This window comes from Homalodisca vitripennis, chromosome 5 (genome assembly GCF_021130785.1).
Source record: "Homalodisca vitripennis isolate AUS2020 chromosome 5, UT_GWSS_2.1, whole genome shotgun sequence".
NCBI classification, from domain to species: domain Eukaryota; kingdom Metazoa; phylum Arthropoda; class Insecta; order Hemiptera; family Cicadellidae; genus Homalodisca; species Homalodisca vitripennis.
In genome coordinates this window covers 23,335,834-23,480,012 of record NC_060211.1, presented here as the reverse complement: position 1 = coordinate 23,480,012, position 144,179 = coordinate 23,335,834, and the positions used below count along the sequence as shown (strand labels likewise).

At 33.0% G+C, this 144,179-nt stretch overlaps 6 protein-coding genes across 10 annotated transcripts; 4 read left to right on the top strand and 2 right to left on the bottom strand.

The window, feature by feature from the left end:
• Window positions 1–1,361: 1,361 nt before the first annotated feature.
• LOC124361846 (phosphatidate phosphatase LPIN1) lies at window positions 1,362–24,583 on the top strand. 4 transcript variants are annotated; one of them, XM_046815867.1, is made up of 19 exons: window positions 1,362–1,623; window positions 7,307–7,497; window positions 8,007–8,227; window positions 8,538–9,000; window positions 9,237–9,373; window positions 12,123–12,194; window positions 14,078–14,247; window positions 15,373–15,552; window positions 15,775–15,901; window positions 16,569–16,797; window positions 17,308–17,428; window positions 17,579–17,696; window positions 17,884–17,955; window positions 18,373–18,687; window positions 20,234–20,361; window positions 20,923–21,034; window positions 21,656–21,770; window positions 22,151–22,254; window positions 24,186–24,583. In XM_046815867.1, exons 2-19 carry the CDS (start codon window positions 7,309–7,311, stop codon window positions 24,316–24,318), a joined length of 3,006 nt encoding a protein of 1,001 aa, XP_046671823.1. In that variant the 5' UTR covers window positions 1,362–1,623; window positions 7,307–7,308; the 3' UTR covers window positions 24,319–24,583. The 4 variants fall into 4 exon arrangements, with proteins under 4 accessions (XP_046671823.1, XP_046671827.1, XP_046671825.1 ...); XM_046815871.1 differs by lacking the exon at window positions 24,186–24,583 and adding an exon at window positions 22,362–22,476 and having other exon boundaries at window positions 1,363–1,623; XM_046815868.1 differs by lacking the exon at window positions 1,362–1,623 and adding an exon at window positions 3,421–3,749.
• A 1,993-nt stretch (window positions 24,584–26,576) lies between these two features.
• LOC124361847 lies at window positions 26,577–33,145 on the bottom strand. Its single transcript, XM_046815872.1, has 4 exons — window positions 32,329–33,145; window positions 30,006–30,080; window positions 29,657–29,775; window positions 26,577–26,952 (listed from the first exon to the last, which is right to left on the bottom strand). Exons 1-4 carry the CDS (start codon window positions 32,554–32,556, stop codon window positions 26,577–26,579), a joined length of 798 nt encoding a protein of 265 aa, XP_046671828.1. The 5' UTR covers window positions 32,557–33,145.
• A 7,689-nt stretch (window positions 33,146–40,834) lies between these two features.
• LOC124363383 (muscle M-line assembly protein unc-89-like) lies at window positions 40,835–57,668 on the top strand. Its single transcript, XM_046818633.1, has 4 exons — window positions 40,835–40,968; window positions 51,516–51,575; window positions 54,690–54,758; window positions 55,309–57,668. The coding sequence occupies exons 1-4, from the start codon at window positions 40,836–40,838 to the stop codon at window positions 57,666–57,668; spliced, it is 2,622 nt and encodes an 873-aa protein (XP_046674589.1). The 5' UTR covers window position 40,835.
• A 7-nt stretch (window positions 57,669–57,675) lies between these two features.
• Window positions 57,676–58,851, top strand: LOC124363381 (protein PELPK1-like). The gene has a single exon (XM_046818632.1). It carries the CDS (start codon window positions 57,676–57,678, stop codon window positions 58,849–58,851), a length of 1,176 nt encoding a protein of 391 aa, XP_046674588.1.
• An 8-nt stretch (window positions 58,852–58,859) lies between these two features.
• LOC124363380 lies at window positions 58,860–60,701 on the top strand. The gene has a single exon (XM_046818631.1). It carries the CDS (start codon window positions 58,860–58,862, stop codon window positions 60,699–60,701), a length of 1,842 nt encoding a protein of 613 aa, XP_046674587.1.
• Window positions 60,702–79,257: 18,556 nt separating this feature from the next.
• Window positions 79,258–142,080, bottom strand: LOC124361844 (U2 snRNP-associated SURP motif-containing protein). Of its 2 annotated transcripts, none has more exons than XM_046815865.1 (21): window positions 141,852–142,080; window positions 136,206–136,322; window positions 131,962–132,055; window positions 128,362–128,560; window positions 125,651–125,718; window positions 122,961–123,052; window positions 121,926–122,255; window positions 120,127–120,192; window positions 111,782–111,825; window positions 107,919–108,023; window positions 102,384–102,499; window positions 100,621–100,889; window positions 98,748–98,827; window positions 96,576–96,765; window positions 96,100–96,274; window positions 94,788–95,031; window positions 85,373–85,526; window positions 85,099–85,202; window positions 83,890–83,958; window positions 80,763–81,007; window positions 79,258–79,420 (listed from the first exon to the last, which is right to left on the bottom strand). In XM_046815865.1, the coding sequence occupies exons 1-20, from the start codon at window positions 141,873–141,875 to the stop codon at window positions 80,767–80,769; spliced, it is 2,781 nt and encodes a 926-aa protein (XP_046671821.1). In that variant the 5' UTR covers window positions 141,876–142,080; the 3' UTR covers window positions 79,258–79,420; window positions 80,763–80,766. The 2 variants fall into 2 exon arrangements, with proteins under 2 accessions (XP_046671821.1, XP_046671822.1); XM_046815866.1 differs by having other exon boundaries at window positions 79,258–79,417.
• Between the last annotated feature and the right edge of the window lie 2,099 nt (window positions 142,081–144,179).

Genomic DNA, 144,179 nt, shown 5'->3' with positions numbered 1-144,179 from the left:
TCTGCTCCTCGTTAACTTTGTTCCTATCCACAGAGCATTCTCTTCTTCCACGGGACTCACCCTCCTGACAGGGTAAATTACCTGACCCTATCTTTCTATTGATTCTACGATAGTAATGAATATTAGAAAATTAAAAGCAAGGACTTTGGGAACTTTCCATTGTGATGATTTACTGGTAAATATTCGTCCACGTTCTTACTAAAGATTTTATCCACGCTGTTAGTAAATATACAGTATTTTTTTTATTAATTGATAAATGGAAAAAAAACGCCAAAGTTGAGTTACAACGCATTAAACTACGATTTAGTGTCAATCTTTTTACCTGTCCTATAAGGTTAAAATGAAGTTATGTTACTTTAATACTCGGTGTAATATAGCATGCTATAATACCATGCAGCTGGCCGATTGCTCTAGGTTTGCGTGTTCTTTCTTGTAAAGTCAGAAAGACCTCCTCAGGTGTAAACAATAAGCAAAATCGTGAGAGCGAATTCCAAGATAAATAAGCGGACACACAAAATACAAATGACAGCACTAAAAAGTCAAAAAAATATTATACTCTCCCATTAGTATTTACATATTTTTGAACAAATAAACCAAAATCCCTGCCTATAGTATTTGTTTCTTCTAAAGGAGCCCCTCGTAGATTTAGGAATGTGGAGGTTTACAACGGTTCATTCATTAGTTTTTTACGATACACATTGCATTGCCGAGTCTATTCTGCGAGGGGGGGGGGGGAGAAACTCGATTCGCGCCCTGATTTAACTTTCCCTCAGTGTAAACTTATATTAGGCCTTCATTAGTATAATTTTTTAATCCCCAGTTTCCGCTCTGGAATTGGCTTTAACCACTCTCCCCCCACATTACTTTAAATCTGCCTATGCAATTCTTCTATTCTATTTTAAAATAATATTAAAACTGAAAACTTCTCTACACAAAAATACGATAAGTTGTTAGCAAAACTCAAATTAATAACAAATGCAAAGGTGTTAATCAGATATCCCGGGGTGAAGTCTTTCGTTGCGTCGAACTTGTGTGGCCTTCGCTTAGGTTGAAATGCACCGTAATCTGATAGGCCGCGTCTTTTGTGGCGATGTCCCAGGAAATACCTGAGTGTTCTAACGTAAACAACTGGCGCTACACGAATAAACAAAAACAATTCTGTGGTTGAATGAAAACAAACCCGACAGCTGAGAACGTCGTCAAACATACGCACCAGATGAACCAGCCTGTTGATTGGTCGTTGTGGAAGGCGTGAGATATCCTGGCACGTGATTGGGCCTAGTCGAGAGGCGCGGAGAGCGAGTCAAGGTCAGAATATTGTGACGGCATAAACAAGTTCGTAATATTTAAACCGCGAGGACAAAAACAGATTAGTCAGTCAGTTCAATAGAGGAGTGTGTGCACGACAGAAGTGACCGCGCGTGTTGTTTCGGCCTAGGCGGACAGTCTGTTGTATATCTCATCATATTTAATTGTTTACTACAATAGATTGTGATATATTTTATTAATTTTATCTATAGACTGTTATTTGTGATAATATTATTGTGATGTATGGACTATGTATTTTGTGAAGTGGTTTGTGAATTTTGTCACTGGAGATTGATCATTATATTGCAATTTAGTGTAAGTATACAAGTCATAATTTTTATCGTTCAATTATTGTTTAATTCTTCAAATCTAAGCCACTTAAGAATGAGGACAGATGTTTTAAATACATTGTTTTATCATAAAACTAACTTGACAATAATGCGTGCAAAGTTTCAATCCTGTTTTGTAATCGGTTTTGAGTTTCGATAACAATCAATACAACAGTTTGTGTTTTTAATATTATCGCAACTCGATGGTTACAAATAAACCTAGTAAGGAATATTTTACTCTTATATTTAGTTTTTAAAAGTTAACAATGTGCACAAAGCATGTTGGTATTACTTAGCAAAATTTGAAAAACAATATTATTTTGAATTAATATAACTTATATTGTTGTCTAGCGAACAATTTTAATGTAAGTATCTGATAAATAAAACCACTACAAAATATTTCACTCGTTTTGGTGAAAATCCAATTTGGTAAAAAGTATGGTATTAATCAGATTAGTGGTTGAGAGATCATGTTTCTACTATGCCCAATAATGTTTAACCACTGTTTTCGAATCGTTAGTTAGCAAGTTAATTAAGATCGGTTAGTGAAGTGAACATAACGACAACGCAGCCCATGAACGTATATAAGGGGGGGGGGGCGCGGAAACTCAGACCCCCCCGAAACTTTGAAAGAGAGACATTAAAACTGAACCTAGTAGTTTGTTTTAAGGTAGGACACATTTATAAGGCCTTTAAGCTCAAAAGTTCCCTGGAAAAAGATTCCCGAGCTCGTATTTTTCGACGATTGTTATACCGTACCTAGTAAACCACCCAATGCATCACTCCCCTCGAAATAGTTTTTTTATATACGCCACTGCCTCAGTCGGTGGAAAACAATACAAACTTTTTTATTCATCACCAAATAGATTATACAATTGATGATGACGTTTCTTTTGCCGAGATTCATAGTAAATGGTGTAAGTAAGTGGACCCTTCTATCAAGAACGTAGCCAGAAATAAATTTTTGGGGGGTCAAGACGACTGATATTTTCCCGTAGTGGACAAAAAGTAAGGTGAGTGCAATCAAACCGCTCATTTCCCATTTTGTTCCTTAAAATGTTCTTGTTCCGTTTCGATGTTGAGAACGAACTTTTAGCAGTACATGTCAGTAATACTAAACAAATTTTTATTGGGGAGGGGGTCTGGGTCCCTTGGACTCCCTCGCTGGCTACGTCCTTGCCTTGTATATAACAGGGGAAAAGGCTGACAGTTTAAACGGCGGATATAGTGTAACTTTGGAGAAATGAAATAACCCTTCGTAGATAAGAAGTCTAGGGGTTAAAATGAGTTTGATACATTCACTTCTAGCAAACATACAGAGAATGTTAGTTTACAATTTATGGGAGTAATATTGGGTAGTCCTCTGATTACTTTTCTGTTGATCATCATCCTGGACTATCCTTACTATTTGTAACAACAATAGTAAATGTACGAAATTATATTATCCTTTCAAATGATCCATCTTGAACACAGAAAAATGAATACTGCATGGTAAAGAAGCACTGTATGTCACTTTAGATTTTGTATATTCGTGACATTTTTACCTTTTTACACTCTACGTTTGCGAATAAAGACCGAAGTTAGGGAAATAGGTCAAATTTCCGTAGAAGTGAATGTTAAATATCGCGCCACCTTCATAATCGTCGTTCTCTTCTGTCATTGGTTCTCGCTCTCGCGCGATATCCCCTCTTTCTTCGTAGAAATCAGCTGATGTGACGTTTGGCGTAGATTGGCTGTCCGGTTGCGTCTGGTGTTGTGTAGGTAGCGTAAGAAGAGGAGAAGGGATAGAAAGAGAAGAAAACCAGCTGTCAGTTTGTGCTCTAAATCAACTCAAAATTCTCTGTGTCGTTATTTATTATTATTGGCCTATATCGAATTTAATAGTGTAGTGATATCATGTTTGTTTGAATTGGTTTTCAATGACAGTGATTTAAAATTCTTTGTGTATCGCAATAGCTTACCGTTGATTTGAAACTAATGTCGGCTTATCTAGAATAATTCTCAAGAACAAAGGATTTCAAGAAAGAACAAAGGATGAATTTAGGCTACTAAATTCAGGAAGTAAAACCTAAGATGTCATAAGATTGGATTCACTTCATTAATATAGTTCCTGTAAGTTTTGAGTTATATTTTAGTTCAAATAGCATATAATTAATTATAGTGCATGGCCTGAATGAATGTTTGGATTGATAGTAGCTCAATTTTAATGTTATAAAGCTCTTGGAAATGCTTACACCATAATAATAAGCACAATGTTTTATTGGATAAGAAATTAATCACATACTATATGACTACAATTTAGGTATAAGTAGGAAGGTTTGAGCCTAGGCCTATTTTAAGATGTGCATTTTTTAAATCATAGTCTGTTTAGAATATCGAACAAATATTCTTCATTCAATGTGAAGTGCTCAAAGTTTAAATGATTAATTTAAAGGTTGGTTATAGTATGTTAATTACACCCCACAGTATAGTCAACTGTTACTGATTAATCTTTTCTTATTAATGTTAAACATATTTTCAGATTGTAAACAAAATATTTGATTTAAAAGCGAATTAATATAAATAAAATTAAAAGCTAATCTAAATAGCATTTAAAAATTATCTTTGGTTCAAGATAGTCTGTTGTTGTAGTTGTTTAAATAAAAATTTTCTTATCAACAGTCCCAATTGTTTGTTGATGGTTATTGTCCTATTTTATTTATGAGGTATACCGTGTATAATAAATTGATTCTTTTAATTTCAAACATGTTACTTATGTAGAACCCTGTTTTAGAAACACTGTGATATTGATGGCTGCAATGTAATAAGCAACCACCATGACAGTCGATAATCTAACCACATATCGGTTTTAAAATATTTACGTAAACTATTGAATACAGAAACCCTAGTCCTAATTATAGTTATTTACAATTAGTTATTGCCACCCTAAATAACAATATTGTTTTAAATTTATAAATGAAACAAATTAAAATCATTTGTGTTATACTTTAGTAAGTTAATGGCAGCAAATACAATGATGATAACATGCTCTTTGTGTTTCAAGGTGTCAGATACCTATGTTTATCTTTAAAATAGTAAGAAATAAGTAAGTTTTACACTGGTTTGTTTGTTACATGTAGGCTAATACATATATTTGTTTGATTTTTAAACTAATTATATAACCATTACTTTTTCAGGTTTGTATAAAAACATAGGTGAACTATATATATATATAATTATTTTGAATACCTATATATAACGTAATTTGGTTTAACATGTTGGTTCAGTAGTTTAAATATCAAGAAATATCAATAATTTGATTGTTGTGGCGGCTGTTTATTAAAACTGCAGTGATATCGATTGATAGTTCTGTTATTTGATTTATGAAATATTGGTGATGATACTAACTAAGTGGTATACAAACAGGGTCTGTTTATTGGTCTCTGTCCAATTTAAATGCTAAGGACAATTACATTTTCATGTCTTTGAAACATATTATTATAACTTAATACATAAATATTATTAAGCCAAATTTTAAATTTTTTTTGCCAAAGAGTAATAAAAGTAGTTATTAAATTTTGAAACTAAATGCTTATTTAATACTGTAAGCTAGTTGTTGATAGTTTATTATTTAAATTCCCTAGACATATTAATATATTAAAGTAGCTGCAAGCTCATTGGACAGCTGTGGCTCCCCTTACTTGTGGTTAGTGATGAAATAAAGTTAAAGTAAACAATCTGGTCTTAGTTACACATGTGTAATGATCTAAATATAGTGAACGAGAATCCATCCTCATGAGACTGCAGTGGTTCAGTACACACTATTAATAATGTGATGAACTTATTTATGGTCTCATGGAACTTAACACAGTGGCCTATTTATTATTTTAAAGAATCTTGGCCAAAAATGAATACATCTGAATACTAAGAAAACAGTTCCATAGCTTGCATTGCTTGCTTAATTAGCTTGCTCAAGGCCTTTCAACGTACCATAATTATGTTTTTTATGTGATATTGATTTAAAAAATATTTAATATAGCTTCCTTACAAATTTGCTTTATGTTGAATGTTGTTACAATGGTTGTGGACATTGGTATCCTTTACTAGATGTTCACTATCCCAACCTGTACCAGCAATAAGTTCACTGCATTAAAGTTTTTATTAGTTGTCCTTATGTAGTAAATATTAATCATCTTAAAAATAATTACACATACCTAAAAATACAACCAAAATAATCATGCTCATATTCAATGGATGGATTCTCTATTATGTATATCGTCTACTTGACATTATGTATATGGTCTAAATAATGCAAGTATTGGCTGAGGTCTTGGCTCATTACCTTTGAATGATCAAAGTAATTCATTAACTTAATTTCTGCATATTGTCTCCGGAATCATCATTTCAGATTATAATAATTATTTTAAAGTGTTTTTTTTTTCACTGAAAGGCAGTGAGTGACATATCAAACAAATACGTTTTTAGAAATATGTTTCCAAACTTTTTTCTGAAGGTTTCTGACATGTATACTTTATTACAATAAAAATGGTTTCTTGAAATATTTTTTTACCCTAGTTTTGAACATTCGATTAAAAAAGTTAAAATTAAAACAAAAAATACCAATACATTAAATTTAATAGGCCTACTGAGTAAATCAAGACAATAATCACTAAGATTCTACTATTTAACTTATAGATGAGTTACACCAGTTTTTGTAGGACTTTGTCAAAAGTACCATTTTGAGGCTAGCCTTTTTGGTTGCAAGTAAACTGGATTTAATAGCGGTGGTGTTTAGAAGTAAAACTGAATTTTTGGGCTGGTTTCAAAGGGTTAAGACTCTTATTACTGTACAGGGAATACCTGGTTTCTACAGTTGTATAAATATTAGCCTATATTAGTTTCATACATGATGATAAATTGTTATATTAAAATTCTTAAATAGCTATTGTGTGTTTAAAGCAGTACGTGTGTGTGTGCGTATGCACGTGCACGTATGTTGGAAGTTCAAAATAAGAATTTTAGGTACACATCCAGTAGCCTACATAATTAATTTACGAAATGTTAGAAGGTAGATTGGTAATCAATTTTAAACTATTAGACCATGTAATTATAAAACACGTTAAAAGTATTACATTTTATATTGTAGTACAAATAGTGTCTTAAAAATTTGTGACATTCACAAAAATAATATATACTGTGTGTAGTGTGTTCTAAAAGTTCACAATTTGGTAATAAATAGACTATGGTAGTTTAAAATAATTTTTGATAATGCATAAATTTGAATTGAGTTAACTAAAGTGGCAAAAGTTTTTATTATTTTTAAATAAATCAATGCAGTAGAATCAAAGGGAGTTGGTCATGCTAAATGTTCTCTCTCTCTTCGTGCAGTTGCCAATTCCTATTTTGGGATGTGCAAATTTTGGTGGACAGCACGATTCTAGAACATCTCTCAGCTGGCTTTGTTCCAAGATGACCATGCATAATTTCTCTTTCCCAGTACCAGTTGAGCGAGTTTGATTTCATTTGTTAGCCTTATAAACAATACAACTGTATACTATAAATATGTTGATGGCTATTGGAATAAACATTTAGCAAAAACATTTACAGTAGTATTAATTTTATGTATAAATTTAGAAAAGTAATAATAAATTAAAAGACAGTTAAAATGATTAGTTTTTGTGATTGTTTAGGTATGCACAGCATGAACTACTTGGGTAAGTTCATTAGCAACTTCCGCTACGTCTACAATGAAATTAACGCAGCAACTCTGACTGGGGCCATTGATGTTGTGGTCGTAGAGCAGCCTGATGGCACCTTTACCTGTTCTCCGTTTCACGTTCGTTTTGGAAAGATTGGAGTTCTGAGGAGCAGGGAGAAAGTGGTCAGTAAAGTTACTCTGACTTGTTATAAGCAGTTGATTTTATGGAATTATACAGCAAATTATAGCATAATCATAATTATAATTGTTATTATTATTATTATTATAATTATGCTAGTTATTATAGTATTGAAATTTTGCTTCAATGTACTACAATTATATATATATAAGTTGATACTTACTATCCTCACAAGTATTCTTCACATTTGAGTAAAAAATACTTTGGTTTCAAAGAGACAGTTAACTTATAAAGATCCTTTTTATAACAGTATCATTTTGAAAAGTCCTTTGATGTGACTTCAATCTAGTAACATAATCACAACAAACAGCACATTTAGAATTCAGTGTAAAATGTAGAATATATAATTTAATGTGTAGAGTTTAAATTGCATGTTTAAAAAGCCTGATTTACAGTGATGTATTGCGTTTAATTTAGAATCTCATAGGAGATAACTTTATACAATGCAACACAAATCTTCAAGTAGTAGTACTATCGTCTTCGTATTTTATAGGTTGACATTGAGATCAATGGAGAGCCGGTCGATATTCATATGAAACTTGGAGAGTCTGGGGAAGCTTTCTTTGTGGAAGAAGTTCCCGTTGATGAGTTGGGAGATGAGTTAATCCCTCCTCACTTAGCATGTTCTCCCATCCCAAGAGAGGGCAGTTTTCATGAGCGTTACCTCTTGAAAGATGACAGCCTCACCGAGAGTGGTAACCATTGGGATCAGAGGTAATTTTATTTGTCTTGGAAAATAAATAGTTAACCTTCCCAAAACAACGTTAGTCCTTAGTTGGGTCTATATTTATATCTGTTATCGGGTCATAGTAGAAACTCTTATATTGATTTAAAAGTTCGTTGGAAGGGTTTATTTAGTTGTTAAAGCAGTTTTAATGTAATCATGAAGTGATTATTCTCAGATTTTATTATTTGATATATGGAATTCATTGCTAAAAAAGTGCGGAATTACATGGTTTTTATGGAGAAAATAAATGCAAGCTTTGTTATGTTCAGTCATCATGAAAAATCAATATGATTTCAGGTTTGAAGACAGGGCCACTGATGATGAGAGGTTGAAAAATGAAGGTGATCCAGAATTGTCTGGGACCCCGAAAATAGTGGTCGCTGGTGGTGGAAGTGTAGTGAAAACATTCAAGGCAGAGACAGTTGAGCGAGAGAGTGGTCGCAAGTTGAGTGCTGCCAGTGCCGATTTCAAGCCGATAGAAAGGGAGTCCGAGAGCTCTACGGATTCCATTCCGAGCAAGGGTCTGAGCGGACTGGACCTCAACAAGGACGATGACTCGCCGCTGTCGGAGAGAGTGTCTACGTCACTGCCCGGCAACAAGCGCAAGCGAAGGAAGAAGTCCCTCCTGAAGAAGAAGACCAACAATGGTGCCCAAAGGAGGAACAGCAATATTGATGTCGCCGATATCAGCAATGAACCAAAGAAGGATCAGCCTGATTTTGATTCAATTTTCCAGATTGAGGATCTAGGTCCAGATCAGGTTAGTTTAACCAAACTATACTTGTTAAACTTTTATTTCTCCTAACAATTTATTTATAAAAATCGTTTAGGTCCTGGATTTATTTTTAGGTTTCAATATTAATTCATGACATAAAATAAGGCCTACAAGAGAAGAGTCTGTTTTAATTAAATCTAAAGCAATGTTATGTTCTTATTCTGTTAGAGGAGCAAAAATTGTAGTTATTTTTTAAAAGAAATAAAATTGGTCGGTTTCAGAAACCAGTGACCACCAGCAGCTCTACTGTGGAGGTGCCTGACAATAGCAACATTGAGGAGTTGGCTCACATTAAAGATGCGCCTGTCGAGTCCGACATACACTTCTTTAGTGACACCGAGCTAACTCCAGGCTGTAGGTGAGTGAGCTACACCACCAGGCGGAATATTTGTGATGCATGTCTTAACATTTGTTGACCTCATGATTTGAGTGAGTGACCTCCACAGATAAGACATCGGTTTTGTTGTTACAACATTCTTATCTGAGATAACATGGTTTTTACATAGGCATGGGTGCAAGGACAGTCAAGGTCACTTTCACAACTGCTAACTTTTATCACTTTTCTTATGGAATAGATTAACAAATTATCATAATATCATCTTTAGTAAATTAATTGGCTACTAAGATATCAAAATATTATCACCATCTGAAAAGGATGAGTAAAAATTGTATGATTATTTATTGTTTCAAGTTTATTTTTAACAATGGATAATTGGACGTTGGACAATAGCCATTATTAATGATAGATATAACTTATAACAATAGTAAGTGTCATATAATCCAAATGTTTTATTAATGAAAATGTATCTCCTTTTCCTAAGTAAGTCATTATCTCATCAACACATACTAACTAAGCTTACTATTGATAACAAAACAACAGGCATTAATTTTCATAATAATTTTGAGATTACTTTATCGTTTTACATTTAAAGCAATAATAATACAAGAGTCGCACTAGTCTAAATCCCACTAACTACACAAAACAATACTAAGACTAGACAAACTTATTTTTTTCATTGTTACCAGACAAATGTTTTTGAAAAGCTTGCAAATATACAAAAGTTAGGCCAGCAAATTAAGGAGGTAACATAGCAAAATACCTGCATCACTCAAAGCATTAAGATATTCAAAATCACTCAGTATAGAGCCGCAGTGAAGGTGTTGAAGGTCCAAATTAAAATGAGCTTTCTACTTAAATTTGGCAATATCCAATGATAAAAATAAAAAAGTTTGTTGTTTTTAATATTTATTTTAATTTATTCTTATAGTTGATATACAAAATAGGTTTTAAATTAATTTATTAGATCAATGATGGGTATCATAGTTCTGAATCAGTAAAAGATTATTTTGCAGAAAGAAACAAAATATTAAATATATAAATTTTTGATCTCTTAGAAAACCATTCTTTGTTACAAGCTAAGAGATTGCTTTGAAAATAATTTCTAATAATTTCTGAATTTAATACTTTTCTTGCAATTTTGTTCCCAACAAAAGTTATTGTCAGATTTTAATACAATAAATAAGACATGCGTTTTGTCATGTTGTCCTTTGTACGATAAAGAATAACTATTGTCACAATAACTAATGAAAGAGCCTCTTAAGTTCATACTTAATTTACTTAACTGCCATAATACATTTAAAGGTACAAAAAGGCAAATTTTCTGGATGATATTCATTAAGAGTTGTTTTGGTTGAAGCAGACCAGAGAGAATTTGGCATGTTGTTTGGGACAACAATAACTTTTAACTTCATGACTTGGCAACAAGGTGGACAACACCCTTGTTTTGTACCTTGGTGTAAACAAACGATTGCAAACATGATGTGTCATTTAAAGGTGTTGAAAATAGCTGGAATATTTGGTCAAATAAATATGAATTTCAATGAAAAAAATGGCATACTAAAGAAACGTAACAGTGAATTGTCTGAAAAACAAATCACCAGCTATTAGTATTAATTTTGATCTTTAGTGATTCTTAGATCGAATTAAACTGAACATGTTTGCTAGAAAACTATATTTTATGTACATGAGTAACACTCATATTCTATCCTAGTAGTGTCAATCATTTTACAAGTTTTAAACAGCAGACTTTTTTGGGATGTCACCATTAAGAGGTTTAAAACAATAAATATAGCACAGGAATTATGATCACTTACGTATGATTATTTCAATAACCTATGGTAAAATGAATTTCATACATATTAGGTGTAGAAATGAAATGTTACGTGAGTTTCTTGAAAAATGGGTTTACACAAAATGGGTGGAATAAAAAAGGTCTGAGAACTGAACATTGAAAAATATTATATAGTTTTAAAAATACAGGTATATAAGGAACCAAACTTCAAAGGAAAACACAAAATCTAGATTGTCTTGTAATCCATGAGGCCTACAAACAACTATTATTTATAAGAAAAGAGTGAAGTCTAGTTATTTGTTGTTGATAAATAATGTTACTTATTTATTTGTTGATATATGTAATAATTATTTATAAGCAGTCATAGCACTAACATTAAACAAAACAAAGATTTTCACTAATTAACATTAATTATTTTTATTGAGTACAAATGATATATTTCACATACTCAACAAAAGATGCCACAATAAACTATGTTTATTCGTGATTTTGAAAATCAGAGCAGAGGGCTAACAACAAAGAAAGAATACTAATTAAATTACAAATTAATTATAAGAAAACACATAAAAGTGTTGATCTACAACATCTGTGTGTTGACTCAAACTTTTACATTCAAAATAATTGCAACCTTACAAAAAGCTGATTGGTTGTTAATACATTTTATGTATTCATGATCATAGTTTTTACGGTCCCAATGTGTACATAGAGACCATGTGGAAAACCTTCAGTCCTAGGAACAAATTGCCACGTCTATATGTACCAAGGGAATAAGACCATACTCAAAAATCACCAATTGTCTAAGTGTTAAACTACTTAGATTGAATATACAATCAACTGTTAAAGGATTATAAAGTTTTTTAGATATCTTTAGACAATTATCATTACAGATAGATAATTAACAGATAACTATCGTTAAATTTCAATGAGAGGTAAATTTGAACACTTGTGACGAATAACAGTCAGTATAACTGACAGGGTCACTCGAGAGGCTGTGGCAGACGAAGCTCCATTCCGTGTCATCACAGCGTCCAGCATCATCACCGTTTTGTAACTAACCTATCTCACAATTATTGTAATCTGTGTTTAGTGTAGTCTTCCCTGCCTGAGTGACCCCTTCTGGACTACAAAGCATGAAAATATACTCTTTTGGTTCTTTCATAGACAACTGAACTGGTTGGTGGTTCAATTAGATTGATTTAGTCTGGATAGTTTAACGATCGTGTTGGTGGATTATCTCCTATCGTGAAAACGTCAAATCGTAAAGTACTGCTGCACCTCAGATAATTGTTCTATTGAGATCTCCAGTCAGATCTGTTGTCAATGATCGAATTCAATAACTCGTTTCTTGTGATTTCTTCATTTTAAAATCTTGCCTGTGTGTTTTTCTAATGATTATCGTGTTACCCATGTGCATGAAATTGCCAATATTAAAAATATACATTTTGAATGGTCAGTGTCTGATGGTTCACGAGGTGTTTGGACCAGTATTTAATTCCTGTGTAGCTGAAACCCTCTGAATGTCTTTGCTAAAGGCATGACAAGCATGAACAGGCTCTCTACTAATATCATACATACAGAAATTGTCTGAAATATTTCATATACAAGATGTGTTGTGCATGATACCTTAATGAAAACTTTATATTAAGGTGAATAAAGTATTAAAAGTTAATATTTAATGCAAGTTTGTGTAATTTACATCCAAAATACTACCCCATTTTTATGAACGATACTCTTTTGTAAAAAAAAGCTAAACAACAATGATCATAGTAGCGAATTAAATACAATAAAATTCAACTACCCATCAAGAGGAAATAACGATTACCACTGGAAATTTGAACAACATATCACATGGTGTAGTATTTTGAAAATGACAGACCTTAGAGAATCAAATGAAGAAAAATATTGACCTGCATTCCATGTGTTTATAATATGTATGAGAATATCTTCAACCTGTGAAAAAGGAAAAGCTATTGGTGGTCACCCTCAACCAGCCAAAACAAGTCGATCTCCCAAGTCTTGACTAGGCTAATTTAGTCTTTTTTTACAAAAAGGGAGACATGTTCTCTCCGACATAACAAGGTAGAGTCATAAGGTTTCCGGTATCGTTACCTATAACGAAGATGATGTTTACTTAAGAGAAAGCCAAATTTTGCAGAGAATTTCTTAGAAATAGTTGTGTTTATTTGTTAGTTTTTGAAAGTCATCTATCAAGCAGTGAGCTAACTAACAAAACATAAGAGTGGCATGAACATTTTCGTAAAGGTCATATAAACACCTTTTTTTCCACTGTACATATGTGGATCGTACTATTGCTTTGAGTTGAACCAATTTTATTGTGAGGTTTTGGAATATTATATTGCATTTTTCACAGAACTCTTCATCATGACGATTTGAACATTCATTTACTCCTTGAAAAAAATAAATGTGGTATAACTGTTTCATAGACAAGGTGAACATAACTGATAAAAATCATAACGTCTTGAAAAAAATTGTGACATGGTGGTTTTTGTTCTAGCCTTTGCTAAAATATGTCGTCACATTTTTTTAAAGACATAATTTCAAAATTTGACAAATAGGCACAGCACTTTGGTCAAAAACTACCTAAATCGTCTAATGGGAGTAACAGAAATAAGAAGCAAGGGGTTAGCGCTTAAACTATCAGTGATGCCAACTGTAGGAACAGGAATTTTCCCTTCAGCCAACCACACTTAGAATGTAGGTAAAAATTACAGAATCTTTTTCACTATACCCTGTATCTTGTATCTGTATCAAGAGACATTACCCTTATATAATCTGGAAATCCATCAACATAGCGTTAAGTAACAGTATCAACTTTTGTTGTTATCAAATTAGTTTAATTGGACCATCATAAACCATTATCACATCATAGTTTTCTCAGTGTAGTGAAATGTGTAAATGTGTGTTGGTAGCCCGCATGACAATCGGCAGTTCACCCCGGTGCAGAGTGACACAGAGTTTGAGATCAAACGAGGAGTGTCCGAGGGCGATGAGTGCAAAGTCGGAGAGCAGAGCCACCAGCAGTCCTGGCGCTGGGGAGAGCTGCCCACCTCAACCCTTGAGGACGCCACCAAGGAGGAAGGTAACGTCACTGTGTTACTGGCACCGTAACAAAATTACTTTTTTTCTATAGTTTAGTAATCAAACGTAACATGTTGGGCAGCAATGAAAGTTTTCCTTTAATTTAAAACTAGACAATAATTATTGATCACATATTTTAAAACTTCATTTCATTGTCACTCAAAGAACAAATTAATCTATTTTCAGTGTTTTCGGAAATTATTATTTATTTAAGTTATTACTAATCTGTGTATCAAAGGTTATCTTCAGAATACATTTCATCAGATGGAAAATTTGTAACATCAATAATTTGAAATAATAAAACTCACATCAGTGCCAACCAACTGCCTTGTAACCATAAGGTCCTCCAAAAAAATTTTTTTCAGTTCTTCAATTATTAAAGTATATTTAAACATTTGGGAGTATATTTATTTAAATAAGTATAAACTAAATAAAACTCATGTGTGAAATTAAATTAATACCTTGAATTTTATTGTTGATGTTTGAAATTTAAACACTTTCTTAGACATTTAAACAACAAACCGTGCAATGCTGTGCAAATATACGGTCATATACAAGTCAAATAAGTTAGGATTGGATATTAATTTTGTTATTCTCGGTTCTTTTTCTTTTTTTTATTCAGTTCACATCTAAAGTTACTTTGTAAATCATACAGCAGATGTTACTAACAAAAACATTTCTGTTATTATTTGCCTATTTGTAAGATATTTATTTTTAAAATTGTACCTAAAAATATGTTTACAAGATCTTAAGGAAACAATAAATTGTGAGGAATTTCCAATAGTTTATGAAGTATAATAGATTATTTAAGTACCCTAAAACCTATATGACTATAAAACTATAGAATCAACTACCAGATGACTTGAAGAAATGCAAAGAAGACAAGAATTTCAAGACCTGGTTGTTACAGAAGTCTTTTTACACTTTAGAAGAATTTTTAAACGCCTGACGTCATTTCTGTACTCAGTTTTCATGTAAATAACGAATTTGATTATTAATATAATGTAGTGCAGGTAATTACCAGAGGTGCACCTAGTATTGTTGGTGCTACCTTGAGAATAAAACAGGAATTGTAATCGCAGCAGATAACTATAACGTTTACTGACGGAACATTCTCTGCCAACAGCTCAGAGGTCCATGTTGCACAACATGCTGGGATTCATGAAGAAGACCAAGCACATCCGTCATAATCCATCGCAGGCACAGGATGGCATCTACCTGTCAGACATCAACGTGGAGGATTTGGACCCCGAGGTGGCGGCCCTGTACTTCCCCACCAACTACAAGCAGGCCCACCCTCCCACAGGTACAGTAGTCTTCTCGCAAGGGATGTTTTGTCATAATAGAATGAAATTTCAAACCAGTTTTATTATTCTTCGTGATAAGATTTAGCCAAGTTCAACATTGTAATGAGTTTAAGGTTACACATTTTTTATAATTTCTTAATAAAAATTATAAATTTATGTAACAATAATTATAATTATAATTGTATGATTCTCTAAATAAATAATTATAATTTATGTAACAGAAATCAAAGGGAAGGATGAGGATACTGAGAGTGGCAACGGACCCTCCCTCCCCCACTCCCCCCACAGTGTGGAGGGGGCCATTGGCGGCCCCAAGTCAGTTGACAGTGACTTTGAGGAGCCTAAAAAGTGAGTTTAACGTATTTCAGTATCAATCTGAATTTGATAAAGCAATAACATTGAACAGCCATACGCTGTTAAAATAAGTAATATAGTTCAAAATTAAAATTAAATGGAAAGTAACATATACATATACATTTGTTACATATATACATTTGGTATTTATGTTGGAATAAAAATGGCCAGCACACTCTGAAAAGTTTAATAGCTTTTGTAGAGTAAGAACAGTTCTTTTTATGTTATAATGTAAGAAAATCACTTTAATGTATGTTTAAAAATTGGAATGCATCATACTTTCACCTTAGTTTTGAACTAAATCTAAATAAAATAAATAATTATTTAAAACAATTGTTTACCTAATTTTTTACGGAAAATTATTGTTTACTAAATTATAATTATATACTAATTGTAGATTTATCTTTCCAATAGAGTTGTATTTTTTATGTGACAAAATGAATTTTAAATGCTCATACATAAAGTCAACGTTCAATTTACGTAGTTAAATAAGCTGTTCTCGAATTACATTGGAATTACATTCTTGAAAATAATATGAAGTGTGAATTTGGTACAGTAAACATATAAATAGCTACAAAAATTATAAAAAACTGTGTTTTGATCATAGTTTAAAAAAAATTTGAAGCATGTGTCATATTTGTGGTTTTAATTTACGTTACAGATCGTATGGTGAGATATCTATGTCTCTTTGTGGGGGCCTAACTACAACATCCACACCGTCCGAGGAGGCGTTCTTGCACCACATCATCACGTACGATGAGTTCGTTGCCAACCCCACACTCATTACCAGCCCTAACCTGGTTGTCCGAATCGACGGCAAGATGCTCAACTGGCGCACTGCCAGCCCGGTCATTATGGCTCTTGCTGCTTTTCAGAAGCCACTGCCTCAGGTATTAAACCTCTCTTGTTAATGTTTGGATTTTCCATTGTGAAGGAAAAATCATTTCTTGGATGTTGATTCTTTTAAGCCATCAACATGACAGCACTTTCCAACATCAATAATATCTCAACGATCATTTTTTACAAAACTTATTTCTTCCCAAGATCATATGACACAGTCTTCTTCCACTGCTCGTATCTGCCCATTTCCTCTCCCAAGTATATATATATATAGAGCTCTTTACTTCCATTCTGCTCTTAAGCAGAGTACATAAAATCTTCACCTGAGAAAATGTTTAAATCATTACGAAATCTCTGAGATGTTGAGTGAGACTTCCGAGTTTTTCTGAATACAAAATTAATACATTGGACGTAAAATTAATGACACGTTTGGAAGTAAATATAAATTATTTAAAGCTATAACAAAGCTGTGAGAGTTTGGTAGAAATAAAAAACTGGCGATTTAGTACTGGTTCCAACTTAGAATGTGCAGAGGTTTAACTGAAAGTTTACGTGTGCAGGAGGTAGTGTCGAGCTTGTGTGCAGAGTTTACGCCACCTGGGGTGTCTGTGACTGACCAACGCCACTCGCGCCGCAGTTACAGCTCCTGGTTCACTTGGGGCGTGAGAGCGCCACAGGCAGGTCAGGGAAATTTTAAATTTGATTAAAGATTACTTATAATAATCTGATAATAAACCAAATTGACATACCTAGTTTTTATATGGTAAAATTAATCTCCAATCTGCAAAATTTAGGTCAGAAGTTTTCATATTCGTACATTCAATTTTGCAGAGCCTGTAGATGGAAAGCTAGATGATCAGAGATTGATGGATCAGACAGCGGTGGACTCAGCTGTTGCCCCCACCACTACGGCCAGCGCCACCGCCGTTGTCAGTGTCACTAGTAGTCTGTGAGTACACCTGCCTCGTTAATTAGCTATTGAACAGTCTAAATTAAATCATAAAAAGTACATTAGGTGATGCTCAGAAAAGAGTAAAGCCAATGATTGTTAAGTGTTTAGCTCATACATACTTTTTGTCATGTAACAGTATAGACAATTGTTAAAGTATTAGTAAAAGTTAACCGTTATTTTTCAGAGATGCTGGAAAAGATAAGGAATCTGATGAAATTCCCAAACCAGACACAGATCCTTTCTTAGATGATAAAGTGTAAGTAAACCATGTACCAGTATCTGAACTACAAATTTTAGGAAATTAGGGGAAGTAGTAAATTGGTGTGAAGGTTAATAATATTTATTTTTTCTTAATAAAAATTATTAAATACCATAATAATTGACATTAAATTTAAAAAGCAGAAAAGAGAATTGTGGAATGTTCATTGATGCAATATTTGTTCATTATCGTGTAATATTTTACAATTGGTAACGTATTATCTACTGTATTAATATATGTTTTTCATCATAACACCTTTTGATTATGATTACTTTTAATGATTGAGTTTTTAATGTACTCAATTTTGGTAAATATTTTTACTAAATTAAAGTTTAATTGATTGTCAGAATGCGATTAGTTGATAATCAACAGAATGTGAAGTCATATTAAGTTTGTGTTGTTAATCATTTTCAGGTTCGCAACAGGAGATCAAGGTACTAACTCATCGGATTCGGACTCGGAGAATGAGCGCAAGAGGCTCAAGTCCCAGAGCCTCAGTATACCCCTGTCTAAGGACGGCCGCTTCAGTCTCGGCTCAGACAAGTTCCGCAAGACTCTCAGGTTAACGTCTGAGCAGATCGCCAGTTTGAATCTCCGAGATGGAGCCAACGAGATAGTGTTCAGTGTTACCACTGCGTATCAGGGCACCAGTCGCTGCAAGTGTTTCCTCTTCAAGTGGAGATACGATGATAAGATTGTAGTCTCCGACATTGATGGAACTATTACAAAGTAAGAATGTCCACCATTCGAATATATATATTTTTAATCGAGTAATGAGAAAATTTGATTGCTTAAAAGTAAAAAAGTTTTATTAGGTGTATTAGTTGCTAAATAAAACTTGATAAATATAAAAACTATGTTAGTGCTGAATAAAATCAATAAATACTAGCTATAATTTCATCTAACAATAAAATCAACATCACCTCTAAATTAAAAAACGAGGATTTGGGAGGTCAGAGATCACTGCTCAAAGAATGATTCCAAAGTCTTCTATACTGATATATTCCTTTTATTTCACTGTAGTATTCTATACTTATACTATATTATAAAAATGGAAAAGGGTTGTATATATTAAAGTCCTTTTTAGAGCATCAAGATTTGTTGTAGTAAATTGACTAGCAATCATATTTGAATAAATTGGCTGCCTTGAAGATCAGATTTGACTGACAGAAAACTAACTGTAAGTCTCATCTCCATCTGACTCTCCATTTTGATAATTGCCAAATTTGATAATGTTATTCATTTATCTAATGTTTATATTGAACGAATACAAGGAACTGATTTCCTTGATGCATTCCAAATGATAATATACTTTTGTTCAGACCTAATTGACACAACATATTTCTTTGTAATTTTGTATCGAAAATACAAGTTATGGCCATATCTGACTGTCACTTTTTTGCTATTTGTTGTGCGTATTTTTTTCTGATGGAGGTTGGCATTAAAGTAACCTGTCTTGCCAACCAACTGCTGTGTTCTAATGTTCGGCCTATGTGATTATTTCGTCTACTGAGCTAACTTTACTGCTGAAATATGTCACTTCTGACTGACAATACCATAAAAACAATACAAATTTCATAGTATTCATGGACGAAAATGGAATCTTTTGTAAATGGTAACAGATCACCAGTAGTTTAACAGAAAGAGTATAGGTCGCAGCACCTACCAGATCAACATAAAATCATCATCATCATCATCAGACGTTTCCGTTATCACGGGTCGTCGTACACAGCCTCCTCCACTTTTGTCTCTCATTCCAGGTCTCCTCTTCCTCCACCTGTATTTTCTGTAGTCCCCTTCTCTCTATGTCTTTCCACACTTGGTCCTCCCATCTTCCTCTCGGTCTTCCTCTTGGTCTTCTTCCTCCTTCCTCCTTCTCCAGTGCTATTCTAGGCATTCTATTATCTCCCATCCTCTTCACATGCCCCATCCACTGTATTCTTCTTCCTTCCATTGTCTCTTGCAGTGAAACTACCTTCAATCTTTCTCTGGTTATTTCGTTCCTTATTCTATCTCTTCTTGTAGTCTTCTCTATCCCTCTTAAAAATCTCATTTCTGCAGCTTGCAATCTGCTTAAATCATTTTTAGTCCACGTCCACGTCTCTGCTCCATATAATAAATCAACATAAAATAAGCTAGCATTTATAGACAGACATAGTGGCTGGTTAGATATGGCCAGCGCAGTTTTATGTTGATGTAAGATGTCACTCACTCAATTGTGTTTGGGTTTTAATATAACTGTTAACTAATCAGGCATTGTAATTGTGTTGTCAAGGTCTGATGTCTTGGGTCACATTCTGCCTATTGTGGGCAAGGACTGGGCCCAGAGTGGAGTTGCCAAGCTGTTTACCAAGATAAAGGACAATGGATACAAGCTACTCTACTTGTCTGCTAGAGCTATCGGTAGGTTCACAAAGGATTTTCTTTATCATGTGTGTCCAACATGTGGTTTTTCTTATTTCCATATTTTATACGTTTTCACACTATCAATAAAGAATGTAGAAAGTGAAGTTTGTTATTATTATATTCAAGTTGAATTAATTAATCTCAGTTTAGTTGAATGGATTAAGAAGGTTGATTTAAACTTGGATTTAAAATAATAGGTAACCCATTTAAAATAATTTCACACGCCAAAAATATGCCATATATACATAAAAAATTGTTTTGACTGCAAACTATCACATGATATACTAACAAAATTTGAATTCTAAAGTCATACAAGCAAAAAAGCCGATTCATTTAAGTGGAGAGAATCTCTACACATTTTAAAAGATTTATCTCCAAGGGATCATCAGAAAGGAGGTTGTTGTTGTTGTAGATATCATTGTATGGATTTCTTATTTATTACCAAAAGAATTTCTACTATTTCTTCTATTTTATTGGATTTCTTATTTTCTTTTTAATAAGGAAATAATAAATTTTTAATTCGTACCCTTGTTACTTATTGTTGGTATTTTGACACAGGCCAGTCCCGGTTGACAAGGGACTACCTCAAGTCAATCAAGCAGGAAGATCTCTCCCTGCCCGAGGGTCCGATGTTGCTCAACCCCACCAGTCTTCTGAATGCTTTGCATACGTAAGTGTTCATTTTGGCACATTGTACTACACAGGCCAGTCCTCGCTTGATTAATTAACCGTTATTTAATGACTTTTCACAAATGAGTTCAATCTTTAATTGAAAAAAATTAATATGTCCTATTTTTTATACAAAATATTTCAAATCTTGGATTTCGCAAAAAATGAGTTTGGTCATTTTAACACAAATATTTAAAAAAGTTTTAGTGATTGTAGAAAATTGTGTGATAAACTTATTCACCATATAAAATATAAAAAAATCAAGAAAATTACATTAATGTTTATGTGTGTTTAATGGTTCTAATTTTTACTATTGTAGTAAAGGATGGGTCCAAATTTTGATTATACATATCTATAAAATATAATTACCATTTATCATAGTGATCACCATTTAGTATTTTGTATTGTTTTTGGTACATTTTTGGCAACTGAGTGTAACTGAAATTAACTTATTTGCAGATTCTTATATAAGAGAGTATTCATGTTTAAAATATTAATTGGAGAATAATATTTAAAGAAGTGTCTGTAAATCTTAGGTTCTTAAAAAAATTGTTTTAAATTTACAAAATGGTGTAAGATTACAATTATTATTATATAAATGTGTATTGTTTCTGTTTTACAGAGAAGTTATTGAAAAGAAACCTGAAGAGTTCAAAATATCTTGCTTGAGGGATATCCAAGCCTTATTTCCCGCCCATTGTCAACCGTTCTATGCCGGATATGGAAATAAAATTAATGTAAGTAAAATTTTATTTAGAACTGTAGGTATTTTGTAAATTGAATTAATTATTACGAATAACTAGTACTTGTAGTGTTTCATGCAATTTTGTACGTATATTAACATGTCTGTTTCAATATTTCCAATGCCAATGTACATTTCTTTAGCTTTAATTTGAGACTAATTACAATGTCAACAACAATTAGTAACAGAATAATAAATATTCCAAAAGCTGATCTAATCGGCCTTCGGCACTTTTCAGAATTGCTTGAGGGTTGATTACATCGACCCTTGGCACTGAAAGGGTTAAAGGTCAACAGATACCAGTGGATAATCTTGTCCCTTCTGTCCTATTGTGTGTTTTATGTGAACAGTGTTTAGTACGGAGCAATGTTTCAGGATGTCTGGGCGTACCAGGCTGTTGGGATACCCATAGTGAGGATATTCACCATCAATCACAGAGGGGAGTTGAAGCACGAATTGACTCAGACCTTCCAGTCCTCGTAAGTTCATTGCTCTGATACAACTGGGATATACAGTATAACTGCATGAGAGGGGGGTTATCCTCAGTTTGTGAGACAGTTGTTACTCTATGTTTTTATGTTTTCAGTTACTCAGGGCAGAGTTGTATCGTGAACGATTTGTTTCCGCCGCAGATTGCCGGCTAGCGTATAGATCCACTTTTAAGTTGATGGCTGTGAACCAGTATTATTGGGCTGTCTCATCTTATTTTGTTAAGTTATAACTGGGTAAGCCGATGAGCTATCAGCTTTGCCAACCTCCCAGCATGAGCTTTAGTCACCTGGTCCTTCCGAACATAACAGTGTCCGCACTCTCGCCGCTAACTTACCGTAAATGTAGTTTCATGTAAGTGTTGTTGCTGCGTCCTTCTGTTCTGGATATTGGGTCTCTGACATCATGTGTTGTCTTCCAAATTTTACTCCATTTGTTGTGAAATGTCTGTGGTGTTTAATACATGTAGGACTGGAGATACAATATACATAAATCAATAGAACCTTTTGTCAATTTTAGGGTCATGATGTCACTTCTAAATCTACATTCCACTCACTTTTATTTTAAATATTCATGATATTCTGTTATGAAAAATATATGTAACATAAAATTATACGTCATTAAATGTTGCAATAAATACAGAAAGGTTTTGAAAATAGCGCATAACTCAGTTTTACACTTTTACACAAAACTCAGTTACACACTTGAAACTAAAATAAACTTAGTACTGTATATAACGATTTTAACATACACTTTTAAATTAAAGTTCCATACAATTACAAATCCGTAGTTGTTTTAGCAACAAACAAACCTTAACATACTGTAAATGTTCCAATTAACTAATACTAGCCAGTAGTAGTAGTTTGTATATAATACAATTTCTAACCTAAAATTTGTAAAACTAGCATATCTATAAAAAAAAACAGGTTTTGGATTTTATAAAATTTAAATTTTGATCAAGAATTGATTGTTTTTATTATAACAGTTTTGTTTTTCCTCCCTTTGTGTTTTTGTGAAGTTAAACTGTCTTGTAAACACTGAATAATTTATAAAATCAATATTCATAACAATATTTCAACACGAAATTTGTAAACATAGCTAGATGTTTCATTATTTTAATGTTTAATGAAAATAGAAAGTTTATAGTAAAAATTATCCGGCAATGTTCTCATTATATTTGTTTGTGTACTTAATCACATTTAATTGAGAATTCTTCATTGAATAAGGCTGGTGTTTGAAAATTTTCAGCAGTGAAGGCATTTTAATAGTGCAATATGGTATCATTGTTAAAAATGTGTTATCCTTATTGTTACATAAATGTTGGGCAGTTAGTTCTTGTGTTTTCAAAAATGTTCTTGTTAATGTTTAGATTTTTATAAAGGTGATAGAATTATATCTCTTATTCTTTTTAAAAAAGAGTATTAAAAATCAGCATTTGATATAAAGTGGTCTCTACTATGCTCATAGAAACTGAGTATATATCAAAGTAGTAGGTGCTCTAAAAATAAAAATAAACCTTTTTTACAATTTAACAAAGCAATCTTAATCGGAAAAAAAAAACATGTTTAGTAATGTATAAAAAATATGATTATTACTTGCCAATCTATCTACATCTGATTGAAATGTAGATTTAATAATAATATTAGAGAGATGAAAATTATTTTATAAATTTACAGAAAACCAATTGTATGTCATTAAATAGATTAGGCGATATTATTTCTGTTTTCCAATGTTTTTATATTGTGTAAATTAATCTGAAAATATTAAATTGTTTTGATTTTTTTTTTATTTGAACACTGAGGGAAGGATTTACAGTTTGGAGTTGCCTAAATTATATTTTAAGTTTTGCAGAATTTATTTTTATTTTTATTGTGGATGTGTGCTCTCGACTGTGAGTAACTCATAGCTATGATCTGTCCAGGTATTCCAACATGACCTACATTGTGGACCAGATGTTTCCGACCAAGCAAGATGGAGGGGCCCTTCTCGACGACTTCTCGCAGTTCGTCTACTGGCGAGAACCCATTCCGGAGATGGACCTCCCGGCTCTCTAAGCTTTCAAGAATCTCCCAATAAGACTTTCTGCAATTAGTATTGTTGCGCTTCCCATAGATTTTGCCATTACTGTTACCAAGGACTTTGTTTGTACGTGGTGCTATATCGATACTTGTGCGTCTGTAATTTTATTGGTTAGTGCACAGTATTTTCATCTTGTAAAGACTGTTCAGTTTTGTACATTTATTTTTATATACAGTTATTAATTTTTGTGTTATCATCAGTGTTGTATGAAATGCAATAAAGCACTGATCAATCGCTGTATTTGTGTTGTGCTGGATCTCCCTCAAATAAGTGTATCCCACTGCGTGGAGGAAGGAGAAGAAGGGAAGATGACTTCTTCGCTTAAGATGGATTGTAGATTTAGAATAATAATCATTCAACTGACATATGACACAATCCTCAGTTCACTATGATTTATTGGAAGGACTTTACACCTTATTTATTCCTCTCTCCTCCTCTCCTATCAGTGTTCCATAGCAGTTAAGATGGGAATTATTGCTTGTTTCTAAATTTTCATGGAGTCTCAAGTAAAGTAAAGGATGTCTTATTTAACCAGGCAAAGTTAGGGTTAAGAAGCCCAGTCTAATAATACTTAACTTGGTGATCAACGGTTTGAAATTGACTCTGAACTACCACAAATGGCCGGGCAGGCGGGCTGCTTGCAAGGACAAAATCCATCCAAGCAGCAGCCATGCTCAACGTAGTGTGATTCAGTTATCTTGTGATAACCGCTACACTGCACCATTTACAGCAACATAGCACATGTTTATAACATGTTTTTATTAATGAAAATCTCATGTAGAATATCAATATATCATTTTGTATTATAATCATTATTATCATAAAAATTAGTGATTCTATAATTTTATTCTGTGGACATTATTTGCAATTATCAAACTGTTACAGTTAAAACTCATTTTTCTTTTCATATATTTTGTAAACAATCAAAAAAATTATCGTGACATATGTACAAGTTATTGAGGGAGAATGATATTAACATATAATTGTTGGCTTCATTAATTGTTTTTTTAGTCACTGTATTGGTGACTATTGTGGTGTTAGCCCCACAGAAACAATGTTAAATCTTAAAACAAAAAAATTGTGTGCTAAGCCATGGGTAACAGCTAGTAAAAAATAATAATCCTGAAGTATTTTTGCAGATCCTAGTTCCTGACTATGGTATCAGAATTAAGTTAAAATTGGTTAATTATTGTTATGATTAATTAATATCTAAAAGGATGAATTAGGTATAACTAGAGTGTATAATACAAAAAACAAAATATTTGGTAATTCTGAAAGTATTGTTTTATTTTTGAAATAAAAAGTGAATCTTGTTTTTTTTAACAAATGAAACTCACGCTGTATTAATTGTTCACTCAAGTATTAAAACCTTAGTAATGTTTTACACCTGGGTTATCACTGAGAAGAAATTGTTTCATTTTGGTTCTGGTTTCCGATGTGAATATATCTTGTTTGATCAAGGCAGTAGTCATGATGGACTCCTCTTGCTTCATCATCTGCGGGAAAGCATCGTCTTCACATCTCCAGGAGGAAATCAAACTCGAATAGTCTTGTTTGGGTTTTACCTTCTCAGGTCGTAAAATAAACGGACCAATATCTAACCCACCCTTACAGCAAGGCTGAAATAACAGTTTTAGTTCCTCGTTTCGTGCTGTGGACGCAAACGATATTAATGACTCTTTTGAAAACACATTTTCCATTATTTTATTTATAGCTATCTTCTGTTTTCCCCTCTCTTTGATTGAATTCTTCAACAGTTCAGCTGTTTTTTTCCCGATAAGCAGTCTTTGCGAGTTGTTCACTTTGTGTAGTAGTGAGGAAATTAGTTTGTTTTGTTCGTTTCTCAATATAGACGGACCTTTCGGATGTAATGAGAATGCACTGCCTGCTTCAAATACAATACTTTGATGCCTCTGAGAAGACTTTATAATTGCAGTAAGCGAAGGACAATATATGGAAGAGCTGTTAGGCATGTGACACCCAGATCCGGTCACCATTGCAAACTCTCTCCCGTCGTCTGTTAGAAGAGCTATTGCATTTCTTGAACTTATAGAGGACTTGGATGCTCTCCTGCAGCTGCAGAGTTTGCGATGAAACATCGCCCAAGACTTACAGCTATTAATATCGTCTTCGGAATATTCGGCTATTGCCTTTCTTATTTCCGTTTGGATCAATTCAAGTTTCTTGGATCTGTCTTTAACTCTGATACGGCAGACTGTTAAAACGCTTGGGGTCAGAGAAAGGTTCCTCTTGGAAATCTAGCAATTTCTAATCGATAATTCTCCATCTTGAGAAGCACCGGAGAATCCTTTGCTTGTGCCAAAAAATTGCAGTTCTTAGTTCTGATCATTATTTCTTGAATAGATCTTTTATTGGAACATATCTCCTTAACTTTTTGTAATTTTTGAGGACTTACAATCGCAAGAACTTCTAATATTGAAACAACTAACTTTTCTATGTTGGTGTTGACTAGAATAATGACGTCCTGGCTCTCTTTCAGCTCTATCTTCACTTCCGTGTCAACTTGATGCACGATTTCCACAGTGTAAAATGGCAAAGCTGAAGCTTCAAGTATGTTTGGCTTAGAGCGCTTTGGAAACATTTTCAGACTAAACAAAATAACAGTGTGTTAAAAACATCCTCAATAAGTTTAGTTTTTAAACCATTAGCTTAGTTCAGCTGAATTTGGTAGCTCTCCTTAAAAATCCGGAAGTATTTTTAAATTTTTGTTCTAAACAAAGTTACAACACATTACATTAGACATTAGTTTTTAAACTTGGTCTTCATTGGAAAACATCTTTTTTAATTAATAAAATTTGTAACATTTCCATAATATAGTATTAAATTTAGTAAAATGTAAATAAAAAGTTTATTAGTCTACTAAACCACATTATGCAGTCAACAATCAATAATGAACGAGAGAGATTTATTTGCCTATAAAAGAGTGGGAAGGGAGAACGCTTCAATAAGTAGCACAGATATAAATTCTTGTTAGTAAATTTTATAAAAATCACATTATAAAGGAGTATTGCACATTACACTGGTCAAAGCCATACGTTGCAATATGCACTCTGCATATGCATCTGAGGCTGCAGCATCGACGGCAGTGGTTGCAGCAATAGCCACAAAGTGGTGCATGTTTACCTTAAATGACAAGATTTCTCCTACAATTTACAAAAAAGCTACAGTATGTGTAGTAGTATAAAATTGATCAAAACCACTCATGGTAATTTATATGATAAAGAAGTTTTTACAGTTCCTAATGTAATGAACTGATTAAGCTTTTCATTTTGAATAGAATCTTAGTCCATTATCTGAACTACTTGGACCAGGGTAAATTCACATACATACTACATGGATTTAACGATTATTCAAAGATTTCAAGACGTAAAACAATTTAGTTTTCAAGTTAAAAGAGCATGTGCATAAACCCATGAAATGTTATAGTTTGCTTGTATTGTATACCCTGTAATATACATTTTCTTTTCCTGAGTGTTCTGATTCTTTTATTATTAATAGCATTTTATTACTGCTCAATTGTAGACCAAATCGTGCTGAACCAAGCTGAGACTTGTGTTTATTTGGGAAATCCGCTTGAATTAATAAACTAATTCTGTAATTTAGAAATGTAAACACATATAAACTACATGGTAAAAAAGTGCTATTAATTAAATTCTTGAATTTGAGCATAATTCCCTATAATATGACATAAAACACTGCCTGAATTCATAGTTAAATACTTTGGTATTTTTTTCCAATCTTACACTAAAATTCAGACTAATTATGACATAAATTTAATGTTTCTACCAACTAAGTCTTAAACTTGTACCATGTTGTGCAGAGTATTAAATACAGGAATCTTTGTTTCATAATTTGAATAATTACGTATGATTACATATTCTATAAATTGTCTATGCAGAAATGAAACAAAATAGTTTCTCATCTATAATAATAGAACAAGAATATTTATTTTTTGTTACATAAAAAGTACATTTTTTAAACTAAACAGAAGGAAACTTGATGTATAACACTCATTGATATAAACATAACCATTCCTTAAATAAATTAAAATAAAATAATATTACTATGAGAGAGTATTATTTAAACAAAAAATATATTTTAAATTAAATAGAACAGAATATTTAAATAAAATGTACAGTGACTTCGTAACTAATGACGAGAAAATTAAGGATCTCAGAAGGCTAAGCTTGATTAGAGGTTCCATTTTTAACATTAAAGATTAGGATACTGAAATTGGTCACGCTCATAAATGATTAAGAAAGAAACATACCAGTGTTAAAATAATAATATCAATACTTTTATTACTCAACATCAATATACCAATCATATTACTTTAACATAAGTCAAGGACTGTTTTCATAAAACTACACAGACAAGGACTGTGGGATCCAATTTATTTTTGAATGTTCATCAGACTTTCAAGATTTTCTAAAAAATTAACCACTCTTTTAGTAAAAAAATTTGACTATTTGAACTTTTTCTATAATCATGAATTTCTAAATCTACTTCTATATGAGTTACAGTACTGAGGTGCATTCCCTCTTTAATCATGAAAAATCCCAAAACTTCTAACTAAAAAGATTTGTTCAGAGGTAATATTTTTACATTTTTGAATAAGGGCAATGCAGGTTTTCCTTATGATGTTTTTACAATTAATCTTATTAGATGTTTTTGTATGGATTGATATAGTGTTAGTGTTTGTAGTATCTACCCAAAATACCAATTCATATATTCTATTCTACTTTCCATTAATGAGAGATATACTTAGCAAGCAATCTACCTACAATCTTAACATTTTTATTACATATATCTATGTCAGTGGATAAAGTAAACTCAGTTAAATGTTTTATCAGTTAATTCTTACTAAACAAGATAATTTACAACATCTTTTCCTATGAAAATCGACTATTTAGTGTATTAATTAGATAAACTAAACTTTCCGTGTGTTGTGTAAGTATTTACTGAAAAGCACTACATACAAAGTGTGAGATTCCATTCCATTGTGCAGAATTATGGTGGAAAAAGGATGCTTACTACTCTCACCGAATACCACTGTAATATGGTTTCCAGTCCGTTCTACTGAAAATTCTATAGATGTACAAGGGCAATGAAAATTAAGAATTGTAATTTAACATAGGAATACCCAGAATGCTGAGAAATCCATTAACGAACCCCTTGTGTTTTCTTATGCACCCTCCTGAAGTAAGCTAATACACAAAGTAAGTAACTAGTGAGTTAATAATGTTGCCTGGTTCGTCTCACCCACCAGTATTCAGGGAACCGAAAACTTACTTCCTCTTGTCCATGTGAGAAGGGATGCTCAGCTGTTGCACTGTTAGCAGATGGAGGCACACAACCTTCTCCACATCCACCTCACCCTTGGTGTAGATCAGCTTGTGGAGAGGAGTATGCTGGAAAAGCGTCCAAGCATCAGCTCATAAATCTCTACAAATATTAACAGGCACCATAAACACTATTACGACAGATAGTATCACAATGGTAGATAGAACATTTATTTATAAAATGTTTAATAATTTTGCAATAGTTAAATAAACATTTATATTACTTTTAACAGTACAAAATGATGAATATTGTCATATTAATCTAATCCTATATGGTAGTTCGGTGTGTTATTTATTACCTCCAAACCACTTGTAATTGATTCTCCATCCTCTTGTGCAACCTTTTTGAAAACATCTTTCTTCAAGAGCGATGTCTGAAAATTCATAATTTAAATATATTCAGTTAACAAAAAACAATGAAATACATTGGCAATTTGTAACTTACAAATTTATTAATTGAGAAACTGTACAAATGACAGCTGTATTTAATGTAATGTACTCGTAGCTATGGTAGGAAGGGTTGATTCAATTGAATTTTCAGTTTAGCTCCTGTACACCTTTCTTTTATTGCAGCATCTGGTATCTGACACTGTCTCAGACTTGACTCCTGGAATACAGAGTCATATTCGTCTGAAGAGACCCAAAGAAAGTCTGTGACGAAGAAGCTCAAAACGAACTTTTACATTGTTTCGACATGAGAGACACCTATAAATAGGTGAAGTGGCAGTCTCATTGTCTTATCAAGTTCACAATTGAGTGCACTACGATGTTTCTGACACAATCTCAAAGCACGATGGAGCAACCGAGTTTTCTACATATAACGTAGCTGTGGTAGGAAAGTTGGTTCATTTTGTATTTCACTCCAGTTCACCTTCCTTTTTATTCCAGCGTTTGGTATTGACGCTGTCTCAGACTTGACTCCTGGAATCTGGAGTCATATTCGAGAACAAACACACTTGTAGATTTCAAATTTTGCATGCAGGATCTTTTCTATACAAGGAACATCAAGTTTGATGGTGATTTTCGTGGAATTTGGTTGAGTGTTTTACATTGGTCTTATGTGTAACTATCAAAGCAACAAGAAAATCATAGAATAAACAAATTTTGAAACAGGCTGAGTTAAATCACATCTTAACTTGTTGTATTTGGTGGATTGGTTTGTGAGACTATTGTTACATTCCATCAGATCCTTCAATACTATGTTATAATTTTTTCTAGACAAGATAGAGTTTGATACATGTCCCTCCATGAGATTGGCTGAGCATTAGCAAAGTCTATAGCTCAGGATGATACCTCGAGAATGAATTGAGCTATAAAATTGAAATGCAAAATTATCAACTCCCTACCAGATCATATAAAAACTGCTCCAATTAAAAAACTAAAGTAAATACTCTGGGAATTTCTGGTAGAACGACCAGTCTACTCAATTAAGGAATTCCTGGATCAACTGACCTGAAGAAAAACTGAAAGTCTTACACACCAAGAATTCCTCTTTTATTATGTATTGTGACGTCATTGTATTTCTTAATGAAATTAAAAATAAAGATGTTTGTCTATTGCACATTTTACTAAGCTATCACTAAGAGTTTTGGATAATTCCTCTTCTGTTTGTCTCTCTGCTTTAGTTTCTGATCTGCAGGATATCTCAAGAACAAATTGAGCATTGAATTGAAATTTTGTGCATTGTGGCTAAGCCTTTAAATAGGTAGCATAGCTATCCACATGATATCTGGACAAAAATAAGTTGACATTGACCAGAAAACAACATTGGTGAAACATTAACATCATTAAGGTTAAGGATGACCATAGTTCTGTTGTGGCATGGTTGATAATACAAGTCAGTGAGACCCGTGTTTACACATGATCTACAACAAAATCAAACTTTTGAAAAATGTTTCTCTCTTTAATGGTTTCAAAATTATGAAAATAAAGATGACAGCAGAATGTTCAGGAGAACAGGAGCAGCAAGCCAATATTGGTTTAATTTCCTTTTTTTAGATTTATAAAATATTTTTAAAACAGTGAAAATACCCTAAGAATGTAATTTACCAAAAATTGTGTTTTTTTCATATTGTATTAGTATGTTTAACTTTCTAAATAAAATTGAATTAAAAAAAAGAAAAACCTGTCACCCTCTCCAGTGATCTTTCATATACGTATTGCCAAAAATTGTAGTATAAGATCCCAAAAAATTATACTTTTATAATTATACTTCGTGGAATAACCAAACCTTTTTATCAAATTTTTAATTAAAACAAGCACCATTGGAATTGTAATAAAGTTGCTCAAATAATTGGTGTCTGTTACATATTTTATAGTTATACGTTTTTTTGGACTTTAAATATTTTCATCAGACACCATTTTGTTAATATTAAAGAAAATAACACATTTTAAAAATGTTTCCTTTATCTATTCAAACCGATGTGCTACATGTATAGTTTCCTTAGCTTAAATAGTTCTAGGGATATTAATTTTTGTACAAAAAAATACAAAACGACACATTTTTTGAGTTATGGTTATAGGAAATTTTTTGCTTGAAATGATAAATACTACCAGCTACAGAAGTTTGTCACATCCTTTTGTGAACACTCTGTATATATAATGTAGAAAACCAAACATTACCTCAAAATTCCCCCTTGTCAGATATTTTTCATATTTTGTTCGAAACTGCAATTCTCTAGCCTGTAGAGAACGAGTGTTAATTCCCTCTGCCTTTGCGAGCGCCTTGAGTTCTTTCTTGAGTTGTGTATCTCTGGCTTTGATCTGGAGAGCAGTTTTCCTATCGGGAGTTACTTCATACAGTGACGTAGGTCCGAAACTACCTGAGATATCAGAGGCACGAGTTATCATTGTCTAGGAGTTAACCACAGGATTTAGAAAATTATAGCGTCTTCTTTAAAACACGTTTATGCTGCAGAAATTGTCATTTTATAGGTTAGAATCTGTCGACAACATTGACGTTTATGTTGTGAACTCTGATGACATATGGTTATTTCCAATAGTTATATTGAGCGTGTTAATGTTTTCAGGTGAATTTTTTCCCAAAACAATTGTAAATACTCAAAACTCTAAGTACAGTAGCTCAAAACTTTTTTATAGATTATATAAGGGGGAAAATGATTATGTTTTATTTACTACTGTAATTTGTTGAAGCACAATTTGTAACCATTAAAAATGTTAGTATTGAACAAACTGGTTTCGCCTCCCAAATTTAAGTTTCGTTAGCAAACTACTAAACTATTTCGTGTTTAGAAAAGCCCAGTTTACCATGTTTTGACAATTAGGTTAAGGGTACCAAATTAGAAATATATATTTGCCGGTGGTCACAAGCTGAGGATGAAGATTCGGTTTTAGAATTTAGAGATCATGGCTTGACAGATTAAACTAATTTTGCTTTCCAAATATTGACGAAATATGCACTATTAATTCTAAGCTGATTGGAGTTTAAATTTTAACAGGCAGATTTGTACGAAATCGATTGTAATATAACCAAAACATATGTTTTAATAACTGAATATAAATCCATTGTAGTTTACACATTTGCAAATTATAGGAGAACAATCAATGATCAAAATTATAATGAATAAAAAGTACTCAACTTAGGACCAATCAATCTCCTGGGGATTTGCAGTATGAACTTTGCCTCCTAAAAGAATCGCGTTGCACGATGTTCTGTATAACGGACCGCTATCAATCTCCTGAGGATTTGCAGTATGAACTTTGCCTCCTAAAAGCATCGCGTTGCACGATGTTCTGTATAACGGACCGCTATCAATCTCCTGAGGATTTGCAGTATGAACTTTGCCTCCTAAAAGCATCGCGTTGCACGATGTTCTGTATAACGGACCGCTATCAATCTCCTGAGGATTTGCAGTATGAACTTTGCCTCCTAAAAGCATCGCGTTGCACGATGTTCTGTATAACGGACCGCTATCAATCTCCTGAGGATTTGCAGTATGAACTTTGCCTCCTAAAAGCATCGCGTTGCACGATGTTCTGTATAACGGACCGCTATCAATCTCCTGAGGATTTTCAGTAGGCCTATGAATTTTGCCTCCTAAAAGCATCGCGTTGCACGATGTTCTGTATAACGGACCGCTGTTAATCTTCTGAGGATTAGCAGTTTCTTCAACTTTGCCTCCTAAGGGGGGGGGGGTGTTACTGTATAACAACCTCTATCAATCTCCTGAGAATTTGAATTTTTAACTTTGCCTTCTAAGGGCATTGCTCTGCATGATATAATAACTTTCCTCTATGATTTTTTACGTTTTTGTTTTTCGATGGAGAAAAAATAATAACTTTTTCAGTTGCTTAACACTTGCTTAACAGTTAGAATTAACTGTTAATATCAATCCAAATATGTCATTCCACATTTATTGTTCTACACATCATTCTAATCAAATATTGATTGAGATCTTGGATTTTACACAGCATAATGGAACAAATGGTTCAAACTCACAAAGTTTCAAAAATAGAATGATAAAAATAAAAACGTGACATGTTTGATTTATTAAATAATAGAAATATGAAATTTTACATCACAATAGAATACGGCAGTCTTTATTCCTAAAAAATGAGGTGGACACTTGACATAAAACAAAATATAGAAGCAGCAAAAAAAACCATTTTTCATATTTTGAAAAGTATCTCTTAACGTAGTACGTTAATCTGTGAGGTACCATATTTAAAGCGTTCCGCCCATCCTGTTTAGAAAACTAATTTTTAGAGATTTTATAATAGTACAAATAGAGCAAGTTACTTGTAAATATTATACATGTATTCTTACGTAGTAAGAAATTCTCCATATTATTTTAAGCTATGTATTATGAGGGAAAACCCAATTTAAGGACGATTATTTTTTTAAATTATCGATGTTTGGGAGAGAATGAAGTTCTGGCTACTACTGCCTACGGGTGATCACTTCTCATATACAACAAATGCGCGGTTTATATTATTTACCAATTTAAGTTTAAATAAATGACGGCATCCATACAGAAAAGATTTTAATATGCAATCAGACAAAATGAATTCAAACGAGCATAGCTTTGTCAAGGTCGATTAAGCCCTTTCCTGTCTTCATCACCATTATGCTATCAAGTAAGTTAGGGACTATTAATTTTTTGCTCACATCGCTTGATCGCTCTGCCGCGAGGACCTGCCGCAGTGCTGCTTGTGTTTTGTGGATGCGAGCTTTATCTCTCTTGTTATATAAAATCGTAGATCAGATGATGCGATCCCGACTACAGGAGTCCGGTCTTTAAGAGACATTGCAATAGAATCAGTCTTCATGTGAAATAGCTCCGTCTTTGACACGTAACATTTTAAAGGTGTAGGTCAGAGTTTGTAGATGGTTTTGTTGTGGTTTGTTGATGGTTACAGTGAATCTTATATCGAGAATGAATTGAAACTCGCAATTTTGTAAATTTGACTTAGCCATCACAAGGGGGCTTGTGAAGTTCCTCTTATGTGTGATCTGCCGGTTTGTCTGTTTTCTTAAGAACGCAAGAACGCTGGATGTCTCAAGAATGAAATGAGCAATGGACTTTTGCGTGTAACTTCATTTCTACACGTGAAACGTTCGTAGAGTATGTTCTTGAACGAAATTTGGATGAGCGTTTCCGTAGCCTAACTGTCCACAGGATTAATTTAAAGCGATACCATCTACGATATATATATATATATATATATATATATATATATATATATATATATATATATATATATCTGGTTTGTACTTTATATTTTGCACCAAACAATGTCTACATTATTTTTTGTTCTCTTAGGACAAGGAGCTTATAAATTGCACTTAGTCCTATAAGAACCATAGCGCTGCTTCCGGAGTGACAGGATATTCAGATTGGGTAAGGTTAGGGGGTAGGGGCCGCCTCATATCGAGATCCATGAGGAAGAATTAGGGTACTAATCTCAAAGTCATGTTCCCCCGGAAGAAAGGGAGGCCAGCTCTTGAATCAGCCTCTCGAGTCAAAGCAGGCAGAGGGTGGCACACCCTTGTTGAGGCTAGCAAGAACCTCAGATACTTAGGGAACGAACCCCACCAACTCCAACAGTCATCTCCCGCAGTAGACTAGACCTATCGAATTACCCTTGCACCCCAGAATCTTGACATTTGCGGTTAGTGATGTGCCGCTCCTGGTCATCCATAAGGTTGCCCAGATTGAAGTGACACATCGGTTTTTGCTGTACCCAGTGGTAGGTTCAACTGGAAGGTATAAACCAGCCATAAGTGGTCCCTGCTGGGTTCACATGTATACATAGATGGCAAATAGTTGGACTATAGTGAATGTTAATCCATGGGATTTGACTGAGCGTCACTGAAGCCTAGCAATGGGTCGGCTGTAAACATTTCTTTCTTGAGAATGAAACGAGCTACAGACTTGAAATTTTGCATGCAACTTCGGCAAAGCCTTGTAAACGCGACATGTAGTCTGGGGCACTCCTAACTTGTATAAATACTTGACGTCCACTTTTAAAACAGCCGATCATAGCTATTGACTAAACTGCACTATTTTCTTTCATCAAACCCGTCCTCCTATCTTGTTTGCCTTAAATCCTTTGTTTGGTTTGTGTACCAAATTGCTAATTGGTTCTTTATTATTTAATGAACAGAAATATAGGTGGATTGTTGATCACTTTTGTTCATTAAAATTTTGAATGCTTTTGACAACAGCTTATCATCGAATTTATCACTGATAAATTGCACGTAAGCAACCATTGTTGTTCTTTTCGATTTAATTCGTTATGTGTTATAAAATATGTTCATTGTGGACCACCTGAATAATATCTTATGTGTATCTGGTTCAGTGCCCGATAGCAAATTTGCATTTTATTATTATTAGCAAACAGTGTAGATTTCCTTGAAATCAATGAAGGGATTTGCACTAACACTGAAAACCAGTTGTCAACGTCTAGTTTTGGTTGGTGTCGAAATGGTAGAGTATCGAATGGGTTAATATTATCAAACTATGAATGTTGTATTCTTAACACTGAAACCCAACCGTAAATAGCGTCAAATAGCAGTTAAACGAACCAACGTTATGACTAACATTTTGTTTCCAATCGTAGGGGTAATTCCTGTGTCGATTCCACGAAAACTTGGTTGTGTGTTTTACTGTTTTACTGTTCGGCTCCCGATCCAATGCCATATACTCTACATGAAATGGTCAAAGCTATTAATTAGTCTAAAGTATTTGCCTGGTTGAGGTTAGAATAGCGCAGTGACTAAAGTGCGAATTAATAAGTAAAGAATGTATAAAATGTTATTGCGACAAAATATTGTAATGGTAGTAGTCATCGAGGATGCGTTGTATTATGATGATGACTGTACCCTCGGCTTTTGTTCTTGGTAGATCTGATACAGTTCAGTGTGTGGCTATAATTTCTTATATCTGTTCGCTATAGTATCATATTTTCTAGGTATTAAGAAAAGTTTTGTACACGCAATCTGTTTCGTATTCATTTCATTCATTTCGCAATAAAACTCGCTACTCCCTCAATGATTTTAGCAGCCCTCAAGAAATTTCATCTTGTGCTGGGCGTATTCCTTTGTAATTTTATCTGCAATGGTCACGGGCTCGCTTCGCTCGTTTATTTCTTCAAATATTGACAAATATAGTGACAGAACAAATGGATTGTTAGATGAGTGCCCGGTCACTGTTATTCCTTCAGTTACTGTAAACACTCCGTCCCACGATATCTAGTGATCACTATTGCGGGAAACTATCGTGAATTTATTCACAACTTTGTTCATTTTGTTATAGCATTGTAATACCACGAATATACTAAATCGCGCTATATATATAATCGCGCTTTTATTTTATATATATATATATATAAACTTTATCTAACATGTATTATCAAATAAAAGTTAGATAATACATGAATTCTCATTGCTGTTTACAGTACATTATTACCTCTCAAAATCGACGTTTTATTTGTGTAAATAAAGTTGCTTATTGGCTGTCTGAAGTAACCTGTTTTTTACTTCAATATGACCGTGTGTTACAATATTTTACAGCTTGCAGCAAATACAGCGTGTCCCAAAAAGTCATGTCACGCTTTTAAATAACTTTATTCACAAAGTAAGAATGAGATTAACATATAAATACAAAGTACTTTAAACAAGTTTACCTTAGTACTTCTTTTGGACTTCTTACAAAACAGTTTTGAATATTCTATCTCAACGGCTTTATCTCTTGTTTCTGGCCTATCTCGATGTGTTTGTCTTATAGGCTGCTTGTTTCCTTAAGCTCTTATCTAATCGATAAATGTTGCGTCTATCATGGAGATTATCATGAAACACTTGATAATACCAACGTTGCCCCGGTATCAAAGAATTAAACTTTGCTAGACACAAAACACAGGAACAACAAACAACTGATAACTCTCAACTGTGCTATTTTGGGGCTCCCGGCTTGTGCAAGCGTATTTTCAAAGTGGTCATGGTCGCTTATGCATTGACGGATTTCGTTGAAACTAGTACCGTTGGAATTGTAATAGAAATGTTCAAATAAGTGATATTTAGTAAATTTTTTATATCTATACGGGTTTTTTTTGTAATTTTACTTTAACAATTTTCAACAAACGCCATTTTTGTAATATTAAAGAAAATAACACATTTATATTTTTATTTTCCTCTCATCTATTCATACCTATGTGCCAAATTTAGTTTCTTTAGCTTAAATAGTTGTGGAGATAATTTGTTTATAAAAAATACAAAACGGCGGCTAGCGGCTAAACGAGACATTTATCGACCTATATTTATATTACATTTTTGGTTTTAGATGATGAATACTATCGCCCACAGAAGTTTTTGACACATTTAAGGGAACACCCTGTATATGTAATGACTGCCTTCTCACCTGACGAAGATAGAGATATCAGTCCTTGAAAAGAAGTGTTATACATTTTGTAACGTATAACGATGGCAAATGTTCGAAATCCACTGTTGTGCTTACTAGACTACTAGTATAACATTTCCCCAATTATATTCAGTTTTTTAAAAATAAAAAAATATAAGATTTAACGAACATTTATTAAAGTTAACATTACAATTAAAAATAGGACATCTGAAAGAGGAATATAAATTGCAAAATTCAATTGGGTTTAATATTAAAATAAGAAAATCTTTACTCGAAACAAGAAAATTTATCATTACAGCTTTAGAACTACATTTGCGCATAAATACAAACTTATCAACGATCTATCATGAGTTATTTCAAGAGTAATATCGTATTATGTTAGAAAGTATTGATTTTAAATGAAAAAAGAAACAGAAAAAGTTAGAAAACAAATTTAAATTACTCAGAAGTTTCAATGATCCAATTCTTCATCGAAAAACAAAATATCCTTTTAACGATCAACAACTAATGTATCATTTGTCATCAGAAACATATACCAAAAAATAAATGAATCTTTTAAACAATGGGTTAAATTTTTATCTAACAAGTAGAAGTTGCCATGAACATGTAATTGTTTATATAGAAAGTAACATTCAATATTTAGATGACAGTAAAACAACTATCATGGGATCTGACATATACTCTACCTATTCAAAGAACCTGAAAGAAAAAAATTGCTCTCTTACATAACATAAATACAATAACACAACAAAGAGTCTTAAACAGAAGAATGTCGACAAAAGTAATACTATTGTCATTACGAAGGACGCCTGACGATGAAACTTCTGGTTTCGAAAGGGCTTGTCCAAAAATTAAATAATATCGGAAAAGTGTTGTTGACTAACAAATAGGCCAACTCTAGTTTTAATTTTTACAATTTTAAAGTGTTTTTGCAATATATCAGAATGACTACTCTCACATCTACAAAATTTTACAAATATTGATATTTTATGCTTTCCCACATCGAAAACACACACACACACACACACACACACACACACACACACACACACACACACACACATACACACACACACACACACACACACACACACATCTAATATATAAATGAATATACACATATATACTTATTATTAAACACATTTATATATTAGATGTGTGTGTGTGTGTGTGTGTGTGTGTGTGTGTGTGTGTGTGTGTGTGTGTGTGTGTGTGTGTGTGTGTGTGTGTGTGTGTGTGTGTGTGTGTGTGTGTGTGTGTGTAATTTAAATATATCCAGCTCCAAAAATGAAATACAAATTTATAATTTTTAAAAATTTAATGTCGACAAAAATTCCAATCCTTGAAACGTAGTGTACTACCATTTTTGTAACATTAACGATGCCAGATATCTATATTGGAACAATAATGCATTAGTCTTAAATCTGTGAGATAAGTCAGGAATATTGAAAAAAAAAAATTGTTTGTTATACTGTTGTTGTTGTTGTTGAAATATTGTTTGTGGGGGGGGGGGGGTTTCTGGGGAAGAGGGTGCTAATTCAGTGCAATGGCCGTATCCATGAACTGAATAAGTACCGTCTCAAGACATCTCCCCCCCGTTTATGATGTTACTTCAGCGCCTTGATTGTGTTCATGCACCCCTAAACCAGCGCCCAAATTCAGTACGCTGCAAAGGTAGAAAATTTAGGTTAGAATCTGCATTGATACAGATGCAGAATGAAATATAGCATGTCAAATGCTCCGAACCCAACTCTCACACAGGTCTTTTCGGACAATTTTAACGGGGTCCGAGCTTGCAGGGGGCTCGTCCCGGGCCCCGCCATACGTCTATTTGAAGGAACCGTTTCAACGGACGGGGGATATCTTTTTCGTGGGGGGGGGGGAGGGCGCTACAGCTGAGTACGGCCCTGTCCACAGGTTAGTAAGTTAATTGACACTACTAGTATGCTGTAACCTACCAACCTTAATCCAGACTATGCCACACATTTGCACAAGAATACAATTTTTTCATAACCCAAAGACAAAAATAGTTTTTTCCGAACACGCTGGTGGAAAAGCATTCGGGAAATTTGGGGTCGTGCCTGTGAAGACCTTGTGGTTTTGGAGTGGAGCCGAGGCGGCAGATTCTCGGGACCGGAGGCCAGCTGAGCAGTGACGCACGGTGACACAAGGCACGCATGTAGCAATGTCCTGGAGTCCTGTATATAGTACGATCTGCCGCTGGCTAGCCGTCCAGTAGTGTCCAGAGCCATGCGGTCAGGCTACCTACTGCTAGCTCGCCGTCCAGTAGTAGTGTCCAGAGCCATGCTGTCAAGCTACCTACTGCTGCTGTGTCTTCCTCTAGCCCTGGCCTCCCCCGCGCCGTCGCCCCAACACTGGTCTAGTAAGTCAGCATCCATTCACTATGCAGACACTACTATACTGAATCCTTTTATAAGCATAGAAGATATAAATTACAAGTCCGTTATATGTGTCTATTTTACAATTGAACAAAAGAAAAAAGCGTTCTTGACTTTTTTTCCAATTTACTACATGAAGGATGTAAATTAAGTCCCGATAAGGCTGGGTATATTGTGTTTCTATTAAATATACCTTTAAAATGACATGTCACAAGATAGGGGTTGCAATTTAAAAATTAAACGTTACCTCCCCCCGTACCTCCCTTTGAAAAGGGGGAAATTTTTTTATCATTCAAAAATCCAAAGAAAGTGTTTTAATAAGTATGGTGAAGGTTGTACATCGATATCTCTCAATCCATATTCAAGCGTATCAGGACTTAATTTACACCCTGTATATACAACTCAAAAGGCAAAACATAAGAATTTGAATTTTTTACTAGTACCTGATTATCGAAACCATAATTTTATTAATAAAGATAAACTGGAAGTAAAATTTTATTTTTAAACAATAGCTGGGAAAATTATTTAATAAATAATTTTCTTTTTAAAAATTATTTAGGGAGAGCCCTAGACATATAAGTTACGTATAGATAAATATGACAGTTATTAGATAGGCTATCAACCAAAGGTCTGAAATTCAATATTAACTCTTATAGCCAATACACAGCAAATATCTTATAACAAATATCAACTCTGAAAACTTTTAATCAAATTTTACACGAACAGTTGAAAATTTCCTTGACTAGCTACTAAAAAGCGTAGTCGAAAGTAGAGGTTAAATATGTCCAGAATCCCGAAACGGACTTTTCAAATCTTGAAGTCAGTTTTGTGTCAAGATAGAAAAATAAAAACCATTTAGTAACTAAATAATTTAAACTGGATAGTACATTTGTATTTTTAAACAACACATGAAAAGTAGGAAGTTACTTTTTGAAAATTATTTAGGGAGAGACCTAGACATACAATTATGTATAGATAAATATAAAAAATCATATAGTCTACACTTCGTCATTAGACAGCTCATCATCAAAAGGGCTGAAAGTCAATATTATCTCTTATAGCCATTACGTCGTAGGAAGTTTTTTCGTGTGTGTGAACACCCACGTGAAAGTATATTAGTTGCTAAAATATTTTTATTTTGCTCACTTGACTCAAAATTGACTTCAAGACATTTAAAAAGTCAGTTTGGAAATTCTGAACATATGTAACTGCCAAATTGCGACTACACTTTTCTGTAGCTAATCAAGAAAGTTTTCAACTGTTTATTAATTTGTCTTTTTGCTTTATTTATTTATTAACTTGTTCTTTGCCCTTGCTTAACTAGCTATTGATATAAATAAATAAACGTCTGATTTACAATTATTATTGAGTTTATTTGTCACGTGTATGATACAGGGTTTCGTGAATGATACTGCCATAGGCCCATTAAAAATTATATCCAACATAGAAAAGGTTTTGGTGCATGTTAGGTTTGAATTTTGAAAGATTTGGAATCATAAATTGGGTAGATCTTACTTGAGTTCAAGTCCAAATTTACTTTGTGTGTTCCATTGACATTTATTCATCTTCCAATCATCCTTGTCGGTTTAGTGTGGATTTAATACTTGCAATGTTGATCCTTGAAGATTTGGGAGTTCTGGTTGCCATCCAATATAAGAGTGGTCATCATCTAGTAAATAATGTCTATTCTGTTCTTGTACAAAAATTGAGATTCACCAATTTAACACAAATAATCAAATGTATGACTGTATTTAATAACTCAAATGTTGATTAACTTTGTGTTTTTTAATAAATTTCTTGATGAAAAAAGATTCTTCTCAGTCTCATTATTAAGTCATGATTCAAGAGAATAAATTCCATTATTGTAAAGTCACCAGCTGATCTAAATTCACTTTATAACTCCAGGTGTTGTAAACTTACTTTGCATAACAATATCCTTGTTTTTGATATTAATATTTAATGTATTCTGTGGTATTTGATCTAAAGAAATTACTTTATTTTATCTGATGATTCAATTTTACAATAGTTTATGTATTTCTATCTTATATGTATGATAATTTGTTTTATGTTAATTTTAACTCTAAAATAGGTTGCTAGTTTATCTTAATTTTAAAATTTATTGACTTATACATGTTTATTGTATGTTCTTCTTGTATGGATTCCTGTGTGTGTGTGTGTACATATGTGGTATAAACTCTTATAGTTGTTTATTAATATTTTATAAACAAACATAAAATAATATGAACTAATAACTTTTCAAAACAAAACTCTAATATGTTTATGTGAAATTTGGTGAACAGTAATTGTTCTCATATTAAAAAACCTCTTGTACGTTTTAACTAACAATCTCATTTATAAAATATGTCAATCCGTTTTGGCTACCCTTAAAGTTGAAAACTTGATAGGTACTCCAGTTATACACAAGTTATAATTTACAACAGTTATATACTAGTAACTGAGCTATGGGGTTTGGACCAATGGCAGTTTGATAAGGGAGGGATGGGAAAATGGCCCGCATGCGCTCTTTAGTCGACTCTCAATAGTATGTACCCTTACATGTGTTATGGTTTAAATTAAAACTGACTACTAATCACAGTTCATTACCACAAGCTGTATGTTAACAAAATAAATAGACCCTACATTTTTTCTCCAGCAATACTAATCCTCATAGGATCGGTAAATTCAAACTTAGCATTTGCTAATTTGCGTCGCTACAGAAAAGGCCAATTCACGATTCTGGAAGAGTAACCTTCTAAGAAAATATGGTAGAATAATTTCAATTACGCAAATGTGTCGAATTTTTCCATTTCAAATATATTTAAATGATAATTTCTTGTCTTGTATTTGATGTTAAACATTGAGACGGGGTACTATTCCACTACTATAAAATTAAGGATATAATAATATTCATGAAGATTAAAATAACTTTGTGATGTGTAATTTTAAAATTAAAAACAGCAATGCGTCACTTAAATTAATATATAAAATGAGATAGCAATAAATAGATACTTATTAGCATGACTAATAGTTGATGCAATGGACAGCGTAATAAACGAGCTACGTTTTAAATGTTAGTAAATTTCCACTCTTAATTAGAACTTCGAAAAGAATTACTGTAACCGATACTAGTTACCGTTTATATCACTCTCCAAATGGGGCATGAGGAATGCAATAAAATATTTTTTTTCTCTCCTTGCATGCATAACACAGATGGGGCATGCAAGTGTTAAAAATAAAAATGCACTTATAATTTTCAATATTGGTCAACGTTATACGTTATGGAGACTACTTAAAGGATTTCATGTTAAAAAAAATCAATAAATATATTAATAATTTGCTGATAATTTAATATATCATGGTATATATCATATTATTAGAATTGCAAGCTCTTCATCTTGAAACCTTGTAAGGGCAGAAATAGTAGTGGCAAACACAATTTATATATAGGATAATAGAATTAAAAAAAGATAAGTAACGCATATAAATATGTAATTTATAAAATAATATTGAGGCATATAAAAATGATGGCTATACAGACTATGGCTATTAAAATAGTACATAAACGTTAAGACAAACGGAACATTCTCTTTTAAAAAAAAAAAAAAACTACAGTAATTAGGCTATGCAGGACGAGATACATGTACTAACGATATTATAGGAGTACTTACAAAATTATTAATCTTAAACACTTTAAAACTGTGGAAAATCTAAATCGGTGTGGCCATAACATTTTATAATCAAAAATTATTTTGTTTTGTACAAAGCTATTAAACATACATTTCTTTTCACTCTTTCGGCAGGCTTTTAATGACAATGAACGATTTAGATGGAAAAGGTTAACTACATAGGTGCAATATCCATTCATTTGTTTACAGATTGGATAGATTTTGTATGCGGAATATCTCGTAATTTATGACTAACGTGATGCAAACTATTTTTGATTTATGGTTATTTGTTTTACAATTCCAGAATCGAAACCCATAAAGATAATTTTCCTGAATGCATGATACATATAATAAAGACATTAAAAGTAATAATATTGAACAATTTTGTAGCCAGGCCTAAGGAAAAGGTTGAAAATAAAGATATGTTTTGTACATGAAATATCTCTTTAGGAAATTATATATAATAATTAAAGAGTATATCCTTGTGGAGAGGTAAATAAATATTTATTCGGTTTTACTTATATTCAGGAAAGGTATTTAACAATTTGCACCACCATGAAGATAGACATCTTTGCGAAAGATTTTGAACTTATTTTCAAACAAAATTAATATTGCTTAATGAAAGTGTCCCTCAGGGATTCATCATTGAACCCCTTCTATTTCTGTCTTAGTCGATTTGAGATTGACAGCATTGATTACACAGCATGGGAAACTAATTAATTCAATATGCTGGCTGACACGTTTATGCTTGGCTGTTTCTTGTGCAAATTAACACAAGAATTTAAAATCACTTAGAGTCGAGTGCGTGCTTGAGATAACGTTAAAAACAGTCAGTCAACATCCGAATATTGTAAATTTGTGTTTTTGTAAACATTATGGTTTTGTGCGGCCGATGTTTATGGATGACGTCTGTCTATGTGAATGTTTTGTAATCTTCTTAGATAGAGAGCTGGCACGGAGCGGTTATGTTGATAAGGGCTAGATTTATCTCAGGCATTCCTTGTTTAATCTCGTAATCTTCTGTTCCCCAGCAAATTTCAAAATGGCCAAGCATGATAACAACATTTTTGTTCGATAAAATTATTGACGATTACGATGCGATGTAATATTGCGAGTCATTTTGGTTATGAGGCAATAAAATACCGTTCTTATCGTAAATATTATTTCGTTGACTTAAGATATTCAAAATTACTGTTTTAAATATTTATCAATCCTCGTGGAGCCATTGATTTTTTTGGCCGAATCTCAAAGGAAACACTACGTGTTTAACAAATTCTCAATTTTGTCGGAAACGAAACATTTGCGACCCCGTGTGTAGTGGACAAAAATGTTTGTATTCTCATCCTCTATAAATCCTGAATAAATGCGCACTTTTATCGCAATTGCCCTGTATAAATTGTGTAATGCGTTGGATTGATGGATCCATAACTTCATTCACACACAAGAGCCTATGGCGTCAGCAAGGATTGCTAATCAATGACTGCAACTGCGTGTGAGATGTTTCTACTGGTTTTATGTCTCAACTTGATTAGGATTTCCAAGTGATTCATCGGAGAAGAGTCAAGTTGCCGCTTCACAGTCTGTCTCCAGACATAACTTGCATTAGCAAGCTTGACACGTCTAGAATAAGTGACGTGTTTTATATTTATAGTTTTATCAAGAAGGCAGTGTATTGTTAAGGGACAACAAAGAAGGATGCCTAACTCTTTTCATTTTGAAGGTTATGTTTGTTTGTAAAGTTTTAGATTAAACACTGTACATCTTATCAGGTTTTAATTTCTTTGTTCACCAAAACATCGGTCTTTAACAGTTGCAATTTTATTAAAATCGGTAACATCGGGAAAGCAGTTGAGCATCAAACTTAATGTTTTTTGTTTAAAGTTTGTTATTGACGGTGGAGGTTGAAAGGATAACAGGATTTCGGACATTTGCCATCGTTATAGGTTATAAAAGGTATATCACAACGTTTCGAAGATTGGAATCTATTCTTTTCGTCAGGTTTGGGAGGTATTAATACATACAAAAATAAAGAACAGAAAGAAGGGAAAAGAAAAGGATTCAAACATACCCAAAAGCTGCTTGGAGTCCAGTCCAGGCGTTGTCACTGCACAGAAACACAATCGCACATCACACTAGCACAGGCTACATGGAATACTGTATCCTCCAATCCTCTAAAGGTTGTGTTATACCTTTTATAACCTATAACGATGACAAATGTCCAAAATCCTGTCATACTGATGAGATGTATATAATTTTATAAGTATATAATAATGTGATATAGTTTAAATATAATATATTCTAATTTGAATAACGTTATAATAATTGTGAAAGTACTTTTGTTTGATTGTTTTGCTTCCACACAAAAACTATTCAACCGATTATATATGGGCATTCTTACGGTCCCTGATATGAATATAGGCCTATACTTATTTAAAAATTCTCTCCACTTCACTGGTCTCTAAAGTTGTGAAATATTAATTGAAAGAGCCTGTCAAATGTAATCAACTGTTCTGTGTAAACATTGTTTTATTACAGCACAACCATGTTTAATTAAACTAACCATAATTTTCAATTTGTTTACATGTATACTGTGTAAATTCTCTAAGGAGTAACCATTAATTTTCACGCCGTTCTCAGACTTCTTAAAACAGAAGATAGTGCGAAATTTGACAACGAAGACTCCCTTTGAAGCAGTCACAAGAATTATGCTAGATGGAAGTTCGCTGGAAATCAATACAAACGATTCATCCAATACAGTTTATGCTAGATGCTCGTACTCCCCAACCGAGTAAAACAACCTTCTGTTAGGTATTCTTTTAGTTGGTTTAAAAATTACAGATTGTAACCAGATGGGAGAGTTTGTGTAGTAGTAAGAGACTACGCCCTTCAGGAGCCACGGATCGTCGAATAATTATTAAATGGTCAACAGTTTGCGTACTTTTTTGCTTTTCTCGAATCTGTGTTACGGTTTTAAAGTTTCCAAAATCAAGTTTAGCGAGTTCCCCAATCTAATACTGTACTTCAAACATGCTAGGTGCACGTGACATTCAGGCAAAACACTGGTTATGATCATGTTGAGTGTAGACCACAAATTCTTCATGCCCACACGTAAACTATTTTGCATCAGGACTATGATCAGAAATTCATCCTTGAAAAGTGTATAAACTGTATAGATGTCCATAGACAGGCCAGTTCTTGTGTGAATCAGGAACGTTTGTTCACAAAATTCAAAGCTGCCGCAGGACTCCATGTTGTTGCAGTGCGTCAGACAGTGTAACCGTACGTTTTCTGATCTCACTTTTCGATTGATGAAGATAAAACACGGTGTTGATAGTATGGCCTGTGAAGGAACACGGGATAATCATACGTTGAGACTCTTTGCTCAAAGGAGGACCCTATAAGGTTCGTTAGTCATCTTCTGGTTACATACAGTCTTTTTGGAGGAATTCGATCATCTCGGAACGCGAGTTCCAGCCTCACATCACACCCACATAATGCAGTTCCCCAGAGCTGCAGGGGTTGCTTGGGTAGTGCAATATTTCTATTTATACTAATCGGGTGAATCGAAAGGGTCCAGTATTGTGTACTACCATAGCCCTTCGTTAATTTATTTACTTCCCTATTCTTATATTTCCCTGCTTTGAGAATTCTTTCCAATCATGGCGCTAGCAACGTAAAATTTGCAATATTAAGACTGTAAGCAAATGATGAGGTCGGTGAGTGTGAACGACCTCGGTTCAAGGATCTCAACACTTAACAGGTTTGCCTGTTCTGGGAATAATGTATCACTTGGGAAATATACCGGTGGGCTGCATCTCTATGTTACTAAAGGCTGATGAAATACATTTTATTCGTAAGATCTTCCTTAAAGGTCACGTTGTTACTGGGCAAATTCATCTCCAAAAAGGCTGCGCAACTAAAGGTTCACGTTATGTAACTCACTGGAAATGACATTTTATGAAGTTAAATCCAGTAGCGGCCTTGTGTTTTGTATATTAATTAGGGTCAACTATGTAACAAGTTAAATAAATCCATTTATTTAGAACAATTAAGTTGTGATTATAAATAATTCATTATAAGGCAACCGACTAGAATATTTGATGGTACTACTACGGTGTTTACGGTATAGATGATTCGTGTACTTTTTCACCAGTATGAAACTATACCCAGGGTAAATTACATTACATATTTTGTCTTTTTTACCTTATCTTTTTTATATTTTTTAAATACTGATTGGTAGTTAATAGAATGAACATTATGTAATGAAAGTCCTCTGCATCTATAATTCTGTCATGTTCTTGTTCCCTCTTACTGCACATTCAGAAAATGATCAGCCCAAAATAGTTTAAATAAAAGAAAATGTAAATAAACATTACAAGTCTCTAATAAAGTAATTTGGTATAAACAAGTTATTGGCAGTTATAATATTACTGTTCCTTGGTTTAGAAACATGAAATGGAATGGAAACGGTATTATTATGGCAAACAGATTGAGATCTGGACATGAAAATATAAATAGGAAACTATTTCAAATAAGGTACTTCACTTCATTTTGTTTAAAGTGTTCGATGGGTCAAAATGAAACTCTGGAGCATTTAATTCTAGAATGTCCTTTCACTGATTTTTCTAGGCGATCTTATTTACAACTTGTAGCTAATATTATTAAACAAGACTAAATATTGTGTGTGTGTGTGTGTGTGTGTGTGTGTGTGTGTGTGTGTGTGTGTGTGTGTGTGTGTGTGTGTGTGTGTGTGTGTGTGTGTGTGTGTGTGTGTGTGTGTGTGTGTGTGTGTGGACACACAATAAATAAATATATGATATAACGCAATAAATATATCTCAAGTATCTCAAACCTGGCTTTTCCTACCGAGGTGCTCCTTTCGGTCTAGAAAATGCCTGAAACGCCTCAGGCGAGAATATACCCTTTATCCGTAAAAAAATAAAACTTTATTTGTCTCTTAAACAGGATTTACAACCAATTCATATGATAGTTAAATTCAATGTGTGCCACACATTACATCTAGCAGAGAATATTAACAATTTACGGTTAACAGAACACTATTCTATATTAAGAGACAAACAAAGTAGGATTCCTCCAAGGCGAGCTTGTTCGGAGGATTCTCACATCATAATATAAGTAATTTTGAGCAGCAAAAGTGAATTAAGTTAAACACAGGCCAATTTTTATACAACGTATACACATGAAATACACGCAATAAATATGGCTGAGGATAAATAACAACAGATGGGTTATAGATGTACGCATGTCGCTGTTACAATGTACAGAACTTCAAAGTTTGCTATCTTTGGTATAATCTTTGCTACGGTCTGTGACTGCAGCATTATTAATATATACATTAAGTATATATTTAGTAAGCCATTGAATTTATCCAAAGCTGATAAACAGTACGTCCTGAAATTTCTTTCGTTATTGTTATTTTTTTATATTTATTCAATATAGACATCTCAAAGTATTCGATATAAAAATTGCTCTAAATTATTTTGAGTTTCATGTCCTATCGTGTTTTAACGAAACTATTCAAAATATAGTAAACCTTGTGTTGCGTTGGGCTGAGAAACCTCCAATACTTTAATCTTCTTTTTTTTACTTTGTCTAAGTCTTTTGTCACAAAAATTCAAAACTTGACTGATAAGTAACGCTAATATCGGAATACCATATTTTATTATGAATCGATGGAACCAGTAATGCCTAGATCATTATTAATTTTTATAGATTTAACTAAAATACGAATTCACTGGATGCCACCGCTTTCGAAATAATAACGTAGATTTTTAAAATATGCAAATCGTCGATCTTATAACGAATTAACTCCAACATTCTAAGGCACTTACGCACTTTCCTTGTAATGAAAGTAAAGCTAAACATCTCTTTCTAGCAGTAGTTTTCAGGCAGAAGTGAAAATAAATATAGTAATGTCGTCATCATTCAGCTAGAATGACAAAACAAGAAACTTTTCCACCGACGGTCACGATCAGTAGAGTAATGAGAGAAACATTGTACAGAAAGTGGTGTCATCTTTATAAACTCACATGAGTAACAACATTAAACCCGTATCCTATTGACAATGCTAGGATAGAATAGAAATGCACTCTAATTGGATGACGATTATGTTCTTTCGATAGAGATGTTTAAAAAGTAAATAATTGAGAATACGTTAGGGAAGATGATGTGGTGGCAGGGGTTTCCAAGGTCAACATGTGCATGACTTAGTCATAAAAAACTTGACCGGATATGGTCACTAGCCGTGGCGTACCCATCGCGACAATAATAGAAACTGATTCAGCATTAGCGCAAGCAATTATATTAATGAAATTTCTCAATACTCATTGAAAGTAATTGTTCAGACGAGTATGTTCGCGTTATGAATTTTGTTTACTTTCTCATCAACACAAAATTAGAGTAGAGTAATTATATGAAAAATCAAACGTTCGTTTTCAAAGTAAATGTCTGTAAATGCATCATTGATTATGAATTCTTCAGAAATATCTAGGGTACGCATAGAAAAGATAATACAGAATTCTTATTTGAACACTGATCACAACGCAATCTGACGGCAAAATCTGAGAACTACTTCTAGACTAGCGGCACATTACAGAACATCATCAGCGAATTCTATTGACTAGCCCTGATTACTAACTTTATTAAAATTACGTGCTTATTAATTTGTGTGTGTGTTTATATGTGAACATCAATCACGACCGTAATCCATGGTTAATAAATTAACACATTCTAATTAATTTGCTACCTGTAACTTGCTAAATGTTTACTGTATAAAAGTGTGCATTTTTTAGTGAGTAGCCTAAACGATAACAACTTACTGATACTGGGTTATTTTTCTGTTATAGACAGCAGGGTAAATGGTGGATACTTCAGTGCTGGTTTTGCAGATCTATACAGAAGAGAAGGTAATCAAACTTTTCTTACGTCAGGAAAACTCAGTCAGCAGATTATTACCTTGCTGAATTTCTCCACATAATATATAAACATATAAGTAGTACCCTGTGTATAATTAATGGTTGCACTAATGATCCCAGTCTTACATCCTTATCCTCTTGAAAGCAATCAATGTTTTTAAATTTTGTATTTATTAAAGTAAAATAATATCTAGTTGAAATATTATTGCTTAGTACATTTAATGTACAGTACGGAACATATCATTCATTTAGAGCAATTAAACAATGATAATATTATTAAATAAAGGCCCCTTCATTATGGTTATTGCATTGAAGAGCTTATTCCATTTTTTTAAAACTAAGTACAGAGATATATTGAAAATACATATAGAATGTTAAAATGGCAGCTTCTTGTAATAAATGAAAATATATTAGCTTTTTGGCTATAAGCTTCATTATTTAGTTTGTGTTAATTATTGTTATACATTTGTCATTGTACAGTATACGTATCATTTATATAAATTTAATGTTGTAATGAAGGCGCTAATAAATTCACAGCCTTAATTTATTAAATTCATTGATATATAGTTTTAAAATAAATATACAACAGCTAAAGCTAGATATGTGTTAAGCGTTGTTTACTTCTTCCAACTGACGACTAACAGTAACAAATTAGCAGCAAAAAGGCAGTGTCACCAAAAATGGAAGATGTCACCTATTGAACTTGCACTCGGAATGTTAAAATAATTTTTACAATACAAATATTAATTCAGATAATGGTCCATGCTGTTATTTAATTCTATAGATCGATTAGAAATGTAAAGTTAATGTCATTAATTTTCCTTGATAAAGTTAAAACGAAGTTCATGAACTTTTACTATATTATTAGCACAATACTTTATTGGTTGAGTGTTTCAATGCAAGGTACTTTAAAATTAATTAGATATATCAATTAATAATTATAAATTTTTGGATATACCATGCAAGTTGCCATTTTCTCAACACCAAAATATAAAATGAGTTCGTACTCAAGTAAACCTGTTTGCACATTCTTGTAAGAATAATAAGAAGCAGTTCCGGCCCGCTTCTTTATTTTGATTTATAAATACAATCTTTGGAAAAGTCTTCGTAATAGACGGAAAGATTAGTTGGTGTTACCTTTAAGAGATTTATTTCTTCATGCGTCTTAATGCTGTTTATCCTATATATATATATATATATATATATATATATATATATATATATATATATGACCCCAGATAAATATAATTTATAATAAGAGAATAAAAAAATCATAATTATCTAATTAATTAGATAAATAAATTAATATAATTAATTATCTTATTAATATCCTAATTTATTATCTTATTATTTACTAATTAGGGTAGATTATATAATTTTATATTTTATATATATACTAGCTGTTTCCCGCGGCTTCGCACGCGTCTCTTAAGCTTTGCCCGTATATTTCTTTGCCTTCAAATAGTGTTTGGCTATTTAATATACGTAACTGTGTCGTAATTGCAGTCTATAATGTGCAGGCGCTTTGATAACTTTTATATCTTGCAGTACAGCCTGGTGGTGAGTTACATCACTGGGCATTGCATATAAACCTTCTACATAGAAAAATACAAATAAATAAAAATTTTCATAGTGATCCAATAGTTTCTGAGTCTATAAAGGACAAACACACAAACATTCATTTTTATATATTATTATTGATCATTGGTGCAATCTGAATTTAAAATTAGGCAATGACGTCTTCTATGCAACCTGCATTACACTACTGATCAAGCACATTACAATAAAAAAATTTTAAATTTTAAATGTAAACAAATGTTTCTGCCTCTTTGATGAACTTCAGCTGAAAGTATTAACAGCTGTTAAGTATCAGTTCGCTTTGTATTATGTGTCGTAGCGCAGTCTGTGGGATCCAATATAAAACACTCTAACATCAACAACGATTTATAATTAAAAAAATTAATTAAATAAACTATTTAAATTGGACCAAATTTACTCTAGTATGTATGCCTATGTTACTTCCAGGAACGTGTAGAATCACTGTACAAAATTTCACGATGTTTCGTGCATTGGTTCCAGAGTTATAACGGAACATACAAACAAATATTCGCATTTATATATATATATATATATATATATATATATATATATATATATATATATATATAATCTGCAATGTCTTAACCCTATGGTGGCAAACTTTAGATGTTGGAATTTGGCAGAACCTAATTATGGCAGAAGAGCGAAATTCTGGTACACCAGTAGTTACGCAGTAATTGAATTATTACATTTATTTTGTTAAATATTTTGATAAAATGTCCGCAACAACTGAAGACGGTTAACTAAAGTACGGACATAAATAGCTACGTTATCGGCTGAAGTTCGTGTTTTTATGCCTGTTCTTGCAATGCCAGCGTGTCCACTGGTTCTGTGCTTTGACGTCAGCTGCTCCGGTATTAAGACTATCGCTAATTTTTGTACTTTGTGTAGTCATACAAATATATTAGCTAGATTTATATATCTAAGCTTTTTTATCGTGAAGACGCGTGGTTTTAATTTCTCTCAAATGTTGGTATTATAAAGAATAGGTCTGCCCATATATATTTGTACGTAAATAAAACATATTCTGATACTGGAAGCTCATTTAATAATCTATAATATATATATATATATATATATATATATATATATAAAGTAGAGAATACGATTTGTAGTTTAAAAATATAGCCATTTCCCTGAAGCTATGCAAATTACTTTGAAATTACGTGAAATTTTAGTTTTTTTTCTTTTTTAAGGTGGTAAACAAATTTTTAAAATAGAGTGCAGATTAAAGGTTTTTGTTTACCTTTTCGTTCAACCGAACCGATTTTGTGTACAGTAAACAACGTTATCTTGAACAAAGAGTGTACCGCAGTGCTGGACTGTCATCTGTCCCACGGCAGAGATTGATTACAAGTAGTTCTAATTTCATGAAATATAAATTATTAATACAGTTGTCACAAATATACCTAATTCATCTGACGGCTTCACAGGGGTTATTGATGTATTATTATGTTTATAACTGATAAATAATGTTTGAAAGTGAAATATTTGTGTATGTTTTAGACTTTGACTTCAGTCCCAATCAGGACAGAGTGTCAGATGCATATGCTGCCCTCACAGGAGCAAGAGGAGGTAAATATATATATATATATATATATATATATATATATATATATATATATATATATATATAAACAGTAATCAAATTATGGGCATAGGTTAATTTGGTCTTTGTTCTTTCATTGAAGTCTCAGATAAAAACATAATAAATAAATTTATAAAACCAGTCTTAAATGTAATGTCACCACCAATTTTCAGCTTTCAATGACCGTCAAGTACATTAAACAGGTATTTTTTTAACCTCTCTGTTACACTAAAAAATTTTTTTTAAATAAATATCCTCTATGAGTTGGAAATTGGTGGATGGGCATCTATGGAATATAGGTACGGTACCAAATTTTTCTACTTAAAAATTAAATATTTATAAATTGTCAAGGTATGGTTTTGTAATTTTCTATAACTAGGTATTCATTCTGAAAATCTAATTTGATATAAAAGATTGAAATGAAATCTTGTATTCAGGTGGTGCTGATTTCGAAATTGTATGTAAAATTTGTCTATCACGTTTTATAACTTTATGTCATTAATTACTCACAAACATGAAATTCATGAAATGTTACAGATGATTTCCAATCTCACAAAGAAGAAAACACAAATGCGAGAAGGAGAGAAGACACAACGTTTTCACCTTACGACAACGAGATATTGAAAAAGGAAGGAATTACAACAATAGAAATACCTAAAAACACACAAGCAGACGAAATACACCAGTCTACATCACATAATACTTTCACACTGGGTCTTAGACCAAAAATTGAATTATTACCAAAATATAAAATTCAAATAGAAACGAATAATTTTAACACAACAGTAGAACAACTAGCAGTTGTTAACAACACTGTACCAACAAATCAAAACGATTCACTGAATACAATTCCAGAAGAAGACGAAAATGATAAAAAAGAAAAGTTTGAAAACCAACAACATATTGACTATTCTGATATACCCCTCAATCAGTATTCTGATTATGATAACCAAAATGTTCAGCAATTTGAATATCCATTAGATTACGATCATGAAATACAAGTGACTTTAGGACCAGATTACCAACAATACGACTACCAAGACGAAAATTGGCAGCAGTTTACCCAAGGTCCTGAAATTTATATACAAGAAACTGAAAAAATTCCTACCTTTGACTTTGGGTCTCAATCTACAGAAAATGATGTAAGAAATAAACCTACAGCAGAGCCGTACCCTACGGTAGTAACAACAGCAAATCCAAAATTAACATCAGAATGCAATTGTGACAAAGTTCAGACAACATTAACAGTACATGGTTCCAAAAAGCCTGATGATATAGGAAAAACTACTACAATTACACCAAAAGATGATAGTACAGATAGTATGACTGCTGATAATACAATATCAAAAGATCCTACTTCTAATCCAACCACAGAAATTACTCATACAACAAAAGACACATCTAAAAATCACGACACAGACATGATATTCAATGGACAAGCGACCACTCAACCCACCAATGAGAGACAGCCTCACAATCCTTGTACTGGCCACAAAACTCCAGAGGTCCAAACTGGCCAGGATCTTCCACCACCTTGTACTGGTTATATATTACCTGACTGTAAAAGTACAAACAATCAAAAGCCTTGTGTTACTACTGAATATCCAAAACATACAACAGGATGCAAAGGAAAGGAATCAGAGATAACAACAGAATGTCATGATGATCAACAAAGTACAGATAATGTAGTGGAAAAACTAACAACTGTTAATCAAAATAGTTTAGATTCAACTACTCAACATATAATAGTTGAACATGAAACTGAACATACAACAGAGTTCACCGTGCTTGACATAACTACACACGATCAAAGTCCAATGCAACCAACAATAGAAAATTCAGTAACAGAAACCAACAAAGATCAGAATCAACCAACTCACTCCCATAGTGAACAAGACGTACCAGTTACTACAACACACCCTACCCATTCAAGTACCGGTCATGAACCGAAAGGAAGCCAAGAGGAAACACATAAAGAACAGCCTGAGATAACTACAGAACCGAGATTTCCTGTTTATCAAAGCACAGAGCATGTGATGTCAGAGGTACCAACAGGTCTGTATACAGTTAAAGACAATGTACAACCTGAGCTGACGAGCACTGAAATTGAAATTCCAGCTAACTTACCTGATCAAAAACCTTGCACAGGCAATTTTATGCCTGAGCAACCAAGTAAAGAACATGAGGTGCCACAAGTACCATCAGATCAACAACCAAACACAGACATTATACAACCTGAACAACCATGCGTAGGCAATGTTATGCCTGAGCAACCAAGTAAAGAACATGAGGTGCCACAAGTACCATCAGATCAACAACCAAACACAGACATTATACAACCTGAACAACCATGCGTAGGCAATGTTATGCCTGAGCAACCAAGTAAAGTACATGAGGTGCCACAAGTACCATCAGATCAACAACCAAACACAGACATTATACAACCTGAACAACCATGCGTAGGCAATGTTATGCCTGAGCAACCAAGTAAAGAACATGAGATGTCACAAGTACCATCAGATCAACAACCAAACACAGACATTATACAACCTGAACAACCATGCGTAGGCAATGTTATGCCTAAGCAACCAAGTAAAGAACATGAGGTGCCACAAGTACCATCAGATCAACAACAAAACACTGACGGAGTACAACCTAAACAACCAACCACTGGAAATGAAATGCCAGATGTACCATTGGATCAACAACCAAACAAAGATAGTGTGCAACCTGAACAACCAAGTACTGGAAATGAGATGCACGATGTACCGTCAGATAATCAACCAGACAAAGATAGTTTTCAGCCTGAACAACCAAGCACAGGAAATCAGATGTCAGATATACCATCAGATCAGTACCCGAGCACAGATGTACTGCCTGTGGAATCTAGCCACTAAACATGAGATGCAAGATTTACCATCAGATCAACAACCAGACACAGATAGTGTACAACCTGAACAACCAAGCACTGGAAATGAGATGCCAGATGTACCATCGAATCAAAAACCCGATTCAGGCAGTGTAGAACCTGAACAACCAAGCACTGAACATAATATACCAAATGTACCATCAGATCAGTACCCAAGCACAGATGTACTGCCTGTGGAATCTAGCACTAAACATGAGATGCAAGATTTACCATCAGATCAACAACCAGACAAAGATAGTGTACAACCTAAACAACCAAGCACTGGAAATGAGATGCCAGATGTACCATCGTATCCAAATCCCGATTCAGGTAGTGTAGAACTTGCGCAACCAAGCACTGAACATAATATACCAAATTTACCATCGGATCAGTACCCAAGCACAGATATACTACCTGTGGAATCCAGCACTAAACATGAGATCCAAGATATACCATCAGATCAACAACCAGACGAAGATAGTGTACAACCTGAACAACCAAGCACTGGAAATGAGATGCCAGATGTACCTTTAGAACAACAACCAGATAAAGATAGTGAACAACCAAGCACTGAACATAATATACCAAATGTACCATCGGATCAGTACCCAAGCACAGATATACTGCCTGTGGAATCGAGCACTAAAAATGAGATGCAAGATTTACCATCAGTTCCACAACCAGACATAAATAGTGTACAGCCTGAACAACCAAGCACTGGAAATGAGATGCCAGATGTACCATCGGAACAAAATCCTGATTCAGATAGTGTAGAACCTGGACAACCAAGCACTGAACATAATATACCAAATGTACCACCAGATCAATACCCAAGCACAGATATACTGCCAGAAGAACCTAGTACTGAACATGAGATGCCAGATGTACCATTTGATCAACAACCAGACACAGATAGTACACAGCCTGATCAGCCATTCACTGAACATGAGATGCCAGATGTACCATCGGATCAACACGCAAGTACGGATATTCTGCCTGTAGAATATAGCACTGAACATGAAATGCCAAATGTAACATCAGATCAAAAACCAGACAAAAATAGTGCACAGCCTGAGCAACCAAGCACTGGAAATGAGTATGACAGATATATCATCGGATCAACAAACCAACACAGGCACTGTACAACCTGGAGAAACAACCACAGAACATAGTATACCACATGTACCATTGGATCAACAAACAACCACAGGCAGTGTACAACCTGGAGAAACAACCACAGAACATAGTATACCACATGTACCATTGGATCAACAAACAGCCACAGGCAGTGTACAACCTGGACAAACAACCACAGAACATAGTATACCACACGTACCATTGGATCAACAAACAACCACAGGCAGTGTACAACCTGGAGAAACAACCACAGAACATAGTATACCACATGTACCATTGGATCAACAAACAACCACAGGCAGTGTACAACCTGGAGAAACAACCACAGAACATAGTATACCACATGTACCATCGGATCAACAAACCAACACAGGCAGTGTACAACCTGGAGAAACAACCACAGAACATAGTATACCACACGTACCATTGGATCAACAAACAACTACAGGCATTGTACAACCTGGACAAACAAACACAGAACATAGTATACCACATGTACCATCGGATCACCAAACCAACACAGGCAGTGTACAACCTGGAGAAACAACCACAGAACATAGTATACCACATATACCACCGGATCAACAAACCAACACAGGCAGTGTACAACCTGGAGAAACAACCACAGAACATAGTATACCACATGTACCATTGGATCAACAAACAACCACAGGCAGTGTACAACCTGGACAAACAAACACAGAACATAGTATACCACATGTACCATCGGATCACCAAACCAACACAGGCAGTGTACAACCTGGAGAAACAACCACAGAACATAGTATACCACACGTACCACTGGATCAACAAACAACTACAGGCATTGTACAACCTGGACAAACAAACACAGAACATAGTATACCACATGTACCATCGGATCACCAAACCAACACAGGCAGTGTACAACCTGGAGAAACAACCACAGAACATAGTATACCACATATACCACCGGATCAACAAACCAACACAGGCAGTGTACAACCTGGAGAAACAACCCCAGAACATAGTATACCACATGTACCATTGGATCAACAAACAACCACAGGCAGTGTACAACCTGGAGAAACAACCACAGAACATAGTATACCACATGTACCATCGGATCAACAAACCAACACAGGCAGTGTACAACCTGGAGAAACAACCACAGAACATAGTATACCACATGTACCCATTGGATCAACAAACAACCACAGGCAGTGTACAACCTGGAGAAACAACCACAGAACATAGTATACCACATGTACCATTGGATCAACAAACCAACACAGGCAGTGTACAACCTGGAGAAACAACCCCAGAACATAGTATACCACATGTACCATTGGATCAACAAACAACCACAGGCAGTGTACAACCTGGAGAAACAACCACAGAACATAGTATACCACACGTACCATCGGATCAGCAAACCAACACAGGCACTGTACAACCTGGAGAAACAACCACAGAACATAGTATACCACACGTACCATTGGATCAACAAACAACCACAGGCAGTGTACAACCTGGAGACAACCTGGAGAAACAACCACAGAACATAGTATACCACACGTACCATCGGATCAGCAAACCAACACAGGCACTGTACAACCTGGAGAAACAACCACAGAACATAGTATACCACATGTACCAGCGGATCAACAAACAACCACAGGCAGTGTACAACCTGGACAAACAACCACAGAACATAGTATACCACATGTACCATCGGATCAACAAACCAACACAGGCAGTGTACAACCTGGACAAACAACCACAGAACATAGTATACCACATGTACCATCGGATCAACAAACCAACACAGGCAGTGTACAACCTGGACAAACAACCACAGAACATAGTATACCAGATGTACCATCAGTTCCACAACCAGACATAAATAATGTACAGCCTGAACAACCAAGCACTGGAAATAATATGCCAGATGTACCATCGAATCAAAATCCCGATTCAGGCAGTGTAGAACCTGCACAACCAAGCACTGAACATAATATACCAAATGTACCATCGGATCAGTATCCAAGCACAGATATACTACCTGTTGAATCCAGCACTAAACATGAGGTGCAAGATATACCATCAGATCAACAACCAGACAAAGATAGTGTACAACCTGAGCAACCAAGCACTGGAAATGAGATACTAGATGTACTATTTCCAAAGTCTACAGAAAGTCCTTCTGAACGCAACCTAACTGATAACACTCTGCCTGGGCCAACATCGAGTGATGTAATTCCTGATTCCCCACAGACCCACCAAACTGAGGTAACTACTAGTATGACTTCAACACCCTATCTTCATGGTCTGCCTCATTACACTACAAGGGTACCAGCTCCTAACTTTCCTAGTACAGGATCCCCTCCAGTTAAGGAGTTTGTGACGCATAAACCAATACGTCCATTTATCTATCACAGGCCTAGGCGCCCAATCAATCCAAGTGGAACAGGGATTAAAGTCACAACAGGTGTTAAACGTAAGAATAAAGGAGGTGTACCACAGTTTTTTAGACCATGGTATTATATGAGCACAGTTACTCATTAGCATTACTGGTAGTAAAACTGCATTATGCAGGTTAATAAAAAAAAACAACTTAATATGTATTTAAGAAAAGTATTAGCTCTACAAGTTGCTGAATGTTTCCTGGAAAACTTATTATTCTACAAATAATTTCCTGAGCTTATAACAGTAACTGTATTATTAAATACTATCTTAAATTAATTATATATTTATTTATAGGACGTAAAAATGCAATTTAGTTCCTGACTACATAACAATGTGTTATTTTAGTTTTACAATTAGCATAGACTTCAGCCATCCATTAGCATTAGTGATTCTATGTATTCACTTAAGAATAGACTATAGAATCTGTAGGTATGTATCTGTAATTTATTTTTCGAATTAAACTATTGCTGTAAAATTTTGGTTTCATTTGATTTTGGAATAACCTGTATGACTGACACGAACTTTGTTCTTTAATATCCTTATCTATATCAAAGTGTGCATATATGTATGTACATCATTATTTAAATGGATAGAAACCACTTCCATCTTAAAGTACTATATAAACATTCCTATAAATAATAGCCCAATTAAATTTTTTACAAAGGTTGATTCACAAAAAGTATCTGTTGCATCGAGAAATGAATCTCATTCTATTTCTAATTCACAGGCCTTTTGCTTTTTGTGATTCCTCATTAAACTATGCTGCCTATCATCATTAAACCTGCTAAGGCACAATAGGCAGGTTCTTGTGCTATGATGATCGCTCCCTTGCGTAAACCTGGTAGAGAAAAGAAGCAGATACTCCGCTAGTGAAGCTGTTTCCGATATTGTTTCATCTCTTCAGACACAGACAGACAGTACATTTCAGTTGTTACTGTTACTACATAGTTGAAGACTGAGAGCTTACTTTTTCTTTGAATACCATCCTACCCAGAGGAGAAGACTAAACCTTACTAGTAATCAACAGATTTTAAAACAAAACCTTTTGGTTATTTGACATAATGCAAATTGGAAGACTTGGATGGAATTTTTTAAAACAGGTTCCATTTGAAAAAAAGTAATGCGAAAATATTTACAACTACAGTATATTTAAATATGTTGGTAGGGTAAGTCGTGTCAAAGTGAATTGAAAACAGCTAATTAATAACAACAAAGATTGATGCAATCCAATAAGTTTAATTTTGTAAAGCAGCCAAGCTAACAGAGTATAAACATTCTGTGGTGATTTGAACTCCTGAGATTTCTATCAACATTAGAGTACAAACACTACATGTTGATAGAGGCCATCTAGATTAATCCATTGCAAAACAGGTTCCATCACAATGTCATGTCATAATCTTCATTCTTCGGAAGTTTCACAAATTTGTTACATTACGTAATCACATGCAAAATGTTAATGAGCTAAAACGATTCTGTATATCACCTAATTATAGCCATACAGGGTGTCCAGTGATGGCCAAATCTAAAATTCAAGCACATTTCAAGGTTTTCAAGGCTCAAAATTATAAAATTCAAGGCTATTGTCGCAGTTTACTTTTGGCTCTTTATCGGTAACTAACAACTTTACAAGCCAAAATCAAGTCACGAAATAGTGTTCACTTTCCATGTAAAAATAAAGATTTATCAAATATTTAAGGCTTAATAACAGCATCATGATATTTTTAAATAACAGTTTAAAGGAATACATACCTTTATTTTAGACGATGCTCAAAGATAGTGGGTCCCCTGTTTAAATTATTAATGTCCTTATACATTTTTAACATTTTATAATTCGTTGTTGAAAAATCTATAGTAAATGAGCTTTTTCATATGTTGTAACTTATAATTGAACTTCCATGAGTTCAAAAACTTTGAACTGTTAATCGTATCTATAAAATATGTTAATTTAATTATTTAAACAATACTAAGCTATTTATGTGGCATTTCATTTTAGTTTGAAATTATTTTTGAAGTGAAAACTTCTTTAGGCGCGTTGAGCGTTTTGGTAGAGGGTAAAATCCTCGGTTCGCGTCACCGACATGCTAATGATACTAACCTGCATGAAAAAGTCAGTCTCGCTGTGTTTTTTAACCGTACACTTGGCCGCGGACTACTAACCTGCATGAAAAAGTCAGTCTCGCTGTGTTAAAACTGTCCCGGCGGAGTATGAAAACAGACTGCGAAAATCAGTGACCTTTACGGCTTCCTCTCGCGATTTAAAAGTGAAGCCAATGTCGTACAATTCTGTAAGATGCGTCAAATTAAAGCTCTTAATATTGGCAATCTATTGGTTACATTTTTAAATATTAAAAAAATTTCGAAATAATTTTGATTATTGTTTACATTTTACATAGCGTTTACAATGACAAGAAAAAAGTAGTAAGCGAGGATTTTTTTTATTTTTTGGTCAGACAAAATTTGTCAGCGAGAAAGTTGTGTGAAAATAGATGAATCTTTTTATGTAATTTATCATTTTTTTATTGGAAGTTTAGTTTAGCCTGTAGTAGCGTATGAAGTGATGAGTGAACGTTTCTGCCGGAACTGTAGTTGGCGCATTGCCTCACTGATACCGTATTAACTCAATAAATTAGTTTATTGTGCAATAAAAATACCTTTACGAAAGAACCAAGTTAATTTAACTAATTTATTAGTTTTAAAAATATTGTGGGTTTATTTGTTATTGCAATTATATACTTTATCCGTAGCAATAACTGTATTATTTACAACGGTGTTCAACTCACTGTTGTTCACTCGGTGTTTACTCACTTATAAATGAAAACAACGAATATATTTTTAAACATTTTTAATATTTGTACGAATATTTGTATTTAAAATTTAGCATTATTCATTTTAATTATGTTTTTAATATTTAACCTCTTCATCATGAAATGAGTATTATTACGGTATAAGATTTATCTTACTAGCGTGGTAAAATAGATTTCTAGTTATTTGATAATATTTTTTCGTGGATTTTAAAATTGGAAAATTAAAAACGCGTCACATTTACAATTACAGATGTACTGCTACTATAACGTATTGTTAATTACTCTCAACTTAATAGTTCCGTTTTCACTTCTATCGGCAGTCCCACGACTGCTACTGTTTTTTTTAGTGTAATGTTACTATTAAAAAAAATAGTAAAAAAACATTGCAGGCCTATAAAAAATTATGATAAAGTACCAAAGCTTAATTTAATGTTTATATTGTGACAGTTTGTTACAAATACATTTTAATATCCAAATAGGTAAATGATTTAGATTTTTTATTTTAAGTCTGAAAAACCCTTCAAATACACAGGATAGTAAAGAAACAGTTTTACTAAAAAAAATCAAGAACAATTTTTTATTGATAGAAATACACAAATAATATTTACATATATACATGGAACAGATTTTAGTAAATTATTTGATCAAATTTTCAATTTCTTGACCAATGCTTTCACATTCCTTTTGGGCAACTTCCAGAATTTTCCTTTTTTTTAGTTCCAATTCGCGTACTAGGATTTGATTCGTTTTCCTACTTTCCTTTTCTGCAGTCTCTTGTGTGGTCTTCTTCTTTTCCTCTAACAAAATGCTCTTTGTACATGGAGTACGAATTAGAGGCAGAAAGAAGAATCTTCTTGCAAATGGGCACCTTCTCCACCCCACCATACACACTTACAGCATTGAAGATTGTTCTGGCTGCTACTAATGAGTCTTCTTTCATATTTTCAATCAAACACTCTTTGTTGATAGAAAACCCTCGCTCTACCTCAGCGTTGCCATGTGAGAGGATCAAAACCAGTTTTATAATAGTCTCAATAGACTGATAGTTAGAGCAATATTTCCTGACCAATCTAATCCAGAAATGGTCCAGTCTTCTGGGTTCCTTTTTCTGGCACCCACTCCTTTCCTCTACGTCTTCAACTCTCTTGAAACTTTTCATCTCTTGGATGACGTCTTTGTTCAAGGACAACGTTTTAAACTCTTCTTGAGCTATCTCTGCCGTTCGTGTGTTAATAAGATTGTTCTGGGTCAGAAGGATTATTAATCTTTCAAACCTCACCTGCCCCACTTTAGTGTGTGCTATGTTGGGGTCAAGCGAAGTAAGAAATTTTGTTGCTTCATAACTAAGTGGGGATCGATCCAATAATCTTTCCAACAGGCATTTCAGTGCTTTTCGGCATTCATCCTTAAACAGAGTCACTTCTTTTAAACTAATCTTTTCATGAAATTTCCCCAATTCACATTTTGCTCCAATTCCAATGTTTATCTTGGAAAGTGGAATTAAATTTTCTGATTTCATGAAGACTTTAATAGAAGGAAAACTTTCTCTGGCAGAACAAACCGTTCCATCTCTTTTATCACTAAGTTTCTTAGAGAAGTGTACAGAAAAGGGACAAGGGGCAAATTACTTTGGAACTCTGTAAGAAGGGGTTGTACATCAGAGGACAGAGTTTTAAAGAAAGCTAGCTGAGCACCCAATAAGTCGTTAAGACACTCTTCTATGATAGAAAAACTTCTGGTATTGGGTTTAGCCTTCAACTGGTCCAGAGATTGAACATATTTCCTTAAGTCAGGTAGAATGTTTATGGCTCTTTCTGCCACATCTGCATTTTCCAGCCACCTGACAGCACAAAACTTTAGAGGAAATTTCGTTGAACCCGTGTGTTTGATAAAACTACCACGGCGAGCTGGCTGGTACTTGAAAAAGTTATAAAGGGCACGCAGAAAGGGAACTATATTCCAACCAGTGGAATTCATTGCAGCCTTGAATGCACAATGAAGGGTATGCAATCCACAGGTGCCCAAATCTATCATTTTTGTTTCTAGAGACAAATCTGTTTCAAGATAATCTCTAAGATCAAAGAGAAACTTCTTATTTACGTTTGGACCATCCATTGAAACTTGAATGAGCTTTTTCATTTCAACACAGTTCAAGGCAGCAAGAAATGCTCTCAAAAGATCTGCAGCAGTAGTCTTCTTTAAAAAATCTGATGTTAGATATCGAGTACAAACTTCGTTTTTCGCTGCACTCCAAAATCTTACAACTAAATCCATTTGTTGGCTCTGGCTGATTTTATTTAAAGATTCATCAAAGCTTATAACCAAGTGGCTAGATTGATTTAGTTCTTTTAACAATTCATTTTTGAAAAATGGAGCAAGCCCAAAGACTGCTAGATATCCAACTTTGGTCCTTTCAAGTTTCATTTTACTTAAAACTTCATTTTCAGGAAACATGTGCCTTAAAATATGAATATCTTTGGCTGTTGCCCTATTGGATCGATGACTGAAAACACTGTTCAAACACCATATTATTTCAGCCCTTGAAACTTTTTCATTTAACAAACTTTTGTTCATGATAGAGTTTTTTTTATCAACTAACATTGGCACTGAAGACTTTGGAAGAGAAACTTGTTCAGCTTGAGGTAAGTCAGGTCCACTTTCATTAATCATTGATGACTTTGAAGTTGTAGGCACATCTTCATTACTCACTGATGACTTTGAAGTTGTAGGCACATTTGCATTAATCATTGATGACTTTGAAGTAGTGGCTAACTCAGATTCCCTTACCTTAGTTCTTAAATAAGCTCCGATGTTGGGCTGTTTCATCTCTGCATTGACCTTTGAAACATGTTTTTTTGACTTTGAATGACTCACAAGAGCTTGTCTTCCCATTGTAGATACGGATATTAGCGTCCCAGGACAAAATAAGCATGTAGCTGAATAGATGTCTCCTGCAGCTCTTCTAACCCAATTCTTGCAGTCCGGGTCCAAAAGCCAGTGATCCTGGAAACTCGTCTTCCCGTGCCTCACCATCTTGAAAAAAATAACTTGTGTTAATTGTTTTCCCAAAACATTTGATTGAGACCAACCTTAATTTAACTTTAAAATCTCTGAAACATTTTTTAAAGTTTAACATATGTTTAACAATAAAAACTTGACATATAGTGGACTGGCAAGGATATGGTCTAAAATAACTCACTGCACATTCAACAAAAACAATGACATCCATATTACATTGTACTTAAAAGTTTATAATAATTTAAGGTACATTATTATTAAATAGAACCAAGTTTTAATAAATTAATTAATTCATTGCCTGTGCTTCTGACATACATATAACTTAATTTGCTGTTTTAATGTAATGTAATTTTGTATACATTTATTAAAGTTGTTTGTTTTTATTTATTTATATAAGTGTCCATACTTTTAAAAACTGTGACATAATAAAAATAAAGTTAGGTTAAGTATTGACAGCTAAGTAGCAGGTTTATTTAAGACTTATAATGAAATGACATCAGGTATTTTTTTTTAAACACAGTGAGAAGAAAAGAAAACAATCCAACAAATTTTTTTTAATTGGCCGAGGCCTTTCAATGTCCATAACATTATTATCATATGTCGTCTTTAATGGTGTCATGGACATCCAAAGACCTCTGCAAATTAAAAATAATGTTTTATTGTATTATTTTTTTCCTTTTTCATTATAAAAAGAATCTCCTTAAAAACAAATAAACGGTTTTTAACCCCTTTGTCATCATCAGTCACCATATAAATTTGATTTCAGCCCCTTAAAGAAAAATACATAGGCCTACTAGAACTAAATATTTTTTACAAGGTTGCCACATCAATTTATAATTAATAAATGTTGTAAAAAATAAATACGGTAGGCCTAAAATGTTTTTAGGTTGCCCAGGTTAGCCACAGTTATGCCAAACCTATCTATATTAACTAATAAGTTTAACCCCCGAGAGGTTTCTTATTATAATGGGAAAGGGCGCACACAGAGGTTTTTTCCACATCACATAATTACAAAAATGTATTCTATTTGTTTGGTTTTGTTACGTAATTTTACAGTTAAGTGCTACCCAGTGGTTAATTTCAGTGGGAAAGCAAGGGAACGGCGTTCCCTTACCTCCCAAGAGTGCCGGAACGCAAGGGAACGCTTTTAAAACTACGATACAAGTTTTAGTTAAAAAAAAAATTGTAGGTAGGATCAATATTATGCTATGCTTTGTTGCGAGTGACTCGTAAGCAGAGATAGTAAGCGCCCGTACAAGCAGTTGTGAACTGTGCTGTGATGAGTCTGCACGGAATCAGGCAGGAGGAAGGTGACGGGCGAGTCATCCTAGTTCGCGCATGCGCGGCTGCGCCTCTCAATAACAAAGCAATACCCACCCCACCCCCCTTCCTTTCCCCCTCCATTCCTTCACCGCGCCACCGCCCCAGTGATCACAAGTGTGTTGACTAGTTGACTTGACCTTGGTGTGTTTCGCGTTTAAGTTACAAGTTGCATCGCATCCCATCACGCTTAAGTTCGTTTTTGAGGTGCAGGTCGTTGATTGTGTTCGTGTTTATGCTTATTAGTGCTGGTGCAGCTAAATAGTTTCCTAATTGACTATGACTACCAGAAAAATTGTTTGATTTCTTTCAACCTAACCCTAAGAAACAAAAAGGTTATGCGAATAATGAGAACTGCAGTTCGGAAGCATTGACTACAACTTCAATTGTTGATCAAGATAAAAAAGAAGACGCAATCGGGATCAATGAGGATAATTGCGATTACCATTCCCCTTCGACTTCCTCGTCGGTCAAAATAGTATCCAGGTTGGTGGGTTTGGGATCTGATGCAGACGAAGCTAAGGTTAGTAATGAAAATAATGATTTTGTTAATAGGGGGTGAACAGCCAGTTTGTTGGTCTGAAGAACAAATTGTTGAATTTAAAAGCTAAAAATCCATGGTTAATTGTGAACAGAGAACTAGTTGCAACGTTTGCCGTAGTGTGAGTACTCTAGGTGCAGAGAAAACGAAGGGCCTAAAGATTAGCGAAGAGTGGGGTTTTAGGAACCTGTTACCCGCTTATGGAAACAATAAAAAAGACCAGCAATCCTCTCTTAGGAAAAAGATATTTTTACACCGTGGGTCTCGAGCTCATTCTTTAGCTGAAAAAATACTCATTGAAGCTAAGAAAAGATACAATGAAAAAAGCTGTTGCTTCTATGCATAAAGAGCAGCAGATTGTAACTGAGCGCATTTTCCGCACGGCTTATAAGCAAGCTAAACTAAATAGGGCCATTTTTTTGAGTTTGAAACTGAAATTTGATCTTCAAATAATGAATGGCTTAGATATGGGGCGAATCCTACATTCAAATGTTTGCTTGCTCCAATATAATTCATCATATTTCTGATGAAATGAAATCAGACTTGATAAATGGCCTAATCAAGTCAGAATCTAAATTTTCCCTGCTTTTGGATGAAGCCACTTCAGTTTCAAACAAAAATGCTTTGGTGGTTTATATCAGAACTGTTCTAAAAGGGAATGCAAAAACCCTATGACAGTGTTCTTAACACTTTTTGAGCTAAATAGCACAACATCAGCTGGTATATTACAAGAACTTTTAAATCAGTTACAAGCATTAGGTCTAAGCTTTGAATTCATGAAAGACCATATGATTGCTCTAACTTGTGATGGTGCTTCAGTGCTACTAGGCAAGAAATCTGGCCTTGCTATACAGCTTACTGAAACGTTCCCCAACTTGTTCATTTGGCATTGTTTGAACCATCGTTTAGAGCTTGCCGTGCACGATTCCATAAGAAGAAGTAGCTGGAATCAATCATTTTAAGATATTCATGGATAAAATTAGAAACATGTTTAGTTGTTCACCGAAAAACAGCAGGGAGTTGGCAGAAGTTGCTAAAGGACTAGAGGAGCAAATGTTGAAAATCGGCCGTGTTTTAGATACTCGTTGGGTAGCCTCCAGCTTAATGGCGGTGAAAGCAGTTTGGACAGATTTTAAAGCTTTGTACAATCATTTCATTGAAGCGTCCTGAAGACAAACAAAGGGACTCGAAGCAACGTTCAACTTACAAAGGGCTTTGTAGTACATTATCTTCTACAACTTTTTGTACACAACCTGGCATTGATGTTCGATGCTCTAGAAGAGTTTTATCGGATTTGTCCTTACAGCTTCAAAAATCAACCTCAAGCCTCAACCTTATCCAAGCCCACAGTGATGTAACACTGTTAATCAAAGTGTTTGAAAACCGAGTTGAAAACATGGGTAGACGTTCAGTGGAAGCTAAAATTGCTATTGACGATTTGATGTTTCAAGATGTTTAAACTTTGTGTAAGATCCAAGATACCCAGTTATTCCAGAAAAACAGTTCTATCGGAGCCTCGCTAACAACTTGACTTCAAGGTTGCTATCATCATCTTCAAATGCGGCTGAACACTACACACCAAAATTCATGAATGACATCAAAGTGATCCACCCCATGTATTGGCCAAAAGACTTATCCATCACCTACGGAGAATGTGAGATCCAGCGAATCTGCGATAGATTTAAGATTAGCAGCTCTCAGGATATAATTAGAGACTTCAGACACTTCAAAGCAGGGACTGAAGCCTATGTTAAGTGGAGAGAAACCTACTATTCTAGAGCAAACCGCCGTCGTTTAAGAAACTGATTTCCATCATAAATAGTATTGCAGTGTCTAGTGCTGAATGTGAACGTGGGTTTTCTGCAATGAATCTAATTATGTCTCCTCTTAGATCTTCACTCTACATTAGCACTGTTTGTGATTTATTGCGGATCAGGCTCCTAGGACCCTCCTGTGGCTAGATACAATCCCGAGCGAACACGTCAAAACCTGGCTGGCGAAGGGACACCATTCTGCACTTGACACCAAGTCAAAACAACGAGGGCAGAAAACTTACCATGAAGACAGCATTGCATTGTGGGAACTTTTTTTCCTAAATCTGTTTTTTTTTAAATATCTTTTAGAATTTCAGAACATTAAGTTTTCATTAATATAACTAGCCTATGCCTAACTTATAGTTGTGTTCTGAACTCAAGTTTCTGAGTTCTTTTTTGTACTTACAGTTAGTTTTGTGTGTTGTTGTTTTTGTTTCTTTTGTAGTTTTCACTTTAAAATATTAACAAACAACTAAAACTAAGTTTACCAACAATCTTGGCATTGCCTTACAATATTATACTACAAATCCGTAGGCTACATATTTGTTTATAATAACTAATAAGCAAATAAAATAATCAACCTTAACTTTTTTAAAACTACACTAAATTTAAAAAAAATGAAACCGTGTTACTCCACTCTGTGTATCATTTATTTTTTGTGTGTAATTAAACGCTTCCTTTTTCCTTTCCAAGAAGTTGGTTTATTTTGAATGTATTAATATTGTTTTGTACCCATAAGGTATGAAATTTTTTTGTAAAATATGCAAACGTGTAAAAAAGCTGTTATATTAACAAACATCCATTTACATATTAATATGTATTATTATTACTACTGTAATGTGTATAAATAAAACTGTGAATAAGGCTCAATTTGTTTTTATTTTACCATTCATTAAAAAATTAATATTGGCGAGCTTCATTGATTCAAACAAAATGGTCAATGAAATCAAACCAAATATTTCTGGGAAATTTAAAGTAGGCAACAAGGTGTTAATGGAGTAGAGTAGAGTAGAGAGTAAACTCAATAATTTAAATTCATGTTTTTTATTTTCTTACATCCTAATCAAGCACCTTAAAGAAAATAAACAGCATTAAAATATCACTTGGTATTTTATAAAAATGAATGTATTATTATGTCTGGGTGGCCTAAAAACAAAGGTTTACAGTTATAATTTTCAAAAGTTTTCCTGGGTGAGGGCCCCCCTCCTTCCTGGGGTGTATTCCATACCCACCGGTCTGAGCTTCCCCGCTTTAAGAGTTTCCCACACCTAAAATTTTAGAAATTAAGCACTGGTGCTACCTGAAGTTATTAGGAACTAATTTTATTGTTAATATTGTAAAGTGTTTAACAACTTACAAGCAATATTAAAAAAAATCACGAGTAATTTAATAGGTAAAACCAGTTATATTTAATAGGTAAACTATTCACTAAGCACTTTTATTTTAATAAAAAGTTAACATGCAGAGATAACCTCCGCGAAGCAACAAGCAACTCCTCGAAGGTTAAGATAAAATCAAATATATATACTTTTCTGGTGTCAAAAAATATAGCCTAATGAAAAAACTTAATACTAAAACGAAATGTTGGTAAAAAATATATATTTTTTCCCATTTGTTAACAAAAAATAAAAAGTAAAAAAATGTTAGTATTAAGCTTTATTAGAAAACTAAACCCAGCAATACTATTCTAAACCAGTTGAGGGTTAAATTAGTTTTAGGTGAATTAAGTTTCATAAAAACAAAATAACTGTTAAAATAAATAAAAAATAAACAAATTTTGGAAACAACTCATTTTAGTTATAAAAATACAATTTCTATTATCCTCATTACGCAAAAATATTAATGTTGCATTGAAACTAATAACACATACGGACCTATCTGTCATATTTAATTGTGTAGTTTGTTTTTTAACATACCACTAGTCTCCATGACTGTAAGGGATAATATAGGTATACATGCGAATTAAATTAATTACTATATCAGCTGCTCTTGTCACGTCTATTGCATTATACTAACATAAAATTGTAGTTATAAAACATCTAGTTTGTCTCTCACAGGAAGCCCTCGAGGGTATCTTGGGTCAACTAGTTCTGGCAATACGCATTTATAGTAAAAAGTTAAAAGTGGAATTTTAATTTAAAATGTTAACTCCTTTATTTTGTAATGGGTAATAGCTGCTCATGTAATGAGATTTGTTTAACAATCAAATGAAGCAATCATACATTCAGTCAAATAAAAACTATTATAGTTAGACTATAATATTGCACTAAACAAAATACCTCATAATGAGGTATGTCACTCATATTTTGAAAATATTGACATTAACCAATAATTTATTATTCCCCAGGAGGTAGAGGTAGTTGTTACACGTTACGAATTTATTGTTACGGAAAGAGTTCGCCAACACTATTTCGGTGATATGAAGATGTATCTGAGAGCTTCCACACGACACGATCATTCCTAGCATGGGCGCGCCACGGTGGCGCGTAAGTAGTGTTTCGCCCATGGCCGTTGGAAAGACCCGGCGCGGCGGCGCGGTCCTTTGACACCGCCGCCCGTGAGCTCAGTGGCGCCTGTGATCCTATCCTTTCACACTGATCGGATGACGAATAAATAAAAATATTGTAGTTCATACTTTATACATACTTGTTCATAATATATTATTATTTAAAAACAAAATATTGACTACAATTTTTCATTTGTGCAAGATAGGAACTTGATTATTAATGTATGAATTGATATTATAAATCAACAAAATTGAAGGGACACCAAAACTGAAAGGCACACGTTATAACCTAGCGAAAGCGGGTAAGGGGAAATATCCAGCAGGTAGTGGTGGGAGAGTTGCCTACAGTTTCCGGCTGTAGCCGCCACGCGCGCCACCTGACAGAGCGTTGAATAGCGCTTGCAGACCTTTCATGTCTGCCTTATTGTACCTTAACTTCAGAACTTTTTAATAAACCGTTTGCAGTTTTACTCTTACTATATTCCAATCTACGAATGTCTGTATTTCATTCTTTAATAAAAATTCACGTTTTTATTTTATGAAACGTTGAAAATACCCTTCTTTTAAAAACTTTCCACCTGGTGTGCAGCTTATGTTGAATCGAAATTGAAATTTCAAAAACTAATGCACGTATACAAATATTTAGTTACTTAAATGACATCAATATGTTTGTAATAGCTCAAAAAATGAGCCTACAATGAGGCAGATTCAAAACCCTTGCATCAGCGTTCACCAGAGTGGTAGAGCGCAGCCTTAATATTCATTTTGTAAAAAAATGATTAAACTCAAATAGTCGAAAACATAGCTATTAAATGTTGAACCCACAATTTATTTTGTGTTAAAAATATATTTGTCACAGACAATTTTTACCCTCTCTAGAAAACATGTTTGAAAGTCATAAAACATTTGAATAACTAACCATGTACTGCACCTTTACTTTATAGCATAAGTTAATTTAAACAAATAAGAAAGCTATTTACAATAAGTTAAATGGTAACAACCATTAATAAGGTACTTTGGGATTATACCGACCACACCAATATGAAGACAAAAATATAAATTTATAGAAATAAACATGATAGAACGAAAAAACAACTCTTTAATTACAAAATTACAACGATTATCAATTATTGTTAATGGGGTCAGATTCCGTTATATGCCCCCAACGCTTAAACTTTTTTCAATGAACTTAGAACGTCATAAAACGATGTAGTTGAGTAAAGCGGCCTACACACGTTCAAATCGGCTTGTCAATTCGATGTGAACAAGCCGAACTGACAAGCCGAATTGACTGTGTGTATGCAAAAGTTTGTTCAAACGATGTGAGCTCAAGCCAGAAATTTGAACTGATGGCATGATGGAAATTCATCATTTCGGCTTGACACATCGGCTTGATGGCAAGCCGAACTGATCGTGTGTATGGGAGCGTCAGTTCAGTTCCTCAAATCAACTGTCTGCGCTTGCGCACCAGTGACAGGCGTCTGTTTAGCAACTGTCCGCGTGTTTGCTGCTGTGTCCGTAGTCAGTGAAATTTATAGCCCTTTTCCAAGTGACAGCAGACTTTGAAAAAGTATTTTTTTTATTATTTACATTACACTGTGTTGTCAGTGCAATGAGTTCTTGGAGGAAGGAGTTCTTCAGTTCATAGAATTGTTTAGGGGAAAAGAATGTTTTTCTTCGTTCATCCGCAAATAATTATGCCAATCTTTGGGGTGAAACCGAAGTTCTTTTAAAAGGTTAACATGGGAGTACTGGGCTCGATTTAAAAGCCAGTCCTTAGTCCACTGATTCCGCTTGAGTTGACGCTTTCTCCTTTTCACAATTACACAAGCCACTGCACCATATATTAGTAATAATTCATCGTCCGAAAACATTATTTAACTTGCAATTTCCGAAACACAAGCACAACAAAATTTTGGAGTTAATTAACCAGATCGAACTGACAAGCCAAACTGAACGTGTGTATGTGATTGCTGCGTCAGTTAGAATTGACAAGCCAAACTGACAAGCCGAACTGACAAGCCGAATTGAACGTGTGTAGCGGCCTTAACAGAACTAACATTCCATCAATCAACAAGCATTTCCAGGTATTGTGATCGGTATTGTTGTCGCTGTTATCTTATCTTTCTCGAGAATCCCGATTACGGCAGGCCGCGCGGCATCACACGATTATTTAAGTTTTTTGCACGGTACATAATTGCCTTTCCATTACAATTCAATTTATATTTCTGATCAGCCCCTCTAGAATTTGATATTTTACTGATAGGTACTATCTCGAGGCATGTTTTTCTTTCGTCGACATCAGCGCGGCTACCGAAGCCCGCGCTGATGGCCGGAGGCACTCGCATTTTAGGTGGCGGAGTGTGATCAAGAATAAAAACAAGTTTTGAGTGTTTTTTTCAATAAAGAGTTTAGTTTTTGTTTGGTAATGTTTGTTTTGGTTGAATTTTTGTGTTTAGAGAAATGTAGGAGACTCTGCAATCACGTTATCTACTAGACCGCTCGACTTTGACCTCTGTCTGAGGATGGGGAGGGGTTTGCGATAAGACAATACCTGTTTTATATTGACGAAATATTGTTCTACGCTAATCTAGTAATTAGTAGAAGCAAAATTTCAAATAACGATTCATGTCTGGGTGTGGTCGGTATAATCCCAAAGTACCGTTGTTTCGCCTCTTGGGTGAGAACGGAAGAAAATTTTAATAAACATTTATTTTCAAAAGTAAGAATAAAATTAGTTTAATAATACTTAAAATTGTATATAACTTACCTTGCACTTGTTCAAAACTTGATGACAAATAATGTTCACAATAATCAACAACTGACCGGCACTGAAAACAAATTACTTTAACACCAAGCGTACATAAACACCATCTCTCGTCAAACCAACTACACTGACGCCATTTTTGGCGATTGCAGCGAGAGCGAGTTACTTCCAAATTTCCTTTGTATTCTGCTAATTTCTCATCGATGTCTACATAATCGAACTGTTGCTTCGATATCTTCATTCGCGTTAGTAACGGCAGCGGCAGACTATGGCAATTCAACTCGATATATCGAACCTCGAGTTCGAACGATTTAAACAATCGAACCGGTCCGAACGCTATACTTTCAATCGTACAGCCCTACAGCCCACGACAAACAACCCTCCCCTATAGCCCATGACGACATCAACTTTCTCTCGTCACTGAGTCACGTCCACATCTGTGCCTATTGTTCGTGAATCGCGCGAAAACGAAACAAAGGTCAAATGGAGTAAACTGTTTTAGCTCAAGATATTTATAAAAATACGTTGTCTAAAAAAATCAAAACTCCCGATTTTCTACAAAATACAAGCATAATTCCCGCCCTATTCAAGGCAGGTAAAATTCAAGCATAATTCGCGCTCTTCCCGATTTTCAAGGCTGCTGGACACCCTGCCATAGTAGCAAATAAGAATAATTGCTATGTACTTACTCTTTGATTGGTGGGGCTTTTTTCTTAGTAAGTGCCCTAAAAAGGTTTTTTTTTTTAAATTTTAGATTATTTTTTTTTGGGTGATTTGAGTTTACTACAGAAGTGTTATGAAAATCAATCAACTAACACTTTTTGTATTTTTTGGTGTACTTATGACTTAATCTAATTATGCACCAAAGTTATTATATATACAAAATATGAGTATGAGACAGTATTTTCTCATAAACATACCAAGTTACACGTTAATAATAGTACACAAGTCTCCTCAGAAACCTTTTATGGTACGAAAGGCACGGAAACAGTTGGGCACACAAAGAAAAACGTCAATTGTGGCACATCCATCTCGTGTTCAGGTGTTGGTGCTCGCTGACACTGGTCCATCTGCAAAACATGGCATGCTCTCCTCGGCAGGGTTGTTGGCGAGAAAATACTGGGCAGCGAGTCTCAGGGGAGCATCTCAGCCAAAAGTCTTTCTCGCACCATTTTACACACTCAATAATTACACAAACACCCACGTTTATTTACTCATAGTACGAAACGTTTACAATCAGGTCAACCGGTAACGTAAAAACGAGTAAACAAGAAATATATAGTACACGAGCAGAAATAGAGTCAGCTGATTACTTAGAACAACTGATTGAATACTGTCATTTGGCAGTAAATTGGGTCTAAAAGAAATAAACAAAAGAGCAACTGTGACCTAGTGGGAACGACGAAAACTACTTGAAAGTATTTCTTATCTTTATCTTTTTCTTCCCTTGTTTCATTTACGCAACAGTGTAACACTGCTCCATTGGAGTTAATTCCTTCCACATACTGACTGCAATATGATATATTAGTGGGACTTAATTTATTACATAGCCAGTTAAAGAGTTGATATTTTAGTTTTAGGGGAAATGCATAAAACTATCATTTTCTCTTTTTGTGCGATGTAATTTGACAGCACTTCTTATCCTTCTGCATCTTCCTGGTTTCACAAATTTTCCCTGTATAAATTGCTGTTGCTTTTTAACCATCATGTATCAATGAAATGAAGTGATACTTCTTTCTAGGGTCAGTGTGTCATTAATTTGTAAGTACAGTAGGCAAGAGCAAATTGATTTGCTTTCACTTGTATCCTCTTGAGACAAAAACGTTCTACACAGTATACAGAAACAGCATTACAGATTATCCAGCATTCCTCCCTCCCCAAAGATATTTACTGGGAATAAGTTTTATAACATATTACTCTGATGAACAGAAACCTATTAACAAGCTGTGAAATATTTATAACAGACTTTGCCAGGCTGGATATTGAGAGTTTAATATAATTAACAGAATTAAAAGCTTTTAAGAAATATTCAAAATTTGTGAATCATGGAAAATATTCCACGACTTAGTTCCTTAAATCTAAAACTAGTGACTAACTACTAAACCCCAATAGATCACTAGAGTAATTTTCAATAAGTTTTAATAGTGATGATAATTAAACAAGGAATTTTTTTATCTCAAATCCGATTCCAAATCCTGAAAAAATGATTTGTTTTTCAAATTTAAAATAATTTTTTTAACTGTTTACGTGGAATAAAATAATCACAAAACCAGTCCCTGCTATTGTTAATGTAATTTTGAATAATTTCTTATAGTTAGCAATCTTTGTAACGACTTTGCAGGACTATTAAAAGTAGGTAATTTTTTGAAGAAACCAACTCTAAATACCATCAGACCTTAACGTCTACTATTACTAGCAAGACAATAATAACACACCACAAAGAGCTCATCACAGCTTAATCACCCTCTGTTACCCTTTATTACTCATTTCCAGTATCAATCAACCATCACAACAAAAAACAATATTAGTTTTGACTCTCAAAATAATTTAATTTTCACTATTTTAGCACATGTCCAGTTTTATTAACCACTAATGTTGCCAACTTGGGTACAGTGTTGCCAGATCCCCTTGGACTTTCTGTATCTAGTATTCTTGGAATGTAATAAGTACTTCTGAATAAGTATTAATTGAGCTCAGAATAAAAATTAAGTGAAATAAATGAATGAGTGGCATAGTAGTTAAAGGATTGACAGTACAGGTTAATTATTTATTTACAGCATATGCCTGTCCGATAATCTTCAGTAATCGTTTTATGAGATGTTTGATTTTTTAAAGCTACCTTATCTGTACACAGGCAGAAAATACACCTATGATCTTCTAATCCACTGATCTACCAACTTTTTTAGAAGTAGTGGTACATGGTGGAAAATTTCTGATTAGATTAGAGACTTTGCTATGAAATACTAGTTAAATATGTTGTTGTTAGACAGTAAAGTGTTTTTTTTTTGTTTCTTTAAACCTAGTTTCAATCAAAAGTTAATCATCCAAGATTCAATAAATAAATGTTAAATGAGGGCGTCATAAACTTGTGACATTGCTCAACGTACTTGCCAAAGATGCAAAGTTGCTACTTTCTCATTGCTAACTTTCAGGATTTTTCAAAACAGTCAGTAACCACTTGGGTTTATTTTAGGAATGAAGGATATTAAAAGAAATACGCAAATTTGATTCTTAAAAACCAGACTAGGTTTAATTAATAACGTCTTATTATTTTCATTGACACAAATATACTTTGTGAAAAAAGGAATAAAAACTTAAATATAAATGTACAATAGTGGCCGAAGGGTCTATATTACAAGAAATGGTGAGGTGAAGATGAAGTTCTTCTGAAACAAAGAAGGATAAATGGGGATTAATTACAACATGCTTTATAAAAACACCATGTTTTAAGTAGCAGGAAGTTCGACCAAATAAATAATGAACAAGTTTCAATTCCTCTGAGGATTAAAGAACATAGAATATAGGATTGACTTAACAGAATTTTATCCTGAATAGAATCATTAGATTATTTATTCAGAGCTATTATTAAATTTTAGAACTGTTGTATATTATTACTAATTTACATGTTTTTAATAAATAAAGTTTTAATTTGTAATGTAATGCTTGTGGTAGGGAAGTGTGCTGGGGAATCACGAACATCGTAGTAATGGGATTTTAGGAAGGGGAGGTAACAAGATTGAGATTGCGGCTGGTTTCTTGTAGTTGTGGTATCTGTGTATAATTTATTTTGATGTTTTTATAACCTGATCTATGTTGGACATTGTGGATTGTTAATGTATTTACAAAAAAAAGCTTAAAACCGTTTGAGATTTGCATTAATTGGATTGAATATTTTAAAGAAAAATTTGATTCTGTGGGTAATAATCATAATTCTAAGAAAGGTTCCAACAATATAATATTTGATTTTAATACTTTATTGTAATTGCTAATTATATAGAATTTAAAAACATTGTTTACTTTAAGAACGGTTAATTGTAGTGTTTGCAGAGACTGAGGAAATCGTGTTAGTGAAAACTTTATTTGTTTTTACATAGTTTTTAATTTTAATTTGGATTTAATATACAATTTTATTTTACGAAATCAGAATTATCATTTCGGTGTCAACATTTTATTTCATTTTTGGACGATATCTTTTCCTGAGGAAATGTTTGAAAACAACTCTCGTTTTTTTAAGGGTTTGATTAATACATTTATGGTGTTAAAAGAACAGTGTTTAATAATTTAACTTTGATATTGCACAATAACCGTGAATTTTTATGAAAAGCTTACATTCAATTGCAGTAAGTTATAAATATTTTGATTGGAATTGACTTTCCACAACTAATCATAAACAGATAAAAAAATCATAGAGCAAGGTCCCTAACTCAGACCTTGATTTTAACTCTAACAAATCAACTGCACAACTGTTATTAATAGTAATAATTTATTTAATTGTAACTATTATTTCAAAACATTGTATTCTGGGTTGGATTTTATAATGAACAAAATCTATGTAACATTATACAGATTTACATATCAAAGAATATTAAAAATAATGAAAAAAAGTAGCTGAATGAAAATATTCAGCAAAGAACCATAAAAATAATAAAACTTTCTTACAATAAACTAACACCTAATTATAATTACTTACCACAGTATTCATATCTGTTATTATGTACTAACACTTACATTGTTAGTAAGAGGACTTGTGCTTATGCTTGTGTTTCCTGGAAGGAGGAGAATGTTTGCGTAGAGGAGGGGAGCGGGGAGAGGGGGAGCGATACTTGGACCGGGAACTTGGAGGTGTTGAGGATGAGCGAGACCGTCGCTTCCTGGAACTTGATGGTGAGCTGCGCTTGGAGCGAGACGGTGATGATTTTCTACTGTGAGGTGATTTCGAGGCTTTCCTCTTTCTTGGACTCCTGCTACGCGACCTATAAAATTCCAAGACTCATTTGATATAAGTTTTTCCACACAAAGAATAATGGCAACTACATAAATAATTTTAGAACTTTAATTGTCACCAAGACGGTAGCAGAGCAAGATATGTTACAAAATTTGATAATATCTAAAGGAAAGTTCACTTGATACGGCTAACAAGACCAATTTGAACTTTACTATAAGAGTAAGACTAAATACCAAATGATGGACAATACAAAGATTTTCTTTATAGATTTTTACATTTCATAATTTTAAAAAAATTCGCATACAACCCACCGGCTTATTTATGTGTGGTGCTTAAAAAGATTAATCCTTCCAGGACCACTACATTTTTCTAATATTTTAGAGTGACTTTGTGTGCAACTTTTTTCCTATAGCAAAGTCTAGTAATACAAGGATATTGCTATTATTTAGTCCACAAAGGAACAAGGGCAAATTGAGAGTGTTAACAATAAGATAGACAAATAAACAAAAACAACAATAGAAGACAACGGCTGTTCCAATATCTTGGAATAGAGTGAAAACAAGTAATACTGTATGAGAAATGACTGGAAGGAATGGCATCAGACATTATATATTTATATATTATTCTAAAAATACTAAGTACAAAATGTATATTGTTCAAATTATAGAAAAATACAAAGTACTAGAATAGATTGTCCACTTTTGTCTTTTTTCACATAGTAACATGAAGGGCCTAGAACAAATATAGATGCATAATAGCTTCTAGAGTATTAAAATATTTTATTTTTAATTATTTAATTTATTGGCTCTTTACAGTAATATTTGTGCTCCAGACCTTCTAACCCTTTTGAGTGCCAAGAGCCAATGAGATGGGTCCGTGGGTATTTCCGTAAAGTACCAAGGGCCGACTAGGCAAGCTTTTTGAATATTTATTATTCTGTTACTAAATGATAACATTAGTAACAGTAGCTAGCTAGCTAGTAACACAAGCTTTGTACTTAGTCTCATTTTGTACACAATAAACCAAATAAACATAGATTATCTATCTTGATTTGATTTTTTACAGCTGGTAAAAAATATTTGCAAATAAGAGAGAGAGAGAACTTATGTTGTTATCCGAGTGCAGATTTTCAATATTTTGCACTAATACACAGTAAAGTCATACTCAGTATTACAGATACTAATTTTTTTGAAACTTGGTAAGTTATGCTTGTTTCTACTTACACAGGGAATAATGAAAAAGTTGCATACAAATGTATAAGGTCAAAAACATACAATTTTTCTTTAACACGTAATAAAATTAAAACTAACTTTTTTGTATACAATTTTAATTTTAAAATGTCAATAGATTTTACCATCCAAATAAATATTAAAAATCATATCCTACTTTCCTCCTCACAAAATAAAACAAAAACCATCATATTATTTTTGTTTATTTTAGAAAAAGTTGTGAATTTAGTTTGTGGAATACTACAAAAATATCAAATATGTATATATAAAATTGAAACTCAGTAATCAAAAAAATTAAATTTTGGTTATACAGATACTTACTTTTTGGAAATTTGGTATGATCGTTCTTATGTACATAAGGAACAATAAAAAAGATACAAATACAAATAAATTAAGATAATAAAATTTCAATTTTTGTATTATAAAGTTAAAAAGCATTTTTTGCCTGTATTATTTTTTTATTTACAAACTTTAACATGTTTTATCATCCAAATAAATATTACAAGTTATAGACCTTCTTTTCTTTCTACACAACAAACAAAAATTCATCTCATTATGTTTATTTTTTTAAGTTATGAATTATTTGATGGAACACTACACAAACACCAAAAGAGTGCTTGGCACTGAGAAAGGCGAGTCCCTCAACAGTGCTTGGCACTCAAAGGGTTAATAGAAAAACATTAGTAAAACATTAATTTTACATAATATTAAAACATATGCAAACAAACAAACAAAATGCAGTTATCTAAGCAGGTAATGAACATAATGTTACCTCTAAGCAACTAAGGTTGAAGAAAACTTTTATGTTATGAAGCAAAACTTGATTACTATAAAAACATATTTCTATGTTACTTATTTGACGATTGCATAGAACTCACAACACAAGAGTGTACTAAATCTAGCATTTATACTCATTTTACTTACTCAAATATAAGATGAAATTATAAACTTAATGTTGGTCAAAAGGTCAAAGATTCAATAAAGAAAAATATCAGTTTGTAACTTGCATTTAGGAGGTAAAATGAATAAAGCATATTGTATTATTGATTTAGATATACATGTATATTATATTACATTTGTAGTGCGATTGTTTTTCAGTGTGTAATCACAATCAAACGAATTAAGAGTGGGGAAGAAGTGATCTATTATTAGCATTTATTTGTATTGAATTTAAAACATCTACATTCATCAAAGTATTTAGTTTGTAAAGTGAATGTTTATATATTTATAAAATGCATATTCCATACCTATAATATCTTGATACTAATCGACGCCTACATAATTTTATGAGTTAAAAAAATACAACTAATAGTAATATTTCATAATTTCGTATTTTTTAATAAAATCTGCAAAATTATTCAATCGATTGGATATGAAATACTCTATAAGGTATCTTTCAAAGCACTTTTCATTTTTAATTACAGCTGATAACCTAAGTATTTATTCCCCAAGTAATGCATGATGATTCTTCTTTAAAAACTACAATTTGTGTACCACTATGAATGAAGCCAGTAGAATACCTAAGGTTAACACCCAATACCGTCAATTTATTTAGCCTATATAACAGTTTTGTGTATAAGATAGCTTGGTAAATATAAACGCTGTACATCATCATTATTTTTAAATAAGGAATATCATCCCTTACTGATAGTATTTCTGTATATTATGAGTTCAAAATTACCTGTGTGATTTCTTTATGGGCGTCGGACTATCAGAATCACTTCTTGCTCTTTTAGACTTACGTGTAGTTCTGCAAAGAAAACAAATAGGGGCATTATAAAATATGACCAGATTTACTCGCTTACCAGTCAGCGTGTAGTTATCAAATATAAGATAACACTTACTTAGAGTACGGATAAACCTTATCACCCTATTTTGTGTATCCAAATCCTTGTCTCCCTTGAAAATTAAAAAAACAGTAGTAAAACCAACACACTTCATTGGCCACTTTCGCACATATTCAATTTATTTTCGCAAATAAGACTAATGTGTAGAACTAGAATTTTATATTTAATTTCAGGTCAAAATTTACTATGTATTAAAAAATTCTTGGGGATCAGCATTGATTTTATCAACAACAACTCAAAATTTCCGACTTAAAAAGGTAAATGCAACTGCAAAGTATCTGTATTTGCATAAAGGAAGTGAAATATTTCAGACAATTAGTTAGGTAGACACGACTTTTCCTGATTTAGCCACCAGTAGGTTAAATTCAAGATAAGATTAAACCCAATTGTTTGAACCCCAAATCCAAAATAGTGTATTTGACAATAACATATCATGGTACAAAAGCAATTTTTCATACGTTTCTACACTTAGTGTGAAATGATCTCAAAATTGTTAAAAAAGCCTTCTTTTGTTGATTTTCTATTAAGAGTTATTAAAATTTGGCTGGCACTTTTGCTTGATCCTAAATTATGAGTACAAGTAAGCCAAAGTCTCTCATATGCGGCATTTACGTTTAAAAAGCATCTATAATTATTGGTTAAGGTGAGTAACTAAGAGAATAGATTGCAAGACTATTCATTATTATGTTGTTGAACGCACATCAAGTGGATTACAATAGATAAGATTATAAGATTGCATTCTACAAAGCAAAGTTGAAACAAAATTGTACATTCTGATAAGTTTGTTGCATGTACTAATTCTATTACGAATGTAACACCCACTCAGCAATTAGTCAATTATTTAATTAAAGCAATTATCTAAAAATAAAACTGAGAACACATAACTAATTTTTTTAGCACAATTTGTTGAAAGAGCTAGTAACTATTTAACTGTCCAAAACTCTATTAAAAGCAGATTCTAAAGAAAATTATTATATAAAAATAAATGCTGGAAGTTACTCATAAAACTATAAACAATATATGTGTTAGCGCCTCAAACTCACATTACTAATGTCTCTCGGCTTTCATCTGGAGATGAACTTTTTCTTGATTCTCGTTTCTCCTTTTCCTTTTCTTTCTTTTCCTCCTTTCTCCCTCCTTTTTCAGCCTAAATAAAAGATACAACCAATACATGAATATTAGACGGTAACAACACAAAAGTTTATAAGTACAACACATTAAAACATAAATCTAACGATAAAAAAACGAGAGAAAATGAATAACTAATTAATTGCTTATAAGAAAGGATTGAACAACACTGAAGATATCAAAACTGACCTTTCTCAGAAGTTTTCTTCTGTAATGTTCCACTTGGTGAGCAATTGTAAAGTTGTACTTCAGACTGCGCTTGCCTGACTCTAGCTCATCTTGGTACTGCATTACCTTCAACTCTATTTCCCTTAGTTTGGCCCTTCTGTCATCATTGGAATCTCTGAAAAAAAAAAAAAACACTATTTACAAATTAAGTTCTGTTAAAAACAAAAATAAGTTTATAAAACATAATAGTACTTATTGAGGAGTTAAACAAAAATAATGGACATAAAAGTATTGAAATTATGATAAGAGAATATACTGTCGACATATGCAGTGTTTTTATTTGATTATTGTTTGTTATCATACTATCATATTAAGAATCGATTAAAAAAAAAGAAATGATATGCACATAGCGATTGGGAGATGTAGAACTTTGTGCAGAGGTAAAGAAAAATAATATACTAATAAGTTTAAACAGAGTATGATATATTTTAAAACATTCTGCAGGATGAAGACCGGGATTTTTTAAGCATGTTTTTTATTAGTACAATGTTTTCCTTTGGTGTTACACTTGTATGTCGGACGGCATCTGACATTGTACATCACTTTTACTTCATTTTCAGCATGTCTGTGCTGTTTCCAATCGGTACTATGATCAAACAGCATTCTCAGGAACTAAGAAATGATATTTCCAGAACAATTATCATTATTGTTACTTTTGGGTATGTTGTTGTAGTCAGTTTCACACGTGATTTAAATGTGTTACCGATAAAAAATCTTTATATCTATAAAGTATTAAAATCTTTTATAATCAAAGCAGCAGTTTTTACAATGCAAATTCACATTATAGTCAGAGAAGAATAAACGTTCAAGTTCCGAGACCCCATCTAACCTTGTTTAAAAAATTCTATCTTTTTTTAGGACCCAAGTTTTTTAATTGTTTACCAGAATATTTAAGAAAATGTAAAATCAAAAATAAGTTTGTTAAAATGCTTCAGCATTTTTTGTTATTAGAAGAAGATGTAGACAGGTTTTACAACACTATAGTATGATCATTACACTTTTAAATAATAATAATAATAATAATAATAATTTTATTTGTCATGAAAATGTATTACATCATTGACAAAGTCATAGTATATTGCTTATTGTTAACCAAGTCAATACAATAGTCAATAAAGTCTTACAAGTAAATTAAATAAAATAAATAAAAAATCACAAAAAATGACAGTACAAATTGTCAGTAACAGTAACAAACACATTAAAAAATCAATACTTTTGGTGTTGAAGAATTCATCTAGACTGTAAAAAACCGGATTCTCCAACAACCAGGAATATAACTTATTCTTAAAGATATCAAAGGGATATGAGCAATATTTTTTCTCCATCCAGAAAGTTATAAATTTTCAAAGATACTACAACATGACTGGTGAGGGTTTTGCTTAATCGAAAATGTCCAATTTCAGCATTGTTTCGATTACGCGTGTTGTGGTCATGAATTTTATGTTTAAAATTTAACAAATTTGGATTTTTATGGATGTAAACCACCGAGTCATAATATATACAAATTTAGAACCGTCTGAAAACGAAAATTTATGAAATGGGGTTTGCAATGCTCTCTGGTATCACACTTTTTTAGAGCCCTAATTGCCTTTTTTTGTAATACTAGTATTTCGGAAATTCTGGTGCAATTACCATATAGGACTAATCCATATCTAAAAACAGATTGGAAAAAGGCAAAGTATGCGGCTCTTATAGAATTTAGTGGTACAATATCATTCAGTCTACTCAGAAGATAAAATGACTCGTGAGAGTCTTTTATTTAGATAATCAATATGTGTTGCCCATGTCAAATTTTCTATCAAGGTTGATACCCAAGAATTTAACTGAGTCTGAATAGCTTTTCGTCCAATGACCCAGCAATATGCCTAAGAGTAAACAACATTTTTGTTGTTTTGTCTTTATTTAGCAAAAACCCATTAGCATGAAACCAGTTTGATGCATTTTTTAATGTATCATTTGCCAACAGCTCCAGATCATGTACACTTTGACTGACATTAAAAGTGTAGTATCATCTGCATATAATATGGTTTTCGAGTTAAGAGATAATGGTAAATCATTTATATAGATTAAAAAGAGTGGGGGACCTAGGACGGAGCCCTGTGGAACTCCCCACTCCACTCACGAGGGCTTCTTTAGACCACTTTACCATTATTAAAGACCAGTTGCTTGCGATTGTTAATATATGATTCAAAAAAATTTAGATTAGGCCCAGAAAATCCGTAATGTTTTAGTTTAGATATAAGAATTTTTACTATCAACACAATCAAAGGCCCTGCTCAAGTCACAAAAAGTAGCCCGAGCAAAGCCCTTGCTCTCGAAAGCTGAAGTGAATTTGTCTAACTAATTGATCTAGAGCATTAAAAGTTGATTTATCCTTTCTAAACCCCAAATTGTGAAGGTTCCAGAAGGTTTATTACTTTCCCAGAAAGTAGTAATTTGCTTACAAACCAATGATTCAATTAGCTTACCCAATACAGGAATACAGAAATTGGGCGGTAGCTTTTGAGGTTGGTCCTTAGGACCCCTTTTAAAAATTGGACATACTCGTGAAATCTTGAGTTGCTCAGGGAAAATACCGTCATGAAGCAGATGATTAATAGACACTGCCAGAGGTTCAGCCACACTACCAATAATACTTTTTAACAAATTGTTAGACATACTAATATATGTCTTGACTATCAGAATTGCTCATTCCCCTGACAGCATCCAAAACATCATTTGAAGTAACAATTTTCCATTTAAAATGTACTAAGCTATCATTAGAGATTGATTCCATAAGTTCAACAAATGTAAAACTGGAATTAACAACCTTATTTTTAATTTCTTTTACAGATTCGAGAAAAAAAAAATCATTAAACACATCAGGCTCAATATTACAAATATTTTGTTTGCTGTTTGCTGTATTATATTTAATTACATCCCAGGCAGCTTTACATTTTATTTTTACTATTTTGAATGTACTCAACATTTTTAGCATGTTTTTGCCTCATTTATAGAACACCTGTATTTACACTTCAACTCATAAAACCCCATATTTAGATGTATATTATCCCTGTTTACATTTTCTTAATCTGTCCAAGAACAGTAGCCTTTCCTTCATGATAGCTAATTCAGTTGTATACCAATCCTGTTTGTATTTTGTTTTTATGCTCTGTTCTTTTTCTATTTACCCTTTTAACAACTTTGTAATGATTAATACTATTCAGTAATAACATCAAAAATTTTAGTAAATAGTGTTGCAGAACTTTGCTTAGTATATTCACTTAAACAAGGACGGCCAATCATAAGACTCCAGAAGTAAAGAGAGAGGTTTAATATTCTTTTTAGGTAGTACCATGCTTTGAATACTATTTATATGTTGAGAGGTACCCCTTGAGTCAACAAATCCGTCTTTTTGACATGCATTAACAAGTATCCCATCATGATCTGAGTAAGGAAACGATAAGGTAGTTACAGAGGAGACATATAAATTGTGATTAAAGATAAAAACATTATCTAGGCAATTTTTTACCCCTGGTTGCATTTTTATTCAAGGGAAAAAGTTTGAACTGTCTTAAAATGTTTAAAAATTCATTTGCAGTTTTTGGTATGTTTTGTAATATCAAACTTACTATTAAAATCACCCCCAATTTATAATAGTGTAAAATTTCCAATTCATAATAAAATTTAAAAATTTCTCCATTACTAGCAAAAATTCCTGTGGATTGCCATTGGGAGAGTGATATACTGAAACTACAACAGTTTTTACAATCATCTAGTATTGCAGCTGCTGCCTCAAAATTTAGTTCGTCACAAAACCTTGTTACATCACATTCCCCTAGGCTTTAGTCTATCACTAACAAATATACAGGTTCCTCCTCTTATTTGTTTTGATCTACAAAAATCTGCAGCACAGAAAACCCAATGGGATAAGAACTAATAATTTCATCTTTTGACATCCAGTGTTCTGTTAAGCAAACCACTGAAATATTTAAATCAAGCAAGAAACTCTCCAAAACAGAAACCTTATTCTTTAAAACCTTGAATATTTAAGAAGATTATATTAAGGCTGAATTGATTTTTGTATTGTGCATGGCAGTGCTGTACATACAGGGTAGGCTAAATACATTGTCCTGATCTATCAGGTGACAGAGATAAATTAATTTGACTTATATTAGTACTATTTACAGTTGTGTTTAAAATATCTTGAACGACACCCTTACTGATCTCAACAAGCACAGCACTAGACACTTTAGAACCTATATTTTCCAACCGCACTACAATTTTTCACTTTCATTTTGAAATGCTGAATGTGTGAAAGGCGGCTGAGCTGCAGAGTGGGTCATGGTCAAAGGTGTTGCTCTCGGTACGGAGTCTTCAACACGGCTGTCTGCTGACTTCTGTAGTTTGATGGTATTGCAGAGAGATTGACTGTTTTAACTTTTTGATAAACTCAAGATGAGACATACCGTTTTGTAATTCTCCAGATCCTTCATCAAAAGATACAACTTTGATAATTGCTCCAGTGCGATGTTGAAAATCTACAAGTTTTTTAGCAAAATATTGTATTGGAACATTATCCCGTACACAGCCCATTGGAGAGCAAATAAGCTGTTTTAAATTTTTTTAATTTGAAATCCTGTAGAAACTGTTCAAAGCTTGCATCATAGTCAATCAAATTAGGCTTTTGGTAATGTCTAGTTTTCGTCACAAGACCATAAATAGTTGCTCCTTCAGTTTTTTGACATGTCAGATGATTATTAATAAAGTCATTAGGTTGTGGTCTATTAAATTTTTCTCTGAAAACCACTGCCCACGCCCTGAGTCATTTTAACGTCAGCTGAAATACAGTGAGAGAAAGCCGTGTCAGCAGAGTTTTTAAATTCTTCTATGACATCAAACATATTACTTTCAACTAAATTAATTGGTAAGGTTGTATCCATTCTCTTCTCTTTATCCTGCTGAAAGATTGAACTTATAGTGTCTGAAATTGAATACGCCAATTTAGTTTTTCCCCTGTTGTTCAAATGCAACCCGTGGTGTGTAAAGTGGAAACGTTTGAGTACTAGATCCAGATCAATAAGGTGAACGGAGTCAAGACGACTAACTAACTCTCTTATATATAGTTTGTTAGCTTTGAGAATATGATTATGGTAACTATCAGTAACATGTAGATCACACCTCGCTGGGATTGTCGTTAAAAGTAGTACAGGTGTCTTTTTGCTTAACTGAACCAGTTCTTGTTCCAAGGTTGAGTAAATTGGACGAAAGTCCTTACATAGAGTGTCATTAGTTCCTCCCATCACAAAGATGACATCATCCTTAGTATGTGAAAGCAGTCTCAGCTACTTGGAGGAGGCAGGCATTTGGGCATAAACTGAGCCTACTACTTTAAGGTTGTTTGGATTAATCCACTCAATTTTCTGTGCCAGTCCTCTACCCTGACTATCTGAGTACAATGAGAGTCTCAGTTTCCCTCCCATATCATTTCCTAAACTGGACAGCTTCTTTTTGGTGGAATTTTTGTTTTCACGAGGTTTTTGCAAATTTGTCTTGTTAATATTTAGTGTTTTGTTTCGAGGTATTTCTTCTGTTCTTATTCGTCTTGATGTAAAATATCAGCTGCTTTAGTGTATTTGTACTGAAATTTAGATACTGATGTTTATGGACCAAGAATGCAAGCTGTGCCCTCTTTGTTATAATATCAGCTTCTGATAGAGGTAGAAGAATTTCTTCAAAGAGGCTTGGTGACAAAGAAATGCACCCCTCAGACAGTTTTGAAATAATAATATCAGTTGTCAAGAGCATATGGATACCGCAATCATCGTTATTGGTTTGTTTTTGGAGTCTGAATACTTGCTACTGAAACTTTTTTAGACATGTTAAAATATGTATTAATTTTAAAAGCAATCTTCTCTGCATGTAGTAAGTTATAATCACCTTTAGAGTCAAAATGGTAAAAATTGGCTACCCACTTTATCCCATAATAATAAGCTCCAGTGGGATCCAGAGCCTCCAATGTTTTGGATTTCAGATGAGTCATTAACTGGGAAAAAATAAAATTTTTTTATTATGCAGCTGCAGAGGTTTTGATAAGACTGTCATAGTCATCAAATATTTTTACAGCCAGTGTAATTACTGGGTTTGAGAAAATGAACATCTCCTTGTACAATGTTATTATTCAAAATGTTGGAGTAGGCATCTACTGTATCATCAGTGACCCATTTTGCTTCTATAAGTGATATTGGTATGTTTTCTTTCATTTCGATCTCTGGATTTGGAGAGCTAGCTTTGTCTGATGTATTTTTGTTCCCAAGTGATGCAGAGTACAGATCTTTTGTTTCCAGAGGAAGGGTACCGTCCTCAGATATGAGGCTTTTAGGGGTCGAGCTAGAATGAAGGCTTGTCGTCTGTATTTTGTTTGCCATTTCTGCCATAGAGAGACGCCTGTTAGATCAATTGAGTAATCTATATGTAGAGGGTTTTCAACAGTTATGGAGCTGTTTATCATTTATTTTGGGAGTTGATGTTTTGTTTGAGGTGTCCTGCAACACTGATGGTTTAAATTAGTTAAATCTGCTGTTTGCAAACCTTTTGTAAAAGAAGTTGGGGTTTTACAATTAACTTTAATTGTAACTTTATATTATAATTTACCTGAAAATCTGATCAAAATTTCACGTATATTCCGTTTTATGTTACTTTTTTAGAAGTTAATCTAGTTATAGTTGTTTCAGAGTGTATCATTACGAGGATCTGGTAGGGCAGTCCTTTTTTTCGAGTTGCTGTTTCTTTCTGTGTACTAGTGTAATTCCCGAACAGGTATTCTGTTACCTCGGGCTTTATTGTTGATTTTAGTTTAAGATCTACTGTATGTAAAATGTACAACTGACAACAATAAAGAAATTTTTCATTCGTTTCCTAGCCTATTTTCAGATGCATTCGCTTAAATAATTCAATGTTGTTACCGAATATGCCTTTATTTTTGTTCCTGATTCCGTAGTTATCCCTGAGAGAATGACGATATTCAAATACTTATAAATATATATAAAGTGATGATGATGTTCTTCCAACACCGGAAAACGTAAGACAGTGATAGTGATAACAGGCTAGGCCTAACTGCAAATAATGGTGGTGATGAATTGGACAACAGTTGGTGGTCTGTTTATGAAGGACTTGATTTTCCTCATTTTCCTGACACATTGTTAGGTGAGAAATGACCTAACACATGTGAATGTGAAAGTTATTAGTTCTTGAGAATGCTGTGCAATCACAGCACCAATCGGTTTATAATAAAGTAAAAGTGATGTCATTATAATGTTGGATGGTGTCCGGCATACGTGTTGTAAGAGTTCCAACTTAATCTCAGTTTAAATCTTAATGAAATTCACAGCTCTTTCACGTGATCCCCCGTCTCATTCAGCAGTCATCTCTTGATGAAACAACAAGAATGAAGAAAAATGTATATTTTTTATAATGCTTCACTGTTTTGTGATTTAAGAATCAAGAATCTTTATTAGTCATTATAACACCATTAAAATGCATCGACATCGTCACCAAAGCTTAAATAAAATATTAGATCAAAATATATTACATAAAATGTTAATTCCAGTGAAAACCTGACTGGCCGAGATGAAATAACAGTATCCTATGTATAACTAAGCATGGACAATCAACAATAAATACATGTATTAATAGATTCTGGCCTAGATTCGGGTTTCTATCAAGTCAGTTTTACTTACTGCTACTGCACTCAGAGCTTAGGGAAGATATCAGAATTTTCAAAATTATTATCATATATCCGAAAGATGAACAATGTGCAATATTAATTTATTTCTTGACTTCACAACACAGACCTACACTCTACTTCTGTTATAAACTGTTCTGTTATAGATACTGTAGGAGGACTGCCTGAACTGGAGGAAATCAGCACTTCAAAGTATCTCGGAGTGACAATAGATGACTCTCTGACGTGGACACACCACATTGACAACCTCTGTAAAAGGCTTAGCGCAGGACTGTACGTGATCCGCAGGATGAAACATATCAGCGACCTAGGAACAGCTAAAACTGCATACCATGCTCTCTACGAATCACATCTTCGATACGGTATAACAGTCTGGGGAGGTACCACACTAGGCAACCTGCAACGGGTTCTAGAACACCAAAAGAGAGCAATTCGGATCCTTGCAAGCCTACGCACAAGAGAATCATGCAGGCAAGCTTTTCAAGAACTGAAGATTCTCACTGTGGTTAACCTATACATCCTGGAAGCTGTGACCTACGTACACCTGAAATCATCCGATGAAGTGATGACTGGAGCACAGCAACATGACTACAACACTCAGCATGCTGCAAACTACCATCTTCCAGCTCACTGCCTAGCGTCCACGGAGAAGAAGCCAATGTATGTCGGAGCAAAGCTGTGGAACGCCCTCCCACTAGAACTGAAGAGGAGAGACCGACTGCAGTTTGGACACAAACTAAAACTCTGGCTTCAAGACCATCCATTCTACACAATAAATGAATTTTTAAACAGAACTTTCTAACCTGCTGTAACAAAAGAAAATCTGACGACTGTACTGTTCTCTAAGAATATGTTCAATAAAGAATATTTATTTTATTTATTTATTCAGTGTTTAAGTCGCACATTTTTAACAGTAAAACAATGTAACAACTGTATTCACCGATATACCGCTTCTTTCCAATTTCAACTGCTGAACTGAATCTGTATTGTTGGTCAATATTTACACTACATTACATATTTACACACAAAATGTATGTGTGACCTACAAGATACTATCGTCTCACACACGAGAATGTGATGCTTTTTTAGCAGCCGACCTTGTTGACAAGGGATGAAATAAAATGCAAAGTGAAATCAATCGTGACATTATACGGCTAAAATACCAATAGTTGCAAGGAATATAAACTATGTGAGTAAAATTGCGAACTACATTGGAAATCAGATACTGTACGTATTATTTTCTCACTGACGGACTCGGCCTGACACGGGATTGGAAACAATTAAAGATTTATTATTACTGACAGTGTTAGTGATATTAATAATTATAAATGAAATTAATTCTTTTGATTTTGGATATGTTTATATAGTCAAAAGACTAGACACATACTGAAAAATTCATTTAAAATGAAATATTTTAAGAGTAATCATAAAGTAATGAATCTTGTTGCCAAAAAATATTTTAATGTTAGAATTCAAGCAGTCTCAATACTTTTATCTACATGTACTAAACAAAAATTACAGCTCATGCTACAGCTGTTAATGTTACAGAGACTTAGTTAAGTGTTTTAGATTTTGCAATAGCTAACGAGTCGAGTCTATTATAACATAGGTGATATAAGATAAACAATGTTGGGAGGTTAGGGGTTAGTTTACCTAAGGTCCAAGTTGGAGGTGTCCTCCTCCTGGGAGTCCTCCTGAGAGTGGTTGGTCTGCTCCAAGGTCTCCCACTTACTGGTGGTCATGGCCTGGGCCTCCACGAGGTCTGGATCCACCGTCTCCCAGCGAGACATGACGAAGCCAGGACCAGCTGTGCGAGTTTCTCCTCGTCCTTGCCCCGACTTGCCCTCTCCCTCACTTCCAGCATCCATTGGCATGCCATCAATGTCCTCCTCCACCACTGTGTCACAAAGCTTATTAATTCACTAATACTACACAGAAACTTAAGTTTAAAAAATTTCAGTTTGATTTCATAATTCTATTCACAAACAAGGAAAATATTGAAGACAGATGGTAAACTGTTAACTGATTTCTATTTCTTTGATGGTGATAAATTACTTAACGAGTAAAAAATATTACATTTTACTGTGTCTGCCACAAGCACTCCTTTTTTTAGGAAAAGAGGACCATCAATATAAAATAACTATTGAATAGGTAAATTGATGCAATAAAACACTGTACAGTTCTATATACAACATTAAAGGCAGCATCTCATCGAACGTCCATCCATTCACTGGACGGATTTTAATGCCTTGGACGTATGGACAAATTTGTTTGCATCTTGTCTTTCAGTTGAAATAATGGCATTTAGTGTACCACGGCGTAGCAATGATTTTATGGGAAGTGTTCCAGTTCCAGCAGTGATGACAAAAATACAGTCTTACTGTATTCAGTTAGTAACTAGAACATTTGTTGCATTGGTGAATCCCACCATTTGATAGCAGATTTAGAGGGGGACGAAGAGAGATTCAGATGGTATTTTAGACTGAGTAAAGAACAATTCGAAGAGGTTTTGACATTTATAGAGAATGATATAAAGAGGGAAGACACATATTACAGGAAAAACAATCACAACCAGAGAACAGCTTGCTGTAAGCTTGAGGTAGGCTTTTTTCAAACTATTACCAGCAAATATTATTTTTATTTATCATACAGCACAAGATATGTTGATATTTATTAAATTTTAATGTTAAACGAGCTACAAATTTGAATTTTGTAAGCAAACTCAGCAAAATCTGTTATACGACACATGTAAATTGTTATCAATTAAATTTTACTGTTATTAATGTTATAAAGAAAACAAATTAAAGAAGAGATTTGCTATAGAAGTACTAAGAAACAATTCTTGCAATACTGTACATTTCTTGTGAACATGTTCTTAAAGACAGGAAGAGTAGCTAACAAGGCTTTTCAAGTACTGACAAGGTCTACATCATGCAAGCAGAGGACAGACATGTTATCAACTTACTGGGAACTCCGTCAATGTCGTCGTGAGCTTGGTGGTTCAATGCTCCCTTGAGGAGAGCTGCACCGTCCAGCGGCACTCCGTCCAAGTCTTCATTATCCTCAGGATCTTCCACTTCCTGCTCAACCTCCCCCAATCCCTGCTCTTCCTCACTCTCTGATCCTGCCTCCTCCACAGCCTATGGTAATAATTCCATCAATTTTTGATCAAGGTCAAATTATTTTTATATTATACTGCTTAAAAATACGTTTAACGATAACAAATATTTACAGCCCATTTCCGGTACTAATTGTGATGTGAGTAAAAAATATGTTAAAAATTACTTAACTTGTTAAATAACGTTTTAGGGTTGTACAAATGCTAATCCTTCTACAATAGATCTGAATCACAACTATTTATCTACCTACATAAAATAGATAGTAATCTCTATCCAAGCACATTAAAATTACAGGTGCAAATAAAACACTTGAAGAACTTACATCGCTAGTTAACCCAAGGAAAGCATTCTGGATTCTGATGAGGAAATCCTTTGAATAAACTGCCCAGTCTTCCCAAGCTTGGAATATCTTCATTACTCGCATCCTGAACCCTTCCGCTTTCATTCTACTCTCTATGCTTTTGTAAGTTTGGTGAATTTCGGTGAAGATTGGTATCAGCCTAGCTTCCAACCTACAAACAACACAAAAATCAATTATTAATAATAAAATTAAAATAATTGAGTGATAAAAATTTGTAATTTACAACTTTCTCATTTATTGTTCATTTTATGCTTCCTAAAAATGTAGGTATAAAATACCATGTAATACAGTGCTTTTTTATCATAAGTTTTTAATTTCAATAAGTGAAATATATATATATTTAATAAATTTGTATAAAGAGAATGGCCTGATTTAGTTTCAATACAGATTGAATAACAGTAAGTACTTTGCCCTGCCTTGTTTACTGTTTGACCTTACAATGAGGATGTACTTTTACAAAATAATTATTGTAATATGAAGTTCTACGGAATTCACATAGATAATTGCCTATCATGGAGTTTCCATATAGATTACATTTCAGGCAAGCTGTCCAGAGTGATATTTTTAAAGCTATCTAATAAATTACATAGATAAAGAATTTGCCAAAACAGCATACTTTGCTTTTTCAGTTTGTATAAAGATATGGCCTAATTTTTTATGGAAATTGTTCTAGAATGAGTGAAATGTTAGTATTACAGAAGAAGCCTTTAAGGATTATCACAAATCACAATCTTTACAACATTGCAAACTTCTATTCTGATATGCAAATTCAGAGACTAATTAATCTATACCTTTTTAATCTATTAAGATATACATTACAAAATTCAGACAAACTAAATTTTGTTTCCACACAAATAATCAAAACATAAACCACATTAAATGAGCATTATACCTAACAATGTAAACTAATTAATTACATGTAAAACAATTAAATGTAAACTTGTAAAATCAAAAGTTAGGCTACAATTCGCAGTGAATTATTCGGAATAAGTATAAATGACTACATACTCATAGCGATTTTAGGTTACTCATAGACCTATTATAGCCAATCAGCAATAGTTGTAAATATTGGTTATTGGAAAACTCACACATTAACACATTCGAGTCTACGCTCGAGCCAGACTCGAGCGCCATTGTTTAATCACCCGGCCGGCGCTCGAGCGTGACTCGAGCACAGCTTTGCCGATTGATATACGGAGTTGCCCGAGTGATATTTGAGTGCCGTCTGCTGCATTAGAAAGCCAGCTTTGTTGGTTAGTTCAGAAAAATTCCGCTAGGCGCTACTACGTCATACTCGCTTGAGGCTTTTGTTTAGCGACTGACGTGGCCTGGCGCGTCGTCAGTCTGTCTACGACAACAATCATGGAGCGGCGCGCGTTTCAAAAAACAATGGAAGAGGACAGTATATTAGCTGAATTAGAGTTAGATACGGACTCTGACATTGTTGATGACACCGATGATGATCCGGATTTCAGCAGGTTCTACTGCAAGGACTGTAATGTCGCACTCTGCCTACCTGACTGTTTTGAAGAGTATCACACTAAAAAGGATTTTGTGTGGTTTTTTTATCATTTGAAACTTTTTTGGCAATTAAAATTATTTGTAAATATGTATATAGTAAATGCCTTTAAAAAATTTGAAATTACTTGTTTTATTTATTCAAAAGTTAGTTTTCAAGTAACACAAGATATACGGGAGTTTTTATTTTTCTTCAAAAAATGTAAGTTTTGAAATTAAAAAAAAATTAATTAGATTTTATAGGAATACAGTTTTACATATCAATTTAAAGAGGAAAGATAGAACTTTCAAGAAAATATAATATCATATACATAATATTGAACAGTTTTCTAAAAAAAAAATCTGAAAACCCATTAATTTATGCAGACCATTAACACCATTAATTTATAAAAACAGCAAATAGCGAGCCAGACTCCAATATGTTAAAAATACACATTGATATTTCTCCATTAGTAATACCTTTCAAGAGCTGGTGGGAGAAGAAATTAAACTAAACCATTGTGTTTACTTTTTCTAAAGCTCCACTTTTACCAGTGATACTAAATCCAATTAATTTAATCTTTCTGGCCCAATCACATTCAAGTAGTCACTTTTTAAACATAAATGTTAACTCACCCTCTTCTATAGTAGGAAGCATTTGTAATTTTGACTCCACAGTTGTGCAGAATGTCGGATATCAGGTATAACCTTGCGATCTGAAAATAAATCAGTTAAGAGACATTATGAGGTTGGTTTGGTAAATTCAGTTTAATCAAAGAAATGAGAGGACTGTACACATCCAAGTTATTATCAATTAATGGCATCGATTGGAAGAACTTTCAACCATATTAAATAGTTACTCTATGTTTAGCAATTGTTTGAATAATACAAGTCACAGTTGGAAAAAATAGGCATTAGTTCCTGCAATTTCATCCTAGTTCAATCAAGATGTAAAGCGTAGGAGTGACTTTGATTGTGTCGCAACCCAACCTATTTTAATTCTGTGATTACAAATTCAGAGAAATAATCTGGTGTGGTTTTGTAATGGAGAGGAATTTTTTTATGGATCGAAAATGCAAATCTTTTCCCCACTCGTCTTTTTAATTAGTCTAATAAAGATCTATACACATGTGATTATTTTATACTCATTAAAATATTTAAAGATTATTCATTGAACATTGATAAAGACTGTTTCCATAACTATCTTATCTGAATCTTTGTGTTTTCCTACTTTATCTGGCAATCCATTGTTTGGACTATTCTTATGGCTTCAGATGTACTAGTTAACCCAAATTTCATTCACAAACATTGAAAGTACTCTGGACTCCATTGATACAGCTGTAAACCATAGGACTTAGAACACATTACTATAATTTTAGAAACAACTATTAGAAATTACTTTACTTGCAAGATTAGAACAAGTAAACTACAACACAAGATTTGAACACACAAAACTATAATCCAATATAGAAGTATAAAATTGGTCAGTTCTCCAAGAAATACTGCTAGTTGCAAACGACTTCGATAAGTTCTGCCATCTCCCTGGCCTTGGGCAGTTTAAGGTAACGTTAGAAGTCAGAAATAAGCAGAAGAATGGAACAGGAAGGAGAAAAGCTAGAAGTACTCAACCATGATTTCAAGGCTACAAAGGAATTTAAGTATTTAGGAGTGACGATAACACATGACAATAGAGAAGAAGTTAAAGTCCAATGTAGATTAGCAGCAGCAGATAGAACATACTGGAGCCTTGCAAAACTTCTCAAAAGCAAACTATTAATGAGGAAAGTTAAATTAAGAATTTACAAAACCATGATCTTACCAGTTTTGATGTACGGGTCAGAAGTATGGGCACTCACAAAGAAATCCCAAAAAAAGTTAATAACCTTCGAAAACAAAATACTAAGAAGAATTTTTGGACCAGTTCAAGAAGGAGACATATGGCGGATCAGGAAGAACAGAGAACTAAGAGAAATATACCAAGATCCCGATGTGATTGCACTGATCAGGAGTAAAAGAATGAGATGGATGGGCCATGTTGCCCGTAGGGGAGAAGATAAAATGATAAAGAAGGTGTGGCGAGGGGAACCAGAGGGAGTGAGGCCATTGGGCAGACCTAGGATGCGATGGAGAGATCAGGTGGAGAAGGATTTAAGAACGATTGCGCTACACTGGAAGTGGCTCAAGATAGAAGAAGTTGGAGAGACATTGTTGGCGAGGTCAAAAACCATCTGGGTTTCAAGTGGCCACAGGAGTAAGTAAGTAAGTAGAAGTCAGAAATTGTATTGCCTTAGAACACAAATGTGTGATAGACAAAGTAATACTTAGAAAATGTATAAAATATTGTAGGTATATTTTAATATCAAAATATAACCATATATATATATAAAGGATAGCCATTAAGGTTGTTGCTATTAAGGATAGTGTCTTGAACAACTACCAGTGACACAGTTAAGCCAATCACAACCTCTTATTGTACCTGAATTACATATATTTGCTTAAGCAAATTCACCTTTTTGTAGAGAGCTGTAGAAGGGTTAGACAAGGACTCCAGTATACAATCACAGATCTCCTCAGCTGCCTCGCTGTGTTCCATGCAGAATACCATGACCTCTGCCACTTTGAGACGCTCTGGGGTCATGTTACGAATGAGGTCCTCCAGCCGGTCGCGCTGAGTAGGTGACAGACTGCCCTTGCGTGGTTCCACCTCAGGCTCCACCAGTTCCTCGGGCATCCCCTGCGTGTACGGGTTCATAGGAGGTGGTCGCCATATAGACCCTCCTGGAAAAAACCTTTCTCATTAGTTCTGGAATTTCAATTTAAAAAAAAAACCAACATTTTGGAATGAGTATATTCAACACATTCTTTAGATAGAGATTTTTACCCAATTTAGAACAATTTTTCTTACTGGATTTAAAAATCCAGTAATAACAAAAATTGGAATTAAAGAAACACAAGTATCATCTCAATCCTGTTCTAAGGTAGATGTGTGTTGTAGGGGGCAACTGTTGCTTCTAAAGAGTTGTCAGACACTCCAGTGACAGATCCGAAAAGGGTAACTGATTTTGTTGTGGGATTGGTTTTGATCCAGTTTTTGTTCTTCTGGAACTTCTTTTGTATGGTGAAAAATCAATGGAATTAGGAAAATTGCAGTTTGTATCTGATACTGTTCTGTATTTTACCTAACACTGATACTCCATTTTGCCCAATACTTATTTGACGACTTATCACAGTTTGTGTTAAAACAGCAATACTTAAATTTTAGTTTAACTCTAATAGTAGTAGGAGTTGTTGCATATGCAACAATTTATTAATTTATATAACGATTAATTTATATAATTTATTAGTATGCAAAGTGTACCAAATGACCAAAAGTTTAAGAAGTAAAATTTATTTTCAACTTGGCCGTTCCAGTCCAAAGCAAATTGTTGTACCTGCTAGACGTTGATGTTCAGTACTTTTATGCATTTTCTAGTAATCAATTACTTTTTTTTTAAGTACTTTATTTAATGTTACAATTGAAGTATAGTGTTTTAAGTGTGTGAAACATTAAAATAATTGTAGTCAATACAAATAGTTATTGTTTTGTGTTACTAAATTTGGATTCAAAATCATTGTTTTGTTTCCTGTTACTTCCATAATGGTTTGTAAATAATTATAACCATGTATAAATGACCAAACAATATTATTGTTGGTACACACTAAATATAAAACTAAATTAATGTTATTTTAAGAACTTTTGACTATCTTAGCTTTTTTTTACCCTTTGAATAATAATCCTGCAACAAATTCAGGAGTGAATTTTTTCATTTTGTTTACAGTTCTGTAGTAACCACATTTTTATAGTGCCAGTTGACTTTAGTATGTTTCATATTTTGTAAATAGAATACTTTTGTGCATAATTAATTATAAACATTTATGTAATACACAAAAAACTAAAAAGTGATAAATTGAGTATTAAAAAAAATATTACTCCTCCTGCAGTAAACCCAAAATCACGTAAAAAATTTCAAAATAAAAAACTCACTTTTAAGGCACTCTTACAGAAAAAAAACCCACCCACCAGCCAAAGCGTTAAAATTCTATTATAAATAAAAATAAAAAACTGAAATTACATTTTTACAACTAATGTATACTTAGACATCATTTTGTACTCCATTCAAAACTCACTACCTATATTCGAAAGTCACATCACAAATCTGAATCATGACTTCTAATCCGAATGAAAATTATATATTGTAACAACAATACTGACTGGTACTATATTTCTATTACCTTTGAACATTCTAAACTCTGATGTCCTCCATTTGTTCTGGATATCTCCTTGTAGCATCGAATAGAGTTTCCAGCGGTAATATATGTGAGCTGGGCTTTGGTTTTCAAACAAGAACCTGTAATCATTAACATAAATAATGTTGTTTAATTTTCCAATCAAAACATAGAATACGTAGTTTTATGATCAAAACAATAACATTTTGGTTTTCAATGACCCCTTCTAATCCAATGAACAGATGAAAGGTTTTGAATAAATGTCATGCTGAATGTGTGTGTACTCAATCACAACACTGAGCAAACCAATTAATTAATGAACACAATTTTTGTAAACGTGTAGTTAGTGAACACCCAAATCCTTTTTTTTCAATCCAAAATTAAGTTTAATTGTTAACAAAAAAACTAAATATTTCTAAATAACTGCAATTCTATTATTTTGTTCACTACTTATGGCCCACTATTAATTAAAAATGGCACAATCTCCCAACATCCTGTTCAAAAGCTGTTAAGATTGAATTTTAACTTTAGGTAATATGAAATTGAAACCTCTCATTAGGCAGGTATGATTTTTTAACCCTCCAACTGGCCACATAGTCAGTTGAAAGTTTACACCGTAACTTTTTTGTATGAGTTCTAATATTTTTTTTTCCGGTTCAATATAATCAAATTCTACATACTTTGGGAAAGTCAACTAAATAAATATTTATTTAGTCGAAATCGAATAAGAAAAGTCTAAAACTGGCCAATCTTCCTTACATCCAAGAAACAACTGACAAAATATACAGAATTTTAAAACGGTATGAGACCAGTTGAGAACAAAATTCTACTGTGTACAACTGGATCTATGAAATTCCTGTAGTTGTGACAGTCTAAAATTGGAAAAATAAAACATTTAATATCTATATTGATTAATAAAAAAGTTACGATGTTGAAAAATCGGACACAGTTAAAAACCAAACAACTTTAGCCTAAACAAAAATTCCATTCTATTGTCCAAAGATGATACAAAAATCTTTAGAAATAATCAAGAAATAAAATAATTTCAGAGAAGACAGCTTTGAATTAGCTTCAATCACAATACACCTTCACCTGCATAAGCGGATATGTGTTGACAGTTTCAGTTTAATATATGTTGATTGTAGAGGGATTTTCACAGCGATAAAAAAGTTTCTATAATTTAACAAAGCAACATTTCATTGCTGTGTGAACTGGAAAAATTTAATACATAATAACTGTATAGCCTGTTTTGTACTAAACTATAGTGCAAGTAAAGTTCGTATACAGTAAAATACACTGCAATAAGCCCAATCAATACCTTTGTTTAACGATTAATCGTTAATGTGTAACACATAATGTTACAATCGCAGTGAGAGGATAGCCTGTGCTTTATAGTACCCTCTAGAATGATATATATGATAACTACATTATTTCAGTCAAGGAGAAGAGAGCCTCTTTGCGTTTTAAAAGGAAACAAGCTTGTTTTCCACGAAATTTCATCGTAGATATAATAGGAGGGTCTAAAAGTATTAAAAATATAAAACAATAGATATTTTGGAACTTGATACACTTAAAACCAACTATCAGACATGTAAATAAAAGTTAAATCAGGATTAGCCATATTTTTAACCCTTTTGATACACTTCCATTTTGACCCTCACCAAAATAGCACAGCTAATGATTCTTTGTTAGGAATAATTCCTATATCATTTTATGATGAACAAGTTTGGGTGTTTTTATAATGCGAACTAGCTCTCAACACCTAGATTATTAACAAAAGCGAACAAGAACGTGAAGATTCAAAATTTTTGTAACAAATGTAGGTTACTATTTTGGGACGGATTTGGAATTTACAGAATAATGAAATATGAGCACAATAATATTTGTAATAAATTATAATTTTACTTAAATGCTATTTGTGATTATTTCCTATATTAGAGAAAGGAAACATTAAGTGAGAAATATAGAGCTAATAATGGATAAATCAAATCCTGCTCTGAGGTATGGGCCTGGTTCAAAGGTGTATTCGGCAGGTATCAAAGAAGAAACTAGATTTATATTTGTATTGTAGCTTTACTAACTACATAGCTTGTAGCTTTATCAACTCTATGGATTGATTGATGATACTTTCAGAGTACCCTGACAAAACCAAAGTTCAAACTATTTTTAAGGATAACTTGCCAACTCACGGTAATTTAAACCTGTCGTACAAGCTGGAGTCAGAAAGTTCCTGTTATCGTGACCTATATTCAAGCATAGATTTATTTGAGGTAAAATATTTTTCTTCCAGTGGTTTAGCTACACTGCTGCCTGATGAAAGTGGAAAGTGTATGGGTTTGTGTATCAGATTTTAGTTGTAATCATTTAAAAAATTGTACCAACATCGTGCTTCACATTTTGCTTCATAAGAAAGACTATGGATAGAATTCATTTAGTCGGGAGTGCCGATGGCCGAGCGGTCTAAGTCGTTGGACTTTGGGTCTGAGTTGGAGATAGCGCAGGTTCAAATCCTGTCTGTGACCGCTGCACTTTTTATCAGTACCATCAATCGTACTTTTTATCGTACTGTATCGACTCTCCCCCTTATTCTGTTTGATAAGATCCTCGCACAGGCCAGTGGCTCATGAGGATGGACAGAAGAAGGCTTAAAAGAGGATCGGCCTCTCCTTAAAAAAAAAAATCAATAAAAAATATCATGTACGGTGGTGTACATGTTTTTGATAATGTTGCAAAATCATTAAATATTATCCTTTGAGTATGCACTCCTACACTTCTATGACAGATGACAATAATTATTGCAACAAAACAATTGTTGGCAAGGACAGTCAAATAACTATCAATGTTATTATCTATGAATTTGGAATTAAATTTAACTCATAAGTGATCATAGTATTCATGATAATTTGTTAATGCGCCATGTTTGTTCCCACATGATTCTGAAATTTTTCTCTCAAACATAAAGAAGTAAGGGTAAACATGTACATATATCTAATTAACACGGATGGTAAAAATTACATTTGAAGAAAACTGTGCCATGAATTGAGATATGGTGCTCAATTTTCGATTCTTAACAAAAATTGTGTGAATACAAGGAGATTTTTAAGCAAGTACCATTTATATTTTTTAACGAAAGCCTTTAACTACTTTTCTATATAACTGCTATTAATATTAAGGCACACCAAAATTAGCCTTTTGTATATTGTCGTCATAGAAGATTGCCGTCTGATTTAACAAGTGCAATGCGATAATCCTTAGACGTTATTGTTGTCGTTGTGAGATTGATCTTCAAGATGTTTCTTCTGATGAATAAACAAAAGATAGTCACTGGGTGATAGACTGGAGCTGTTTGGGGGATTATGAAATTGTTCCCAAAAAAATTCTGAGATGAGTTTGTTTTGCTGCATGTGGACAGACATTGTCATACAGTAAAACATGTTTCTCTATAAAAATGTCACAGAGAACTTCTTGAAACTCGAGGGAAACCTTTTGATAACAAAGAAATTGTAAAATGTCTGTTCATTTTCACATTATCATTCATTTTCTGCACAAAATCGTTGATGATCATTCCACTCTGTTTCTCATCACGAATATTTGTTTGGCCATCTTTTAAATCTCTAACCCATTTGAAAGCCTTTGGCTTGTTAACAAATGAAGGTTAGAAACATTGTTAGAAACAATCTGCAGCTTTTATCTGTTGGGTTACGCAGTATCTCAAAACCCAGGATGAGCAGTTGGCGAGAGGGGTGGATTAAGGAAGTCTAGTGAACAATCTTTACTCACCACAATGATTTTACTATAGTTAGTTTCTGAAATTCATGATACTGGTGCTGAGCAATATAGTTTTTTTGATCTGCATCTTTTAAGAGAGACACTTATATTTAGTCATACTGGATTATTATTCTGTATTTAGCCATTGTATAAATCATGCTAGTCAAAAAAGGTGTTTGTATTTATAGTCACTCTCTGGCCTGCAACTTGTTCACACTTGGGAACAGTTGATTATCTGAATGGAATGAGATCATGAGAATAGGTGATATTTTGGAAGCCTGAAATATTCAATTTTGTGAGGAATAACCTGATGAGTTTTCTTTTAATGAAAAAGAACCTTTTTATTGACCAGCAATGAACATTTTTTTCTTGAAACTCTTTTTTCCAAATATTCCAATAACAATACACAAAGCACATCTGTGACAGTTTATCTTTTCCCAAATAGTCCAAGATTATTTCTTGGGAATTTTTAGGTTTTCTTAACCTCCTCAGTATTATCTGGATCCTTAATATAGGCTGGATATCTACACTGCATGGAATTTTCTCTTTGTTTCAAGTATGCAATATTGAATCAAAGTTTCATTCATAGACCGGATTTCCATTAAACAGCCTACAAACTGTCGCTGCGGTAACAAATCTCAAGACTCAATGGATTATTTGTTTTTCTTGGTTTGCACTCTAATTCCTTAATTACAATGAGTGCTAATAAATAATAATCCAATATCAACAACAACAACAACAAACAAGCCAGTTTTTCCAAGAGATGCTACTAACTGAGAATACCTTTGATACACACTTGGGTCCAGGCATCTCTCTGACTTTATACACATTTGTTATATAATTATGCCACCTCCAGACCAATAACCGTGTTCCTCAATAATGTGAAATATCAAATGAAGTGAATTAACAGTAGTACTTGCTTTGTTATAATGATTTTGAAGCAATTACTTCGTTTTAAGTGAATATGAATAAAGTGCTACCGTAGGACAGTACTTGCTTCATATTTCATGGACCCCTTGTACTTGCTTCAGATTCATCTGATTAAAACTTATCAACAACTACACTGCTGTAGTAGCTGATTGGTAGTAATTGCTTCGCATTTGTGGTCGTTCATATACGTTAGTGAGCATTGCCATGTCACTGATTAAAAAGTTGAAGTAGAAGATGATGGAGTCCAAGATTTTTTTGGAGGATATTACACTTAACATTTTTGACTACTCAATAAGTTTTAAAGACTGAGTATTCCGTAAAATAAGAACAAACAATGATCTGTTCACATGAGTACCATAAGGCAGACCCTACAGCTTCATTATTGGACCAAATCGTCAAAACGTGTTTTGAGCAGTGCTTCTCATTGGCAAATGAATCTTACACGCTTATGTTATCACAAGGGAGTCAGATCGCATGGGAGTCAGATCACAAGGGAATCAGGAGTCCACAAAAAAAAGAGCAATTACTGCAGAGTAGTAGATTGTAATGACGTAACAATTATCTTCTGTTCCAGACTGTCCACAATAGCAACTACCTACTGATATCAACTGGTATGACTTTGTAGTAGCTGTGACTATTTACTTCTTTTTATCCACTTCACCCATTATTTAAGCACTTGATGCAACTACGGGTGTTGACTATTTGCATTAATACTTTAAATTTGTAAAGATGTGATGGTAATTATAATTCTAGGAACATCCAATCCTAATTTATCAGACACGGAAAATTACATTTTTAATAATAATTTACCACATTACAAAATTAAATTAATAGCTTATTTACCTGAACATAGGGTTGTTGAGTTCACGGTTCATTATCATAGCCTCGAACATGGGTCCCTCTCGTATGACAAACTCGATGGTGTGGTGGATCAACATTAGCAGATTCCTGTAAAGAAGACAACAATCAGGGACCCCTCCCCGCTTGGCTTTGATCAATATTACTTTAATGAAAATACAAACTAATAAAAAAGGAAAGAGCCATTTGCATAAAAATGAATTTTGGTGTTTGAAGTTAAAAATTTGAAAAGCTATTGATCACAAGCCTAGAGGGTGAAATTATTTTATGATACAAATCACAAAATTATGAGACGTAAAAACACTAGTGTGACATTAAAAACTTCACAAAATAATTTCACACCTCTTAAAAAGACGAAAAATATGTTACTTTCCCTCCCATGTCAAAGTAGACAAAAAATAACAAATAACCAACTTTATGTATTATATATATGTTTACAACAGTTGTAATTTATTACCATAATATATCTTGAGATATTGTAAGCTTGGTAAAATACAATCAACTTACTTATATAATATAACTTAACTAAAAATTAATGAATAATTCATTCTGTTAACTTCATAACTTTATTCTATTTAGAGCAGCTACGAAATAAAGAATAGTTTTAAATCTTGCTATTATTAGTGTACTGCAATAACGATTTCTTTAGACTTGAATGTGTATTTGATTGATTTAGCTGGAATCAAATATAATAAATGTGATACATTTATGTTGATAGAAACAATAAAGATAAATAAGAAAGTGAAAATACAGTGTATTTTAAATTTATTGAGAGTAAGACACTAATTAAATTTGAATATTTCTGTGCAGTATAAATTTCTTATGCAACATTTACCTGTTCTTACATTACATAATTAATAGGAAAAGTGTTAAATTACTTAAATAATACATTGCACCTATAGAAGTTAAAACTGCCTGTATTATGATATTTTAAACAATTTATTTTTTTAAGACAGAACAATAACAGTTTACTATAGAACCAAATTCGTAAAAGATAACTAGTTGCTAAATAAACAAGTAGATTTAAATACTCATTTATTTTTACTTATAACCTACACACGTAACTTCTTATGGTTTAATTTACCATCAATTCAAAATTTTTGAATTTTATGATACTAAATTAAAATAACTCCCTCTCATCCAAAAATGTGACATAGAAAATCAAAACTTAATACAACATTAAACTGATACTACCAACTTTTAATTACTTACTTGGGAATTATAACTAAGCTTATACTGTAGGGAAAAACAAGATACAAATTAAATTTCAGGGTGTGAAAATGAACTTTTTTATATGTTAATGTAAATAAATCTTCTATTTTTATATCTAATTTGAAAAAATAAAATCTCTCTTGCACAATAGTTACTAGTTGACAATGTAAAAGTTAAAGCCAAAACAAAGTAAGAAATATAAATAAAATTTAAACTTAAGATGTGTTTACAGTGTTTGAATCGAAACCATTATTTAATATACAGAGGTCGTTCCAGACAGTAAGTTGATGAGACATCTAATTGTCAAATGGGGGAGGGGGGTGAGAGGGTTAGTGGTGTGATCTGGATGGCACTCTGTAGCTACATTCAGCGTGCATTTGGTAGTGTCATAGTAAAATTTGATACTCCATTCTACACTGCACTACAATAGTGTTCCTATGACTACCAACACCAACTCTCGTACTAACTGCGAAGTGTCTTTACATAGTTATTGAAAACTTGAACCTAGATACAATAAGTTCTAAAAAATTGTAAAAGGTAGCAATGTTGAAAAATAGGTTTAAGAGTTATTGTTTAAAATGTTTAGAATAAAAACGCTGTAAAATTTAGTGTTTGTAGTAAATTTTATTTATTAATAAGCAACTTACTTTCTGAACGATCCTTGTGCTAAAGTATTTTGATATGATGCATTAGGAATATTTTGTACCAGAAACCTCGGGTCAACATTAAGTTATTGGCATTCCCACAATTGTAAGTTAATAATAATAATAAAAAAAAAAACAATACAACTGTAATATACCTGCCAATCTGTATAATAACCAAAGGAACCAATTTAGTTAACCAAAAGAGAAATTAAAAATAAATAATTCCACTAAAATCATGTAACTTAAATAATAAAAATAAATATCTAAGCCTTTTCTATAAAGCTCTTTACTTTAAACAGGTAATAAATGTATTTTCATATGTAATAAATGTTTACCACAGCTAATAAATTCATTACTTCACAGTAACAGAACATAAGTTAGTTGTACAGACTCACTTTTGGCAACTCAAATATTACAAACAGTAACAAATATTTATTATAAAAAAATTACATGACTAAAATGTGTAATTATAATAATTACTTTTTAATGCCAGAATATTTATTTATTCGGTCAAAATAGACATAGAAATCTTCAAAAAAATGCATCTATAAAGACACTTACATCTCATACATAGCAACTGTAACTAATTAATATATTTCAAGCTACTTAAAAGTTAAAAATATAAATAAAATTTAAACAAGTAATTAAATTTTACTCTAAATATATGGTAGACTGTAACATTTGAAAAGTATTTCAAAGAGTATTAATATGAGGTAGTCAATAATAAATTGGTAGACTATTTTTCTATACATTCCAGTAATATTAAAGGAGACAATATTAGTTAATAATGAATAAAAGATACAATGAACATCCTGAGTTTAAAATAAAAGAATTCAATATCTAGTTAAAATGTCTTGTTTGAAGTGCACAGTTTTGTTTTGGTACGCATATTATCAAAGGATTGGTACAAAATACCATTAATAATTCCCTAAATAACGATCTGCTTAAATGTAAAGATTATAAATCTCAAAAGATTTTTATGACAGTGATCTAACCTTATCGATTCAAGGACAAATTCTTGAAAAGCTCCATAAATTGATTGAGAAGTCTTAACTCTTCAATATAAGATATTTGAACATTTGATTGTCATAGTTAAAAAAAACTGCTTTTAATAATTAAGTGGTACAATAAAATGTTCAGGGTTGAAGGAACACTTAAAGATAAGCTGGAAGCAATTGAGATAAAAACTCTTCGCAATTATTCAATCCTTCAAGGCTCGTAGTACGTTAAGCATGTGCTGGAATATAGTAAAGAGAAGGAAAGACGAGAGGACATTTACAATTGATAGCTCCTTGACACCACAAAAGAAGTACAAGTGTAACTAAAGTTTCAGGATTCCTCAAGTTACTTTTATATATAATATGATATAGTTATCTGATTCCAATATTCCCGAATAAATGTTATTCTTTTACAATTTATGCCAATGTTCACTATAAACAAGTCATATTTAGCTTAGTGCAATAAAAAGCATTAACTGGCAAAAAGAAACCAGTGATCTGCAACTATAGAGTACTTGTACATTTACAGCCTTTAGTTTTTCATGTTTCGTTGGACATGCCTAAATGCTAAATGATCTCAATTCATAATGAGCGAATTGATTTTCCTCACATGATGATCATTTACAATAATTATTGATGTACGTTTATAACTATACAAAACATCATGCATTCTTTAAATAGTTTCTGGGAATTACTGTACTTAAAACTAAGTGTTAGAAATGAAGTACTTACAACCAGAAGTGAACGGACTTCTTACAACAATTTTAGCAAAATATACTCATCCGACTAACTTTGTAAAAATTCTGATACGTGTCAGAATTAAAGCGGGTTTCAAAATGTTTTTAGATAGTTATAGTTAAAGTACGAGTAAGAAACCCAAAAGACAAGTCGAGTTGAGCGAGTCCGGCCCCGACGTGGCGAGAAGGACCTGCAAATAGACGAGTCAACGGCATGAGAGCAGGTGCTTACTCACCTGAGTGACATTGGTCATTACCTTTCTGTCGGGATAACCACTTTGACGAGAGCCTGGGGTAAAATCTGTGACAAAAGCAGCAGAATTCGTCAAACAATGGCATCGACAAGAAAAACACATACACAAATAATATAAACACACATTAACACTGATCGAGTAACAGTTCTAAATTGAATAAGACTAGATAAAAGCTGGTTATTCAGTTTTGAATGGAACTGGCAAACATCAATGACAACAAGATATTTTTTTATAGTTTTAAAGCTGTGAAGTGTTTAGGCCTAATAATAAAAGTGAAAATTTGTTAGTAAATGAACAGACCTTACTGAGTAGATAATAACTCCACAAAATATTTTTTAATCTTGTTGTATTTTAACTATTTATATGGTCATACAATAAATATATAACATAATATTCTTTTGGTTCATAAGACATATAAAAATATACCTATAAAAAACTTGTACTTTTTGAGGTTTACAGTCTACTACTTTATTTATTTACCATTTAACCCTCTGACTGATAATAAGAAACTCCCAGAATGATACAATGGTTTTTGTCTTCGTGCAGTATATTTTTCAGATATTTAAAAAAAAAATATGTGCTTAATGCTAAGTAATAAGTGTTATATATAAATATTTTGTTAGAAACCAGAGAAAATTTTAAAATAACAAAAATATGCACTAACTAGAGTATTATTATTTTTATTTGTACAAATTAAAAAATGTGTATTGTAAATTTTTTGTTTTCTAAGTTTCAATCCATGTAACTTTGACATGACTTGAGACAGTAAGATACTGTAAAAGTAAAAAATATACACAGTTTTGTAGTGAACAAAAGGATTAAAACACATATACACTTATTTACAACAAAAAATGTTTTTTGATATAAATATGAAGTATGTACAACTTTTTTGGGCAGTACGCATCCATATTGGTGTTTGACGAATTCTTTGGACAAGAGGAATATCAGATTATGATGAATTGTTGTTACTGTCATTATCAATTTGTTCACAACCAAACTCACATCCCACCGGTTTATAATCATCCATCAACTACCTGAAAACAAATCTGACAAAGAAATATCATCATGCACTCTTGCCGATATGTCACTTTCATCATCAGAACTAATATTTTCATCATTCAATAGTTCATGTATATCATTTGAACAGCGAGGATTGCCCATTTCACAACATAACAACAAATCAACAGTAACAACGAAGATCGTCAAGGCTGAGCAGCGCGTCACTAGCTGCATAGTCCGTCAGCTGTATGCCATGCGGTCTTTCAATCGATCAGTTGGAGGGTTAACTAGTTTTAATATTGTTACTGGAGATTAAAAAATACTGGTAAAAAGATGGATGTTTTATTTTTCATATCAATGTAAACATGCAGATCCAAAATAAATTCCTAATAATTGTTTACAAATCCAAAATTCAATAGTAATAAAATATCACAGTCTAGTAATAAAATATAGTTTATAACTTATGAGGTCTGTTCAAAAAGTAACTTTATTATAACATTTTCAGCTATATTCATTGCTTACTTTTTCATTGGCAGCAGCCAAGGTTAGATGTATATTATGAACTCCGAAATTTTTTGTTACAAAAAATGGATCAAAGAATTTGTACCAAATTTTGTGGGAAAAATTCAATAAAGTTGAACAAAGTGTAAGAGATGTTAACAAAGGACTATGGTAAGTCTACTATGGTAAAACAAAGGTTTTCGAATGGTATAAACTTTTCAAAGATGGCCACTATTGAAGATGATGAATGATGCCCTAGCACACAAACAACCGATGAAAACATGAAAAAAGTGGAAGAAATGGTTAAGAGTAATCACTGTATTATGATCAGAAAGTCACTGATGATGCTGGCAAATCAATTAGCTCATGCCATGAAAGTTTTTCAAACATTTTGGGTATGAAACATTTGGCAGCAAAATTTGTTCCAAGATTGTTGAATTTTGAACAAAAACAGCGATGAATGGAAGTTGCTCTGGAGTCACTAAATGAAGTCAACGATGATGCAGATTTACTGAAACTTGTTATAACAGGTGACAAAACAGGGGTTTATGAATATGACGTTAAAACTAAGGCTCAATCATCCAAGTAGAGGCATTCTTGATCACAAAGACTGAAAAAGGCTCGACAATGCAGTTGAACACGAAGGTTATGCTCACTGTGTTCTTCATTTTTAATGGCATAGTGCATTATGAATTCTTGCCACAAGGTCAAACCGTCAATAATGAGTACTACTTACAAGTTCAACAAAATTTGCGTGAAGCAATAAAAAAAGCCTAGATTTGTGGCAAAAATGCATGGCTTTTGCACCACGACAATGCACCTACTCATACTTTGTTGTTTGTTCGTGAATTTTCTGTCAAAAATGTTACTGTAACAATGCCCCAGTCTCCATACTCTCCAGACATGGCTATGTGTGTGACTTTTTTATACCTTAAAGGGCCGTCGTTTTACAAGCATAGATGACATTAAAAGTGCATCACTGAAAGAGGTAAAGGCTATCCCAAAGATCGAGTTTGAGAAGTATTTCGAGGATTGGAAGAAGCGTTGTTACAAGTGTATAATATCTAATGGGGACTATTTTGAAGGTGACAACATTAATGTAGAATATTAAAAAAAAAATTCCTATTACTTTTTGAACATACCTTGTATAGTATCCATTATCCATCATCCATCTCCTACCACTAAAACTCTTTTTATTGTTGGAAAAGTGAAATAAGTCAATTGTGACAGGAAATCAATAGAGTGATAGTTTTATAGAATGATTTGTAAAAGAATGTTGTTTTCTTGAGTTAAAAGTTGACGATTCAAAAGTTGTCAATACTGAACTATGTATTTAATACTGATTCTCTGTTACGTGCAATGTACATACTCAGTTTAACAGCTCATGTTTCCAAGAGATTTGATATGTTTGAATGGGCAATCAAATACTATGAAAAGCTTAAATTTTAATTTTTCAAGTTCAAGATAAACAAATGGATTTTTTCTGCTTGTCATAATGAGTGGCATTTACTGTTGAAGTGTGGCAAAAGTCCACCACACATTTCCACCAATCTGCTCTTTTAATTGAGTAAACACGAAAGGAGGTTAACTTTTTTATTAACCCTTTTCACTCAGACAGGCAATATATTGTCTGCTGAGTTACTCGCTAAACGACAATATGATGTCAGCCGATTCCATGTTTAAAAATAAAGTATATTAGCTCAACGAATATACTATATTGAATTATGACTACCGATTTGTATTTGTTTTTCTGAAAATTGGCACATACAAATTTATTTTGTTTTTGTTTTATTATAAAATTATTATTTCTTCTCCTAACTAAGGGTATGAAAGTTTGATATGTTATAGCTAATCAAATGCAGAATTGAAATATTTGTGAAATATATATATATATATATATATATATATATATATATATATTGAAATATATATATATATATTGAAATATATATATATATATATATATATATATATATAAAGATTTTATTTTTATTTCATTACAACAGTTTTGAACAATTTGCAAACTTTGTTGAGTTAGTTTAAACTGATTACACGAATGTTGCACCTCACAGAGTACAATTATTGCTAGTCTAAACAGACACATGAGCACGTATACTTGGTGTCTTGGCCAGTGTAAGATAGCTTTTCATGAAAACTCGAGAGCAGAGAAGGACAATCATCTTTCAAGTCTTTTGTATCCTAGCAAAATCTTCTGCTAGCACTGTCGCATTATCAAGCAATGGGAGATTTTTTGTAAAAGTTTTATATAAGTCAGTCAATAGGCTAGATGGTTGTGAATTGCTGGAATAATATACAATTCTTATTTATAAATAAAATTATGTTTATTTTATAAATTTATAGAATCCGTGTTAATTATGGATACTCTTATGACTTCAATACCTGAAATGTAATTCAAGCAGAATTAGCAATGCCAAATGATAAGCCAGCTGTCTAGTTTTAAAATAATGTTTCTCAGTGTTTAACATGAATATTATACTCTTTTAACATGCTATTTGGGTACTGATTCTAAAGCCAAAAAAATTATATTGTTCTGACATGAACAATGAGTTTGGTTTCAAAGAAGGAAGAAAGAAACAGGTTTTTTTTTACTAATTTTAAGACGCAAACAATACACTCAGTTCGAATGCCCTTTAGCACAAGCAGTTGTGAAAATCTGTGTCTGGTCGATACTTCCATACTGCCCTTATATAAGACTCTTGGACTTGCCAACCCTTCCATTCAGATAATCTTCAATTCTTGTTCGTTTGTATTGATTTTCCAAAAGCTCTGCCCCACATTACACTTGACAATCACATTGAAAACCGTGTTAATAGTGAGGAATGACCTGTCACCAAGGTCTACGTCCAGGATCAGATATTCCGAACAGAGATGAGATAGTGTTTGTCTACCAAGGCTTGTAATTTAGATTGGCTAGCTCTGCTGTGCCCCTCATTACCCTTAAAAATCACATTGAAATCCGTGTTAATAGTGAGGAATGACCTGTCACCAAGGTCTACGTCCAGGATCAGATATTCCGAACAGAGATGAGATAGTGTTTGTCTACCAAGGCTTGTAATTTAGATTGACTAGCTCAGCTCTGCCCCTCATTACTCTTAACAATCACATTGAAATCCGTGTTAATAGTGAGGAACGGACCTGTCGCCAAGGTCTACGTCCAGGATCAGATATTCCGAACAGAGATGAGATAGTGTTTGTCTACTAAGGCTTGTAATTTAGATTGACTAGCTCAGCTCTGCCCCTCATTACCCTTAAAAATCACATTGATATCCGTGTTAATAGTGAGGAATGACCTGTCACCAAGGTCTACGTCCAGGATCAGGTATTCCGAACAAAGATGAGATAGTGTTCGTCAACCAAGGCTAGTAATTTAGATTGAGTAGCTCAGCTCTGCCCCTCATTACCCTTAAAAATCACATTGATATCCGTGTTAATAGTGAGGAATGACCTGTCACCAAGGTCTACGTCCAGGATCAGATATTCCGAACAGAGATGAGATAGTGTTTGTCTACCAAGGCTTGTAATTTAGATTGACTAGCTCAGCTCTGCCCCTCATTACTCTTAACAATCACATTGAAATCCGTGTTAATAGTGAGGAACGGACCTGTCGCCAAGGTCTACGTCCAGGATCAGATATTCCGAACAGAGATGAGATAGTGTTTGTCTACTAAGGCTTGTAATTTAGATTGACTAGCTCAGCTCTGCCCCTCATTACCCTTAAAAATCACATTGAAATCCGTGTTAATAGTGAGGAATGACCTGTCAAAAAGGTCTACGTCCAGGATCAGGTATTCCGAACAAAGATGAGATAGTGTTCGTCAACCAAGGCTAGTAATTTAGATTGAGTAGCTCAGCTCTGCCCCTCATTACCCTTAAAAATCACATTGATATCCGTGTTAATAGTGAGGAATGACCTGTCACCAAGGTCTACGTCCAGAATCAGGTATTACGAATGGTACAGCGAGGTTCCTGCACGGTCAACACAGTCAGCCTGCTATGTGACCTCCCAGCAGTTCCAACACTGCTTTTGATTCATCCCAGTGAATTGATACGTATCTCGGTGATTACACAAGGGAGAAATTAAAAATGATAGGTTCTAAAAACTTGCCAATTTTTCACCACAAGTTGGTGTTGGATAAAATCTTGATGTAAGAATTAAGATGAACATATATTTGATAGGTTGTCTTTGCTTAAATGAGCATTATGTTTCTTATTGATTGAGAATGAGAATATGTTCCTAACCCACAGATAACATTCATATAAATGTTCAAATTGCTGGAGATTTTCATTTAAAATTAGTTCAAGTCATCGAAATCACTGTTGTGCATATTCTGCATTAACTTGTACAACAACCAAGAATGGCAGTTGTGAAAGTACTCTTGCACCTTTTCCCACCCGTATGCGTAGACAAAGCTTTATAACTGAATTATAATTTTTCAAGTTCAGTGGGGTTTATTTAATTTTATACACATCAATATTGTACAAACACAGACTTGTAATCAATAGCTAATACTTTTTAACTTTACAATCATGAAATAACTCATTAAAAGCTAATAGAAATCTTAAGTTTTATTAAATTACGAGAATAATAAAATGACAATAAAGATAACACTTCAATATTATTAAAAAATTTAATTAAAATTAGTTTGCTGAATACCAAAACAATTGTACTTAAAACTGTTCATACATTTAAATGTATGAAATAATAACAATATATAAATAATTCAATGTTGTAATTTTTTAAAACCCACTTTAAAATAGTTTTGTTTACAACTGTTTCTAAAACTAATCGTAACCACCAAACTAGACAAAATACCAAATTCAACAGCACCTTGTCCAACAATGTACCTACCTTTAGCATAACTAGTTGATACTTACTTGAGTGGTTTTGTTGTATGGGTGTAATAAATTAAATAAGTACGGTTTACAACACTTTCAACAATGCAGTAGCTTTCTGTCACTTCTAGTTTGGTAACATAAGACTACGAAATTTTTTACCCTTGATACAACAAAATAAACTACAAAGCTTGATGACAAAACTGAACAACCAACATGCAAAAAACAAATCCGAGATCTGAATGAAATTAACCCTTCCCACGCCTTAAGACGAGTGCATTTGAATGGAAGACTTAAAAAAAGTTATATCTCATATTATAGATTATGTCTTTTGGAAAGTTTTTTAGTTCACAAAAGGCTTTCAAAATGCCCTGTGCACACTCCTTATCGCGGTTGCTCAGGAAGGATTTATAAATTACCTCTGCGGCAGGGTGAGGGGAGTGCTCTTTGTCTAACTCCGATAACCTGCTCTTCAGTTCCGCGTCTCCTACAGAGCCATAACCAAACATATCCGTGCGTGTAACTGCCTTCTCAGTTGTCATGAGTGTGTGTCTACTACGTATCTCATTATTATTCTTCATCATGTGGTAGTGTTGTGATTAGTTTGAAATATTTATCTTGTTTTATAGTAAAATGTAATTAAAATTTTCAGTTTAGTTACATTTTACAATGAAATTAAAATTTATTTCAAATTAGTTGAAATTGAACAGTTTTGTAAATAGTTCTTTTTTTATTTGCATCAATAAATATACTGTTTGTGCCCAACTTTATACTTTTATTCCTTTTACCTTTTATAGTTTAGCTATAATAAAAATCAGCTTTGAACTTAAAGAAACAAACTTTTTTTAATTGTCTTGGCGTTATAGAAAAGTAAATGGATTTATTAGTGGCGTGTGAAGGGTTAATATAGAAAAAACATAGTAGCAATTGTCTATTCTATTTACAAATTTCATAAAATTAAGCTCTCAAGACAACAATTGCAAGAAACATTATACAATTTTAGTACACACCGAGTCACATTATAATTGAGTAAAAAGGAGAAAGTTGATTTTAGTGTTAGAAGAAATAATGAAAAATAGAACAACTTAAAATATTTTGCCCAGAACAATACAAAAAGGTACTTTTCAGGTTAAGCTTGAAATATCAAATTGAAGATCCATCAATAGCTTTGAAGGTCTTTGCAAAACAAGTCTTTGATGACTGGCATGTGAATATTGGAACATTTTACTATCCTTAAAACAATTAAGCAATTATTTTACAGTAATGTCTATAAAATATAAAATTGTAAAACTAGTTAATTTTTAAAACTAGGGATCACACACCACATATAAATATTGTGTGTAGATATGAAACTCTCATTATTTAAAACAATTTAAATTAATTGTTTACATTGTGAAATAAATAAGATAAAACACGTTCATCAAATTAATATAAACAAGCTACAATATTAAAACCTTTAATTGAATAGATATGATTAACAAATTATTTTAGGATCATACCAGGTTTGGTTGCAATCAATTAGATTTCGAGACAGAAGAATATTTTAATTACCTTCAGAGATGAATCTGTTGTCTTCAATTTTATTGTCATCATGGGCTTTGTATAATTCGTGATGGAAAGATTTCTCATAATATTTAATCAAAACAATTACAATTATCAGACAAAAGATATTTGATGACATTTACAATCCAATAATTAAAACTTTCCTTAACCCCAAAATTAATCAGCGATTTCCAAGTAAAATTTTAACCAGAATTCTTATTAAAAATAATCGTTGAGAAGTCACACTTAGTGATTGTTTTTATTAAAAAAAAAAAACATTACATTTTAATTACTCCTATTTTGTCTGTGTCTATAATGGTGAGAGTAAAAAAACACTGAATCATTGAATGGTTGTGAACCGAACTATAATACTATGGTATTAAACTTACCTGGTATAGCTGATGAGGTAATAAAATAAAATTAGAAAGCTTATTAAGTGATTTGTTCAGTACCTTCTCCATCTTCTCCATGTCATCAGGGTCTACTGGGTAAGGGCCATCGGAACGCATGCGTGGTACCTGCAACAATTAATAAACTATAGTAGAATTTATTACCATCTTTCTTTTACGTGAAAGATAAAATTAATTTCTCAAAACATCATTAGCTTAAAAGACTAAACAGAATATCTGATTAATTTGCTATTGAATTAATTGTACTGTAGGATGAGACTGTACCTGTAAGGCTTAGGTTCCATTTTCATTACAGGGGTAGTCATATGGAGAATTTCGATCATTAAATTGGCTTGCCCGTTTATGTTAATTTTCTGGAGGTCAAATCTGGTGTGATTGTTGTAAACACAAACATACAACTTCTTATTATTCCCAAGAAGCTGTACTTGATCCCTACCTTCCCTAAATCTTGGTGTGCCCTAAGTGCAATTATAGTAAGTTGATTTGAGTTTCAGGCGAGAGGATATCTGCTGAATTGTACACAAGCAGAGAGAGATGACACAATAGAACTGTTCAGTTTAAATTATTAAATAACGCCCTGTGACCTCTGATATTCATAAACATTTGAATTTAAAAGATTTTTGTGAAAACATAACTAACTCTTTCAAGAATGGCACATTTTATATTTTTAAATTGGTTTATTGCTATACTATTTTATTGAATTATGGTTTTCATTACGCAGAAGACTTTCAAAGAAATTATAAAAATACATTTTAAACATGTAAAATTAAAATTAAAATGCAAATTAAGAAAGCTTTTAGCCATTTTATTTCAAGATTTGTTGAGTCAGGAATGTTTGTAAAATTACGTTGTCTCATTTTTATTTAAATAATTTATCATTTAAATACATTTCTAAAATCTAGTTGTTACTGGACTTAAGTTCGATTAGTGTTGAAAAAATGAGACAATTCAAAATTCAATTGTTTTGGGAATTTGACACGTTTAAATACAAGGAAACCTTTTAAACAAGAAGAATTTTTACTAAAATGTTCAATAATTTATTTTTTAAACTAGAGGAAACAATTTGTGTTTCAATTTTAAAAATACAAATGTTTTGTAAATAGAAAAGTATTGTATCTATATATGTGATCAATCTTAAGGTGCTCACATTTTACACACGGTATCTGCACCACAGTATCTTGCAGGATAGGACAGGAATTATTCATGAACTTGAAATTCTACAGGATTTCAAATTCAATTGTTATTATTTTAAATAGAAATTAAAAGATTAATATTTGATTTGACTGTTCAAGTCTATAGGTATTGTATTAACTATCCTCCCTGACTACACTACAAACAGAACAACTCTGGTGGTGAACATCTTTTGCAAAATCACCAAAAGCTTTAAGAAATTGTTCGCAAAATAGCAATTAGAGGTACAATATTTTATTTTATTATTATATGACAACCCATAACATGATGAGGAAAGTTCATTCTTGTCTCACTGGATACCACACAATAAAAGGTATTCGCAAGGGGACTAATTGAGGTGATAGCCGGTCGTCTCACATATGGTGGTGAGACATGGCAACATAGTACCACTCTAATCCTCAAAACTGCTTTGCTCTAAATGGCTAAACACAGGTGTGAAGTTACCTAAGCCGCTTTCCTTACAACTCGGTTCAATCCTATTCTGATTACGATTCTACTATAATAACGCATTTTTAGCTTATACTTCTTGAATGTTTGCAAGAAAAATAATTTCAATGCTAAATGCCGGTTTCTTATATGTCTATAACTTGAACTGAAATTGTAGAGATAGATTAGAAAGAATAATCTTTTTTTCATTAAGTTTAACATACCTTATGTCTATCTCTGGGCAGTGGCTGGGCATTGAACGGCAGACCCGAAGGTGGAGGGGGCATTGTCAACTCCAACATGGCCGGCGGGATATAGATCGGGTGTGGCGGGATCGGCACTCCTTTGCCCCAACCCAACTTCATCTCATAGCCCATCACATCCTTGCCATTGAGATATCGCAGCGCGCGTTCTCCATCCTTGCGGTTCATAAAGGCCACAAATCCACAGTTCCGAGCCCTTGCCTTCTCTTCGTCTGACCTAGGCCACATAATCTTGATGCTGGCTAACGGACCATACTTGCCAAACACTTCCATCAATTGCTGTTCTGTTATCTTTAAAAAGTTGAAAATAATTTAGCAATAAAAAATATACACTCACACATATCAATAGAGAAAACATCCAATGTATTATGTCAAAATTAAAAACTATTAATACTGTATTGTAATGTAAAAAATACAGTACTAATAAGAAGGATGGACATTTCTAATACACCATTAAAGAATAGACTAAATATATTTTTGGTAGATCATTTGAGCAATAATGTGTACAGGTCTACAAGATGGCAGCTAAATATTGATAATGCTGGAAAATAATTTATTCTACAACAGAAACAATTTTTTCACAGTCATATAAAGTTTTTTTTTTGAACTGTACAAAAATCATTTTCACAAGAAAGGGATCTTTAAACATTAATCAAATGAGAAAAAAAAACATTCCTAACACAACTTATTTTTTTTATACTAATAACAATTTCCCACTTTTAGTAATAGCTTTGGAAAAATGTCAGAACAATCAACATATTTAGGGGGTGAATAATAAAGTAATAAAAATATACCAAAACCATAAAAGATGTTAAGTAAGAGTGTCTTTATACAATATTTTCAGTGATTGTGACACATCTGATGAATAATTTTAATTGTGCCTTGTAATCTAATTAGGCCTAAACAGTTTTAGTTTATTAATGACTAAGAATGAAATATTCCAGGATAGGCAAACTCAAACCATGTATTTTTTATACCACTTGCAGATAATCATACCTTTGGATGAAGGTTTCCCAAATATAAATTAGTGGTAGTGGGATCACCACAGTCAAATGAACCAATTTTGGATTCGTCAATGATGACACCACCTGAAAAGAAAAATTTCACAAAATCAAGTATTGTTAACATTTTCTTCTTAGACCTGTACAATGAATGCCTTCACAGTTATTGCATGCCAATTTGAAATAAAACCACTATGAAGTGATCTGTTAATCTAATTAATAAATTATTAATTAACCCTTTGAACCCCAGATCAAAATATTGATGGTGGGAAAAACGTACCAAAACCATTTGACCTAAGAACTACAGAGAATCCCCGGAGCAGAAACAGCTGTATTGCATACTGTTCATAAAAAATTAATATTTTTGCTATTTTTTATGCTATTGTCTTGTATTACACACCAAAATGTCCAGAATGAAATTGTGTACACAGAAAAAGTTTAGTCTGAAGTATAAAAAATTGTTTAACAACATTAAAATAACTTTAAAATATATGTTTATAGATTTTTAGGTAAAAAAAAATAGATTTTAAGATTTTTTAATTCAAAAATAAGAAAAATTTTTACCATGGGCACCCACATTTTATTTGTATAAATTTAGTTTTATGTATGTACAAAAACAATTATATTGATATCTCTAAAAATAAAGATTTTGCAACCGCGATCTCACTGAGGCCGGTTGGTCATTGTCCGGAGTAGGCCTAGCGGCGGCGTTACCGCGAGAAGTAGATAGCTGACTAAATGGCATTTCTTCGTCATGTGAGTCCGAGATAGTTAACCTATAGGTAGGATCAACATCAGTGTCATCACTGAAAATTGATGAGACGTCAGACCAATCGTCATCTGTTAGGTCAACATCCAGTTGTCTGTCCAATTCACTCGGGTGATTTACAATGTTGTCACTCATTGTTCACAGAACTGATTATTACTATAAGATTAAAACTAAAGAAAAAGTGACTAAAAACAGTCCTCAATTACAAAATTTAACTCAATTCACACGCACAAAGACAATATACGTAACATTAGACCGCTTTGTAAACAAATACAGCTGTAGCAACAAAGAGTAATATATTTTTTTGAGCATAGATGTTATTTTAAATACACTATATTACTAAAAGAAATTTGTATTTTACTAAAATACTCATAAATATGTATTAATACTCGTAAAATAAGTATTTTACGGTTTCAAATAAATATGTATTAAACGCATATACCATGGCGACGATAGTACGTCGCCCAGGGATTCTCGCATCTTCATTGGCGACGATACATCGTCACCGCGGCGATCTTCGCATATTTTCTCGGCGACGATATTTCGTCGCCTGGGGTTCAAAGGGTTAACACGAATATAAAATGTATATAATGATATATATCAAGTTTTTGTTTTCTGTTATTAATTGTAGTTTGTAAAACCGATGATAGAATGCACTAGAGTATTGATTGAACATCAGACTACAGCTGCGCTCTATTCATTGTCATCCTGTTATCAATCCGAAATTGGTTTTTGTAGCTACTGACCGCCACTTTGGACTTGTTGCTGACGTGTTTGATGAGTACGAGAAGAGTGCTAGTGCAACTCTTGAATCTGGCGTGTGAGCTTTGTTCCTGTGCGATGTTGCGACTAATAGATGTATATTTCTTTGAAATAGTGATTGTATCATTCTGTGTTTGCAGTGAATTCTTTGTAGTTTTATATGAAACTGATGATGGAAGCTTTGATTAAATTGTCAATCACATTAAAAAACATATACAAAAATCATTAAAAATCCAGTTTTATATTTTTCGTTTTACAATAAATTCAGGAACCTAAATTTAAATAGAACTTTAAAACAAACAAACAGATTTTTTTTATTGTATTAGCTAGCTAGGGGAAGGTACAGAAATTTATATTCAGCGTACTAAGAAGGGTTAAAGTTTTTTTACGTTACAGTTATATTTAAAATATTTAAAAAAAACCTACATGGATTTTATTATAAAAATATGATATTTAGTGAGTTATTACATGTAGTGACACAATTTCATAGAAAAAAACAAACATTTCAACAGATTTGTCGTGTCCATTCCAATTTGGTTGAATATGTATTATTCATAGCTATCGTGTTCCATAAATGGCTCACACTGTTCCCCACCTAATCTGAGTTTCCAGCGTAATTCTATGGCATTCCTTCAACTGGGCAACAAATTCACACATCACATTTCTTTTGCCAGTGTCTTTTAAACATTACATGACATTTTACAATTTGTTGTGATTTTCCAAGTAAAAAAATTTAAGAACCTTAAAAGTTGTTTTACAGGACTGTGTGGTTTTTAAAACATATTTACCAATATTCCGACATTGAAAAAAATGTAGAAATATGAAATGTATGTGGCTCACTGGTGCCCATGACAGTATTTCTCAACTGGCCATGGGCCACTAGTGGCTCACGATGGCCATCTGTAAAGACCACAAGGGCTATAAATGGCTCATAAGGTCATGAACATGTTCAATAACTAAAGTAAATGAAGCAATTAATTAAAATATGTACTAGTAAGTGATTTATGATAGCAAAGTTTGAACTACAAAAAAAGGTTGAACTGATTGTGTAACTTATTTAAGTTACAATTGTCACAAGTTATTGCTAAAGTAGAATTGTGTTACACAGTTTTAGGATTGTTCCATATGTCAATAACTAATTCTGTTCTACTTACTTTCCGGATCATCCATCTGCTTTATAACGCCTTTGTATTTGTGTCGTTCTTCTCGCTCTTCTTGGATTCTACAAATAGCAAAGGTATTAAATAAGGTTGTTTACATAAAAACCAAATTCAACTGAATTTTGATTAAATGCAACGCTTTCTTAGTAAATATGAATTAAGTATATTTACAATAAAGAGAATAAAGTATAGTTGAAACATGTTCTAAAATATTTACTTGGCTTAAACAAAAATGTTGTCCTTTTATAGTTTCAAACATTTAAACTATTGAAAATTAAGAGGTCAAATAAAAAAGTAATCCATATCACTACTAAGATAACAAAAAAGTAGCCCAAATATGTTCAGATTAGACGTCACTGATCACCAATTTCGCTTAACCCATAGGACGACTTACAGAATGTTATCACTCTGAAAATACATACCAGATATTCTTGATGGAAGGCTTCTGTGATACGACATAGCTTAAAGTTCTAGTTTTCTCTCACATAATGCAGCAATCTCCAATGTAGTTATTGATTTTCCAATACTTTACACAGCTTAGTATTCAAGTTTGCTTAAAGTCGGGTAAACCATTGAGTTGAATTAATTTTAAACAAAACAGGAAATCAGCTGTGTAGTTTGAGATAGTGTTCAACTGTCAGATGCAGTGATAGAGCATGAACCTTTGTTACGATCAAGCGAAATTGATAATTTTATTGTTATCTATTGGAATTGGGACAGTGAAGGAGACGTAGAATACCATATAGGCTAACACCAGAACGATGAGTCATCAATTTTCACTGACATCGCTTGTTGTTCAAAAATGCGAAGAACAATACTCAGGCAGTGTTCTATTGTTGATGACATATCAAATATCATGGAATAAATTGTAAGAGAAGAAATGGGATTTTCTCTCGACAATGTATTTGAGTGGTTAGATAAGCTTAATAAACCCCACAATTTTCTTATATATATATATTTGCAAACTCTACAAAAACGCTGAAATTAATAGGATCCAGGGGTCTAGAACAGGTTGAAAATAGCTATGCCAATGGGTTAACTCAGAGTCCCAAGTATTGATGTGTCTTTTACATCCACTCTAGTGATTTTTTTGCGAAATAATAAAGAAAAACAAGCTTTGGAAACTAAGTACAAAGAAAACTGATATTTTTCAGACCTAATTTTAAAACAAGGTTGAATCACTAAATCTGTCCACCTGTCTCACATGTGACAGTCTACTGAACGATAAAAGGGTGCAAACAAATTTGCATTGGATTTCAGGGAATCAAAGGAAGTGAGATGGCTAATGCAATGGTCACACTGGGAACTCAAGAAACCTTCATAATAATAATCAGCCAATGAAGTTAGTCACTGGCAAACAACAAAAGACAGCAAACTATGACAACAATATTCTGTTAATAAAACTCTGGCTTATAAAAAAACTGTCCTTAAAAATCCCATTTTCCTACCCTTCCTTCATACAAACAAGGCAGTGATGAATTAAGATGGCAGTTGGATTAAAATCACATGGGCACTTTAAGAAACATCTAAACACGATAGGACTGTATCTATGTGGGTAAACAGATAAACCTGTAGTACAATTCAATTCAGTCAGTGGGAGGCCTTAAAGATGAATACTTTTCAAAATTCAAGAACTCCTTTCAGCCTGTTGTTTAAGGTGAGACAAGCACTGCCTTTTACCAACCTCTTGGTTTTGAATTTAGTTCAAGGCACAGACTGATCGCCAATGCTAAATTTAACTGGTTGAGAAAATACTGATGGCTATAACTGTACACCTGTCTAGAGTCTACTAGAGTAAGCAAAATTATCATCAATGGACCCCAGGGAGTAAAGAAAATTATTCAGTTGTAATTAGTTAAAATGTATTGAAACATTATAAAAGACTGAAATAATACATTATTTGTACCTTATAGTCATTAAAACGGTAAAAAAAAAAATAATTTTGACAGAGTAAGACACTTTTTTAAATACAGAAACTTGCTACTGTAAATGATAAGACAATTGGTGAAAAAGCTTAGATTATTATTCTGTGACTAGGAGCCAGCACCATGCACTAATGATCAATGAATTGCAAGAACTGGTAAATCATCTCTAAATGAACTAACCACAAGATAATGACAGAACATGTGGTGGCAAAGCTGTGATTACATATTCTGTCACTAGGAGCCAGTACATGGCAGCAACGATTACTACAAACATTTCACAGTCAAAATTGTATGTAAGAACACCACTAGAGAACGTAAGGAGTCCTATTGTTATTTGAAGAAGCCCATGATGGATGATCAAAACGGTTTTACTTTTTTTGGGTCAAACGGCTATAATCAACTGTCAGATAATCCTCAACAGGTTATAGGTCAGATAATCCTCAACAGGTTATAGGGTCTTTTAAAGTTTTAGGTCAATATATATTGGGAACCCAACAAGCAAAGTCCATGACCATTATTTGTCTCATTCTATTTATGGATATTAGTAGTTCTATCCATCTTTTCTTAATATTGCCGCTGGCACAACGACAATATTGTCATAAGTCATCTAGCTAAATATACATTCATTCAATGATGCACAGGTACATTGTCAAAATTACTAAGAACTAGTTGAACGATAAAATAAAATTCAAGTTGATAAATAAACACGAAGCTTAATAGTAAATTATTATAATTATATTTAATATTGTTAACCAATCACAACTTTAAGTATACACTTACAGCTTTAATTCTTCTTTAAACAACTCTAAATTACTCTTCTTTTTCTCACGTTCTTTCCGCTTTCCCGGTCTATCAGGTTTACGATCACTCAACAATCTTGCATACTCTTGAGCTCTTTCTGCCGAAGTCATTTTTTCAATTGATTCTGATAAACGGGATTGCGGCTTATAGAGTTTCCCTTTTTCTTTAGTATCCTCCTCTGAAACATAAAAAAATGTAGAATCTAGAATAAATATTTGGGGATTTGGTTGAAGCAATGGTATGTATTTTAATATTGTGTAAATAATACGTTAACACATTTTAATGAACAGTTTATAGCAAGGGTCAAACAAATTTAACATGTTGTATAATGAAAATGTAAAATACACTTAATTAACCCTTCAACGTGGTTCCACGTGACATTCACGGCTGACTAACGAAGCCCGTTGCGGTGGTTTCATGTGAACGCCACGTTTTCGTACAGACCGTACGCCTAAGCGATCTAGCAGCGACAGTTAGAACTACTTCAAGCGATGTTTTATATCGTTATGAAGAGGACATTCAATTCTTGATTTTCGTATTCACAGAATATTTTTTTTTTATTCAGCTGTTCTAAACCTAAACCAAACAGCTCAGTCAGCTGTCTTGCGATATTCCAATACATCGTGTCTGTTGTTGTTTATTGCTGACCGGCTTGTGTTTACACTGTGTTTTATTAGATCTTGTATAATATTAATTGTTTTATATTAAGTTTATAGTTGGTACTGGACGTATTGGTTATTATTTTGAGCCTAAATAATACTATTACATTCTTCAGTAAATGCAAAAAATAATAATGGTAGTAATTTAGTGAATGTGTATTTGTGAGTGATGTAGGCCTAGGCCTATCTGTGAAAGTTAGTTGTTTTTATGGATAATTTGAACAAATTAGGGTAAGTGTTTTTATAATTTCTAACTTTTAGACATTTCTTTATTGTTTATAAAACATAAATATCACAATGTCAAATGGCAGTGACCAAATAGTCGACTGGCTAAATGACCAACTGTCGGACAGTGGCAGTGAGATAGACTTTAGCCCTGGTGTGAAAAATTTGGATTATACACAGTTAGATTGTATTGAAGATAATTTAAATGATGATCAAATGTTGCTGGTTGGGGAAAGTACACCAGAAAATGAAATCTTGCCACCTAGGCTAAAAATCAAAAAAGGTCCCTCAATGATTTGGGAAACCATGGAGGGTTACATTCCTGAAAGAGAAGTTTTTACTGGGCAACCAGGACCTAAATTTTTTCTAAATATTTTCTAAATATATAAGTTAAATATTTCTGTAAGACTAGAACTAATCAATGGTCTTATTGAAAAGTATGGCTCAGAATTCGAGGCCAGTCTATGGGCGCCCTTCCATTGAGCCTAAACCAAAACGCCTAGTTGAGAGGCATTTCATCGAAAATATACCACCTACAGAAAAGAAATCCAAGCCATACAGAGTTTGTGTGGTATGTTCCAAACAAGGAAAAAGGAAAGAAACAAGATTTTGGTGCCAGGCTGCAATGTGTGTGGGAACCTGCTTCAAAAACTATCACACCAAATCAAATTTTTGACTGGTAATTTTTCATCTTGATATGAATAATATTCAATATTAATTGATATTGTAACCTAAACAACTGTTTTTATTAGATGGAAGATAAATTAATAAAATAAAATTTCTTACAATATTTACAAGAGGTACATAATGTAATAATTATAACTCAATTATAGCAATCTATGATCATTAGCACATAAAACTACCGAAGCAGGCAGTTGGTGGGCTCCAGAAAATCCCCACATTGAAGGGTTACTTAAAGAAGGATTAAAAAAAAAATATTTGTGTTGTCAGGAAATATTCAGAATACTAAAACCTTAAAGTCATGGTATATTTACATTTTTTATAAAACATTTTTCTATACAGGATTTTTATTTAACTTTACTTCCTGTAGACATGGAAGACGTACAACTGTTAGATAACAGTTATAACACATTTACTAAAGTAATGAATGAGCTTTGTGAATTATTAGCTATACTCTATAAATGAATATACTTTATAATTGTTGTAATCATTATGTAACAAAAATACTGTGCGATGAAAACCAGTTCTGTGTAGCAATACATAAAATGAATATACTTTATAATCGTTGTAATCATTATGTAACAAAAATACTGTGCGATGAAAACCAGTTCTGTGTAGCAATGCATACCTGAGGGAGACTTTTCAATCTTCAAACGAATTTATTTTAATGAATTATGCTTGAATTAAATATAAATTTTGCTGTCAATGTAAGAGTTTGCTTAAAAAAAATTAATAATATTTTCTAATATTACTATTTTTGTTGGTTGCAATAAGAAACAAATTTTCATTTCAGGAATAATTAGTAATTGCGTAAGGTAATTAGGTTACAAAAAGTATCTAGCTAGCTATCACTGAATATAAACAAAGCTTATCACTTGAGGGTCTGAAATAATTTCATTTCTGTCTGTCAGTTCACATGATATTCAAGACATGAACTAATGTATAGATTGGAAATCTTACATGAATCTTCATTTCTTTATTGGCAACACTGAGTTCAATAATGGCACATGTCACTACATGGAGTTTGGTTGAGCATTAGCTAATATTGGTCTTATGGGTAACGAGAAAATAATATAATAAATAAATAAGCAAGAGTACAATCATATGATGTTTTAACATGTGACATATAAACACATGTAGCTTATTTATACAGTATAAAGAAAACTGAATGGTAAGCAAAGTTCAAAGTCCGTGAGAAAATTTAATTTTAGCAAACTCTTGCATTGTATTACCCTCTCTACCACACCACAACTTTTCTTATTTATACTGCTATGAAAACCTACCACAATAAAAAAATGTGAATGTATTATGTGCCAAAATATCTAGAAAAAGATTTTATCTATAGACTTTAATTTTTGCAAGAAACTTTATTTCTACATAGACAAGAATGTCCAGCCATAAAACTTGTCTTCAAGTGTGAAAATTTGCATGCAGCCTCAGCGATGCCTGTTATACGACACATGGTGTGACACACTCTTACCTTGCATTAAAAATATTTTCTATCAAGAAATTTAGTTTGTTTAGTATCAAGTTTTGTTTTGAAATTTATTAAAATTAAATTAAAGATGAACATCGTTTGAGTTTTGCCCACAATACTGAATTGAATTGAATATTTTAAAGTATTTGTACAACAAATATAATTGTTTTAAGGCAGCAAATAAATAATGCATCACTAGCTTGCTATAGAATTATCATGATTCATTAATGGATTATTCTTTCTATTTTTTATTTCTAAATTATTCATGTTTTAAGACTTAAGTTTTTAATTACTAGAGAGAAAACAACAGGGTTTTAAAGATTTTTCAGCCTTTAAAATAAAACAAAGGCTGTTTATTTAATTGCAATGAAATCAATCAAATTTTATAAAAAGAAAACTTAAAACATTGATCAACATTACAGACTTAGATGACATTTCAATTTTTACCTGCATCATACAATGTAGCCTATTTTATACAAATTTAAGTAGAAACAGTTTTTTATGGTACATATAAAATAAATTAAAAATTTGACTTACGCCTTTTTCCAGCATCGTACGTTCCAGCTTTTACCCACACTTTAGATGTTTTACTAGGAGCTTCTTGAAACGTTGCAACAAATTCTTCAAATGCCTAAAAATAAATTATTTATGAGTTTCTTATAAAGTTTACAATCTACAGGCTGGGCAAAAAGTTCATACCCACTGACGCAAGCGTTTTCCAGCACATCATAAGTTTTGTGAAGAAGTATCAAGTGGTAGTTGGGAGTAATTTGTGAAGAAGTATCAAATGGTAGTTGGGAGTAATTTGTGAATAAGTATCAAGTGGTAGTCGGGAGTAATTTGTGAATAAGTATCAAGTGGTAGTCGGGAGTAATTTGTGAATAAGTATCAAGTGGTAGTCGGGAGTAATTTGTGAATAAGTATCAAGTGGTAGTTGGGAGTAATTTGTGAATAAGTATCAAGTGGTAGTTGAAAGTAATTTGTGAATAAGTATCAAGTGGTAGTTGGGAGTAATTTGTGAATAAGTATCAAGTGGTAGTTGAAAGTAATTTGTGAATAAGTATCAAGTGGTAGTTGGGAGTAATTTGTGAATAAGTACCAAGTGGTAGTTGGGAGTAATTTGTGAATAAGTATCAAGTGGTAGTTGAAAGTAATTTGTGAATAAGTATCAAGTGGTAGTTGGGAGTAATTTGTGAGTAAGTATCAAGTGGTAGTTGGGAGTAATTTGTGAATAAGTATCAAGTTGTAGTTGGAAGTAATTTGTGAATAAGTATCAAGTGGTAGTAGGAAGTAATTTGTGAACAAGTAGCAAGTTGTAGTTGGAAGTAATTTGTGAATAAGTATCAAGTGGTAGTTGGAAGTAATTTGTGAATAAGTATCAAGTGGTAGTTGGGAGTAATTTGTGAGTAAGTATTAAGTGGTAGTTGGGAGTAATATTGATAGAAGGAAGGAATGTTAAGAGCAAGAGAGATGGAGAGGGGTTTACATTTACAGTCAAGGTCAAGCTACATAGTCTGCCAGTCTTAAAGTGAACAATGGTGGATACAATTTTGTGTTCACTATTGAGGAGTCTGGTGGCTTGTGTTTGGGTTCATAATCATAGAAGTGGAAAAACTATGGATGAATTTATGAATGACTTTGTTGTGCATTTTGAGAAACTGTCATTGAAACCTACGACTTTATTAACAAAGCTTTTGTAACAAGCATTCTTGATGCGACACGTAGTGGGAGGCCAAGCACTCGTGTCGAGACTTGTGCTGCTGTAGAATTGTCAATTCAGCAATCTCAAATGAAATCAACACGTAAACGTTAGGCTGAGTTAAACATTCCAAGGTCGACAATGAGAGATCACATTCGAAATCACTCAAAAATAAAATTTTACCATCCAGTGTACAGTCACTGAATTAAGTGAATCTGAGAATGCAGAACAAATGATTGTTAGAGCCAGATAATCAATAAAAACCGTTACTTTCCAACAGGACTGCATTTTCCATTGACAGTTCGAGGTTGCCTTAAAAAGAAGTTTTTCTAAACCGCTGGGTTGGTTCAGGATTGGATAATGCCCCTGCCCTTGCCCTGTCCTCCAAGACTCACCACACCGGACAATGCACTCTGGGGTGTTATTAAAGACTAGGTGCGGAAACATCAATACACCACGAATGATCAACTGAAGTAAGCAATTCTGGCTTCTTTTACAACAATCAACCAGATTTGCTTAAGTGACGAAAAAATAAACATGGTGCCAAATAAATCTGTGCGTTGAGTATGATGGGATGCACAAATAAGCTTTGGATGCCTTATCTTGTAAGTTGAAATAACAATATTATTTGAATACCAAGCAAAGATTTTTATTTAACACCGGCAACTGTTTTACGTTTAACCCTTTGCGTGCCACGGCGACGATACATCGTCGCCAAAAACCCTTGCGAAAAGTGCCACGGCGACGATCTATCGTCGCCGACTTACTGTGCGAAAAGTGCCAGGCGACGATCCGTCGTCGCCGTCTGTTATCGTAATTTTTAACGCTTTATTTTTCATGAATTCTTTTCACGACCAATATTGTTTTATTTGTTAACTATCCTGCAATAGATAAATAATAGTTCACATAATACTTTATATTAGTGAAGATAAAAAAACACAGAATAATAGAAGCAACAACAGCTGGCGGTGATCAACCGGGCGCGTAACATCGTTGGCGCGTAAACAACTCGCTACGTATAGTATGCGTAATATCTAAAATAATACGTTCGGTCACATGGTTGTGTATACATCGTTTTGAGGTTAGGATCTCTAAAATGATTTTGTTAAATTGATATCTCCCGTGCGTGCGTGCGCGTGCGCACGCGAGCGTGTGTGTGTGTGTGTGTGTGTACATATTTTTTGGGAAAATATGAAGACCATATATTAGATATACTTTAGAACCAAAGGATAAATGTAAGTAATGCATTAATTATTTTTGTTTTCGTGTTGTGTTACCGGTACTGAAAAATGATTTTTTCATTATGTACATAATTTCAAGCATTGTTATGTAACTATAGTAATTATATAAAAAAGTCAACCATTATTTTTTTTCACATTAACAATGTTATAAAGAATATTAAAAAAATTCTTCCCATAGTAAAATTGTTTCTTATTAATTTGTCAAAAAAAATAAAAACTAAAAAATAAAAATTGCTTTATACATTTTTTGGTTTTGACATGCCAAAACTAATATTATTTTATGTTGTTTCATTTGTTTTGTAACATTTTATTGTAATACAATTTTTTACAAACATTTTGATACCTCTTTCATAAAAATAGTATGAAAAATAAAAAAAATATATTCTTTTTCCGGAAGCCCGGTAATACTTCTTATTATTCCCTGGCATTTTTCGCATATGACTTGCAATATAGTTGCTAGTGCATTTCTTTTGTACTAAATTTTTTGCCTTGTGGCATTCAAAGGGTTAACAAGCAGTGGGTATCAACTTTATGCCCACCCTGTATAAAGACCTATAAGTTAATATTTTGAAGAACAAAAACTGTACATTTATCTTAACATAAGAAGAAATAATGTTGTTCGTTTTCTTGTATGTAGGCTATTGTATACATTTAAAACTAACACAATAACATTTTACTATGTTTAACATTTTTGGAGATTGAAATAAATGAACTGAAATGAAATGATTAGAACAGGTGTTAACTAGAAACAGAATTACCTTTTCTGAGCTTTTAATAAAGACAAATAATTTAGAATTTGTGTTCTACATTTATTGCCTTTTGAACAACTTTACGTAAAACCTGTTATATCCGGCCCTTTGGGGCATGAAACTCTGCAAGCAAAGAATTGCCCATATAGCATTCCTCCTTATCTCATTTTTAGCTCAATCGCTTTATCTCCTTTGTTAGCTGGCAGGTGAAGACAGGAGGTGGAGATTGGAATGGGGCTTTGTTTCCCTTACGATGATATCATCAGTGCTAGTTTTAAAAATAATGACCGTGGCGTAACTGAAGTGCTCTCCTGTCATTACTGAATGCCTCTTTATGGCAAAGTAAACTGGTATTTATACCATTTTGAACTGTATACTCTATACACATATGCAACTACAAAACCAAAAATATCCAATGGATTAGTATAGTTTTAAAAGGGTACTTTCTGATTAAACGGAGGCCACCTATTCAAAGCACGCTGCTGCTATTGTGGTTAGGCGATTTAGAAACCTAAATCACCTAACCTAATCTAACATAACCTAACCATTAGTATTTATTGTGTAGCTGCCCACCCAAAGTTGCTTAATTATCGGTGGCCTCCGTTTAATCAGAAAGTAACTTAAAAAGTATCAAATATAACTTATATTTGATGTGCCTTAAGTATATAAACAGTTCCGGCACAGTTAGCATGGTAATCATTTTCAAAAATTTGCCAACATAGTGCCTTCAAGAAGTAAGCAGCAAAATCGATGATTGATTTGTTTTGAATAACTTACGTTTCTTAATGTCACAATTCCATATCTGGCCGACTTGTTACCACATTGGACAAGAAATGAAATGTTTACTGCATATCGATAATTTAAATATATCTAAGAGCTGATTAAGCATACAATTCAAACACAGGTCCTTGTGCACAAAAGCTTTAAAATATTGTTTATAAATCAGATAAACAAATATGATTTAGGCCCACTGGTTGAGTATTGATCAAACAGTATTTTATGTTTAACATACTCAAGTTTAAAGAAACGTTATCAAATGATTTTCAATCAAAATGACTGTACAAATGTAATTGTTAATAGTGAATAACTAACCTGAGCAGCCGCTTCTTCTTGCTCTTTTTTCCTTTGCTCCTCCATTTCCTTCTTTGACATGCTGCGTTTCCCCATAGTTCCGACTGAAAACGCTTTGAGCTTCTGCTCTGCAATTTGCTAAAAACAGATAAACAAACGTTTTAAACTATACAAAATTAAAACATTCAAAAAATCAAGTCAATTCAATATACTGGTGTTAGCTTTACTTAATTCAGGGAATCAGTAACCGAGATCAAGTTTTATCAGGCTGTAGGCTACTTTTTAACAAAGCCACTAAGGGCCGCCTCTTAAGTTACAATGTCCAAAGGGGGGTGGGGAGGGGGTTTGACTCCGTGTTATGTAAGTATTAAACCTCCAGAATTAATTAATCGAATTCGTTCACTAAATTTGCCTAGAACGATTTTTTTAATAGAAAGATTTTAAAGTTAGATTATATTTACCCCACACCTAAAAGAAAATGAATCCTTTGATAATATTAAATTTTGCGAAACATTGTCTCTTATAAATTCAAGTAGCAGGTTGTAACAAAATAATGACTCAGAGGTCCATCATTTTAGGAGACAGAAAGTAAGGCTGTATGGCTAATGACATGTACAGATATAGACCTGTGATGACTGCTGCGACAAGCAAGCACACGCTGAATCCAAATCATATGTCAGTACGTGTGCATTACACTTGAGTGTATGGGATAACTATACGGACCAAAATACCGTGACCGAAATAAACCATTCTGCCAAGCCAAACTTGACATGACTATATGAACATTTGCACCGAATTTTGGCATGTCAAATTATGCAAATGTTTGTTATGCAGATGGAACACTCATCCATTTTGAGTCAGTATCGACCTGAACTCGTGGTTAAACCTGAACAGGTAACTTCAAACGAAACATAACATTAGGTTTAGCCTCGTGGTTTAATCCAAAACCGGCTGGGGCTGATTTGTACTAACGTTCTGCTAGAATTAGACTTGGCACGGGATATTCTGTTCATATAGAACACCCATAAGATAACATAGGTTGTGATAGTCAAGCAGTTCTGCTGTAGTCTTTTGGTCCTTATAGTCAGGCCTTAAAAGAAAAATTTTGTATTACTACAAAACAAGTCAGAGGTCTTTTGATGAAGCTTTTGTACAAGCTCAAGAACGCCTACAGAAAATAGAAACGAAATTGTGTTGTATAAGTTGAGCTTAAATATTGTCAATGACGCTAGAAAATGTATTTAATTTGGAATATTTCAATTCAATGTTCAAATGAGGCAAAAATTTAATAGTGAGAAACTGTTAAAAAGATAATGACCTCTGGATAGTAAGAAAGTAGCATTATTAGATTTCTAGATATAAAAACATAGCGGAACTATAACTACTATAAATTTAAATACTTACAATGTTATTTGGTTTGACATTTTGGTTTTGTATTATTCAGTAGTTTATATAGTCATAACGTATTGGTGGTGGTGTGTTAGTACTTCAGTACCAGTACCACATTTTCACATTTTTAGGTAGATATTTTCAATATGGTTATTATATTTCAAAACTTAATATTATACCACTTGATGATAAATTTCACGATGAAAAATTTGATGTTACTTGATATAATCAAACTCAATAATAAAATACAAAATAACAAAATACTAGCGAAAATTCAAAACTAGTTATAAAGTCACCTATTCAAAGCACGCTGCAGCTGATGAGGTTAGGCAATTTAGGTTTACTAACCTAATCTAACCGTTAGTATTTATTATGTAACTGCCCACCCAAATTTGCTAAATCCTGTTGTCAAAAGTAGAATACAAAGTTTTGTTATTTTGCATCCTGTCAAAGTGGGCAAGCAGAAACAACAAATCAATGTTTTGTATTCTAGCTTCATAATTTTGGTGTTTACTTGTTACACATTATTATTCAATAAACAATATATTAAATTCAACTATGTGAAACATCCCAATTAATCTGATAGACAATTCGTCCTACTTAAATCTAGTTTTCAATAACTAGTTTGATTAATCCTTTTACTGCTGGTCACTTTTTATGTAGTATGTTGAAAAATGGCAAACTTTATTTTTATTATTAGCTTGCAAAAAAAACATAGATTCATTTTTGTCAATCATAAATTGATAAACTTGGTATATTTTTTTGTATAAGTTATACTTTGCTGTACAAGCTTTTCTGGAATTAAACCAAAAATTATATCCTTTTTTGGGAGTTTGTATTATAATCACTTAAACTAAATATTAAACCTCTACCATAATTATATTCACACAACAGGCAGCATGCACAAATAAACACATCTGTAGTTTTCAAACGAGTTGTAATTTGCGCAACTACGTAAATAGCCTACGCACATATATTTCAATTAAGTCTATTCTGGTTCTGATAACCTATCTTCCTTATCTGATAATTATTAAGTTGAATTTGGAGCCTAATCTATCAATAAGCGCCCACCATAACAATCGAACATTATCAATATACATAACTATCTGAACTACTAAAACCAAAATGCTAAATCAAATTATTTTATAGGTAGGCCTATTTTAAATTACAGTATAGATCAGCTGTTTTAATATCTAAGAAAGTAATAATTTAATGATGCATAAAAAAACTATCTAGGCTATGTATATTTATAGGCTGCGGTATAATAAGCGGCCACCAAATATGCAAATATTGGCTTAAAATGTTTTTATAAATACTGAGCAATGTTTTAATTGGCTGTAAGTAATGGAGCTAGCTCCTTAAGTTCGAAGTATCCTGTTTGTAGTGAGGAGATGTAAACTAGAATTAAAGGTAAAGAATCAAATAGTGTTTAGCCACAAGAAAAGTCAGCACAAACACAACATTGCAAAAACGCACTTGAAGACTTTGTTGAACATTCTAAATTTGGTATTTTGAATATACCGTAAATAATGTACTATTTTAGTTGAAATCAAACAACTATGACATTTTAATCAATTAATGTTTTGATGACATCAGTATCTGCAGAAATACCATTTCAGATTGGCTAAAGTAATCGTCAGCACTACGCTGCTCAAACAGATTATATCAAGTTTAATTATTTTATGTAATTTGAAACAAATATATTTCTTTTACACATAAAAGTATAGCTTCTCTATTAACATTTTAAAAGCCCAAAACGTAATTCAGCTCGACGTCATCGTTCACAATTTATTCAAAGTAAAATCGTGTTTGGAAATAAATTCAAAATTCAAATAGTGTGTTTTGTTAATGACTAATGGCGGCAAGAACAGTGACGTACGTGCCTTCTTTGTTTACATGCAGTCACGATTATCCTTGAAAATACTTAAGTTAGCCTAAGTAAATATTATTGTTTTGTTGTAATTATATATTATATTTTAATTTTTTAATTATATTAATATTTATACATTAATTTCTAAGATTGAAAACTAGCCAAACCATTTTGTTCTTTGAAATATCTATTACAGTACGTTGTTTAGTCCGACATTTTGCTTTCAGTCCTTGTGTTAGTGGCCGCTTATTATAATGCAACCTAATATTGTTTAAAATTAATTCAAACAATGTAAAATAATTTTTTGTGGTAATTAGCTAATGACCGTAACTACAATGGTGATGACCTTTGTTATGTGTCACAAGCTGTCAGATACCCATACTTTAAAATAATAAGTAAGTTGCTTTTTGTATACACATATATAGTGTGAGCCAACTTTGACAGAAGCAGATGTTGAGACAGACAAAACAGAAACATTACAAAATCTGCAAGTGTTTCAGCATGATCTCCAGATGACAGATATAAGAATAGCTTGTTGAAGGTGATGTTTTGGAAGTTAGAGCCAATGAAGATCTCAGCGATGACCAAATCATTGCTATTGTGCAGAACAAAGCTGAGGAAGAAGAAATTGACTCGGATGAAGAGGAAACCACAATTGATAACGTAGTGAGTCATGCTGCTAGATACGCCTTTGACGTTGCGCTGAAATACATTGAGCAAGATCCAAATGCGACCCGATGTATTTTGGACAAATATAGAGGTGCACTTCCCTCATGGTCAAGATTGACAAAATTGAAACAAAAATCCATTACTCAATTCGGGTAGGGTACGATAAGCAGACCCGGTTTTTTATATTGAAGAATGTAATCATCGATACCTAATATTCGCATCTCAAATCCTAGACTATCAATCGATATATGAGTATCTAATCCTCAATAACAATCATTTGTTTTAAATTAAAATATGAATTTAATATTTACAGTGATAAAACAAATTATTATAACCAAAATTAGGAAAACTGAAGACGACCATATTTGCTCCTCCCACAGTTACAGTTTGTTTCTTTCCCACAAATTTCACATAATGGTACGAATCCAACATGTTGAAGTCACAAAAAACATGTCTTATCTTTCAAAGCAATGTCGTTTAGTTTTCTAAAATTGACAGTCATTTTTAATAATAAAATGTTACTTATAAATAATTGAAATATTACGAGTATTATTTGAAAGTGTTTACAGCTGTGATGTAGATTATTTCAGTTAATGGTTCAAAATAATTAATTAGTATCGATTGATTATATCGATGGTTATGATTAAGTAATATCGTTTGCCAATTTCGATATAAAAAACCGGGTCCGCTTATCGTACCCTACCCGCTATTTTTAATAATCAAATGTTACTTATATAAAATTGAAACATTACATTACGAGTATTGTTTGAAAGTGTTTACAGCAGTTGGTATAGATTATTTAAGTTAATTGTTCAAAATAATTAATCAATATCGATTGATTATATCAATGGTTATGATTTAAGTAATATCGTTTGCCAATTTCAATATAAAAAACCTGGTCCACTTATCGTACCCTACACCTGAATTCTTTAAATTTAATAAGGTAATATACATTCGCTTAGATTTATTCACATTTTCATTTAATTTAAAAACTGTAAATGTTTTAAGCAACATAAGAATGCTGGTATTTACAAGTACAATATAATTGTTCGCTTATTGTAGGCCTAGTACACTGCATACATGTAGTTTTTTTCCACCTGGGAAAGGCGTTTTTTTTGCTCCTCCAGATATCCAACCCTTTGGCCGTTCCAACCATGGCTCGGTCACGTCATGGTCGGTTATGAGAGGTTCTACTGTATTACTATTTAGTTAAAAAAATAGCTGAATCATAGCATAATATAAAATACCTAAAACATAATTCGGTTGGTATGTAGTTTAGATTTAGTCAGAAATATCAATTATTCAATAGACGTGATAGCTGCTTATCATACTACAGCCCAATAAGTGACAACATCTAGGCTATTTCGAATGTTTGGTGTTCCCATGTGAACAGTAGACAGCCTATCTAATCTAGTGGTGCTAAATTAAGATGAACCTAGGCCTAGTAGGTAAAATGTTACCCGAATATACAAATAAATGTAAATACTACTAGTAGGTCTAATACTTGTAACCTAACATTTAACATGCCAATAACTATAAGTTGGTCAGCAAAGACCTAGGTACAGTTAAGATGATAATGCTCTAGCAAAGATCAAATCAATCGTAGGGTAATTTCACTTGAAATTACTTTAGGACACTTTGACAACTCTTGTAGCTTAAATATAACTTAACATTATGAAACACTATAAAATGAGTTAACCTGGTACTAATAAATTGTGAATAATATACAATAGAGTTACCTTCATTAGTGCTTTATCTCCCATATTTATAAGTAACAGAACAGTGGTTAATGTAAAATGATCAAACTTTATATGAAACTTCAATTATATTTGGCATTAACGATATTGAAAAGTTCACTAGTAACACTAAAACCGAAACATAACCGTCCATTTCATCCCTTTTTATACTAATTTATTCAATTCCAATTCCAACCGAGCAGTGAACACCGCAACACAAGCCAAGCAGAAAAGCATAGCTGAATGAGAGTGGGAGTTGGATAATCATATCATAGAGTATTAAAATATATCAACAAAGAGGAGGAAAAAGATTACTTGCTTTCTAAAAAGAGAGTACTATATTAGATACTACGTAAACTTTAGGTAATAACGTAAATATATACTTTATGTTACTTTACATTGTTGTTGACCAATGGTAAACAGTCCTTTCCACTATTTATATATCTTATATATTTTTAGTCCAGTACCATAAATATTACAACTGATTCTAAGGAATTACTTCTGACAGTCCAGAGATACCACTGGCGATACCGATTGTTCATGTAAAGAAAACCTTTAAATCATATGGAGCTGAATAATTATTCTTTATTGGACACAGATGTGTCGACCAGTAATACTCGTTTGGTATAAAACTAGGTTTAAAAGTTAGATTCACATTAGAAAAACCTAAACTTTAAAAAATAAACTAATTAACAATTAAAGTAGAAAAATATACACTAAAAACATGTTTTGAAGTTAAAGTTAGTTTTTTGTTTCGTTTTAATTAGGGTTTTTTTCTACATATACTAATGTAGGAATGAGGGATGTTCCTTATATAAGTCGCAGAATGTTGAAACCTGTTTGGCATGTTTCTTAACAAGTACAAGTATTTTTGTAGCACACACTGCTCCGCCTTCCTTTTAGTTTGATTTTATCAAGTTTTAAATAAGATTTTATTAGTTAATGTTTAGTAGTTTTCCTCAATTATAGTGTTTTTTTTATTTTTTCCAATGGTTTTACAATTTTACAGAAAATTATGACAACAAAGAAATTAATTAAAGTCGATCATGGAATGTGATATTTTTGCTCCAGCCAGTTCCCAAATAAAACTTCCTCAGTTTTTTGTTTGTATACAATATACCAATACATTTACCACAGAAGTTCAATGTCAAACTTATGAAGCTATTTTAAGATTCACCAAAGAAGAGTAAAATGATTTGAAATTTGGTATTATAATTTGTCTGGAGCCTCAAGAACTCCAGAAGCTAATGACCCTAGCTTTCAACACATACACACCGTCACACGCGCAGTCCGTCCTGTCTGCCTCACCCGTCGGTTCGATTACTTACGTACTAGAAACTTAGTCTGTAAAAGTACTAAGTTTTACATTTATGATATTAGGTTAATCTACACATGACTAGCTGGTAGCTATGGTGGAAAGTGTTGATTCAATATAAATTTTGAATTTACCTCCAGTTCATCTTACTTTTAATGGTTTAGCCTTCCTCCTGAAGTAGAAATGATGAAAAGAGTTCATTCTGACTTTTATTCCTGATGTAAGGGCTCGTTTGTTCTTCATCGCCGACTTTAAAAAAAATCTCATCAGACGAACATGACTCTAGATATAAGGAATAAAGTTTGTGACAGCGTCACACTTCAGACTCAGCAATAAGAGGAAAGTGAACTGGAGCTAAACTCAACATTCACATTTACGTTATTGTTCTTGTAATTTTTGGAGTTCTGCATTTTATTTCGTGAAAATGAGTCCAACTCGAAATGACCACCAACAGGGATAGTAGGCAGGCCAGATTGTGCGTGCGATGGTGTGATCGCGTCCGGATGCACGGGTTGCCCAATCTTCTGGGGTTCTTAAGGCTCCCAAAAGCATATGAACCAACTTCCTTACTATGCGATTGTAAATCAGAATAAAATCTGTGCAAGATATGTGTTATACTTAACACTGTTTAATGCTGTTTCCTGCTTATTTGCAACAGCTAGAGAGTAGAAAATATCTGAATTTCAAAGTTATATTTATGTTTTCCATCAAACTCTTCCACTGCTGAGTGTGCCCTCCTAAGCTCAGGCTGAGAGAATAATCACTGATTTTTCAGCACAATATATACGGTACAACTTTGGCTTGATATTAGATGCTAGATTTCACATAGCTTTGTGTTTTATTGTAAAACACAAGATTAAATAAAAGATGATTTAATGCTGATTTATGCACGTTTTAAACATTTCAATTTCAAATCCGGTTTTATCAGATATTAATCGCAATGGACAACTCTCTTTTATGTTTTATTGCAAACATTTTCTTAACAAATTTTAAACCAAAAGCAAAACAAAATATCT

Excerpts from the sequence above, each read along its gene's own strand:
- LOC124361846 (XM_046815867.1), top strand. The coding sequence starts at position 7,309 with ATGCACAGCATGAACTACTTGGGTAAGTTCATTAGCAACTTCCGCTAC. Across the intron at positions 14,248-15,372 it reads GGACGCCACCAAGGAGGAAG|CTCAGAGGTCCATGTTGCAC; the intron begins GTAACGTCACTG and ends CTCTGCCAACAG. Across the intron at positions 15,553-15,774 it reads GCAGGCCCACCCTCCCACAG|AAATCAAAGGGAAGGATGAG; the intron begins GTACAGTAGTCT and ends TTTATGTAACAG.
- LOC124361847 (XM_046815872.1), bottom strand. The coding sequence starts at position 32,556 with ATGATAACTCGTGCCTCTGATATCTCAGGTAGTTTCGGACCTACGTCA. Across the intron at positions 30,081-32,328 it reads TGACAAGGGGGAATTTTGAG|ACATCGCTCTTGAAGAAAGA; the intron begins GTAATGTTTGGT and ends ATGAATTTTCAG. Across the intron at positions 29,776-30,005 it reads CAATTACAAGTGGTTTGGAG|CATACTCCTCTCCACAAGCT; the intron begins GTAATAAATAAC and ends ACGCTTTTCCAG.
- LOC124363383 (XM_046818633.1), top strand. The coding sequence starts at position 40,836 with ATGCGGTCAGGCTACCTACTGCTAGCTCGCCGTCCAGTAGTAGTGTCC. Across the intron at positions 51,576-54,689 it reads AGATCTATACAGAAGAGAAG|ACTTTGACTTCAGTCCCAAT; the intron begins GTAATCAAACTT and ends TGTATGTTTTAG. Across the intron at positions 54,759-55,308 it reads CCTCACAGGAGCAAGAGGAG|ATGATTTCCAATCTCACAAA; the intron begins GTAAATATATAT and ends GAAATGTTACAG.
- LOC124363381 (XM_046818632.1), top strand. The coding sequence starts at position 57,676 with ATGCAAGATTTACCATCAGATCAACAACCAGACACAGATAGTGTACAA.
- LOC124363380 (XM_046818631.1), top strand. The coding sequence starts at position 58,860 with ATGTACCATTGGATCAACAAACAACCACAGGCAGTGTACAACCTGGAG.
- LOC124361844 (XM_046815865.1), bottom strand. The coding sequence starts at position 141,875 with ATGGGAGATAAAGCACTAATGAAG. Across the intron at positions 120,193-121,925 it reads TGCCCAGAGATAGACATAAG|GTACCACGCATGCGTTCCGA; the intron begins GTATGTTAAACT and ends TAATTGTTGCAG. Across the intron at positions 85,203-85,372 it reads GAAGAAAACTTCTGAGAAAG|GCTGAAAAAGGAGGGAGAAA; the intron begins GTCAGTTTTGAT and ends TCTTTTATTTAG.